The sequence below is a fragment of the Anser anser genome, assembly GCF_964211835.1.
Source record: "Anser anser genome assembly, chromosome: 3".
In the NCBI taxonomy this organism is placed as follows: domain Eukaryota; kingdom Metazoa; phylum Chordata; class Aves; order Anseriformes; family Anatidae; genus Anser; species Anser anser.
Window position 1 is genome coordinate 19,353,589 of NC_139722.1, and position 144,179 is coordinate 19,497,767.

Genomic DNA, 144,179 nt, shown 5'->3' on the forward strand with positions numbered 1-144,179 from the left:
AGTCTTCCCTAAATTGAGTGTCTTCCTCAACAACTAATTCCAAAGTCTTAAAAAGTGAGAAATTAAAAGCAAGATAAATCTTCCTCTGTCCATGTGATTAACAGATATTTGGCGTTAAACTTTGGTCCCACTGTTGTCAATGGAAAAAATTCCACTGGCTCAATGACATGAGTAGTTCTCCACTGATTCTCATTCAGTGTAGAGAAATGTGTAACATAACTTACCTATTTGGCAAATTCTGTTCTTTTCAATGAACTAATTATTAGAATTTCACAGGTTTCTTCTGAATTCTTATTTCTGTGGTGATTTTGTTTGTTTGTTTTTGTTTTCTTTGTTTGCAGAGAGATCTTGACAAATGAGAGGTCTGGGCAGTCGCTATCATATGAAATGTAACAGGAGCAGGTGTTGGATACTGCCCCTGGGAAGGGGCGTCCCTTGGCTATATGTACAAACTGGGGGCCAAGAGGCTGGAGAATAGATGTGGTAGGGACCCCACGTGGAGCAGGGGCAGAGAGTGACTGTGAAGGAGCGGTGGAGACGAAGCATTAGGGACTGACCGCAGCCCCTATTCCTCTGTGCTGCTTGGTGTGGTGGTTTTACTCAGGTGGGCAGCCAAGCTACACCACAGCCACGCTCTCACTCCCCCTCCTCCAAGGGGAAAGGGGAGAAAATATGATGCAGAGGGCTCAAGGATTGAGATAAGGATGGGGAGGTCGCTCAACAATTATCGGGACGGGCAAAACAGACTCAGAGTAGGGAGGGAGTAAAATTTATTGCCTATTACTAACAAGCTAGGGAAGTGAGAAACAAAGGAAAGAAACAGAAAATGCCTTTCCCCCCATCCACCCTCTTCCGCCTTTTCCCCCTGAGCGGCGCAGGGGAATGGGGGCTGTGGTCAGTCCCTGACGGTTTGTCTCCGCCACTCCTTCACGGTCACTCTCTGCCCCTGCTCCACGCGGGGTCCCTCCCACGGGATGCCGTCCTTCCCAAACTGATCTTGCAGGGGCTGCCTGTAGGCAGCAGCTCTTCAAGAACTGCTCCCACATGGCTCCGTACCACGGGGTCCATCCCCCAGGAGCAAACTGCTCCAGCACGGGTCCCCCACGGGCGGCAGCTCCCCCCAGACCCCCTGCTCCTGCGTGGGCTCCTCTCCACGGGCTGCAGCTCCGGCCCGGGGCCTGCTCCTGCGGGGGCTCTCCATGGGCCGCAGCCTCCTCCAGGCCACATCCACCTGCTCCACCGGGGGCTCCTCCACGGGCTGCAGCGTGGAGATCTGCTCCGTGTGGGACCCATGGGCTGCAGGGGGACAGCCTGCTCCACCAGGGGCCTCTCCACAGGCCGCAGGGGAACTGCTGCTGCGTGCCTGGAGCACCTCCTGCCCTCCTGCTGCATTGACCCTGGTGGCTGCAGGGCTGCTTCTCTTGCATTTCTTACTCCTCTCTCACAGCTGCTGTGTAGCAGGGTTTTTTTTGTTTGGTTGGTTTTTTTTTTTTCCTTCCCTATCTTAAATATGCTCTCATAGAGGCACAAACAACATCACTTTTTGGCCCAGCTCTGGCCAGCAACAGTGCCCTTATCTAACATGGGGTAGCTTCTGGATTCTTCTCGCAGAAGCCACCCCTATAGCCCCCTGCTACCAAAACCTTGCCACATAAACCCACTACACTCAGGGAAGGGGGTGGGAAGGAGAGAGAAAAGGGTGGATGGGGGGAGGGTGGTTTTAGTTTGATTTTAGTTTTTTACTGTTCTGGTCTGTTAGTAATAGGCAATAAATTACATTAATCTCCCTATGCTGACTCAGTTTTGCCTGTGACAATAATTGTTGAGTTACAGTCCTTATCTCAACCCTTGAACCCCTTTCCATCATATTTTTCCCCTTTACTTTGAGGAGGGGGAGTGAGAGAGCAGTTGTGGTGGAGTTCAGCTACGCATAAGGGTGAAACCTCCACACTCATTCAACTGCATTGTGACGCAGAAGTTGTTAAATTATCCTTTTCTCCCTTCAGATTTAAGTCACTGAATGTTGTTTCATCTCTAAATGTAAATTCCGTATAGGCAACTCATTTTTAAAATGAGGCAAAAAAAGCACTGTAAATCTAGATCCTCTGTCTTCTGCTCAGTAAAAGTAGCAAACTGAGAGAAACCTCTCTTGTGAGTGCAAACTGTATTGTTGCTTCATAGAGGTATTTTTTGTGTTAGGATCTATTAGACGCGTTTTCTAATGTTACGGCCGTTTATCCGAGTGATTCAGATTGTATCAGTAACCAGCTCCCTCATTACTCACTGTTCCATGAATCTTTGTCAACTAAAACACTTAACCACTAAGGATTTTCTGTTCTCATTCATCAGAAATATCCCCAGATCATCAATTAAAAATATTGATGAGAATTAGACCAAAAATGATCTTTGAGGAACCTCACTACTTAGTTGCCTAATTAATTAATGTTTTCCCAGTCACTTGTTTTTCAGATGTGCAGGTAAAGTAGTTTTGAATATTTATAGTGTGTGTTGATGCTTCTGTGTACTGCCATTTTTAAAACAGTAAGATTACCAAATCAAGATGTCATAGTACCAAGTCAGATTTATTTACTTATTTATTTTAAAATCCAAGTACTTCATCAAAAGAAATGTTTTTAATATCCAAACTCATATACTGTCAAAAAATGCTAATAGTTCATTTTACAAGATCTGGCTAATGTGGAACTTGTTGACAAAAGTTGTTCTAATTTTTAGCATCTATTTCTTAGTTGATGGTCTCTATTGTTGAATGATCTATTTAGATATTTTAGGAGCCATATCAAAGAAGTTAGACTCTAAGTACTTATCAATGACACTTTTTTTTTCTTTTTTTTTTCTTTTATATATAATTTGTGCAATCTCAACTGTGGATCCAAATTTACATTTCTGTAATTGGGTAGAAATCATCTAGTTTTTCAAATTATGTATTAATAATTTCCAAATTATTTGAGAAAGTCATGTCTACAACATTATCTGTTGTGGGGCACCTAGTAATTTATATGTGACTTGTTATCAGTTTTCACTAATACTTCTCTAATTTTTGTATTCCCAATATACACTTATTGTAATAACTGCTTAAATTTTTCAAAAACTGGCTCACTGAAACGTTCTTATCACATTCTTTATTGTTTGGTGCGCCATATACTGGTCAAGCAACATAAAGAATCATAGAATCATAGAATATCCCAAGTTGGAAGGGACCCATAAGGATCATCAAGTCCAACTCCTGGCACCGCACAGGTCTGCCCAAAAGTTTAGACCGTGTGACTAAGTGCACAGTCCAATCTCTTCTTAAATTCAGACAGGCTTGGTGCAGTGACTGCTTCACTGGGGAGCCTGTTCCAGTGTGCAACCACCCTCTTGGTGAAGAACCTCTTCCTGATGTCTAGCCTAAACTTCCCCTGCCTCAGCTTAACACCGTTCCCGCGGGTCCTGTCACTGGTGATAACAGAGAATAGGTCACCTGCCTCCCCACTCCCCCTCGCGAGGAAGTTGTAGACTGTGATGAGGTCCCCCCTCAGCCTCCTCTTCTCCAGGCTGAACAGGCCCAGTGACCTCAGCTGCTCCTCATACGTCTTCCCCTCTAGGCCCTTCACCATCTTCGTCGCGCTCCTCTGTACACTCTCCAACAGTTTAATGTCCTTTTTGTACTGTGGTGCCCAGAACTGCACGCAGTACTGGAGGTGAGGCTGCACCAGCGCAGAGTAGAGCGGGACAATCGCTTCCCTTGACCGACTAGCGATGCTGTGCTTGATGCATCCCAGGATACGGTTGGCCCTCCTGGCTGCCAGGGCACACTGCTGGCTCATATTCAACTTGCTGTCAACCACAACCCCCAGATCCCTCTCTGCGGGGCTGCTCTCCAGCGTCTCATTGCCCAGTCTGTATGTATAGCCAGGGTTGCCCCGTCCCAGGTGCAGGACCCAGCACTTGCTTTTGTTAAACTTCATGTGGTTGGTGATCGCCCAGCTCTCCAATCTGTCCAGATCTCTCTGCAAGACCTTTCCACCCTCATCCGAGTCCACAACTCCTCCAAGTTTGGTGTCGTTGGCAAATTTGCTCAAAACACCTTCTAGTCCTACATCCAAATCATTTATAAAGACATTGAAGAGGACTTGCCCTAAAATGGAGCCCTGAGGGACCCCATTAGTGACCATCAGCCAGCCAGGTGTGGCCCCATTTACCACAACCTTTGAGCCCTGCCCGTCAGCCAATTGCTCACCCATCGTATGTTGTTTTTGTTTAGCTGTATGCTGGACATTTTGTCCAGTAGGATCCTATGAGAAACCGTGTCAAAAGCTTTGCTGAAGTCCAAAAAGATCACATCAGCTGGTTTCCCTTGATCAACTAGATGGGTGATTTATCATAAAAGGAAATCAAATTTGTTAGGCAGGACCTACCCCTCATGAACCCATGTTGGCTGGAACCAATGACTGCATTGTCCCCCAGGTGCGCTTCAATAACTTCAAGGATCATCTTCTCCATAATTTTACCAGGCACTGACGTGAGACTGACAGGTCTGTAGTTGCTAGGGTCTTCTTTCTTACCCTTCTTGAAAATTGGCACGACATTTGCCAGCTTCCAGTTGAATGGGACCTCACCAGATTCCCAAGGTCTTTGAAAAATAATTGAGAGAGGTCCCGCGATGACGTCAGCCAGCTCTTTAAGCACCCTGGGATGAATCCCATCCGGACCCATGGACTTGTATGGATCAAGGTGGAGCAGCAAATCCCGCACACGTTCAGGGTCAGTTGGGAGTTTGTCATTCCCACCGTCATGGTCCTCCAGCTCAGGGTACCCTGGGTCCCGAAGCCCATCATCAGCATTGAAGACAGAGGCGAAGAAGGCATTAAACGTCTCTGCTTTGCCTATGTCATTGTCTGTGAGGAGACCCTCCCCATCTAGTAGCGGACCTATGTTTTCCTTGGTTCTCCATAAATGCAATGTAATACCTGTTTTTCAAGTCAGACGCTACAGTTAAAAGACAGTGATTAACTCTTCTTTGGTGTGTGAGGCTCAGGATTGAGTTACCTCTTTTGGATGCTGAGCATGCTCACTAAAGAAATTATTGTGTACTATTTTTGAAAGCTATAAATATTGAATGTTTTCCAGATTGTTGTTAGGTATACAAGTGCATTTTTTGACGCTCTTGCACATCGTTTGACAGCTATTAAAGGAAATTTTTGCCTGTTTTCTAGTGATAGTTTCTATTTGGAAGAAGTGGAGTGGATGTCCTCCCCTATCCCATCTTTGGTTTTGTGAGTCAAATTTCTCATATTCTAAATTATCTGCTGAAAAGTTAATGTAGACACAGTGATGTACCATGTCACCGATAATCTTCAATTTGATTGAGCTTCAAAAGATTCAATTATGATCCATTCCACTGGGCTTCAGTAGTGTTTCCCATACTTTATTTATTTTTTATCTGTACATGAATAATTTCAATTCCTCTGGCCCATTATGTAGGTAGATAGTGTTAATGGATGGGCATTTTTTTTTTAATTTTTATTTTTTAAAGTATGTTCCTTCATAGGTTCAGTATGACTGGTTTTATGTTGTTTGAGACTAACGTAACACAGTGTTTATGCCATAACTATTCTACTGAATGAACAACCTTCTGGTTACCTGACCATGTTTATTCCCTCAGAGAGTGAGGTTTTACAAAGACAGAGGACAACTGAAGCAAAACCTACCTCTTGGTACCCCACCAACATTTTAGCTCAACCACAGATTGCCTTACAGATTTAGCAAATTCCTTCCTTTTGAGGGAAAAGGAGCATATATGATATGACTTTCCAGATAATAATTTCCTTAAATAACCCTAAGTTCTTCCAGGATCAGTGAAATGCAGGTTGATAGGACATTAGAGGTGCCGACAGAGGCTCATTGCCAGAGGAATTGCTCTTTCTCACCTTTACACTTTCATTTCTGGAAGGCAGAAAACTCTCCTGCTTGTTCATTAGCACAGTGAACATTATCTCCACAAGAATACTTTCATAATCTCATTGTGTGTCTGTGCAATTTGAACTGGCCAGTAGATGAGTTCTTTCCTCCAGCTGCTTGTTGCTTCTCTTCAGATGCCTCATTCAGCACATTATTGCTTAGGTCCATCTGTGAAGACATACTTTCAGTCCTCCTCCTTGGTGTATTAATGACAACTTGCAAATTGACATTGTGATTGGGTACATTAATGAAATAAATAACTTTAAGATGCATCTTCAGTCTTTTGCAAACTACAAGTGCAATACATTGTCACCAACAATATGATCATTAGAACACCTTGACCTATTTCAAAATTGTGGAAATAAGAAATACGTTCATTATTTTTCCAAACACATTTCTGACGAATGATTTGTCTGGAGAAATTAAATTGCACTTATTTCTGCATGATTTCCAGAATTACTCTGTGAACATATAATTTCTTAAGATATACAAGAAGTAAAAACTTTACAAGAAATAAATCATCCATCAGATATCAATTATACTGTATTTTATTATCTAGATAATAGCAAGTCTAAGGTGTCTTGTGAATTTAAAACAAACTATTAAGTAATTTCAGTAGGGGCTTCCCCATTATTTTCTCAGATTTGTGCTTTCTCTTGTACTAGCACTGACCTTTAAACATCCACTTTTTATGTTTTGACCAAAACCAAAAAGATCATTGCTTTTATACGAAAAGAACTTGTAAAACATGAATCTCTCTTCTCTTATTATGATGTGTTTATTTGTGATCTACTGTAGTAATTTACAAGTGTGCTTATGAGAGGACCTGCACTCACGGGCATAAAACTAGCTAGGCAGAAAATCCTGGTAATGTGAGAAAAGAACTTTCTTCCACTTAATTTAAATGCAATGTTGAAATGAAACATTAGTACAAAGAGATTTAAAAGTATCGTATTTTCGAGATTGAGTTATTGTCATATTGTGGTAATAATACACCGTTTTCATAGGTCATCAAACTCATAATGAAAAGGATTGATTAATTTTGGGAACCTATACAGAAAATTAAGGCTATTTAAAGTATTCATGACACAGACCCCTGAAATAACAAGTGCCTTATTAAGAAGAAGTTCTGTTGCTAGGAGACAGTAACCACAGTGTCAGAATAACATGTTTTTATTTCATATAAGAAATGCTTTTTAATGCACATAGTTAGATAATGAGCAAGGAGAGCTATGTGATATAAAAGATTGGGCGAGCGCTTAATTTGTGAGATGGAAAGCCAATAAAAAGTGCAAGTCTTTATACCTGAATAGTGTCGTGCGCCACAAGAGCAGACTGGTGTAGATCTGTTTGAAGTTTGACTAGGAGTAGGTAGACAGCCTGCTCCAGAGTACTCAGCTGAAGTAATTCCAGTTCATAAATCAAATAGGAATAAATAAAGATAATACACAACTTTAAAGGATGAGGTGTTTATACAGCTGTTTAATCTTGCTGATACATAATCAAGTTAAGCATTGGAAAGAACGGTGTGAGTCATTATGCCATGTAATAAACTGTCTAAAAACAAAGTCTGTGAAAACAGAGAGACAAGAAGGATCATCACTAGAAGGAATATGATACTGCATTATAGGAGATACATAGAAAGCTTTGGGATGACCACAACTAAAGAAATACCAAAATAACAGGTGCTTTGTAGAAACAATGTCTTGACTAATATCCACAAGTTGCCTTAACTAGAGAATTCTGGGAAAAATAAATAAATAAAAATCTAAATACATGGATTGAAAGAATTTGACACAGAAAGCGTGATCCACCTCTCTAATGTATAGTCATAAAAGTGTGGCAGAGGTGCTGGCTTGTTGAACTGTGCCATGGCAGCATCCTAAATCTCACCCCATGCTTTGATTGTGTACATATTCTCCATGGTGGTCCAACTTCCCCAGTTTTGCTAGTTTTTGGGAGTCCTAAAAGCAATGCTGACAGCTCTCAGCTGTATGCCAAGCAGACACGGACTTGTGCCTTTAATTCTGGTACAGGTGGTAAGTACACAGGCTTTGGTATATGAGTTGTTCATACAGGAGGAGATATTTTTTAACAGAAGCATCTTGTCACTCTCCCAAACCTGTGTTCTATATCTTTCCATTGAAAGCAGCCTGTAAGCTGGATGGGCACAGAACTGGCTAGATAGCAACCCCCAGGTTGTTGGTTCAGGCACACTGAACTGCTCTTTAGTGGTTCTTTCTTAAATTCATTCAAATTTTATACTGATTAAAACAAAATATTTATTTTAAAAAGTGAATCTACATTTTGAGAAGTATGTCCTTGCTAAGTCATTACTTTAATTATTTAACTAGTGCTGATTGCATATTGTATCAAAACTTCCCAAGATTTTTGTGACAAGCTGTGCTTGGCTGCTATCAGTAGCTGACACAATGGGGCTCTGCCCTCTTACCAATAAGAGAGTGTGGGTGAATAGCATAAAAATGATTTAAAATATTTACTTCTGTTCGAAGTTTGTATGTTGTCCCCCCCCCACCATCTACTTTGTACATCTTCCTTTTTGCAAAAGGCTTTACTGATAGAATTTTTCATAGAAAGACCAAATGTTAAACACATGTAAGTCAGAATTTCAGCTCTTACAAATGTAAAAGTGTTCTATTAAGGTTAACCTTTCAAGCAACAGAAAAAGAAATACAGCCTGATATTTGCAGCCAATGAAAAGTAATAAAAGTGCACATTTTGTATGTAAACACTTTTTTTTTTTTTTTTACTTCCCCAGGATAAAACTATATAGGCTAAAGGCTGATTTATAGAAATTGCTCAGTGAATAATGAATACATTTGTGATTTATATGAAATCATAAAAACTGTACGCTGCTTCTGGTTAATTCACAAAGGGCAGAAACCAACAAAATACAAAGCATAATTAATTTGAATAATTTATTCCTCTGTAAAGTCAGCCATTCAAGTTGAAACACATTTCCATCCCACTCCCAGAGGCTTTATGCCCAAATTAAGGAGCAGCCAGAGGGGACGTGCATTTTGCACATGATCAGAACATCACTTGAAAATAGACTTGGGACAAATTCTAGTTGGACTGGATTCCCAGCTAAGGGCCATGCTGAAAATGTCCTGCACTTTTTCTCTGCTGGTGCTAATGGCAAAAACTGAGGAACTCCCCTATTCATTGTTCAGTGAAGCCTTTGGAAACCTTTCAGTTTGATTCAGATGATGCCTGAGAATGGATTCCTGCTACCGGATCATATATTTTGTTTAGATTTATCTGCCTTTGGTCTAAGCTCAGGTACTTTCTAGAGCTGTTTATAGGCTCACCATTAGCAGATAACTGTTAGTGGGTAAGAAGAATGCCCTTCACTATTTAACATGTTTCTACAGAAGCTGTTGTCCATCCAGAAGCCAATCACAAAATTCCCAATCCTTCATCAAATTCCGGTATAATATATATAAACTAATACCAAAGCAAGGAAATAATTACAAGTTGTAAATTCAGGTGTTTTACATTGATCTGAAATCATGCTGCAATACTATTGCCTTGTCCTGTTCCCATTAAGAGCAGCAATGATTGTACAAAGTTAGCTGTGTCTTTTCAGTCCAGTTTACAACGAATACATGGAATTTCCTGAGCAGAGCAGGAAATAAATAAATAAACAAACAAACAAATAAATAAATAAATAATCCTATTTCAGAAAAGTCGAGTCATCTTTGCTCCCAGTCCTGAGCTCATGGGCATTCTTCTTTTCTGATGCCGCCTGGTAAATCTCCACGTTTGCTGCTTCCGTGCTCAAACTGCTGCAACCTGCTCTCCATTTGCAGGCTGTTTTCATGGTCACATAGCATAGCTTCTGCTCAGACCTCGCCGTGCTTGTCTGTACCCAAACCATCGGTTCGTGTTCATGTTCATCTCTGGCTTGTCATGAGAAACTAAGTGGGAAGATTTGTTCTCTCCAAAGTTTCAACTATCACTGCATATGAGGGAGTGTGGTTGCTACCCCTCGCTGATACTCTTGATGACTGAATTCAGTCAGGTGTGTTTCAGAAATGTCCATTAACATCGTTAGCATCAGGACAGGAATTGCACGGAAGCCTCTATTCTCTAACACGTAGGTGGGACTTTCAATCAGGATTCAGATTATGCTGTACTGAAAGAGCAGCTGTACTTGGCAAATAATTTAAGTCAGGTTTGGGAAATAAGCCCTCTGAGGGCTCATAAGAACAGCATGTTTTTATTTCACAGTTTTTTTATTTTTTATTTTTTATTTTTTTTAATCAAAATGTCTATGTCTATAATGCAGAACTGAAAATGAATGAATTAGCAGAGCAGAAACATTATATCTATGTAGAATAGATAAGCGACGGAAGGGTATTTTGAAAAGAAACAACTCACTGAGCAAGTCATGTAGGTGCTGCTGTTTTTAAAAAATGGTTTCTTTATTATAAATAATTTGTATTATTTTTTGTAGTCAGTGTTACTTCATTTAGGCATATAGCTATGAAAAGCAAAAAATAAAATTAAAAAAAAGTGTCCTAAATATGTTGCCTTATGTTTCTCTTTTCTGCTGAGGTCAAGTTCATTATTGAAGCTTGGTGACTGTTTTTTCATAGTGCCACTGCCAAATGACATTAAAATTACAAATACAGAGCTAGATTAAAAGAACATGATTAAGATTGCAAAGTCAGGAAAAATCATAATTAAGGTTGCCTGTGCAATTTTAACTCAGTTCCTGTGTGCATATCCATCCTGATAAGAGTGTTTAATTACACAGCCATGGTCATTTTTTTTTTCCATGGGGCGCTTTCCCAGTCAGTGAGCAGCACCGGTCCTGAAGGAAAGTAGCTATTCAGAACTGATTTTTCTCCCTGTTTTAGTTGTTATATATCTCCAGGCCTCTCTCACTGCTGGCTAGTCAAGTCTTGTTAAGGAGAAGGAATTACTAACTTCATTGGGTCTCTTCAGCAGTGTTTATCACTGTTGTATTTCATAAGTCTTTCAAACAAGAATGTATTCATTTTCACATGTGAGAAGCTGGTGTTATTACGTTTTTATAAAGGGGAATAGAGATACATTTTTGTGATTGAAGTTTTTTGCTATTTTTTATTCAATTTGAGGTATTTACAACTTGGTATTTGGGTCAAATGCGATGCTACTAAAACTTAGTGACTTCTGTGCATCTCTTCCATCACATAGCTTCTCCTGGATGTCTGGGGTTAGTAATGAGGATGCAGAGTCAAGGTCGCTGCTTTCTGACCTGGACTTGAGATGTCCTATACTGGCCCAGAACTGTGAGTACTGGGGAAACCTAAGGCCAAAATAGATATTTGAAATTCTGAGTCTTGAATTCTCTCCTGAAAGTGTAGGTAGTGTAGAAGCTTTCAGAAGTTGATGGTCAGAAGGTGATGGATACCATCTTTCAAACAGGAGAGGAATAGCTGTATCTTTTCTGTCTAGTATGCTGTCAGTCACTTCTCACCTAGACTGACATATGGGCTCCTATTTCTCTTCTTCCTGGGGCTATGCAAACCTCTTTGATACCATAAGGAAGTGCTCTATCAGAAGATTATGTTGCAGACAGAACATCTTACTGACTCTTCTTAAAACGGTTACAATTTTATGCATAAGATTTTTTTTACTTATTGTTGTCCTGGGTTAGAGGACAAAATAGAGGAAGTAATAAGATTATTTCACGTAAAGATCAGGATTATTCCTATTTCACTGTATTGTAACTGCCGTATAAAAGAAGTTCCTTAACTGTAACAAAATACCTGACTAATGCTTTTGACTGAACTACCCTTGTTCCGTCTCCCCCAGCCCCTCAGAAGAACTCAAATTCAAGACCAAATACCCAAGTATGGGCAAATAAATGCAGCCTGAGGCAGAAATATAAATGAAATGGTTTTACTAAAGCCACAAACTCTTGAAAATACAAATTTCTGATGGAAATTTTTAGCAATAGTTTGGTTGTCTCTTGTTTCAGCCTAGCCTTTTTTTTAAACAGCTACAGTAGAATTGAAAATAAAGTTTCTGAATATTTGTTTTCCTTACTGGAATTATTTAAATTACTTCATTATAAGAACGGTGACATTTTTAGTGTTGCTTTTCTTTGTGTATTATGAGTTGGGTCCCACTCATTTTTCCTTCCTTATACAAGGAATCTTTGCATAAGTTCACAAAAGATGGTAACAAGTTTACATATAAGGAATTGATTTTATTTTAAATATAGTATTTTTTGGAAAATAGCTGCTTGATTCTAATTTTTTTTTATTTTGCAAAATTAAGAAATTATAATTTAAATTGATTGTGAGAACTGTAATAACAGATAAAATTAGAAAGGACTTAACCAGAAAGAAAGGAAAATAGAAAATACATTTATCTTCTGTCCTGTTGGGATTGGGTTGGTACCAGCTTGGTATTCACCAGTTATAATTTTTGTAAATCTTTCATTGACCTTACTGACAAGAACGTTTTGAAGTTCAGTGAAGACAACTGTGAACTTTCCTGTACCTGGAAAGGAAGAACCCCTTGAAACAGCACAGGCTGCGGACTGCTGGCTGGGGAACAGCTCCAGTAAAAGAGACCTGAGGGTCTTGGTGGGCCACAAGCTGAACAAATAAGGTCAGTGGCATCCTGGTCTGTATTAACAGGACCATAGCCATTAGGATAGACAGAAGTGATTAACTTTCTTTACTTGGCACTCATCAGATCACATCTAGAATATTGTATCCAGCTTTTGTGCCCCCAGAACAGGAAAATAAGGATGAAATAGATATAGTTTAACACAGCACCCATGTAGTTAGGGAGCTAGGGGACGGGTATGCTTGTCCTGTAAGGACAGGATGAGGGAAGTGGACTTGTGTAGCCCAGAGAAAGGAAAGGCTTGAGGATACCTGATAGCAGCCTTCCAATATCTTTGAGATTCCAAGAAGTAGGAGCCAAGTTCTTCATCATGGTGCATGGCAGGAGCATGACATACAGTGGTGTGATGGATGCACACATGCATGTACCACGTACACCCCATTTCGTGCTAGCAGTAGTCTGCTTCAGGCATTGCTGGTAATCAGGCCTAATTGGAGACACAGATATTGTAAACTGTATTGCCTAAGGACATGAGTCGCTGTGCAGAACTGGTATATTTGGGACACTAGTGATAAGAGAAAGAGAGAAAAACAGCACTTTCTGCATGACTATAAAAGGAAATTTGACTACAAGTCAACAACTTTATGCTGTAAATACTTGCAGCCACCAGAGCCCTTTGAGCTCTCCTGTATGGCATTGGGCTGCAATGCAGCAATCTCCCCTTGAGCAGGGACACCTCTCAAGGTTAATCCTGCAGGTTGAGAGATCCCTTACCCAGCATCTGATGTTCACAGCAAGGTAAGTCACATTTCTATTTGCATGCAGCATTTCTTTATATTGAGCTTAAGTGACATTTTATATACATTGAGCTAGCTTAATTATTAGCATGTAGTGAGTAGTAGAGGGTTTGACTGATGTTTAACTATAACAGAGTGCTTGACTGCCATCTCTGCTTAATCATTGATTCAGTTCAATAAATTTATTTTGGTTAACTTCATGATGAGAACTTGTTTATCCCACTCACCTGCAACAAATGGGCATGTGTTAAAAAAAGTAGTATATGACTGGGAGTAAGACAAAATGTTTTTCACCATGAGGACAGTTCAGCACTGGAACAGGTTGTCCAGAGAGACTGGTAGAGACAGAGTCTCTGTCTGGAGATATTCAGCACTGGGAGAACCTAGCATGATCTTATAGATGACCCTGCTTTGAGCAGTACATTGGACTGAGAGACCCCTGAGGTCTCTTCCAACTAGAATTAGTCTATCCTTCTATCACCTTGAATGAAAGTATAGTTGCAGTGTTCATTCCCTTGGCATTGCTGTACCAGTAAAAGTTTAACACACCTGTATATCTGGCAGGATATATGACTTAAAGGTCCCGTAGTGAAAGAAACATGCGAAGAAAGTCCTAGTGGATGACCACTTTTGGAAAACATGGCCTACAAGCTTTGTATAAAGCCTTCTGCAGCTTTGGTGATTGAAACTTTAGCCTGGACTTACATACAGTTCTCTGAACTGACAAAAGAACAGATTCCTGTCGGATAGCCAGAATGTTTGATCATGTTTTTTCAGGTATCACGTCTTAGAGCATGTCTTTTGAAATGAAGCAGTTTTCAGACTGTTGAACTCTTAAAATGTCTGAATCAGAAGAATTGTCAGTAAAAATATTTCAGAGTGAGAATTCAGTTCTAGGGTTTTGTGTAGGTTAAATCAGTATCTGGCTGTCATGTCCTGATAAAATAGTAACTGAGTATTTAATTTCTCTAGCCTTGCTCAGTCATGTTGGTTTTATTCTTGGAAATGATATTTTGGAAGAAACTACCACTGAAAAAGGGAAGGTTTCTACACAAGATTTTCTGGTCTTAGTATAATGTGGTACTGACTGTTAGCCTGACATTTTCTGTATCGTGCTGGTTTGTATGGGGCCAGGAAGTTGCATGTACAAGGGTTGTTTCTAGTAGTCTATATCTATCTGCAGAGCTGTACCTGAAATTACCATATCTGACAAAGAATAAGCTGTCATTATAATAAAACTGACATAGGAGGTCTTAATATAAGCTTTCTTCTTGGTAATTGGCAGGAGAGGCTGAATGACTTTAGCATAGTGCACCAAAATGTATTTCTGAATTGGTTTCACCTTTATTTCAGAGAAACCAGAAGGAAAATCACTTAATAATTTCATAAAAGTGTTATCAAGATCTAGAGAAGAATGTGGTTCATTTGTATTTGGAAGCGAATCCAAGTGACTGCTTTGCATCGCTAAACTTCAGAGTGCTCTAGTAATTCGTCATGCTCGACAGCAAGAAAACCAAGTTGAGGGAAGTGCATGTATAGTGCTCTTAGAACAGTTTTGGATTTAGCTGAACTTTACTCTTCAGTTCACTGACTTGTGTGACATTAAGAACACAAGAAAGGTCAGTCAAATGGCAACATCAAAAAGTTTTTTAAATTATAAGATGGCTCTTGCCTCTTGACTGTGGCCAGTCTGGTGAATCCTTAGCTAATTATCATGGTATAACCAACAGACATGCACTCTGCTCTAGATGTAAAAATATGTTCTATCAAAAACCAAATTATATGCAATGGTAGAGCAACTTTCCCAAATTTCCACCACAATCAAATGGAAAATATGTTCTGAAAACGTGTTACTTAACACTTTCAATAGGTTCAAAAAGATGGAGACGAAGGCTTTGATTTGTGTAAAACTGTTTATGGTACTATTTAAGATTTGACCTCTACCTTGGTGCTATAATTAATATTTCTTCCTGGCAATAGGGTCAGAAGGTTGGTGGTCGCTCAGGGAAGTAAAATGCTATATAGAGCTCCCATGCAAAGTAGAAGCTCTAGTATTTGAGATTCTGCTTGTACCAAGTGGGGTTACAGATTGGTGGATAAGAGAGCTGTAATCAACAACTTGAAAGTGCAGAAACAAACGACACTTTTTTTTTTTTTTTTTAACACAATGGATCTCCTGCACAGATTGTAGCCAGTTAGGCATACATTTATTCTCTACACCCAATTCTTCATCATGTGAATGGTGTTGAAAATTCTAGCGAGGCTGGCAAAATTCCAGGGTTAGCAAAATGATGTAGAAGCACCTTCACTTGTTGAAGAGCAAACAGTAAAGAATAAATGAATTTTTCTCAAATGTCCACTGATGGAAATTAACCCTGATCATTTATGGATGGTTGTTAGCAGAATAGTGGCATAAATTAAAAATACCAATAAAATACCATTCAAGTGATTTAATCAAAGGTATCAAGGCCAACTAGTTCAAGAACGAAAATGAAAAGGAATAATTCTATAGATGACTGCTGATTTAACCTGTTGCAATTAATACACTTCAGTGCCCTTGACGTGCCTCCAATTGATGAATGCAGTGGTAATGACTACTGAATCCATCAAAAATAAACAAATTGTGGCTGGCTTTTGAATTTAGAACAAACCTTACCAGAAAGTTAAACCATTGGACTAATTTAAGGCATCTCACCACTGCAGTAGATAGTGTTTTCATTTCTTGCATAATGTACACTTGTATGCAGTTAGCAAAAGGAAGTTGAACTGAATGGAGAAGACCTAAAGAGATTATGATAAAAACCAGCACTTAACAGAGTATTTTCCCCAAGTCCCTAAAAGATACTTATGCATCAGTTCATTTTATACACTAAACTCATTGAAGATGGATTTTGCAAGTGTAAGTCTATCATGTGACCGCTGAGATAGACTTTTCTGTGCATTGATATGGATTGATTGATTCTAAACAGTGCACCACAAGAATTACATTTGTTCTCCCAAGATAAAAAACAAACAAACAAAACAACAACAAAATCCAAACCCCAAAACAAGTTACTACTTGGAACTACTTTTTGGATTCTGTTAAGCAGCAGTTTCCTCTGCATTGTAGCAATTTAAACAGGTGAGAAGCTGAATGGACAGATCGCGACAAAACTGGTTAGTGCTTTTTCGTTTTTTTTTGTGTGAATGCTAGGCTTCATTTTTGTCATGCAGTATAACCTTCAATGTCTGGAAATCAGCCATGAATAAATGCTATAGCGGAAGCAAACTGTATCTTAAAGCTGACATTCCAGTACTCCAGGTACTGAACCAAGCAGCTTTATCACTGACATCAACTGCGATATAAATACATAATGATAATAAGAGTATTAAAACAACTGTTATGATGAAAATGAAAAAAAAAGAAAAAGGAAAGAAGCTTGATATTCAATACAGAAGTCCATAGGAATCTCTTATAGGTAATTGCTCCAAAGAATTGAATCCTAATAATGTAGTTCCATTTTCTAAAAAAAGACTCTATAAAATATAATTTTTTAACTATTTCACTGTTGTCAGTAGTTAAAACAGAGTCACTGGTTTTTATTTGCTGTGAAGGATATTTATGTGTTTATTTTTTATTTTTGGGGGGTGAGGGGGTGGGACTCCCCTTTTTGTCGATGTCAATCAAACCATCTTAATTTTAAGTTATAATGGACAAATTCCCAGCTTTCTGGTATTCTCTCTTAGAAGCCATTCCCAAGCCTGTCATTGTGATGGTAAGGAACAGAGTCTTTGGAGAGCCAGCATCTCATTTGCAGTGAATTCCTGGATGGCTTTTCTTAAATTGGCTCTTCCCCAGGAGTAGCTTAAATGTGGTTATTCATTTAAATAGTTTACTACTGGGAAAACAAAGCTCTATAAAGTACAAGATCTCATTTGCAAAGGGGGTCCTGGGGACTGAAAGTGGATATACATGTGTCATGTGTTGTAGTCTCCATCTTCTGCTTTTCCTGTTAGGAAATAATTTGAAAATTACCTAAAATAGGAACAATAGACTCAATGGCTGAACAAAAGGCTCAGATCTGTCTCCACAGCAGAACCCAGAGTGCTGGCCTTCAACGGTAGTTCCTGTAGTCCTGAGAAGAGAAGGGTGAGTTATTGAGAGGAACAGCACAGCTTTCTACCAGGAGAGATGTCACAGACCCAAGGGAGATCTTGGCTGTGGTGTGCGGGAACCTCTGGCCACGTGTCTGGTAGGAAAATGGACATGCCTGGAACTGCTCTTTGGTGCTGTGAGCATCAGGCTTATCATATCTCACACGTCTATGTCCATGTTGATTAAAAAAAAAAAAAAAAAGGAAGAAAGAAAGAAAAAAAGAAAAGCTCTCATGCTCAGAAACAGAGGCTGCTTCAAAAATGTCTTTGGAAATTTTCTTAGCTGATCCTAAGTCTTAAGTCATGCCTCTGCACAAAGCATGTCAAGGATCAGTCTAACAGTTTAGCAATTGACTTCCAGTGCAAATTTTCTTTTAGAGACCCCTTGGAATTATACAATGAAAGATTGTCCTCACCTAATTTATGGACGGAATAAACTAAATCCTTGGGTCATTCATACTTATCAAAAAGCCCAAAGTATGGGTGATAAAACCTCTATGAAAACTTTTTTTTTTCATGTGTGTAACGTTTCTTTACTTGGAGTGATTTTGTGGATGATAGTATAGAGAACATCTTTCAGAAAACACACGTAAAATAGTTCACAACAATAATTAATTGCCCTGAAAATATTACCCACTTTACTAATAACACTTCAACACCATCCTTTTTCATCTAATGCTTGCTTGAAACATTATAAAAACACGTTAAACAGTATCAGAAAGTCACATGCTGTGATTATGTTTGTAGGAACAGAAACCAATATCATCCCTAAACCAAGTATTGTTGTCCAACAAAATTAAAAATAAAGAAGTCTCAGAAATAATGGCATGCTTTTTTTTTTTTTTGCCGGTTTTACCTAAAGCTCTCAGTCAGGCCCTTGTTTGGTTGAATTCTCTTTGGAGAGTCTAAAAGACTTCAGAGGCACTTCTAAAAGTGTTTAGGTTAATTACAGAGTGTAGAAAAGAAAAAGGGGTATCTTTGATTTTGATTCTTTTTTGATCTGTACTGTAAAATCAATAGATTGGAAACTGGCTTTAACAGTTAATGGTAAATGGTTTTCTCAGCATACTATTACAGTAAAAATTTAATATTTAAATATAATAATTTTAATATCATGTAAGGGATCATCTGTGCTACTATACATTAATGAAGAAGACAAAATTCCTTTTCAGGTAAAATACATAACTTCAAAATATGCATATTTCTTAAATACATTCCTCATATTGTCTGCCATCTATTTTATCATAAATACAGAAATTAGTTACTGTCCCCAAAGTAAGGAATTAAATTTGAGAATGCAGAGAACACTCATAGGTTCCTGAAATTCTATGAAAAACTGTAATTTAGATTTTCTAAATGGAATCACAGTTATTATATTCAAGACATGATTTTTATTTATTTTAAGGTGGTAACTAGGAGAGGTGAGCTGAAGTTTCATGTTCTTTATAAAAACAGTATTTTATCATGTTGATATTTGTCTTCTCTGAAAAACAGTTTCTATTAGTGTCTTGTACAATTATGTTTTATTATTAATGGTTTCATAAAGTATTGTTTTTACCTAATTTTCTATTTTGTTGTTCGTTCTGTCTGAGAAGGAGATTTCTCCCTGAAAAGGCAAAGAGCCCAGTTGCCTGAATGTAATTGTATTCTCAGTTTACCATAAGCAGAGATTTTGTTGGTTGAAGGATTTTTTCCTTTCTGTAATCCAAGTGAATAGAAGCTGGGCTTTCCCATTTTTTCCCTGACTTCATTACTTAATTGTTACTTCCCGTTACAAAGTATATATCATTATTATTATTGTTGTGATTATTATTATAATTTTGCATCAGGCTGCCTTTCTCTTACACTTGTTCTAATGGTAATAAAACCCTTAATGCCACAGTGACCAATGGAAAATCATAGTGTCTGACACCAGGAGAGAGAAGAAGCAGGAGGGATCTGTGAAAAATGCCAGCAAGAAACGAAGCACGGTGTGGATGGAGATAATTCACGTCTCTGCGGTGATTCTTTAGTAAAAGGTAGCAGAGCAGAACCAAAGACCGTTTTCAGTCATCTTGAATTCATTTCGCCTGATCTCTAAAGTATTTCCTTGCTACTCACTGGAGCTTTGAAATGAGCTGCATGTCCGAGTACAGCATTTTATTTTTTTTTTAATTCCAAAAAAAGTGAGAGTAAAAAAGGCAGCTAACAGAGGGAGAAGCTGCAGGCAAGTAATACAGAAAAGGAACCCATTTGGCCATCTGTCCATCCATCCATTTAAACTTTCACAGATTTTTTTGTGAACTGATTTAGATTAAAAAGTTTGTCAAAAGCACATAATGATCTTAAGATCCTGAATCACTTACATGCTTTTGAAAATGTTGCTAGACACTGATGCATCCATATTTGAACAAAGAAACAAGTCTTAACAAAGCTACTGGTAATCTTCTGTCTATTTCTATGTCTATTTTATTTGCTTTCTTGAAAAAAATGAACTTTTTTTTGGTCTTCTGCAAGTATTTCAATGATTGTTTGATTTAGTAACTTAGGGCTATCTTACTTCTCTTCAAGTCTGTGAAAATCTGCTGGTGGCTTTCAATGGAGAAGAATCAAACCTGTTGGCCTTCATCTTGGAAAGCTGTATGCACTTGCTTTTGCAATCCGCTCACAGACTCAAGGTAAGTAAGCCTGCACAGATAAAAATGGCTGAGATACATGGCACAGATAAAAATGGCTGCACAGATAAAAATTGGGCTGAGAGAGGCCTTCTGGATTGTCATGTTCCCTTCTTGTACAACCAACCATGACTGTCTTATGAGTTCGTTTTCCTTTGTTTTAAAGCAGTGATGTGTCTTGCCTTGTTAGAATTTCTGAAAAGATGCTCTAAATTTTCCTGCCCTTGTGGTTGAAACCTTTTCTGGCATTCCAACTATGCCTGCAGGAGAAGAGAGTTGGGATCCACATCCAGTTGCTTTCTGATTGTTGACTTTTTTTCAGCTTGAGCTGAAGTCAAAGGTTTTGCCACTATTGAGGTATTGAGCCAGGATCCCTCACAATTTAAGTTTAATTTTCATGTCATTGGGGAGTAGATTACCTTGTTAAATTCTGTGGCAAAAGCAAATGCATTTTTTCTAGCTGCTGAAGCTCCATAGGTGTTACCTGGAGTATAACTGCAGAGACTTTCAATAGTTCAGCCAGGCCTCTTCTATTCTTTATGGGAGCTGTTTGTTGCTGCTCACTTTCATGACTGAATTTTAGACCTTTCTAGAAAATGAATTCTTATAAAACTTCTAGCCATGTAATGCCATTGTTACCACGTAACTTTTATTATATGATTTAGGATAAGTACGCTGTTGAAAGCTTAAAAGGGAGCTGCTAGGGCCAGTGGATCTGAAGCTTTGCTAAAGAAGCAGTAATTTACTACCCTAAAAGTGACAGACAATTAGGGCTGGCAATTGTAATGCCATAGGAAAGTAATGAATGGCCCATTTCTTGTTGTACAAATAGGACATAATCTTTTTATGCTAACTACTCGGCTTGCAGACACATACAAGAGCCCCTGTGCTTGCATGTTAGAAGAATAAACCTACAAATGTAACACTTATTATGCTCCTTGATGCTATGTATTGTAAGGTCTTTACTGTAGAACTGTTTTAGCCTTGCCAGGGTTAGACAAATACCACGTTAACCTTTTTTGTTTTGCTACCACTGATCTTCCAGCTCTGAGTAGCTAATAAAGTAGTTAGTACAAGCTGTGCGCTCCCCTAGTGAGGCTGGTGTGGTGAGGGGGTTTTGTATACCCATCCCAGGTCCACCTGGCGGCTGCAGATGTCCTTGCCCCCAGGCAGCCCCTTGCAGTCTTCCCTTTGCAGAGTCTGCCTCTCTCATCATAGGCCTGCTGCCAAGCTGCTGGTTTAATTGCTTCCAAAACCACCTCTGCCAAAATGAGCCAAATCACCTTAAGAAGTGGAAATAATAAATACCTGCTAACTTGGTTCATTCTGACTCAGAAGCAGTTAGACAAGCTGTTTTGCCAGCAGACTGGCATAGCAGGTACAGAGGGACATAGAGGTGGGGCTGGGATCAGTAACCCACACCACCAGCACAGCTGCCTCTGGAAGGGGATCTGCAGATGGTGACTAATCTTCTGATGGCTCCAAACCCATTCCCAAAGCTAAATCAGGGTAAAAAGTCACACAAATAGCCTTACTCATCATCCTTTTTTGTTGTTATGGCTGTCAACTATTAACTAATGGTTCTGGCTTAACTATTAAGACGAAACCTTGGTCCCATTACAAGAGTAACTAAATAAACTTTGCCTTCTGTGAAATCAGAGGTTACGTCTTAAATTGTGGGTGAGTTTATAACTCTTTGATCTAAAACAGTGCAGAAATGCTCAGTGAATATAAACGTTTGTTCTGGATCAGCCCAATGAACACTAACACCTGACCAAAGAGCATGGGATGGGTTGTAGGAACTTCTGTCTGCTGCCAGACCTGCAGCCAGGATGAAGGTGCCAGACCTGGGTATAAAAGGGCTGCAAACCCAGTAATTTTGACAAGCACTGAACTCACTGGTAAATATTTAAATGGAGAGGATGCAAGAGAGCTAGAGGATTTCTTTTGACATAAGCAATGTTTCTCAGGTTGTAGTGTTGCCCTGCTAAATCTCATGTGGTAGTCATGGGATAAGCTCAGGTTTCAGGAGCGGGTACCAGCCCACGGAGGAACAGGTGTGACCCCAAGGTTTTCATTTCTGGAGCCACTTTCTCAGCATGGGCAGTGGGTAATAGCAGTGCAACGGAAGTTGTCACCTTTTGGCCCCTGCACCTCTAAACCTCAAATAATGACCCAAGTGTGAAGTCATTCAAATTAAAAGTTTTACATCTGTCAGGCTATAAATACATAAAAGAGCAGGTCTGTTATGTTATACAGTCTTGTTAAAAAGAATCTGAAGAGCCTCTGAATTGGAGCATGGTTGCCATTAGATAAGAATATGTTTTTAAAGAGCATACCCTTATTTTACTAAAATACCCACTTTAATCTTCGTTTTAGCCTGTCTCTTATTATTCAAAGAGCAGCAGATGCTAATTCCACTAAAACCAACCCACTCTTACAATGCTGTGTTACACATACCTGTCTCTTCAGATCTGATCACATGTAGACAAGCTAGTTGCGTCTAATGATCTGCTTTATCACCTGGATCCCCTATTTCAGGGTTTAATTTTATTTATGTATTTATTGACACTAACTAACAATGTGAGCATGAAATGTTTCCTTTTGGGCATCTCTTCTCTGTGACGGCCTTGGGCTGCAGCTGACCCATCTTCAGAGGTGTAGGGGGTGAGGGCAGCTGTGTGGGGTTGCACAGAGCTGCCTGTATTTCTACGAGGAGCATCAGTCCAAACCAGAATGGTGCTGTTGAGCTAATGAGTCCTGCAAAGAGCCATGTACCTCTGTGGTGTCAAATACCCCATATAGGTCCAAAAAAGTGAACTAGGGTATTTCTGCACAGCATTTTATTCATGCAGTGGGAACAATTCATGGAGTATTTGTTTGAATTGAAACTGTTGTCCTCTGAATGAATTACTTGGGATAGGTTCAGCAACCCCACCCCTCCTCAGGCAACTAGTTAACTTTCAAAATTTTGTGTAAAGGCTTGGACAGACACAGCTATTCTGGCTGCAGCAGGATCCAAAAGTTACTATCCCTGGCCTGCCCTTTGCTGCTCATTTCTTCTCCTGATACCAAAGGTAATGGTCACGGCTCTGTGGGCTTTACTGTTTGTTTGAGTGGTTTCCAAGCAGGGTGAGAGATGATCCTACTTTAAAAACCCTTAAGCTAGGGATTGTGGACAGAAGCCGGGAAAGGAGCAGAATCTGAGTTATAGCAGGAGCTGATGATTCTCTCAAGATGAGCATTTGCCAAAATTTGAAGATGTTGTTGTGTCAGTGTACTTTCTGAAGAAGTGTTGTAGGACAATACTATCTGTCCAGGATATGTGAAGTTCTTTATTGATTTATTAAAGTCAGCATTATTAAGGTTTTATTTTTGAGTATTTATAGTTATTTAATAATGTATCTACTTGTGAGTGTTCACAATGTTGTATGTTTGTTTATTTCTGTTTACTATGACTAGATAAAAGTGTGGACCAACACTTACCCAAGCTGATATATAGCATAGTGTTATTTTAGCACAAATGCTTATTGTTCAGCACCTGCATAAAATCAGCCATGACAGCTGATGGTTTAAAATTTATGATGCTTCACGTTGCCAATATGATTTCAGCTCCAGAAACGTACAAGCTCTACAAGCTTTTAGTCTCCTTGTCTTTGCACATATAATTTTAAGTAAACCGAGAAGAACTTTAGGCTCATCTGACAACTTTATATCTTATTGCATCATACAATGTGGATTATATACAGCAGAGACAGTTGAAAAGTACAGTTTCCCTGCAGACTCTACCCTGACAGATTTGTAATCTGCTGAATCCTGCAGAGAATAGAGGATATGCATTACAATGCATTGTCTCCTGCAGGATGCCATGAACTTTCAAGTTGTTTTCACTATGTAATTGCTACGGTTTTTTAAGTCATGTAATAGCAGTGAAAGACTAAGTGATATGTACAAAAAATTCAATTTATGAGCAGTGTTTTCACATTTAGAGTGATACACACAATAAATCAGATCATTGTCTAGTTTGCTAATACATGGCACATTGCACTGTGGTGTAAAACTAGAGCAGAGCACTTACCACATCTGGAGTGCTATTACTTAATTGAATGCATATCACAAGCCAAAAAAAAAAAAAAAAAAGAAAGGCAGACATAATATATATAAGGACAAAAGTGGAATAGGATGACGTTATGGAGAAAAGCACAGTGCTTTTCACTTTGACATCAGATGATGAAGTGGCCACAACCAATATATTTCAGCTCTTGTCATTCACCTTTTTCATGCCAGTAATGGTATTTATTAATTTATCTTCAGCGTTAAAAAGATTAATATTATAAATTACAAATGATATAGCCATATACAAGGTTATATATTCAAAATCAGAGGTGGGTTTATCACAACACTCTACTAAAGAAATTATGGCCTTGAGGTTTAAAACCAAAATTAGTAGTGAAGTAAAGAAATTGTTAGTTGGTGTGCTGGTGTTGGATTTGTCAGGAGAAAACCAAGCATTTTTCTAACTGTAACCCCTCCCACACTAACATTACCTAGGTTAACAGCTAGTAATTTGATATTGACTACTTAATGAGCTAGGGTTTAAGCAAATATGAGGTTTGCCACAGACATTTATTTCCATGTTTATTATCAGTATATTGTAAACTGATGTATTATGCAAATGATACCATCTTTGGTAAGCCCACCAGTTTCCTTCATCTACACTGATTGTCTGTTCATTCCCATGTTAATACCTTCATTTTCAACATCTCTCTAATTCTTTATTTATTGTTTTATAGCTTTCTCATCAAGAAAACACTTCCTTTGAGCTTCTTTCTTTTCTGTTTGGAGCAAGATGTTGGTAAAAAGCAGCCCCTTCCTGAGGCATCTCCAGACTTGCTGGGGCTCACAGTTGGCTCCGCATATGAGCAAAGGACTCGCTCTTGCTCACCTTCTCAAAAAACTCTGTGCTATGAAAGAAAATCAGGTTTTAAATAAACTCACTTTCATTTGAGTTTCAGCCAAACCATCCGTGTCACATGGAGTGACAAAGCTAAGCAAATTTCCATATGATGTAAAACAACGAGTGTGGTAAAGGGACAAAAGTGGTAGTGATGACTAGAGCATGCTCCTGGAAAATGAAAACATCTAAACAAAATATGAGGAAGCAAGAGCATTTGAGACCCCTTCAAAATTGCATGGTGTGATTGCTGTAAGCCAATAGCTTGACTTCCCACCTGCCAACCCTCACTGTTTTTTTTCATACTGTTGTATGAAATCTGGGCAAGAGCTTTTCATTTGTATATCTCTTTATAAAAGCTCTAACACAATTTTAGGAAATGGGAAAAATAATACAGTAATAGTAAGATAGTATAAATGCTAGTGCTTGTATCACTCTTTCTTCAGAAGCAGGCACTGCTTATGCTTATTTTCTTATCTGAAAAAGAGAATATAATAATAGAAAAGTAAAAAGTCAGAGCTTCTTCCTGAGCGGTCCTCACTCAGAAAGCTTCTGGAAAGCAAATGCAAATGTCCATTAAACACATACACAACAGAGAGGGTGGGCCTAAATTATTAATCTGTTGTGATCAGTGGGAGGGGGATAAGCAAAGCATAGCCAGTGGTTCCTGATGGTGCTGAGCTTGTCACGCTGGCCCTGGTGTGAAGAAATACCACTTGGAGGGGTTGCAGGCAAGCCTGTGCATGAGGGTCGAGGACGATGTATTTACTGTGAATGTTTATAATTTCTCTGATAATAGATTGTCATGTTCAGTGCAGAGAACAAAGAGAAACTCTCACCTCTCCTTCCCTTGAATATCAAGTCACCTCATCCTGTGATGTACAGGGCAAAGTAATTGCATCTCAACTGTGTGGTGCGTTTTTGTTTAGAAGGTTAGTGCAAAATTGATTTATGAAACAATTTTCCCTGTTTATGTCAGAGAGGCCATTTTCTGGTAAATAATTAGATGTGGGTTTCTCCTCTGTGGTGACATATGCTTCTGTGAAGCTAGGTGCAGTTGCTGCTTTTCATTACATAAAACTCAAAGGAAATCCTCTGTAGTTCTGCACGAGATTTTTTTTTCCTCTGACATCATTTTAAAGATTGATTCTATTTGATTTTTCAACAGTAATTTTTTGAATTGTGTTTACACGTGCTTACTGTGAAGTGCAGTAAACAAGGATCTTGTGCTGTTCTGGAGGTTGCTTCCCCTTTTTCATCTCAAAATCAATTGTTCATCTGAGATCAGTGCATTTGAGGACACCTGTACTGCACTTGACATGGAAAAAATTAGTCTTTCTGGTCCTCAAACTGCCACCTGGGCTTTCAGTTTGGTAGTGGACAGCTCGGGGCAAAGAATTTCTTCTGACCTAGTGCCTTTATTTTATCACAGTCATCTATCAGAAATAGCCAAAGTTGATGCATGCCATTTGTTTTTTATTGCTGTTGTTTTTCTCCCTTCTTTTACGTAGACTTTTAGGTAATTTTTCAGACTTTGGTAGTTAAACTTATGTGCATAAATTATTACTAATTTTGGTCTAGGTATCCATTTTAATCATGTACATACTGGATTAGATTCAGATGTCCAGTTGATTTAATCTCCTAAATTTGAAATGTTGCTCTGCTTTTTATTAGACTTAGACTTAAACAGATATTTTTTAGGAAAGTTATTAGGTTTTCAGTGAATTTCCTTAAAGCATAATTCAAATCTCCTCAAGTTTACACAAGAAAAGCTGAACATTAAATGAACATTTTTTTATAGGCGTATATTTATTTTGGTAATACAGCAGACAAAAACTTCTAGAATATATTTGGTATGTTATTGAAATATCAACTCTGGTTTTTTAGAAGTATATTTATGAATTTATTATTAGACGAACTGGATCTCTTTTAGATGCGCTACGTTGGAAGGGAGCTGCAATTCATTGAATAAGATGATACTGGGAGAAGTCAGACAAATTTTTTAAGGAGCTGTGGTGTTTAAACAAATCGAGAATCATTGTTTCAAAGATGTTTAATTTTATCTTCTTACATTTCTTTAACTTTACTTTCCCTTTCCATGCTTTGGATGAAAAATGAACATTTTTTCAGGGAAAATGATACTCCATTCCTGACTCAATTTGAACTCTGATTTCAGAATTATTGGAAATATTATTATTATTTCATATTATTGGAAGTAATTTTGGCAGTACTTTAACAGAACTGAAACTCATTTTATCTATGATGATTTATTTACTAGTTGTTGGAACAACAATGAAAACACTTTTTTCTTCCTACTTAGTAGTTCTAGAAGTTCTAGAAGAAAACTTCTCAATTGCCACCTATTAGGCAAAAACGTATACTGGAATTATGAAAAATGTAGGGTTTTTTTGAAAGTATAGAGAGGATGGAAATATGTCAAATATGTATATGCTATATGTATATGAGTATGTATACTCAGTATATGCTGAGTATTCAGAATATCAAAAAAATTTCCACCACCAAACATGAGGGTTTCTGTAAATCCAGAACACACCTGGAATAATGCAGTTCTCTAACAGGATAAGCAGACAGTCTAAAACTCCTCAGGCAGATGATTTCTGACAAGGTGGTCCAGAATTTAAACTGCCGCGACCTTCTCCCAAACCTTAGATAACAAAGGCAGATTAGAAATAGTACTAACGGTAGTCATAAAAATCATTCACCCAGACTGAAATCTTCCTTAAAATAGAAGTTACAGCCTTCCTGGGAGGATCATTCCTAAAGATTAACAGAGCATTCACTACTTGTGGGGAAAAAAATGGGCCTAAAATTGGAAGGCATCATTTTATAAAGCAGACATGCCCGGACAGAGACAGTGAGTCATGAAGGATGGAAGCAAGGCCACCCTCAGCATCTCAGAGGAAGTAATTAAGAGGAACTTAGTGTGGGGGAAAAAATCACCCTCTTGACATCAACATTACTAAGAGACCAGCAGGTCCCCATGCTGGCTGGCTCTGGCGAGTGGAGGCTAGACAGGAGCACAAATCTGATTGTATTGATCTGGGTAATAAAAAATTTAAAAAGAGTAAGAAAAAGATCTTTTTTGAAAGAGCAGAAATGAGCTAGAAAACTGATTGCACCATAGACTGGTAACTTATTGATCACTGTTCAGGGCAGCTGGAAATGGTACAAAGGATATAGGCAGGGGAAGGCCAGCAGCCACCCTGCAAACAAATAGATGAGCTCTGGGTAGCATATGGGAGAACTGGAATCCAGATGAATACCCTCCTGATCTACTATGTGGCAGAAATTTACATGAGAAGCAGAGATGAGTAAATAGAAGAGACTTACTGCTTTGTGAAGCTTGTAGTTGTGCACATTCCAGGATGGTCTTTCATTACGAGTTTTTTCTCACTCTCTAAAGTGGTTGGCCAGCCATTATCAACCACAGTTTTTTAAACACATGTTGACATGGAAAACTATGTTGGTAAGTAGATGGTTAAGATTAATATGTTTGTGGTGCTATTAACAGGCACATATTATAGCATACAAAGGATTATTCAAAAACAGAGTAGTTCCCAATTGACCAGATGTTTTATAGCCTACATGAAAAATAGGCTCAGCAAGATCAAAATATAAATGTTCTAACTCACGTGTGATGGTTTTGAGACAGGAGTATATATAAGTTATAAGGAAGTTATATATATAACTTCCTCATGTATTTGTTTATTAAAAAGTAAATTTCTATAATAAAAGAAATATCAGCAATGATGTGCTGTCCTCAGTTTAGGTGTTATTAATAAACTGGTAGGCATAGCAGCAGATTGACTTTAGTTGGCTGTGCTCTAGAGGATGTTTTAGATGCTTTTGTGTCCTGATTTACTCTGCTAGAGGATCTAAGTATGTAGTCCACTCCATTACACAACTTGCCACTACCAAGTATGCGTTTCTGATATTTCTTAGAAATTTGTGTTGAAAATGTAACAATTTGATAACCTACTAACCTGCAGTATTGCTCACACGCCAGGAATATCTTACATGTTACTTAGCTAAATTGCTGCTTCTACCATTTTGTTCCTAAATAATAGCAGCACAGTGAATGGCAACTTCTACAACCAATGCAGAAGTGACTTGATTTAATATTCCCAAAATGTAATACCACTTCACATATGATTTAAAATATAGAGAAAAGATTGCTACCTTTTCATATACAAGAAAACAAATCTCAGCTTTGCAAGTACTCCGAGCTTGCTATAGAACCACTGTAATAAAAGAGGTGACCACCTCTTAATGATTTTAGACTGGTGGTGACATACAATACTCCAAAATAAGAGTAATCCATCTTTTAAGAATCTAAGAAAGTATGAATTATTTCCAGTTGTCTGTAACTATATAAATATATGAGAAAAATCTTGACATATTAAATGTTAGTGATGAATAATAATCTGTCTTTATCTGTAATGCAGTAGCTTTAGTGGTATCAGCTCTTTATGCCTTCTATGAAGCACATGGTTCAACACTGGCTCAACTTGTATTTTCAGTCCCTCTATTCTAGTTTCAACCTGTCTAGTTTAATTTTTGTACAAGTGTTTGGACCAAGATATATTCAAACTCATTACAAATGTGTTGCCGCATCCATTTGCCCATCTTCATAGGGTTCTGCTACACCCTTAATGAAAGAAAGATGCTAAAATCTTACTAACAGATTTTTCCCAACACTATTTGCCATATTGACTTAATATACTACAGATTTTTTTGAGGACTATAAGGAGATTTAGAAGAAATTTCAGAAGTCTTCCATGTCCTTCTACTGAAAGATAAACAAACCATAGAGGAGGAATAAGTTCTGGAGTTGTGATTTTAAGTTCTGCGTTTCATCCTCGGTCATATCCAAGGGCTGTTGGGACATTGTCCTAGGCAACTGTCTCTCTGTGTCCCTTCATTGGTTGGTCCAGATGACCTCCAGATGTCCCTTCCAAACACAAGCAGTCTATGACTCTGTGACTGATGAAAGAAATTAAGATGTTTAAGGATATGTATCTCACAAGAACACTGTCTTATTTTCACTCATCAAGTACAGTTATTTGAGATTTTCATCACTGGGTACAATCAGCCAGAGAAACATGGATTTTCTTCTAACATGCATACCAGGCTTAACTTTGTACTTTTTCTGAGCTTTCAGCTATAGCCACATATTGAAAGTGTATGTTTTATTAGAGCTGACGTTCTTATGGATTTCTGTACTCACAGGATACCATTTTTTGACCTCTTTTTCTACAGCTTGACTTGTTGGATATCTCACATGTCACTCCATCCTTGACAAAAATAAATAAATAAATATATATATATATGTATTTCAGAACTCAGTTCAGTTGTTGTTGCCTTCCTTATAGCTTCCATCTTAGTTTCAGCCATCTGCAGCCTTGAATATTGAAATGTTTGTGACCCTTTCTTGTCATGCTTTGCGAGTGGTATTTGAATTCCTTGAAGGGAGGCAAGTTTAGCCACAGATTTCCATAGGACTGGCTTTTTGCTTCCTCTCCCAATACTACTCAATTGCTCTAATGTTATCTGTGAATTCAATATACTAATAACACAGAAGAATTGTTCTTAATTCTGCAAAGCAAGAGTAATACTTTAAAGAATCCAGTTCAAAAATCTTTTACTCATTGTCATCTTCAAGGTTTTCAGGGATAAATGTGTAAAATCAAAATATGAAAAGCCCAGAGTGTCTACGAACTTTTCATAGGTTTCCATACCTAAGTTCTAGTTTTTGATTAAAACAGTAATATCATGCATGACTTATTACAACCCCGTTCTGTCCCCCCCCCAATTTGCTCAAAAATATTGTATCTGCAAGGAACACCTAAAATTTCTGTATTTAGAAAATAAATATTTTCCTATTTGTCTGAGCCTAGAAACAGCATTCTTTGGTTAACCTGCTGCTTGTTTCCCCTTATACATTCAGTTGGACCACAGTTACCCCTAGTGCTAGACCATAGCAAAGAAAGTTAACTATATACCCCTGTGAGTTTATGGCTTGAGTTAAGAGTTTTTCTTTTTTTTTTTTTCTTTTTTTTTTTTCTTGTTCTTTCAGGGAATAGAACTCTTAACATATGTCAGAGTACAGTTTACAAAAGCTTTTGTACAAAGTTTCATATATGAAACAGTGAGTGAAGGAAAGCACTGTTTTTTTCTCCAATCTTCATACTTAAATCTAGACTTATCTGCATAGAAATATATATAACATTTTCTATAATTGCTTTCCTAACACAGGAGATGAGTTGTCAGCAGATATTAATATACTTAGCACTTAAATAATTCTTTCTTGCATACTATTAGAAAGCATTTTACAAATACAGTCCCAATAATCACCACTATGCATATAGAGAAAGAACAGGAATATTAATTGATTGGTTAAGAGGCAAGCAATGGATAAAAGCACGATCAAACACAGAACCCTAGGATGAAATTCTAATGTCCTTTATGCCAACAGGTAGATGTTCATTTTCATGGAGCAAGGATTTTAACCCAGAAAGTCTCTTTCTTACTTATCTGTTTGATAGCATAGACTATCTATTTTAAGAGGTAACTCTTAAAATAATACCTTGATTTGAATTTTTATCCTAGTGTGGACTACTGTACTCGTAGTTGGGATCCCTCTCACTTCGACCATTTGCAATTAGGCATTTAGTCTTTAGCTAGTTTTCTGAGCTTCCTTTGTTGTCAGTGAAGAAAAGAAATGCAACTCCAGTATACGTTCTCCACCTATCTGAAGACAAAGATAAATCATCAGTTTAAGCTGGCCCTGCTTAAGAAGAAGCAGTCCTGGAGTCTTCCCCCTTCTTCTCCTGTTCATCACAAGGTGTGAAGTGCACTGAGTGGTTGAGTGGATATCAGTTAAAACGAACTTGGAGAAAAATGACTAGTTTTCAGCTAGATCAGTTCACAGAAACAACTTACCATATAGTTGTGCAAATGTTGGTATCAATGCAAGGTACAGATCTGAGCAGGATATGAATAAAATACAGTGAGTAACAGCAGCATAGGACTGCTTTCTTTTCCTGGTAACACTGGGTTAAAGTAGCTGTTAACTCTAGCCTTAGCCACCTACCATGTGAAGCAATATTAAACTCACCTAGAGTTTATGTGCCATTAATGCTATCTGTCATTAACCTTATCAACTGAAGTTTAGTGTGATATCAGTACAGCAAGGAGGCTTTCTTAAGCTCCACATCCATGTGGGAATCTGACAAGATTAAATAACAGTTAGAGAAATGTTGTTATTGGAAGTTGTGATGCTGAATTCTCTGTTTGTAATATGCTAAGGGGTTTTTCACTTCCAGACACGAATTATTAAAATTTCAAGAAATACAAAATTTAAAAACACTGAACAAGTGCACCCCATCCTCTGATTTTATATTTGATCTGGTTAAAATTCTTTTAGATATTTATTTTAGTGAGACAGCAAACCCAAAAGGATTAAACCTTGTCTGCAGCTTTGTTTTTGTGCAAAAGTCAATTATGGCTGTCTAAATATCCCTGAGGTAAACATGTGTGAGGTTGATAATGTGGTTAGAATAGCAACGGCAGTTGTAAAGGAGACACTGGTGTTCATGGAGTTAACACATTCCATATTGCTATCATGCAAAAAACTACAGGCACTTCCAGTCAGGGACCATCAATCAATTTTTGTTAACTTTCAGGATTTTTTTTTTTTCTGATGGAGCTAATATTACATCTAAATATTATGTGTACTGCATCTGTAAATTTCATTCCATTTGCTTAAGGAATCCTTCTATATGAAAGATGTGATTTAGAAAACTATGTTATTTACATGGTGCAGCTGGATTGATTGTAGGATGGGTCAAATTCTACTGTCCTTAATGAGGAAAATATTGACTAATGGCTTAAGTAAATATTATCTGAATTCGATGAATGTTTAAGTTGTATTAAGCATACAAGGCAGCAGAAACTGGTTCACAGCTCTTCCTCCTATGAGCGCACTTAACCATTCATGCTCACCCTTACTATATCATTCTATATTTTACCAATCAAAATGATGCAGCTTCAACAGTGCTACATGCATCACACATTATGACATTCTGCATCTTTTTCATTAAGAAATTCACCTGGAACTGCAAGTTCCTCACAACTAAAGAAAGGAACTAAAAGTATGTTTGCACAGGCTAGCTGCATGCTTTATCCACTGATATTGGACAAAGGGAGGCAGGATCTGCAGTACAAATGTCTTCCAACTGTATTTTGGGAAAAAGGCTGAGCTAACCCCAGGAGAAGGTCAAGAGAGAGAAAAAAATAAATAGCATTCCTTCATTCCTAGAGAGATGGGGCTCAGCACACCTCTTTAGCATTAGCTAGCTCGAACTAACTCCTGACTAAGTTGTTTACCCTCCAAACCCCAAAGTGGGATTGCAGACACTTTCCATGCATTGTTTAGGAGACTAATGCGTAACCTTGGTCTATGACTTTCCATGAACGGTAGGGTACCTGATGCCTTTGCTCCTCTAGTGTGTCAGTGTGTTTTGGTGCCTGGTCTGTAAAATAGAAATGGTTTTATGTGTTGGGATGTTGAGAATAGCAGACTGAAAGACACAATCCTTGTGTCCATGCCCACGGCAGGGGGGTTGGAACTAGATGATCTTTAAGGTCCCTTCCAACCCAGACCATTCTGTGATTCTATGTGAGCCATGAACAAAATAACCAAACATTGACACATAGCAAAAAGGTGAAGAAGAAACTTGAGTTTTAGAATATTCTTGGGTGTAGTATACACAATTTTGTTGAGATGGACAGCCAGAAAAGTGTCCAGAAAAATTGAAATGGATGGATATTTTTTACATTTACTATTTTTATCTCTTTGCGATCTATGAAATGCCACTCTTCAAGAAAGAAACTGATTGCTACAAAGGATGAGAAGATTCAATCCCTTTGTGTTCTTAACATATTGTATTTATTGTATTTATTTACCAAACTTTTTTTTTTTTGTGTCGTCAGTGGCATCTTTCCTTCTCTTTCTGCTTAGTTTTCTCCTCCTCTGCCCTTCCAAAAAGATTATGGTAATCAAAAACAAAATTTGTGACTGATACAAAAAGGTATTTGGCCACAGATTTTGATCCCAGTGCATAAGGCAAATAGTGTGTTCACCCTCAAATGTGCTCATAATGTCTACCAGTCTGCATCACTGGTCATTCAAAAACAAAATGCAAAATAGGAAAAAAAAAAAAGTAAGCACAGATCTTTAAGATATTTTAAGTTGTTAAAACCCACTGATTTCAATGAGAAGTAGGTACTAACATGGTTTTGAGGATCTAGGCTTTACAGTTTAATTTTCTACTAAATTACTCTATTGTACTTCTATTGGCATTCATATATTTTACCTTTTTAATGGAGTATAAAAGCCCAGTTTATCAATTTTTCTCTGGGTTTGCATTATTTGTATTATGAAGAAATGTATTTACACATATTGATTCAAAGCTCTTTCTTTTCCATGACCAAAACATGATGAGCCCAGCATAAAGAATATTAAAGTAATCTCAACTCATTTTGAGATGTACAGCATAAAGACTTCCTGTGAAGAGCTGAAATCCCCATCAGTGGACGAAAGTTGATTGTGTTGGACTATCAATGCAATTATAATGGTGGAATAAAAACAATGATATAACATGATGAAAGATTACATTTGGATAACTTCAAGGCTGCAAAAATCAAGAATACAAATGTTGGGAAATGTTAGTAGGTTTGTCTTTGCAATCTTAATATGGCCACTTTCAGTGTATGTAATGTGAAAGTGAAATGTTTTAATTTACAAGATCTCATATAACTTTTTTCACAGTCCCTGCCTAATTTAATACTCTGAATGGCTAGTACCTGCAAAATGAGTAGTGATCTGATGTTTACTTTACTTTTCTTTAGTTGAGACTGGGCTCTCTCATTTGTTTCTTTTGCAAAACTCAAACCTAATCCTGAATGTAGAAATACTACTGTTGTCATTATCTTTTCTATGGTACTCTTGCCATCTGTTATAGATGTTTATTAATTTAACTTCAGTATATCCCTATGTTAGAAAATGTCATTATATCTGTTTTGCAGATTGAAGAACTAAAGTAACAGGTTAACTATTGTCGTCCCAAACAGTGCTTAAGCCAAGGTATTTTGAGGTGTTTTTAGTGTTTAGTGAGTGTTTTAGTTTTAGTGAGTGTGAGGTGTTTAGTATACTAAAAAGATCATACCTTGATTGTTTCATTTAAGTACTCTAAATATGAATCTCTAAATGAAAAGGTCATCAAAATGGAAAGAATTCCAATACCTTGTCTTTTCCTTTTTTTACTCTAATTATGTTGATTATGAAATTGAACCTCTTTTGTAAGAACCTTTTCTTGTTAGTGAAAAAAATGCACCTTTTCCATTTTGGCAAATGTTTGTTAAGGCTGTACAGAATGATCTGTGCATAGTTTAACCCCTTTTAAGGACATTATTTGAATGGCTATAAAAACATCTTGCATCCTCTGCCCTATTATGTTAGGAGAAACGATAACAGCTGATAAATACGCAGTTATTAAACCTTTAATGGAATTAAAACATTTCTGTTAGAAGCACAAAGGAAAGACTTGTATTTTTCATGCAAGTAAATATAATAAGGATGTCTTTTTTTTCCCATCCCCAAATGTCTGTGCCTTTGACATGCCATAAGGGATGAACTGCTGTTTTAACGACCTAGGGGGTTGCTTCTAGAAGCGTTTGCCCTTGGTGAAGAATATATTTGCAAAGGATCTGAATGACCTTGTACTTTTGAGCCAGACGGGTGCTATTAGTATGTGATTTTGCTGAAAAACTCCTGAAGAGGCAGTTGTATTGTCTGTCACTGCAAGTACAACAGCACTATAGGAATATCAAAAGATGGACATTGCATAAAAATAATGCAAGTGTTCTTTGCAATATTATTGCATCAAACATGCAGAGATTGACATTTTATTGATATCATAAAGTTTCAAACACACAAGCATTTTTATCTTTTTTTAAATCTCTCTCATTTGAAATCGGAGCACATGTGTGAATGCTGAGCTACACTCATAACAGGTGTTCCAGATCTCCTTGAAAACACAAAGAACTGGTGTCCCTCCTTTTTCAGCTTGTGATTGTCTTAAATCCCTGGCCTTTTATCTATATGATTTAAGCTAAAGCTTAAGAAGTAGGACGTCCAACTCAGTTTTCAGAAAAAAAAAATAATGGATGAATGTCATGAATGAATGTCATCTCTAAAATGTGGAACATTTCTTGAGATCCTGAAGTTTCTTGAGATCCTGAAGATTTCTTGAGATCCTGAACAAGCAGTTAAAAAACAGGATCACCCCAGCAGCAGGGAAGAGAAACCTCCAGGCTTTTTTTTTTTTTTTTTTTTCTGCCAAGGGGCAGCAAATGTCATTTTTCACCCACACATACTAATGGTAGGTTCATGATCAGTCATTACTTGTCAGGCATTAGAAGCTGCAGTGACCTAAAGACTGAAGGCTTTCAGAAAATCAAGAGAGCTTGGGTAATGCACTTCTCAGACAGGAGTTTTAGGCACAATGGAGCTAGAGCTAGAGTTTTATTTTTACTTGCTTCCACATTAAAAAGGAAAGTGATAAAACCACCAAATCTTAAATAATTACAAAGATTTGAATATGATAGTTGTAAATTTTGTTAAGGACAGGCTATGAAAGACATATGAAATCTTATTCTGTAAAATAAAAATTTGGAATTGTCCTTCTTTCTGCAACACATCCGATACTGAGAGGAGCAGGAGTCCTGAGTAGAGGTGACTATTTTCTGATCAAATAGGAAAACTATGTAATGCTTCACGCAGCCATTGGCATTTTAAGGCAGTGATACCAGACACTGGACTTGTTGATCATTGTGGGTCCCTTCCAACTCACGATATTCTATATTCTAATTTGTGTATATCACATTAAATAAAAATAATAATAATAAAAAGTACTAAAAATCCATACATCTAAGTTAAACAAATAGGCATTCATTCTGCCTATTCTCAGGGAAGAGCTCTCTTGATGGCTGAATTCCTGCTTTAGTTAACTTTGATGTGTACCTGCATAGCTGGTCAACCTTGTACCCATCCAAACAATATTTGAATGCCCTTCTGAGATTGCAGTAGGAATTTCTTCTTTCTTATCAAATGCATCTTGGGATTCCAGGACTTCTGCATTATCAAAGCCTACGAAACATGATCCTACAGGGTGCTGCTACTTTAGTCTTGATCTACTGATGCACTTAAGCATATTGGTGGGATCTGTTCACGTACTTATATACCAATGCACTAGGCTTTCTGTGATTATGAGCTGTAATTGACTGGGAAACAAAGCAATCTGAACAAGCAGTTAAAAAACAGGATCACCCCAGCAGCAGGGAAGAGAAACCTCCTTTTTTTTTTTTTTTTTCAACCTCAGGGTTGTTTCGAAGGTTGCACTACAATGCAATACAATATCTGAAATGATGAGGAATAGGACTAGTGAAGGAAAATAAATATTTAAGTGGAATTTACCTGTTTTTCAGTGTTACTGGCTTTCAATGTTCAATTTCAATTGTAGACTGCTTTTCTGAGTTGGATCAAGTGCTTTACAAAGGAAGGTATTGTCCTTATTTTACATAGTCACAAAGAACTTAGATGACTTGACCAATCTCATTTAACAGATCACAGCATAGCCAAGCTTTGAATTCTAAAGAAGGCAAATGAATAACAGTTCTTGTGTGACAAACATCCTATAAAAGAAAAGCGTGTTTGGTGATGAATGTTACAGAGTACTCAAACTAATGAGGGTTTGTCAAATGACACTGCCGATAGAGTTCTTGAACAGAACATAGGTACCTAGGTAAACTTAATGTTTTAAGAGACGTATGTGTTATAGAATTATAACACATATATATATATATGTATATATATGTATATATAACAACCTATATATAGAAATATAGGTTGGAAAAGACCTCTAAGATCATCTAGTCCAACCTTTATCCTAGTACTGAAGTCCACCACTAAACCATGTTACTAAGTCCTACATCTACATGTTTCTGAAGACCCCCAGGGATGGTGACCCAACTACTTCCCTGGGCAGTCTATTCCAATGCTGCACAATCCTTTCAGTAAAAAAAAATCTCCTAATATCCAACCTAAACCTCCCCTGGTGCAACTTGAGGCCATTTCCCTTCGTCTTATCACTTGGTGCTTGGGAGAGGAGCTCAATCCCCACTTCACTGGCCTCCTTTAAGGTAATTGTAGAGAGTAATAAGGTCTCCCCTGAGTCTTCTCTTCTTTAGGCTAAACAACCCCAGCTCCCTCAGCCGCTCCTTATAAGACATGTTTTCTAGACCCTTCACCAGCTTGGCCTTCTCTGGACACACTCCAGGGCCTTGATGTCCTTCTTGTAGTGAGGGGCCCAAAACTGAACACAGTACTCAAGGTGCGGCCTCACCAGAGCCGAGTACAGGGGGACAATCACCTCCCTAGTTCTGCTGACCACACTATTTCTGATACAAGCCAGGATGCTGTTGGCCTTCTTGGCCACCTGAGCACGCTGCAGGCTCTTATTCAGCCAGCTATTGACCAATATCCCCAGGTCCCTTTCTGCCAAGCAGCTTTCCAGCCACCCTTCCCTCAGCCTGTAGCACTGCTTGGGGTTGTTGTGCCCCAGGTGCAGGACCCGGCACTTGGCCTTGTTGAACTCCATACAGTTGGCCTCAGCCCGTAAGTCCAGCCTATCCAAATCCCTCTGTGGAACCCTTTTACTCCTGAGTAGATCAACACACTCGTATCTTGGTGTTGTCTGGAAATGTACTGAGGACACACTCTATCCCCTTGTCCAGATTAATGTTAAAGATATTGAAGAGAAGTGGCCCCAGTACTGAGCCCTGAGGGACTCCACTAGTGACCAGCCTCCAAGTGGATTTATCTCTATTTACCATGACTCTTTGGGCCCGGCCACCCAGACAGCTTTTAATCCAATGAAGCATACACCTGTCCAGGCCTTGAGTAGGCAGCTTCTTCAGGAGAATGCTGTGGGAAACGGTGTCAAAAGCCTTACTGAAGTCAAGGTAGACCACATCCACAGCCTTTCCCTCATCCACTGAGTGTGTCACTGTCATAAAAGGAGATTGGGTTTGTCAAGCAGGACCTGCCTTTAATAACCCATGATGACTGGGCCTGATCTCCTGGTTGTTCTGTATGTGCTGTGTGATGGCACTCAATATAATCTGCTCCATGAGCTTCCCTGGCACCGAGGTCAGACTGACAGGCCTGTAGTTTCCTGGATCCTCTTTCCAGTCCTTCTTGTAGATGGGCATCACATTTGTTAGTTTCCAGTTGACTGGGACCTCCACTGACAGCCAGGACTGTTGACAAAGGTGGAAAGTGGCTTGGTGAGCACTTCTGCCAGATCCCTCAGTACCCTCGGGTGGATCTCACCTGGCCTCATGGACTTGTGTACATCTAAGTGGAGTAGCAGGTTGCTAAACGTTTCCTCATGGATTATGAGAGCTTCAGTCTGCTCCCTGTCCCCATCTACCAGCTGAGGGGTCTGAGTACATGGAGAACAACTGGTCTTGCTGCTGAAGACTGAGGCAAAGAAAGCATTAAGTACCTCAGCCTTTTCCTCATCTCCTGTCATTATGTCCCCCCATATCCAATAAAGGATGGAGATTCTCCTTAGTCCTCCTTTTCTTGTTTATGTATTTATAATAACATTTTTATTGCCTTTAACAGCAATAGCCAGATTGAGCTCCATTTGGGCTTTGGCCTTTCTAATTTTGTCCCTGCATAGCCTCATGATATCTTCGTAGTCCTCCTGAGTGGCCTGCTCCTTCTTCCAAAGATCATGTACCCTCTTTTTGTTCCTGAGCTCAAGCCACAGCTCTCTGTTCAGCCAGGCCGGTCTTCTTCTACACTGCCTCATTTTTTGGCATGGGGGGATGGCCTGCTTCTGTGCCTTTAGGATTTCTTTCTTGAAGAGTCCCCAGCCTTCCTGGACTACTTTGCCCTTCAGGAGTGCCTCCCAAGGGACTCCACCAACCAGTCTCCTAAACAGGATAAAATCTGCCCTCTGTAAGTCCTGCTAACCCCCCTCCTTTCTTTTTCCAATAATCAAAAACTGCATTTTTGGAGTTTTTGTGATCGCTGTGCCCAAGACAGCCTCCAACCTTCACATCACCAACAAGTCCTTCTCTATTTACAAGCAAAAGCTCCAGTGGGGCACTCTCCCTAGTTGGCTTACTCACCAAATGTTACAAATATAGATACTTATATATTACTATACCTAGTGATAGTGATATATATATATATAACAATACTATATATATAATAATTCAGACTTAATTAAGTCTGAGTTAATTAAGTATGCTAGAAAAGTTTACCAACTACCAGTAAAACAATCATTTAAATTTAGCTAAATACTTCTGATATCAAAAATGATACAATATTGCTTGGAAACTGTTTGACACTTTATAATTGGCAGGTATACTTAATTCTCCAATTACAGCATCCAGTCCCAGAGGATTTTCAGGGCAAAAAAAAACATTGGGAGAAAGAGAGGAGAAGTAAAAATGGCACCACAAAAAGGAAGGCAACTGTTAACTTCAGTGTGAGACAAAGCAAAACAGCATGAACAATGAGGCAAAGATGGCAGAGGAATATTATAGAACTTTATTGAAGGATGAGATTTTTTCTGCCTCATCAGTGCACTGTGGTCCTCTATGTCTTCCTCCTCTCTTTTTTGTTATATATTTATTTCCTTTTACATTTTCATTATGATGTGGCAACTAGAGAAAAATCTTTCTATACTAGTTTACCTGCTTTGCACCTTTAGCACAAGAAAAGCTCCTATATCTTCTCCCAGTTAACTTGGTACATCAATTAGTACTTGTTCAAAGGTTCTCAAGTCCATGCTTGTTGATTTGTGGTTATGTGCTCTCAGACCCTAACATCTAACAAGAAGCAAGGACAGGGACTGAAGCAACTTTATTTTTGATTTACCTGTCATTTGTGGATTCAACTCTTAGCATTTATGTTCCACTAGTATTGTAGTTTCTGGACGGAATGAATATGAAATCTAATCTGTCCTCTCCAGAGAAATCACTGTAACACTTGAACATGTTACTGTTGAAGGGATTTGGGTCAAATATTGATTTTTCTGGTATGCCAGTATCAATCAGTGTATTTTAATTTAATTCAAAATACAAGGAGCTGAGAGTTCATAGAAACTAGAGTTATACTGAGATAGACTTCGTTTTCTCAGGTCTGCTATCTCTGAGTTTACTGACAGTGAATAACAGAGATAATTCGGTATTTTAAGAAACAGCAAGGCTGCTGGATTGAGATAGTTCATATTTATACCCATTCTGATAAAACCGAGAAGCAATCTGTTAACTGAAGATGTTCCAGAGGAGCCTGAGCAAGTAAGCCTTCATTGAGTAGTGTTGCAACCAGAGGGACTGGGTGGGTGTGGAAGAACTAATGGAGGGAAACTGATTTAGTAATTTAGCATTGTGGTTCACAGTAAAAAAAGGGCATATGTCTGAGATGTCTAATCTAGAATATCTCTAGTAGTGAACCTTAGAAAATAGACTGACCATGGCAAACTGTAGTTTTAAGAGGCAATGAAAACAAACAGTGTTGCTGGATGTTATACCCAGACATTTCATACTCAAGTGGAACTACTAGGTTCACGAAGTGATGGACTGCTCTGGACATAAAGTAGAATTCCAGATGATTTTTGCATATTTACCATTGACATTTCTGGATAGTACAAGGAGAATGTTAGAGAGATGTGAGAGTGGATTTCATTGATTAGTTTATTGGGAAGACATTAGGAAATATGTCCCAAAACTGTAGATACCCAACTCCGAAAGTTTTGAGCCATTATCTAGGATATGATGGTTTGGTCTGAGAGAGGTGAAAGAAACCTCTGTGTTGGTTCACAGACCTCCTGTGAACCTGCATATATATACTTCCTGTAGCAGATTTTCTAGGGTCTAATGTTGTGCTGTATCCTCACCATGGGGATTTTAATAACTTTGGCAGTAGATTGATTTTGAGTAAGTAGAATTCAGATTATGAAATCTGTTCTCTCTCTAACAAACACCTGTTCTTGCAGACAGGTTCATTGAGACTAGTGGAATGACTTGAGAGAGTGCTGACTAATTTCAGTGAGACCTTCAGTCTTGATCCACTTTGGGAAGCTGGATTTAATTGTGTGTGAAAAGGAATGGAGCCAAAACAGAGTATGGAGGGAAGAAATCTCAGTGGTTTTTGTGGATATGCCTTCATAGTAGGTGAAATCCACATTCTTATCTGAGGTTTACCTCAAATCCCCCCCGGATATTCACATCCCCTTAAATCCTAGCATGCCTGCCCATTGAATAGTGATGTATTTGCTCAGATGGAGCAATAGGATATAGTCTGTGTTGTGCTTAAAGAACAATTTGAGCTTATCTACTTTGCAGTGAGCACACAAGTAAAATTCACCTTGTTTCCCCAGTTCTATTCTATATATGAAATTTTCTGACCTTTTTCCTTCCTTGTGCACCAGCAACTACATGTGTATATGACTCTGCATGCTTGCCACTTAAATCCTCATTTCAGATCCACTACCTCATATCTGTCCTGCTTTACTCAGCTCAGAAATACCAAAAAAATACCTGTTTGATGTTGGTGCTTACTGACCAGAGCACTGTTAAGTCAGACATGGTGATACTCATAAACAGAGAATGTGAATGAGTACTAGACTTTATGCACCTCTACAAGAAAGACAAAAATCCGTCCCTGCCCTAGGCACACACAAGCTCATCTTGGAGTATTTTATCTGTACCATCTAATTTAGAAATATGAATTTGAAACCTCAGTTAAAAGAACATCCAGAAGGAAATGTACAGAAAATCGTCTGGGGTGGGGATGGAGGGTGGGATGAAAGGTAGGAGGACAGTAGGAAAAAACTTCAAGAGTAAAGGTAATTGTGGCCATTTATTCCCACAAAGTATTCCATACAGAAGTATTCTGAGTTGTCCTCTGGAGTCTTCCCTGACTCTGTAGAGGAGGTCAAAATTCCTAATTTAGGCGATATAGGGACTCTGGCAGAATTTGCTGGTGTGCATCTCTCAAGACATCTCTGAAGTGGCCAGCACACTTTTTAGTAGCAAACCCTTATCTGTTGAGTCATGACCCTGACATGCTTCTTGCAGCACAAATTAATCTGCCACTCCAGTGAAAGGACAAACAGCTTTCAATCTCCAGCTCAGAAGAAGAGCCATATAACACGCGTCTCTTTCCTCCCTACCTACTTCCTACTGGTCACTGACTCTCATGGTCTGCTGTCTTCTAATAGTATAAACTAGAGAAAAATGCCCTTTCAGTCAGTGCATGCACTCAGCTCTGGAGTAATTGCATGATTCACTGCAACTGCATATACAACTGTCTTTCTTCCTTTTCCTGGCATCTTTGCTTTATCCATTTGTACTCTTAATGTAAAGCCTAGTGTCAATGCACTATTTAGTGCAAGCATGCAAGTGTATGTGGGTTGTAAATGAGCTTTGGTTTATTTCAGGACAAAAGAAATCTGGATTGGCGTAAAAGTCTGAGAACCACATCAGTGGGCAAGTCTGGCAAATGACTGTGTAATCTGTCCTGTTCATGTACCCTTATCCACAAAATTTGGGGTTGCCCTCTCTTTCAGATGAAGATTTAGGGCCAATATTGGCAAGCCCCATAGCAGGAGGAGGAAGGAAGAAGGAACAGACCTGACATGAGCTACTGAGCTGGAAGCTATGCTAGACCAGACACTAAGGATCTGCTGGTGATGAATCTATGTGTCTAAGAAGCAGCAGAGTCAAAGTCATAGACTGGTAAATACCTGCCACTATCTTTCTATCTGTTACTGAAGAGATGACATCAATCATGGGAACATGTCCCAGATAGCAGTCAACATAATAAATGCTATAAAAACTATTGCACTGTAATATTGTGGCTCACCTTTGGTGGAATTGTTGGGAGATGCTAGGGACCTTTCCTTTGACTTCCATTCTTCCTCTGTGTTCTATGATCCCAGACAGATTTACATGTGTGAAAGATTTGAGTGTGGAAGTAACATTTTACTCCAGCTACATCTGAACTGATTGTGAAGCTTATGATCTCTTTCCCTTGCATTTTTCTGTTCATAAGTGTTTATGCTTTTATGGTGGCATTACCATTACAGCTCTGTCCAAGACAACGCCCAGATCCCAAATACTGTACTGCAATATGGCTGAGAGAGGGAGATTTATTCTCTTGCTTGCAATTTCTCTTCTGTAATTCAGCACCCTGTTAATCTATGTGCAATTTTTGGCTATTGGTGCTTGATACTATGTTATTTTATTTTATTTAGAAGGAACTGAAAACAAACAAGGCCTTAGCTGAAAGAAGTTTCCAGCCATGGAAACTACCAGTCTTGCTCATTTGGTGGCAAGCTGCCAAGTCAGCAAATCATGAAATCTCTCTCCCATATAGATAACTAGTTTTCTAATGGGTGTTTGTAAAAATCACCCTTAATTCAGACCTTATTTGATTTTTTTCCTGCTGCGCCATCTTTTTCTCTGCCTTCTTCAATTCACTCCCAATATTTTTTCCCTGGAGTTTTATTGTATTAGCTTTGTGAGATATGGACCAGTCTCAGAATCTTTCAGTGTACCTTTTCCATCTGTCAGATACTCTTTTGTAAGTTTTAACAGGCTGCTCCTTATTTGCAGGGTACTCAAGGCAATTCCTACATAATGTCTGATAAAGTTCTTGCACTGTTGCTGTATGGTTTTGTGTTAACTGTTTAGTCACATCATATCTCACAATTCAAGAATAGGTGAGTCAATTTTGTATTTCTGGTCATTTCACATTGCCCACCATCTGAACGATGCAGAAGGTCCTTCTACTTTAGGTACAGATGAGCAGATATTTTGGTATAGGCACCATGTATTTTATTCACAGAATTAGGAATCTAAGCTGCCAAAGAATCATCAAAGCCTCCAGAGCAACCAAGGAGCAGAAGGAGGGAGAAAGTGATGAGAGCAATGAGTTGGAAAAAGGGAAGGGTGGGGATGGAGAGGAAGATTAGTTGACACATAGTCCTAAACAGTGCTCCACACTGAAGAGTCTGCATTGCCTCTGAGTGCTTGACTGACGATTCAGTGAAAGCAGGCTTCTATACCAACAGTTAGCTTAGATGCATGAGGTTGATGTGCATACCTGTTCGCTTCCCCTCTGCCCCTTGCGCCCCTTTAATAAGGAGAAAATTGATTCCCAGTTTCTGAACAAAAGTCTGTAGCTAAGAGAAGGCATGGTCTCCCTGGCTGAGTAACAGCTGGGGAAAAATGAATAGACCATATGTCGGAGAGCAGCCGCCAGAACACTGGGACAAAGCTGTGGACCACTGCCAAGCTCACAGCAAAAGCCATGGCAGTCAGGGCAAGGGGTGGAGGGAGACTGCTCAGAAACGCAGTCAGGGACCCTGCACTGGTGTGCTTTTTAGGGGTTGCAATATATAAATTCCGAACAAAAGAAGGAAAAATGACTTGTTTTCAGAAGGTTCCATGGGAAAGAAAGTCATTCACCCAAATGGCTCTGAATATCCTTGTTAAAACCTGCCTAGTTCCCTTACGCTTACCTTTTTTCAACTGATCATCTCTGGGAAAGTCTAAAGAGTTACAGAATTTTATCTGTGGGAGTCATTGGCTACTGATTTCTTTAATTTAGCTTTTCTACCCTTAGTCTTCTTTCTCCACAATCCAGTTCATCGCTGTTTCTTCTGTGACCTGGACTCAATGGCAGAATGTGGTCTTCTCAGGTGACCATCATGAACAGCTATAACAATTCTGCAGCCTCTGGAAGAGGAGCTCGGTTTGTAAAGACTTTTATGCGACAGGAATCAGTTTGCAATATGTTCAGTTTGAAACTTTCTTTTGCCTCCTACCTATAAACTGATTATCTGTACCAGTCTGTTCCAGACCCATGTAGGAGGTCCTTGGTGGTGATGTATAGCTTTATTAGAGATGTCATGGAGAGCTGAAGCTTGGTGAGCTCAGAGAGGGAGATTAGGAAGGAGTAGCAGCAGCCCTGAGACCTGGACTCGCAACGTAACCCCACAAGATGTGGGACACAGCCATTTTTTTCACATGAGATAACACTATGAGCTGGGGTGGTGGAGAACCACAGATCCAATTCTACGCTTTGTGCTAAGCCTCCATTGAAGGGTACAGGCCCCATTGGTCTCACTCTGTTAATAAGTGAGGATAAGTGATAGTAACTTGATAAGTGAGGAAACAAAATAGAATCTTTGCAAAGTTTTTGTTTAAAAAAAAAATCAAGGTTTTAAAGTAGGGAAATTCTTTATAGAAAGAATATATGGATGTTATTATAAAAACACACTTCAGATTTCTAGTGAGACTCACATTCATCTTACTCCTAATTGCATTTCTTTAATCAGACAGGTCTCTTCTGAAACTTTGTACTTTTAGACAGAGTACCTGCTTGGAGACACTTAAGCAAAAATTGTATAACAGTTCACATTAATCGATTGTGACTGATGTAAGTGAGAACTAATTGCCTACATTGCTGATACTTATTTGTCTAACAAACCTAAATGAAAGCAACTGGAAAAAAAAAAAAGCCTTATGCAGTGTTTTACATGTTGTTGGTTATTCCTCTCTAATTACTCTATTTAGATTCTATATATCCAGTCCACTGTAACTTGTCATATATTGGCTTATAATGGTTAAAGGGAAAAATAAATGAGAATATACTTCTGGAATGGCAGTGATATCTACCAAATGTCCTTTTAAATATGCGCAACAAAATGGATTTTTAAAAATAATCCCCTGAGGATGGTGCTTCTTTTGTCAGTTTTCTACCAGAGTGCACCCTGCACTTTGACAGAAAATTGCTCATTAATCTCAAAGGAATGACCAGTTTTTCAAAATAGTCACTCAGCTATGCTGCCAATGTTAATTTTTTAAGCATTATGGGTGCCATTAATTGATTTCTGTGGTTGGAAACAACACTAATCCTTTTCTGAATGGGACATTAACTCCAAAACAAGTCATTAGCTTTTGTCCACATACTGTAATTAACAATTACCTTCCAGAAGGTAAGCATCATGCCTTCACAGAAAGTGCAAAGGCCACCGTGTCACTGGAGATTTGGGGTCTTCCTCTGTAGTATTTATATCTAGTCTCAAGACATTAAAGTGGGGTGCTTTTCTGGCTAAGCATTACCAATTGCATTTGGAGTTGCAGACATAGTAAAGGTAAGGTGATCTGATCTTCACTTTCAGCCCGCGAAGAGTTTTCTCTTTTTTTTTCCTTCCAGCTTTTTTTGCCTTCTAAGATAAGGGAAAGTGTATGGGCGCCTCATGTTGCTTCCTCTCAGGTGTGTGAGATAGCACCATGTTTGGTTAAAAGGGAATGTTGAGTTGACTGTACAAGGGAGGTTGAGAATTGTTTGGAGTGAAAAAGGCAAGAAAGAATATGTTTCTATCTCATCCACCTCATACTTTGCCCTTGCAACCTCTGCTCATGTCTGCTACGACTCATTCCCAATGGGTGATGGAGTGGGAGGTGAAAAAAGAGAGAAGAGCTGAGCTTCATGGATTGGAAAAACCTGCCATAACTGCTGCTGCTTAGATGTAAACTTTGTTAAGAAAAGTCATGTCCTTTTATTAGCTTTATGAGAGAGGTGAAGGGATTGGTTTCCTATGTCTGTTCCTCACTGATACTTTTCTTGGTAAAAAGTGCAGAATTAAGGGGCAGCTGTGCATGTATGTAATAGGGAGCTTGAAATCTCATCAGTGGAGTCAGTTTCCCCCCAGGCTAGTTTTATATGGCTCTAATGTCAGCAAAGTGATTTCTAATTCTTATGGTATTACTTTAGACTCAAATCATCTGGCTTTGCTGTCTGGGAGCAAACCCATTGTATTGAAGTATGCATACATAGGCAGAAAGATGGGAGAACATGAAATATATTTACTTTTATATTTAAGAAAACCTTTTTTTTTTATCTCTGTGCTTCAAAAAAATAAATCTAACCTGCAAAATAAGCCTCCTGTAAGTGTATTAGTTGAAATTTTTAAAAGTACTGCATGATTTAAGGATACATGGTCCCCCTGAAAACCTAAGAAGTTTGTGCTTCTAGGCTGCTAAAACATATTTGATATGCATGTTTATATTGGATTCTTTATATTGGATTCACTGGTAGCATAGCTCGAATTGAAGCAGAGCTTTGGTATATCATTCCTCCAGGACTGAAATGTCAGCTCCCGACACAGTCTTGAATGTTTTCTCTTTCTGGAATGTGTCTTTTCAGAACATTGCTCAGTGGTAGCAAAGGGCACTTCCCAGTGGCAGTTTCTGCTGGTTGAGAAATTAGTAACCTGGAGATGCTCATAAGTCTTGCCTACTTTGCTCAGAGATAGTAAACATTCAAGCAAAATTACACACAAGTAATACTCCCTGCAGACACCCCAAGGAAGACACTGGAATTTCCTAGCCCTGCAGCAAATATACAGCTTACTTCAACAAATCTTTCTTATCTAACTATTCTTTATCTAGTTGTTCCCATATTCTGGCCAACAGGCCTTACATCCCTGTGCACAGTTTGCCTACATATACCATGAAGTTTGTAGCAAAGTCAGGTATTAAGGCTCACTTCAAGTGCTTTAGCCATAAGATCATTTGTGTAGTATTCTTTGGGTGATGCTGTTGTCTAGCAATACTTGATATTCTCTGTACACTTGGAAGTATTACAGAATTTCCAGTCCTCTTTTCTAATACATTTTACTTATTCCAGGTTTTGGGCATCTTGCATTATTTTCACCATCTGTTTTCTAAGATTTTTTTTTTTTTCATCTGGGACCATATTCTTATGCTTTGTTTATTTATTTTTATTTTTAATATATTGAATCATAAAAATGACAGAGGTAAAGTCAATACATCTGCCTAAAGTTAAAAAGAGGAAGTGTTTTCCACTTAAACCAGAAGGATTTTAGACTTTGGCCTTAATTTATCTTTTTTTTTTAGGGATTTTGACTGCTGATGCCTTTCTCTGTAATAGCTATTCTGAAAAAGATATATGTACAATGAAGTATAAATTATAGAGGGAAAGAGTTAAACCATATATATTTAGAAGTATACAAACAAATGTAATAAGGTCTATTAAAAGCCTGTATTAAGTGCTTGGCTGGCCCAGGAAGACTACTTTCATGTGGTAATAATACAGTATTGATAATTGTTATCAAATATTAGGGAAGAGTTAAGGCTGTTGACTATAAAATCAATATAAAGATTAAAATTGTCTAGAAACACCTTTGAAATTAACAGTCATTTGTCTGCATCTGTCCTTTTTTTTTTTTTTTTTTTTTTTTTTTTTTTTTAGGGCAGTAATCAGCTCTCTAAATAAAATCATTATGGGATTATTTTCAGATTATTTGAATAGAACTCATGAAAAGGTGCTTTTTTACTTTATGGATTTGTATGCAATTTCTTTAAAATAATCTTTTCATAATTGGCCAGTAAATCATATTAAACCACAGGAGCAATATTAGTTTTTTTTTCACTTCGCTTATTCTGGAAGAGATTTAAGTATAATTATTCATCATTGGTGTAAACAAAGTTATGTGTTTTCAGGAAGTCTGATAAGGGAAAATGTGTGCTTTAAAGGAGTCAAAAACTGCCACATGGGAACATGCAAGAGTAAAGAGAAACAATCTCACAATATACTGTCTTTCAGAAATCTGGATTCGGGATCTGAACCCCACAGAGTAATGAGTGACATATAAGTTTGTATTTTGTGGTTTTAAAAAGTGAGAGAAATTTAATAAAATTTTAGCTTTTCTTTTCCAGAAAAGAAATAGTACTAAATATGTTGAAGCAAAAAAACAAACAAACAAAAAAAACCCACAACAAACTGTAGATGGGAATTATTTTTCATCAGAAAATGTATTTGACACAATGTAGGTTCAATTATCTCCAAAATGCTAATAGAGCTAACCTAATTCTTGAAGAAATTCATAATGCAGCTCTGTCCTCCTTTTAACCCACTTCAGTTACAGATTTAATCCATGATACAGAAAAAAACAAAAACCTTGATCAGTTCTTGTTTTTTTTTTTCTTTTTTTTTTTTTTTTCCTGAAGGAAGCTGAACCTCATTTCTCAAAACATAAAAGCTGTGGGGTGAGAGGAAGGCTGCTTCTTTCTCTCTGGATCGTTTATTTAGGTATATAATGAGAGGAAGGGATACCTTTCCCACTTCTGCCTGGAAGGCACATCAGCAGAATATATTTTTTTTAAGAAATTAATTTCTGATAAAAATCTGGCTTTATGTCTGTAAAATACCTGCTATAGAACTATTTACTAAATGGTCCTTTTGCAAGTCTTCCAGATTACCTGGAAGTAGTACAGTTTTAAATTTGCAAGTCCTGAGTCTTGAAAGAGTGAAGGGGTTGTGGTTTCATTTGTTAATGAAGAAGGGATAGATTGGTCCAGTGCTCTCTTTGGCATTGGTTAGGTAGAGGTCTACTAAGAGATGAGAAATCTGTTAGGATCTACTGAAAAGCAAAAGGAGCTGATTGTATCATGGGGCTAAAATAGCTGTAATCTGCAGATGGATTTTGTTAACAGTTCCCCTCCCCTTCTTCCCCAGAAACTCAACTTTGCTGGAAAAGAGTAAAGGATGAGCATGTTATGCTGACATTTCGAAAAAGGCTAGGACGTTGACCTGTGTTCAACATATCCATCATAAATAAATACTCACCCTGAAGTGTTGCTCCCTCTTGAAAGTAATGGAATGAAGTGTCCCAGGGCCAAGAGAATTCCTTCTTGTATTGAAGGAAGAGAGTGACCTCATCCAAAAAATTTGGAATCCTTGAAACATTCTGGTACCTCTTAGAAAGAGCTGATGCACATTAAGGCTGCCTTGGAGAAGTGGTTGTGCTGGCAGTGTAACAGAGGGCAACAATCATCACATTTTGTGCAAAATATTGATGGTTTTAATCTTCAGAAATCTGTAGTGTTTGATAAGATATCCACTTTATTTTTTTTTTTAGAAATGTTTTTTAGAAAGTATTGCAGCTGAAGTGCCTCTATACCAATGCATGTAAAACAATACCAATGCATGGAAAACAAACAGGGGGAGTTGGAAGCCACGGTGCAATTAGAAAACTATGATCCAGTTGCTATCACGGAAACATGGTGGGACAAATCACACAGCTGGAACATTGGAATAGAGGGCTACAAGCTTTACAGGATATACAGGCAGGGAAGGAAGGGTGGGGGTGTTGCCTTCCATGTTAAGAAATGGATAGATTGTGAAGAGTTCCCTCTAAGAAACAACCATGAGCAAGTTGAGAACCTGTGGGTAAAAATTAAGGACTGGACCAACAAAGGACATCTTGTGATTGGGGTCTACTACAGGCTGCCCAATCAAGAGGAGCCTATGGATGAGGCCTTCTTGCTCCAGCTACAGGAAGCATCATGCTCACAGGCTCTCATCCTCCTGGGGGAATTCAACCCCCTCTTGTGAGGCCTCACCTGGAGTACTGCATCTGGCTTTGGGGCCCCCAGCACAAGAAAGATGTGGTTCTGTTATAGTGAGTCCAGAGGAGGACTATAAAGATTATCAGAGGACTGGAGCACCTCTCCTGTGAAGAAAGGCTGGGGGAGCTGGGGATGTTCAGCCTGGAAAAGAGAAAGCTGTAGGGAGACCTTATCGTGGCCTTTCAATACTTAAAGGGGTCTTACAAAAAGGATGGAGAAGGACTCTACTCGGGTAGATAATGATAGGACAAGGGGGAATGGTCTTAAACTAAAAGAGGATAGATATAGACTAGACATTAGGAGGAGTTTCTTCACTGTAAGGGTAGTGAGGCACTGGAACAGGTTGCTCAGAGAAGTTGTGGATGCCCCATCCCTGGAGATGTTCAAGGCTAGGTTCAATAGGGTCCTGGGCAACCTGGTCTAGTGGGTGTCATCCCCGCCTATGGCAGGGGGTTGGAGTTAGATGATCTTTAAGGTCCCTTCCAACCCAAGCCACTCTATGATACTATGACTCTATGACTATCAGTTTCTCTGTGTATCCCAATTGTAAAGGCATCCACGTTTGCAAAGCTATTCTGAACATATTTGGATAGCCACATCTTACAAAAATAATAGTATTTGAGATGGCTACAACAGGACAAGAAAAGAAAATGACCAAAGCTTAAGGACGATCTACCATCACAATTTCCATTAATAATACTGGTTTGTGTCAAACTGGAAGAGGCAACATCACGAATGGCTGTACCCTCACTTACCCTGGTTGCCTGGCTCCCATGTCATCAGTATTAGAGAAGTTGAGGAAGTTTTAAGATAATCATTCAAATTTTTCTTCTCAGCTCTAAGGAGCTCTTACATTTAGCAACACCCTTAGGGTTCTTTTTCTAGTACCTAGGGTACTTATTCTTTGAGGGAGCAGATAACACAGATGACCTATGTTTTAACTTGGGAATTGAGGTGATTTTTTTTTTTTTTAAGCGCAACAGCAGTGACAGCACAAGGATCATCAATCTGTGTGGAACAACTTGTGATGGGATGGTTACAGAGTCCTTATAATTCAAGATTTCAGAAGCATGAACTCCAAGTCTACTGAGACCCTACTATTCCAAGTCCATGAGGAAGAGAAAATGGGACAGCAAGGATTTTAGTAGTTTGGCAGAACGTAGCCTGTGGCGAGAGGCCAGAGGGAATAGTCTTCTTCATTAGGTCAGCTTGATTAGATAAATTGTATCAGGAGTATTCATGCTGCCATAGAAAAGCTGAATAAGCAGAATAAATACAATTTTCTGTAGAAATGGGGGTGTGGGATAAGAGGGACATGGATTTGGATTTGACAGGAGAGCAGGGATTGTTGCATAGTGCTCCCTGTAAATCTGTATCTGTAGGGTCTGAATGTCCCACTGAACCTTGTGGGAGTTCAAAACCTGTGTCACTTTTCAGGATTTGTTTTGCACCAATGTGGCTGCAATTGCTGATGTGTGAGAACATGAGTTCAGTGCTGTAAACAATGTTCCCAAGTCTGTCTTAATGCAACAAAATGCCTGGCTCTTCAATGGATTCTAGGAGATTCGAATTCAGGTTTAAAATTGAACTTGTGCTTATTGCTGGAGAGGAATGAACTTCAGTGTTTGCTGAGTTGGAGCCCAGAAAGTGACTCTTGTACTTTTTTTTTTTTTACTTTTTTTTTTCTTTTTTAGTTTTGTTCTTCTAAAATTCCCTATTCCTGCAGGGTGTGTAACCACCATTCACTTTCATTATGAGAGAAGGGATAGTAGTTCAGTAACCATACTGCATACTTTCAGCCCCTTGAATCAAATGCTGAACTGAAATGCTGAAATGAGCAAGGGTATAGCTTACCCTTTCCTAACCTCTGACTGCATTATTAGGGTGATAATATTATTTAAGCCTAATGTATCAGAAGGAAATGGTTTCATTGTTATCCAGTGGAGATCCCATAACAATGCCACAGTGAAAGAGGCTATAATGAGGAACTCTAAGATTTCAATGGCAAAAGGGATTCATTGCTAGTCCATGACCTCATGATGAAATCATTACAATGCAGTCAGGGATACAAAGTTATTATGGGAAAACTATTTCACAGCAAGTCTATAAGGACCTCTTTGATGGTGCCATTATGAAACCATTACAATGTAAGGTTATGATGGCAAAATGGTTTCAATGAAACCCTATTATGGTTTAAAAACAGTTTAAATGGTGTCAGCGGAAGTTATTCTTCCTTTCAAAAACTAAAGGAATTAAACAGACCTCTCTGTAAAACAAAACAATGACAAATTAGAAGTTTGGCTGACACTTGATCAGAAGCAGAGAGGTTATGAGCTCTTATGAACAGCCAACTAAAATTTCCTCTAGAGTTACCTAGCTGGAAAATAATGGCCATTGAGTTTCTAGGATCTTCTTTAATTAAGTAAATCAAAATGAAATATCATCCTCACATAAAAGTTTACAACAAATAGCATTCTTCTGAATCCTCCTTGCTCTATTATAAGTGAGTGTATTGCAGTTTCTTGTTTTTCTTATGGTTGTGTTTCTGACTTTCATTTGCTCTGGTAAGGATAGCTGTGGCATACCTCAAAAATAAATTAAAATTCCACTGCCACTCCCAGTCTAGTATTTTGAGTGACAACCGAGACTGACTGTCAAACTAAATAGTATATTTCAAAACTGAGGAAAAATCCCCCTACCTAAGACTGACATCTCGTCGGTAATATGGTTACTATTTATCTGATTTAAAACCTAGCCTAATCTGATCACCTGCTCCATCACTGGTGCTGGACAGGAATAAAAAGTATATTTAAAAGTTGTTTTGGATGATGGTACCCTGCTATAGGATAATTAGAATGGTATACCCACTAAGAGGGATGTACCTCTGAAGTAATTCAGAGTTTTCCAGAATATCCAAATCTTTCTTGTTGGTGCTGTTTTATTTTCAGTGAATAACTACATATTTGTTTAAAAAAAATCAGCTAGAACTGGGACTTGGTGGAGGTTGTGTTTGGGAGCTCACTAGCCACCTGGGAGAGGGTGTCCTGCACCATAAGTACAGAAAGTCTGTCCTAAGACCAAGAACACCTTTATTGGAATGAAAGATTTCAGCAAAATGTTCCAGGTTTGACAAATGTGCCTTTTCCCCTCTACATTTAGGAAAAAAAAAAAAAAAACAACTTGAAAATCTTTCCATTGATCTCAGGTAACGCTTGCATTGAATGTGCTGGAATATTTTTATGGGTTATAAAACCTACAGTCTTATAGGAGAGTTTCAAAACCAGTCATTTAGGTGGGGGTCTCACTATATCCTCCTCACTCAGTATGTGTGTAAAATGATCTGGAAGGCTGTCATGGAGGGACATTAATTTTATTAATAAGCCACAGTGTGAGGTGTGAAACCTTGTGGGTAGTAGTTGGTGTGCCCTTATTAATCTAGCATCTACATGTTCTAAGACAGCTTGAAGTATAATCTTTTTTTTTTTTTTCTTTTTTTCTTGTATCTGCCACTGAAGAGGCATTTTTAGGGAGAAAGACCAGGGTTCTGTTTAGCTCCTGAAGAATCCCATCTCTTTGCAAAAATTAGAGTAGAAAGCAAAGCCTTGAACAACATGAGTTTTCCTCTTGAAAAACAATCTAATTTACACTAGTTTGATTTGCACCTTCTGCATCTCCTTTGCAGACTCCATTGTGTGGATGCTCACTTTTCTTTTCTGGAACACATGCCATTTCTGTACAGAGACAGCAACAGAAAGTTATATTAATAAATGACGAATGAGCTCTATATTTCCCATTTGAGATATACTAGAAATTATAGATTTTTAAAATGATTTTGGTATTAAAAACTATGACCTAGCTATCAGTTCATCAGTCAAATAAATATCATCTAATATGGTAAAGGATGGATTTTGACTTCTCATGTGTTGTATACACAGAATAAACAAATTCTCCCACACTTGGTAAGGAAAGCCTCCGTGCAACACTATAGAAATGCATAATATCCCAGCATTAAGAGTCCCAAATAATTCTGCCATCTTTTCAGCATCTTAATAAGTTCAAAACCTATTTGACATCCTTGGAACAATACCATCAATCTCTGTTATCTCTGGTAATGAGGAAGTTATTCTGGAAAATGTTATAAGTTGGATATCACAGTTACTGTGAAGCATGTTGCAGGGAGAGATCTAGAGATCTCTGAGTATGCCTATATACTGCCAGCTTAGGTCAGCCATTGATAGAATTGAGATGGAGATGATAATTCTTCCTGGACTCAATGATTACTTGGATACCTGTATCACAGTCCCACTGAGATGGATGCTGGGAAGGTGTACTGCCTCAGGCACTGTTCAGCACAGAGTCTGCTTGTATACGTGTATGTCATACAACATCCAAGATAATGTGAAAGGATTATCTTGTTATGTGCAGCAAAACATAGGACAGACTGGCCTCATCCCATCTTCAGGTCACGCTGCTATTCACAGGTCATAGTCCTTGCCTGAGAAGAGATACCTACAAAGACGCTTTTCAGATATTTTGTCTAAGAGTAGTAGCCTTATAGTTACAGCACTTTCCAGGGAAGAGGAGTCTTCATTTCAGTTTTAATTTAGTTCAAAGAGTTCAAATCCCATATCTCTTCCTGTCTCTGTAGAGTACCATGTAGCACAGTGTGGTGTCTCTACACACTTACACTGGGCTACCACAGCCATTTTGCATCTGGCAGGGCTGTGGCACAAGAGGGCATGTCTAAGACATCAGGCTTTAGACATCATCTGTTTTTAGACTGTGAATGACAGAGGTGCATTGTCTGGTGGTTTATACTTCTGTGATCAGTCCATATATCACTACCCTGTTTAATTAACTGAATATTCCGTTCAGTTAATGGGCTAATGGTTATGTGTGTGTGTGAAAGTACAAAAAAAAAAAAAAAAAAGAGCTGTTAGTGTTTTAAATTTCATTCTCTCTTTGTTTTTTTTTTTTTTTATTATTGTTATTTCACAGTCACCCATCACACGTTGTCCTCTTCTGTTTTGATGGTGACTGTTATCTTTGTTTAATCAGCAAATTTCATCCTCCTTTTATCCCCTCTGGAAGTCATTAATGAAGTTCCTAGATAGGATCTGTCATATTAAATAAATGTACCCTTAATAGGTTTTGCTAGTTGTCTCTCTTTAGCTTGGTAACATCCCTTTCAAACAAACCTGGAAGAAAATGCAGATGAAGTGAACTCTCTGTTGATTGGTTTGTGACCAACTTTACAGACTTCCCAGGAACCAATTCATATGCCAGTTTTAAGAATAATTTCCCACATGATACTGAAATCCACACAGGTTAGATGACTGCCTCTTCTTTGCTTGAAAACAAGAACATGGTAATTATTTTGGAGAATAATAGGTTACATTCTGTTCATCATTACTTTCCTATCTATTTCTTTGTTGGTGACTTAATGGAATGTTGTCTGATACCCAGTCTGACCATTGCAATTTGACTATTGTTTTTTATTACAAATAGGATAAATAGAACTAGAGATTTCTGTAAAAAGAAAAAGGTTGAGTAGAGTGGGGAGAGAGAGATTGTTACATAATGTGAAAAACCACTAACAAAAGTGTTGGGTTATTACAGTTTAAGACATGTTTTAGCCATATGAATAGAAAGTTTAAAGACATCTAATATAAGTTGTACATTATGAATTCTCTTTATACTCTTCTCACTTGCTTTGCTATAATGTTAGCAAATTAATAACTTGATCAATGATAGCTGATGTTTGAAGCTACCATTTAGGACTCATCTGAACACAATTATAGTTTTTCTGCTTTCACTTCTCAAGTAGCAACTGCCAGAGGAAATGTAAAAGTGAAAAAAATAAAAAAATAAAAAAAGGTTGTAGCCAAAAAAAACCATGTGGAGCATCTAATCTTTACAAACATGGAAAGAACCTTCAACTGGCAATTGGTTAATGAAAAGTCAAAATCTTTGGTGAACACAAGTCTTAAGCATTTTGAAAAGCATCAAGAGACTGGAGAAGGAATACCATTTTTTTTTTTAATGTTATTGGTAGCTTTGGAGGAAGAAAAATAAGATACTCTGTATTGTTTACATCTTGTTAGAGTCGCATCCTGATCTGACATGAATCAAATATTTTCTTACATATTTTCCTGACCACATTGCACTGTTTTACAGGATTGATTCTAAACACATTTGCAATTTAAAATAGCAAGGACAGCAAAAAGTCTTTTGGTTATATGCACCTCCCCAGGGCTTTTTATTTTCAGTATGTCAATGATTCAGAAACACACCTTTTTAACACTAAATTTACGTTGAAAAAAAAAAGTCCTTAAATACATAAACATTTAGTCTTAGTTCATCATGGCAATGCTACAGTTTACTTTAGCTAATTATTTTCTGAATATTTGTTTGTGTAGAGGACATCTGGATTATAAAGATGTTTCAGAAAATCCTTATTTCATAGCACTGTTGTATATGGATATTTCTTTTTTTTCAGTTTCCCAGTACTCTTCCTCTTCCCAAAGTATCAAGACTGAGTCCCCTAGGAAACCAGGGCATCAAATATCCTGTTGAAGAATGGGGCTCTGCACAAACTCATTCACAGAATCTGTCATATAGAAAATGCAGGAACCACAACTGCGAATCATATCCAGAAGAACTTGGTTTAGTTAATAAAAATGAGCAATGCAAACTAGATAGGTTTAAATATGTATTGAACAAAGCCAAAACCAGACAAATTACTGAAACAACTTCAAGAGGTGCCTACCAGAGATGTAGAGGTGTAAGTAAGTAGAGTTCTTATAAACCTTTCTCTGTGTTGTTGTTATTTCTACTACTACTACTACTACTACTACTACTACTACTACTACTACTACTACTATTACTGTTAATACTACCACTACTATTATCAGTCGCCATGCAAGATAGTGCTTTATCTGTCTAGTACACACAAAGATAAGTTCTGTCCTGGAAAGCTTATACTTTGAAGTATAACTACTCTTTTGAAGAACATAGAGAAATGTCTAGAGGTTAAATTGTTGCTTATGTTCATAATGGGAGATAGCAGCGTAGTAGAGGGGAGGTATCAGCAAGAGCATGAGAGAAGGAAGGCATATGTTTGGGCAGCTTGGAAAGTGAAGATAGGCTCTCAAAACCACCATTGCCCAGGAAGCTCTGTGTATGTGTTTACAATGGACTGAGGTCTATTGTATCAACAAGGGCAGAATTACAAAGAATTGTAACAAAGAGTTTTAGAGTATGACCTCTTATAGGAGGAAACTATCTCAGTATTTATATGCGGGAAGACTGCTAATGTTCTGTGTAGGCTGGCAGGGATAATGAGGGTGCCAGAAATATCAGAGGGGGAGGAGTTCCAAACACTGTTCATGGACTGGGGTTGAGTCTGACTAGGAAGAGAAGGAATAATATGGTTTGGACATTGATTTTATGAAAGATCCAGAGGAAAGGAAAATGAAAATCTTATCAGGGACAGGGAACTGAGGAAGAGGAATGAAGAATAAGCTCCAGGTTAAACTGATAGGTGTCAGACATTAGCAAGGATCCTTGGGAAACTAAAAGAGAGAAGCTGAAGGGCAAAATAGGGAACAGGATGCAGAAGTGGACTGTGACTCAGCAGCACACAATGACCACAGCAGTACGTGAGAAGGGATGAAACAGCCAGTGGAAATCAGTAGTCTGACGTAAGGACCATTTTCAGTAGAATGGGGTCAATGGACTAGAACATGTTTATGGGGGCTAAAGCATAGGTTTTGCAAAGTGTCATTATAGCATTTCGGCAGGGCCCAATCCAAACAAATACTGAACTTTCTTTGGTTTTGTAAGTGCAGGTCTTACCATTAATTAAGAGTCTTTTTATATTCGAAGGGGATAAGATACATATATATTCCTTTTGTGTCCTCACACATAAACCTAAATCCACAGGTGTGAATCATCAGTACATTTGTCCCTAAATGATAAAGGTTTGATTTTTTTTTTTATGAAAATATCCCTTCTCATTTCTATCATGTCTCTTCACTTTATTTTATATATCTTATTATCTCTGTATAACTTTTGATAGTATTATTTCTTCCATGTAGTGCAAATGCACTTAATCCTCAGAAGAATTTTAGATTAGCCAGGTAATTTGTTTTCTTCATGAAGAAGCAAAATGATGTTTGTATAAAAGTCCATGGACAGAGTGAGTGCTGTATTTCTAAACACAGAAAGTGGGTATTTCGTATGGAATTCAGCAAATAGTTTCACCTCAGTTCTTTTAGGCATATAGTGATTCTTGTGTTGCATAAATGATGGAATTATTGGCTTCCCTGCTATGCCTTAGCTAGTGTCCTGTGGTTCGTCTGGTTTGATTCATGCTAGGAATCTGCAAATATAATCACAGTGTCCAAGTTTCAGACAAAACAGGTAATTTTTTGTTTTCCAGTTAGAGCACTTTGCCTGGCTATTATGGAATGGAAAAAAAAAAAAAAAGGAATAAAAAAAACTACAACACTTGTGTACACTGCTGGGTTAGAAATACTATGAGAGGCTATTGCTGTCTGGGACAAGAACTCTCAAATCAATATATTCCCTTAGTTATGCATGGAAATTTGTTAAATGAAACATGATGAATGTTAAAATAGCTTTAAAATACATGTTAATGAAATTCTTTGTCTCACTGTGAGGTTTCTAGAATAGCAAACTATAGCTAGGAATTTTCTTTGCTTTACTGAAGTCCTGCAGTAAAACCTTGTGTCAGGAGCAACTACCTGAAGATGCATCTTATACTTATTCTCACTCTTGAAAATCTAAAAAGATTCCAATCTCTATGGACGGTAACTAGGAGAAGTAAAAAAAAATGAAGAACTATGGTAACTGAAGAGGTGTTTCTCACTCCTACATTTGCATTCTTCCCCTTTCAAATTGTTTTGATATATTTCTATAACATCATTCCTTCCTCATCTCTCTTACAAGCTGAAGTATCTTATTTAAAATGTCCTCCTATGAAAGACTTGCTATATGGTAATCTTTCTGTTGCCCTACACTCTTCTTTTACAGGTCCCACCATATCTTTCTTGGGATGACAAGCACTGAGTGCAGTGATCAAAATGTGGGCACACCATGTATTAAGACAGTGCCATTATGATGTTTCCTGTTTTGCTAGCTACACCATTTCAATTAATTCCCTTTCCTAATAATAGTTTATCCATTTGACAGCTGCTGGCCACTGAGCTGTCTTTTTCAGAGAACTGCCCTTATAAAGCGTTCATAAAATGTATGATTTCATTGAGGAACTTTTACTGCCTTTTTTATGCTTCTCTCTAAACTTATGCTATTGGTCTCGGTCAGACAGAGTATGAGGCTAGATGGACCTGACTCAGAATGGCCATTCTAATGTTATGTTCCCACATAGCAGCAGTATTTAATATATAGACCATCAATATCTTACTTTTGTTTTTCCCATGCTTATGATTGTGCATTTATCAGTCTTGCAGTTCAGCTGGCAGTCCACTTGCTGAAGACTGGAGACCTTTTGAAAGTCTCTGTCATAGATCTCTGGGAGACTACCTTAATAAGATTCATCTGATGTGTAGCTGGCCTTTTATTCTTGGTCATTTACCCTGTCATTACTACTGCAGAGTAGTTTCTTTAAGTCTCTGCAAATGAATGTCTTCAGACCCTTTTGTATCATACTGCTCCACCTTCTTTTTGCTCCTTCAGAGAACTTTAATCTATTTGTGAGACATGACTCCTAAAAAAGTGTAAAAGTCAAACTGACACCTACCTGGACAGGCTGGAGAAGTGGGCCACACAAACCACATGAGGTTCAAGAAGTCCAAGTGCAAGGTGCTGCACTTGGGTCAGGGCAATCCCAGACAAGAGTACAGACTGGGAGAAGAACTCATTGAGAGCAGCCCTGCAGAGAAGGACTTATCCAGGACTACACCAAAATTATTGTCTTTTTTTAGCAAGTATTGGCCAGAATTTCAGTCAATGCCAGCATCTGGTAGGGTGGCTGGTGCTAACAGTCTGTTTTGGAGAGCAAAGGACTTCTGGGCTTGTTCATTGTCTAAACAACAGCTGCACAAGGAGTGACTGTGTTGTGGTATGTAGTTGGCCTGGTCATGTGAAAATGAGTTGGAAGATGATGTCTGTCCTAACAGCTGCAACTAACTTATTTTCTCCCTCAGCTGTGGTCTGATATTCTTCAGTAGCTCCCATGACAGCCCTGCATGTGATGTAGCACAAGAACATGATGCGTATGATGAATAGTGAAGATACATGTACAAGCTGCATGTAGTTCAAGAACTGTAAGCTATTCATCCTCATTTTAGAGGTAAGGCTTTTTGTACTTGGGGTCTGCAAACTCAGTACTTCAGGATATGGCCATTGATGAAATGTAGTTCTGTATTCCTACTGGCCAGCAGTGGTTTTTAACCCTTTGAAATGTGGAGGATATTGTGACTCTTTTACTCATAGGTCTGGTCTTGGATTGTCCCCTGGCTTAGATTATTCCCTTATAGATAAAAAGTATAATTTTTTTTTATAATACTGTGAGTTTCCTATATCAGGGAATATCTTCTCTGAATAATTGGACATCACTTAATAAGCATCATCTCAAGTACACTAATAGTATAACACCCTCTACTCCATCCCTTTGACCTCACCTGCATCATGTATATTTATTCTTTCCACTGATAAAAGCATTAACCTCTTATCTTGCATTAAGTTCACATATTAATTCCCTATTTGAGAAAAGAGAGAGGGAGGAAAGAGGGAGGGATGGAGGAAGAGAAGGGCTTTTAGCATTCTGTAGCTGAGCTGCCTGATGTAATGCGTTAGAGGATATAGGTGCCAGTAATGTGCAAAGAGCTTGAAAAATGACCAGACAGTGCCAAGCCCACAGTGCATGTTGTCAGGCGGGCTAACAGTATAATAAATCAACCTTTCTAGTGTCAAGGGTCAGGTAGTTTGATGTTCAAAGCTGTTTGGCCAGCCTGATCCAGCTAGGCATATGCTATTCATTTCTGAGCTGTTAGCACTATTACAATAGTAGGATCACCATAAAACAATGCCAGTCCTGTGGTTCTTTGGTCTTTCAGTCAATATCCCAAAGGGGACAATTTTCTGGGAGAAGAGAGTGATATGCTGCTTAGTTTCAGGTCTTACGCTTTCCCTATACTTATTATTTTCTCTAAGCAGCACTGAGAAGAGCATGGAAAACCACATCAGATGGATTTTTCCTATGCTTTCCATATAGGACAGTGATGCTTAACCTTTCCCAGCTGAGCGAGCCATATGGGCATATAGTGGCAGGTGGGAACAACAGGCTCTGCCCCTCTTCTGTCCATGTAAGTACTTGAAAACCTCATATTTTGAGTAAGTGGAGGATACCAAGCAGAGTATGATTAAGCAATCCACTCCAGTCTACTGTATCTTCCTTCTGTGATGTTTAGAGGGGCTGGAAGGAGAAGACCCTGCTGCTGGCCCTGCCAAGCTAGAAGGAGGGTCTTCCCATATGTCTTCTCTTACCCTGGTGTTTGAAGGACTGAATGAGTATAAGGATCCTGCAGTAGGCATTGCAGACCAGTCTGAAGCTTCTTGTGTTCAGGAGCTTTAATTAGCTTCAGTGGTTGGGAATATGCAGGGCAAAAGGTTAAGGCAGCAAATCAGGCTAATTACAGGCTGGAGGTCCCAGGAGTTCAGATCAAGTGATCTTCCCTGGTCCTAATCTCTGAGATGGAAGCAGTTAATACTACGCTCTCTGTGAGTGCCGCAGGGCTGCTGGCTTTCCAGCCACTCACGATGAATTCACCCAGGCTTTTCTGCCCGCGGGGCAGATTACTGCCACAGACCCGGGTGAGCTGAGTCACAAATTACAATTCCCCCTCAGTGCCTTTAGGCTGTGAGAGTTGTAGATCTGAGGCTTCCTCCAGAGCACCACAGATCTGCAATCTATAAAATCAGGGGCTCTACAGGCTCCTATACTGTACCCCATCTTCTCTCTAAGCAATTTCCTTTGTAATAGCTTCTTCCCATGTGAAAGATCTCCTGTACCTTTCCCCCCTCTCTGGCTGTTGTTTGTAGCAGGCTGTATCATCAGCATACTGCTATTTCTAGTATTATGTAAATTAGTGCCCAAAATATTGGAATTAATGTGTCATGGGTGAAGTTGCACTAAAGCAAGCAGCTGCAGCACCAAAACATCCAACTGTCATAAACCATCCCCCAAATCTATAAAACAATTAGGTTTAAACAGTGTCTAGAGGGAAGATTCAATGTGAGAGGCATGACTTGTAGTTTTCCGGGAATTTGATCAGTTTGTTTCCAGAATTTTTCTCAGAGATTCGTAAACTCCTATGTGGGAGAGGTTATTTTGTTTAGAGGTACACCTGTGGGTACAATGTAAGTCATAACTGTATGTGTTTTGTTTTATCATTTTATAGGTCATGTGTGGACATAATTTCCACTGGGGCATTTCAGTGATTAGTTTTTTAGCCAGAAAATGACTCCTCTCACCAAGCTTCCACAGATACACTAGTTATGTTTTCTCAGGTTGGAGTAAGTCACAGCAATTCAGTTTTTCTTGACCCAAATCCTATGAAGGACTTTTAAAAATGAAGGTCAACATTTGTTTAAGTACTAAACTGGCAGTAGCACTGGAGTCTCCTACTTGGGCAATGTGCAGCAAAGTTGGCTTTTACCAGCTCCTTTCCCCATCTGCAAAGAGCATGATAATGCTTGAAGCATTTTTAAATGGCTTTGAGAAATGTAAAAGTCATTTAAATAAGCAAATCATTATCAGCAGAGTGCCTAGCCAGTGGATCACAGTGCAAGACAAAAGACAAAAAACAGATTTGATCATTTCATGGCCATATGTACATAGCTAAGATATACAATATTTACATTTTTTTCCCCAAATTATGATGCCATAGGTACTGTCACTGTTAACTGCTTCTGAAAATCTCACCTACGTATTTCAGTAGGAAAGCTTGTAAAGACGAAGTATTAGACCAAGGAATAAGAACAAGGAATTAGAACAAATAACTTTGTCTGCAGTAGTTTTAGGCAATGCAATAATAAAAATAGAATAATAGATTGTAAAACCAGAGTAAAGCAACAAACAGTGAAGGCAGAGGGCAGAAAGGACCACTTGATATAAAACCAAAACATATTCTTTGGCCATAGCACTTATAGTGATAGCAGAGTTGGACTATGTGTTATCAAGGCAAACCTGGCCAGTGAGCAAGAGTGTCACCTGAGACTGAAGGGGAAAACTGTGACTTAGAAGGGGTGGGGGGTGGGGGGAAGCAAATACAAGGGAAGAAAATGTTAAAAGTGTGAGAAAGTGTTTCTGCCAGGGAGTTAACTGAGGAGACATCTTTTAAGGTTTTTGCCCTTTCTGTGGTAGTACTTTTATGGTTTGAAATTTGAGATTGTCACTACATGATATGTTGTCTTTGGCAGCAAAGTCGGCTAGAAAGTTCCCAAGATCCACAACCAATTTACTGCCACCTCAGAAGTGTTAGTAAATGCTCATGGATCTGCTGCCCACAGGGTCATTCAGGTGGTCTGGAGTCAAAATAACCATCTACCCAGTCCAAAAAAAAAAAACAAAAAACAAAGGTTTTCTGACCTGAACCAATTTGGAAGATGAGATAATGTTGTAGGCTACAAGACACGAACCTTGCCACTGAAACTCAGTGTAGTATCTAGCAACAGCATGAGATTTGTGTGATCTTCCACTCATTCAGTTGTGTCTCCAGTCTTTGGGATAACATACCACGCATCCTGATGTTAAGGGAATTATTCCCACAGTGTTGGAAGAACGCTTGTTTGTATACAGGCAAATATATTGACTATAAGCAATTTATACTTGATGGGTAGGGAATTGCCTGCAATAAAAAAGGTTTCTTCAAGATTCACCTCATGTCAGGGTGATGTTAGTTTCATGGAATCAGAATGATTTGCTGTTTCTTTTCTATATGCATGCAGCAAGAAAATATCTAACAGATGTTTGCTTTTTCACTAACTTTATTATTTATTTCTTTATTTTTACAATAAAAAGTGCATGTTCCACCCGGTACAGAATGATATTTAAATGCTGTGAGATAAAGGAGATTTTAGTTTCCAAAATGTTCTGGACTATTATTATAGTTAATCTAATATTCCAGTATTTTGAATAAACCTAATACAGCTGTCACCCCATACAATTTGTGTTTGTTTAAGCCATGCTTGCTCAAAGTATCATAAAATAAAATAACAAATTCTTGTTAATTAAGAGTTGCACATTAACATTGGCAGTTATGTTTCATAATGTAGTAGATGTAGATAGTGTTTTCTGAACCTATAAGAAGGCAGTGATTGACATTAAGCAACCTAAAACTAAGTATGGGCTCTACAGCACCTTGTATCCAGTCAGGCAGAAAGACACAAGGATTTTCAGGACTGTGCAACATCTGAGATAAAGTAAAAAATAAAGCCACAGCAAGAATTTCTAAAAATGCATTTGAGCTATTTACCTGCAATATTTTAATGGTCTTATGGATTTATTTTTTTTTTATAATTTTGTTTAAATATTTTAGTGCAATTTGTTTTAGTTTGTTTTTCATGCTCCTAATCCTTTGAAGATCAGGTGCTGAGCAATGGGGATAATTGGAGATTAGTGGCAGACTGCTAGTGTTAATGCACAGAGTTATAATGAGACATCTGCAATATTTTTCCAGGATGTAACAACCAGTTGACCCTGAAGACTGTGGATAACACAGAGCAGAACTGTGCATTTGGTGGCCATCAGCAGCTATATGGGGGTGGCATGTTACCTAGCTCATATAAAGTTACAATATTTTTCCAATCCTCCGCATATTTGTTTCACCAAATTATTCAGACAGCTGTTTGCCCAAGCAGCCTGTTGCTGTGCATTGTGTGACACACTCCAAACGGCAATTATTTATGTAATTTAAACTGAAGTACAGGTATTTTTGTTACTGAGAAAAGCTACAATTTAGTGCAGTGAAACAGAAAAGCAGTATGCTTTCTACCCAGCTTGGGAAAGTGAAGGAATGGTGATTATGGGGTTTTCCTGCCCTTTTCCCAACATGCCGTTGTCTTCCACAGGAAAGTGACCCACCACGTTGGAATAGAGGACATTTGTATCGTCACGTGCCTCAACAGTATGAGCTGGTCTGGGGAAGCAGTCAGCCCTGCCCTTCAAACTGCGATTGCATCCATGTGTGCTGCACAGGTTTTTTGTTCACTGGGTGATCTTGAACTGGCCTTGCTAAAAGCTTCCCTGACATTTCCAAAGGAGATAAATCTACCTAAAACCCTGGGAAGCAGAAGTGCTCCTCTGTTTGAAGGTGAGCACTTGACCTGAAGATCTCTGAGGTCTCTTGAAACAGATGGTGCTGAGTTTCCCGAGACGGAGTGGCACTTCTTGAAACATTGCAGTGCTGTGAATCCTGGCATCCTATGGTGCCCAGCCCCAGCACACAGATACACTAGGTCCATATTTTGGTGTACAGGGATGGAGGTTTGCTTCGCAGGGTGATAACAGGCTCACCAAGCCAGGCTCTATCAAAGAGCAGCAGAAGCAGAAATGTGTGTGGAGCCCCACTTGTCCACAGCTCAGGGAAATGAGTCACAGCTAGACCCCTCTTCTAGAGGCAAGAGCCCATTACTTCTCTTTGACAGAATTTGGCTGGGCATACTCTTGCATTTAGGAAACAGAGAAACCTGTAAGAATAAATGCTAAAGGGTGATGATGGCAAATATTAAAATTTGTTAGAAATTTAGACAGATTAAATGTTACTGTATGCTAACTTGTTCACTTGGAATATGTTATAGGAAAGATATTGATTAATTTTCTTTTTTTTTTTCTTTTTCTTTTTTTTTAAAGGAATTTTAAAAATGGAAGAGTCTTATTTAAAAGAAAAAAAACATTTTGAACCCTTGATTAAGCAGTTACAATCCTCTGGAATATCAAAAATGTATTTAAAATGTATAAATACTGGTACACGTTGACTGCATAATTTTCCTCTAGACCTTAATTTCTCGAAAATATTATAGGTTGAATCTTCATCTTTTCTCTGAGTAGGAATTATTTTTTTCAGGGATGGAAAGTGTCTTTTTCCTGAATCTCTCATCACAAAGCATGTGTTCCTGTTGGTTGCCATTTCCTAGGCAGTGAATGACCAGCAGTGAACTGCCAGTTGCCATGTCAGAGCCCCTTGCCACTGCAGCCGCCAGCTTCTGAGCCCTGATAACCTTCATGTGATGCTCTGCGGAGGAGGATCGCACCGGTGATGTGATGATGCAGGTACAGCTTTTCTGAGCATCCTTTATGGAGGACAGTAATTCTCTTTCATGGCTGCTTTTGTGGTGTCAACATTGTTTTTAGTTGGCATGGGAACAAAACCAGAACCTTTTAAGTGATTTTCTGAAATTATTGGTTTGTGATGAAAAATCATGGGTTTTCAAACTGGGCTGCACGCTTTCTCTGTCTCCCCCATGAGAAGTGACCAATAGCCTTGTGTCTTGAATACCTCCCTGATTAAAACTTCACCTAAACGGATGTGTTTTCCACAAAATGCTTTGGCTCTGACAGGGCAGCATATTTTGATGAGATTTCATTTCATGGAAATGATCTGACCAGCTCCAGATGTATACTTTAGATATGCATAGGTAGTTTCGATTGCCTAGAAAGAACCACCTAGTAGGCAGAGAGGATTTGCCAAAAGCAATTATATTTTATTTCCGTTCAGTTTCAAACCATTCGTGAGGATCCAAGATCACGCTTTGGTAAAACAAACAGTTGTGGTCCAAACAGTGGCAAGAAGCTAAACTGTAAAAGACAAATACATCTATAAGTTGTTTGTGTTGCAGTGAAAATTAATATTATGCTGCTAGAGAATTCTGTCCACATCTGTAACAAATAAAAAAAGAGAGAGAATTATAGGATATTATATTCTGAGGAGCAATGTGACCAGTGAGGCAGAACTTGATCCACAATTGCCAAGTTACAACCTGATAATACGCTATCAATTCTGCACGATAGTGATCCAGGACAGTGCTTCATAACCTGAGCAATTACTTCAAACGATTCAGCAGAGCTCTAAGATCTACTGTATCGAAAGCAGCAGAAAGATCCATCAGAAGGAGTACTGTAATTTAACTTGAATCAGCAGCTGGTGATAAATCATTTGTGACCTTAAGTAAAGCAATCCCAGGACTGTGGTACTCCCTGAAGCCAGACTGAAACCTCTCATATAATCCATTCCCAGACAAAATTGCTGGTAGTAAAAGGGCAGCCACTTGCTGCAGTCTTTCCTTTCCTCACATCCCAAAAAAGAGAGCTAGGCCAGTTATCACCAGGTAGAACAGAAACCCGTAATGTAAGATAGGGAAAGCTCTCACCATTTCTCCTAACAAAGAATATCTGCAAATTTCAGCAGATCAAGAGACTTGCAGAAAGCAAAGAGTCATTAACCATGTTAGCTATAAATGAAGCAAAGCACTGAAAGACTGTCCATGAGCAGCCATATGGGCCAAGAGTCAAAACTAGGAGTAATGGAGCATGATTGCTTTCCCAACTGTGTGATCTCAGCAAGAAGCAAATACAAATGTATAACACTTGCAGATACAGGCTATGGTAGCATAATTACCAGCCGTAGCGCTGAACAGTCGCAGCTGATTAGAAATTCACTCTGTACTTGCTGAATTCCTCACAGGAGGCAGCTGAAAGATTGTGCACAAGGAGTGATTTGTCGTTCAAAATGTGATCAATAGCACAAAATAAGGCTTCAGGTCTGTTTTTCCTCATTAATAACAGGACAAGAAAAAGTAGACCTGGCTGGATCAAAAGCAATGTGCTAAGACTCTACATCAGCTTGGTGCTTCAGGAGACTAACTTCTGGACTAAACAGTCTTTGAAATGATTTCACATCACGAGCTGTTGTCCCCACCTTAGTCAAGTCCTGTGATTACCAAGGTAGACAAAGACAAGCACAGAAAACTGAGGAGAAATCAGGAGCTTCACAGACTGATGTGATTTTTAAATGGAAGGAAACAAGAAGAGAAAAAAAACAACACAATTTGTACAAGATGGTGAGACGGATAAATTTTATGAGAGTAATAAAATAAAATTTGGTTCTCATTTATTATAATTGTCTAAGAAGATCTAGGAGAGGCAAACATGAGGGATGCAAGACAGATTATAAACTTTTCATTCCTATCACATGAGTTGTCACATTACAGACAACACAGGACTAACTTGATTCTGCCTCTAATGCAGGTCATCTTCTACAAGTCTCATTATACTACATTTCTTTAGGTTGGGTGGCCTGAATAGTTTCAGTAGCTCACTGTCACACTTAAACTAGTGTTGAAGCAAAAGCCCACTTATGCTAAATATAGTGGAAAAGCAGCAAAGAAACAGAAAATAAAAGAAAATACCACCACTCCCAAAGAATCACTGATTTTATACTGACTGCATCTAGACTATAACTTTTAATGATCTGGGTCCAGGACTCCATTAGTGTTTAATAAATAATGATGATGATACCCTACCTGCACAATGCACGCAAAGCTTCCATTGATGTTGATGTGAGTTCTTGGTGCAGACTGATGGCAGGATACTCCTGTGACAGAGATGAATTTTCCATTAGAACAAAATGAGGAAGACCTGTCTCAGTCAGCAGAATTCACAGCAACAATAAGCATTCCTCAGGGGCTCAGTGAAAGATGTCCATCCTGGGAGGTTGAAAGCAAATTGGGTGGGAAGCAGTGAGGCATACTTGGACAGCTGCAAAACCAATTTGGGCTGATGTGAAATTTCCCCAACATTACCCCCCCCCCCCCCCCCCCAAAACAAAATAAAACAAACACATACACAAAAAAAAAGACCACCATGCAATTATAGTGATATTTTATTTGTGTCATCCGGAAACCATGACTTTCTTTTTCATCACACCATAGGGGAAATTGTTATTCCTTTTTATATGAATGCAAAAGATGAATTTAATACTGGAGGAGGCGAGAAAATGTGGATGTGTTGTACTATGTCTTGATAACCAGCTTTTATTCAGAGTAGATAAAGGAAAAATGAAACACCATTATAGTAAACAATGGAAAACCATTACCCATACAGAAATTTGGACAATGACCCAAAGCATTCAGTTGAATGTTTTTCTTCAAGGATTTTGTTAAAAATACAGAGACGAGTTGGTGTGAAGCCAGCTTTGCATGTGACAGAGAAACGGCTAAGCACAACAGGGGCACAGAGAGAAACCACTTAGTCTGTTTCATAAAAAAAATAAAATAGGAAAGGAAAGATTTTGGCAAGGGATTGACTGAAAAGACCTGAATCTGGAAGCCAAGAAAAAGTCTCCTGGCTATTTAGCATTGGTTTTCTTGTGGAAAAGGGATGTAGTCTCTCTAAATAATGAACGATACCTGATTTTGTTGTCAGTTTCTTCTCGTGGAAGATTGCATATTTTGCTTGGCCATTTGGGTCAAGAGACACAACACTTTCTACAGTTTTCCAAGGTGATCACTGAAGGAAAAAGGTAAAAGGGAAAAGATAAGAAAACACAAGCAATTATATTACATTTTTGATAGATGTTTAATAAAAATTGATATTTGCTAAATGAACAAGTATATTTTCAGGACCAAAAATCTAAGTATCAGAACGCATCTCGGAAAAGCAGGTTGAAAGGATGAATTTGGTTAGGGGAATAACTTTGCTCTTGTCTTTATGTTATATTAATGATCTCAACAAAAAATGTCTTAGAAAAAGTGATTAAAAGGGTGAAGAAAACCAGCATCTAAGTGAAAAATCAAAAGCAAAAATAGTTTTAAGTAAGAGGGATAGCAAATTTCACCTATCAATGGAGTAAATAAAATACACCAGAAAATATCTTTTTTTTTTTTTTTTTCTACATTAAATTTTTATATACAGGTAATGCATGATATAGGATAAGGATTATTAGGTGTTCCCATTATTTTATAATAACTATTTTTGGATTTGCAGAGCTGAGGTATACACTCTAAGTGTGCATTTTTAAAATGCAAGACTGACAATTCATGTCTAGTGAATGTAGTAGTAGTGCAAATTAGGCACACAGAATGCAGAGTGACTTTTCAGAATTTTGGCTTGACTATCTGTTAGTGCCACTAGAAAAATGTACTTTTTATTCTGTAACATTGACAGCTTTTATTGCTCTAAATAGTGATCCCAACAGTTTCTTTTATTTTCATTATGGCTTTTATATGGCCTAGTGCAAAGAATGTAAATATTGTTTGAGCTACTTATGGTGCAAATGGAAATGTGAAAATATTTATTGCTGAAACATAAGTACAATCTGTATTGCTTAATTATGATAATCCAGGGAAATTATTCTTCCATGATGCCATATAAAGTAGCAAGACAACAAATAGCTAGCTGTTCTTTTCTGTTGCTTGCTTGAAATAGGTTCAGGTAAGACGTTTGTAAACTTGTATTTCATGTTGAAAGTCTTTTTTAAGCTATAAGTTGAAAAAGTGTAGTCCTGTATTTACAATCACTACTGCTTGCAAAGTGCTGGGAGAAGTTACAGATTTCAGTGAAATATCATTTAAACTAATCTCTGAGCCTATAGGGATTTTTATTTATTTATTTATAGTTATTTAACCCTTTTTGACTTCAGGGTCTTGAAGCTGTTTTATAGAGTTTAAGAAAGTTTTAAACAGAACTTAAGTTATTTCTAGTCCTGGCAGTGAAGTTATCTTCTTAATATAAATAATTGCTGCAACTAAGTTTATGGAGCATGTAACCCTTCGGGCTGTGGAACTCATTACGTTTTCTGTAAATACGTATAGATTAGTCTTGCCTAATGTGAAATTTTGAAATATATGCATTTAATGTCAATTCTTACTTTGGAATAACCAACTGGAGAAAATAAATTATAATGGCTTATAGAATTTGCAAAGTATTTTGTCAGGCTTACATGGCAGAAAGGACTGTCAGCACCAAGGTTTTAAAGCGTTTTCTGTGACACCACCACCACCACCACCACCACCAAAAACACAACAAAAAACAGCACCATTTATTAATAGCAAAAAATATGCGGTGTGGCTTTCCATGGTGCTCTGCTCAGTTTTTTCCTTGTTGGATAACTAACAGGAGAGGCAAGCACTAAACTTTCTGGAGGCTGGAACATTCCTAAGGACTTTTTCTCATTGCTGCTCATAGGTGTCCAAATGACTCCTCAGCCCCTGCCAGTCCCAGTTTTGGGGACTCAGACTGGAGTTTCTGTCCTCCACCTGATCATGCACTTTCATGATACATGGAGGAACCCAATATCTTCAGTACCTCTAACACTGAAAATGATTCACAAGTTACTGAGGGGAAGAGGAACACCACAGGCAGACAACATAAGCTTTATTTCCGTAGGAGACCAGTTGAAATCAAGTACTTCTTCAATCCCAGACAAAAAGTGGTGATGGTTTCTAAGGCTGAATATGAGCTGCCTAAGGAAAACTGACACCTCCTCTTTCCAGTTTAAATGCTGTGCTGGTGCTGTCTCACAGTCATTTCAAGCTGAGCTGAAACCATGCTGCTCCTTTTTCCCCCCTGCTGCTTTCCCTGCATTGGGTCTGCATATGTTTCTTTTGGTGGCTGCTCTCGCTGAGAACTGCACATGCCAATCATCAGACTGCAGAGTGAGAATGAACTGATGATGGCTTCCTGCTCTGCAAACTATTTTGCTTTGTTTTAAAAATTTGTGAGTTTGCTATTATTTTGAAGATAGCTGTTTTGTGGGACTATATTTTTAACTTCATCAAGAATAAAGATCTTCAGTTTGACACTGAAGGAAGGAAGGCAGCTGAGTGAGTTACCTTATTTGTGGTTTCAGAAAGGGCTACAGGCCTAAATTTATCTCCTCTGAACACAGTGGAAGTGTCCAAAAGACTACTGTATTGAAAGGCCACTGACTTCAATGGAAGCTGGATTGTGTGCTAAATGATTATAGACTCTTCGGGCAAAATTCTGATTTCTGTTGCATAGCTATAAATTTGAGAACATCCCCATTTCTTTCAGTAATTTCTCTGGTGGTAGAAGTGAAAGGCTGGAAAAAGATAAGGGAGTCTCTGGTACCCTGTATTTCACTGAACACTGAAACAACTGGCTGGTCTGGTGATGCCTCTCCCCAGGTCCTCACTCTTCCTTCCCCTGAGAGTAAGCAAGTAGCATCAGAGTGAATTTTGGTGTATTCTACCCATAATACAGCCTAAATACAGCCCTTCTACTGTCTCCTGGATAATTCATTTTGTCTTCTGGTAGGTATTTATCCATGAGGCAATGTTGTCTGAGGAAGATCACAGGATTTGCTTGGTTTTGCTGTGTGGATGTGTGACTTGGATACAGTCTGTGCTTAAAATTCCAGTACTGTATCATCATTGTGATTTTACATCAGGACAACCAGTGTGCCTTCATTACATGAGATGAAACCAATGCTGGTTCAGTGAAGACAAGTCCAGAGTTGTGTGACCTTTCCAGCATTGTTTGTCTAGAAAGTTCATGTCATCCCAAGATGTTTGCTACCTGATTTTGTGTCTGCAGCTGCTGAGCAGAAGAGAAAGATGATTCAGCTTTGCTTATTTTATGCTAAATAAAAGGGTTAGGCTTAGGAAAAAGGCTTTTCTACCACCTTCCACTGTTTTAGTTCTTCAGCCTTTGATTTTGTTCCACTGACTGTCTTTTCTTACCTGCTCTTTTATCCTGTCATTTCTTCTTGCTCTCCTTCTTTCTGAATTCTCTCTCAGTTCTTTCAGTGACAATTCCCTGGTGTAAAAGGAGGCAGCCACGGGGTTGCCCTGTAAGGGTTTGTTTGCAGTCCCAGTTTCAGATGTGTGCCAGATGCTCTAAGGAGAAGGCAACGAGGACATCGGTGGGGGTGTTGCAGCTGCAGAGTTGCAGGTGGTATTCCCATCTCTGCAGTACCAGGCTGGAGCACGTCCTGATTTCCCTGGGCTTCACCCTTCTCCCGAGAGATCTGCATGGGGAGGCCTCTCCTGAAACTGTGAGATAATTGTCATTTCTCCGAAAGGAAACAAACTGTCATTATCTTCTGTTTGGACCACCTATGTGTGGACTGCAATGAAACATTTTAAGAGCCAGGGCACAAAACTATAAATACATTTACAATTTCTTTTTCTTCATTTGCATTTAAAAAACATATTTATTACATAAACTCCTGCTAGTTTCTAGTAGCAACTCTACAGCTAGATTTGCAGTAGCAGCTCCCCTGTTACATTACTGCAATTATAATAAATTATTGAAGTGTAATCCTAAGTATATACCTAGCTTACTCTTTCAATTTTAATTCCAATTTAAATATTTTATATAGTTTTCCTATAGATTCTTTGTTGATGGCTAGTAATTGCACCATCACAGCAAATACAGTTTTGTTTTGAAAGGTGCTTTTGGAAATTGTACCTGGGTTTTTAATTATTCAAGTCAAAGAAACTAGTTAGGATTGTCTGCCTTCAATATGTCAACAGGATAAAAGAGAAACAGTGTTTGTATCAAGGAGGTTATGCTAAGCCCAGTCATAAATCTGATAATGTAAAGAGGGAAAAGGTAGATGCATGTCTGAGACACATTATGAAAATCTGGTCTTAAATGTGGAGGTGAACTCGTGTGGTTAGGCCTATTTTATTGACTGGCTGAACTCTAAATTGGAATAGCGACACAAAAATAATTGGTGTTACCTGTGTTTCCAGACTTACCTGCCAACTTGCCCAGTTTTCTGATGAGATCATATTTCTGCTTTGCTTTGATATGCTTTGTCTTTTGCTATACTTTTATGATAACATTAGTAACTGTTATCATTTACTAATTATTTGGTGAAGAATGGTGATGGTGATGTGCCAGAAGATTATGTAAATAAAAAAATATTTTTGTGTTGATCTGGTGTTTTTTATTTTTAATTATTATTATTATTATTTTACTTTTTATTTTTCATTTGTTCTGTTTTTAGAACCTGTACCTACTGAGTGATACATTTCATTAGTGGTTATCCAGCACAGGGGGTCAATTTCCATCATTGGCTTGAAATGGGAAGCAGCAGGTCTCCGCTTGCCTCGTCTCCCCCAACTTCTTTTGTTCTACTAGAACTCCAGGTAACTATAAAATAGAAAAATAATCTATTTTTGAGAGTTCCTTTGTACTGAACTATATAACTATACATTACATGAAAACAATAGTTAAAACTTATAATGCAAAATCAAATTTCTTTGAAGACATGAAATCTGAAAGTTGTCATGGATTTTTTAGACAATCTAATGGAGAAAAAAGAATAATTTTGTTTAAATTTTGATATCTATCACAAGTCAGACTCATCTCAATAATATGAGTTTTCTTTTAAATTAGGTAATGTTTGTTGTATACATTAAAGTTGGGCAAATAGCAAGCATAATTATAATATCTGTCTTCATAGAAAACTAGTTTCAACAGTTAGGTGCATATTTAAATATGAATGGCCATGATACATCATTATCTGACAACTAAATTGTTGTTTTAATATGTGGTTACTATTTCATAAAGACAACTATTTTTGGTTTAACTCCTTGTTGGTCTCATGACTCTTCATTTTACAAAGCTTTCTTTACAAAATGATAAAGAAGTGATAGGACAGCAGGGGAAACAGCTTTTCAATTTGGTGAAACTTCAAAACATTTCTTATTCTACAAGATAAAACAAATACTTTTTAAAGATCTGAGAGAGGATACAGGATTACAGTGCTACAGCAGGGAATCTGGACTGCAAGAGAACCAGACTCCTAACCTGGGTCTCTTTAAGGGACTTGGATTTCCATGGCTGTGTTATAACCACTAGGCTATTCTCTTTTCTGTCTTCTCTCTCATTTTGATCAGAAATTCTGTCCTGGAGCAAAAAAACCCTTACTCAATGAAAGTTTCATCTGAACTAGTACACTCCTATGAAAAGTTATAATTTCAATATATTGGCATTTTTGGCAGAGTTGACTAGTGCTACCCATGATTACACATATACCAGTATAAGTACCAAGTGCAGTAAGTAGCTGAGTAATCACATAGTTGTTAGCTAAGACTTTATTTTATTATATTTTGATGTATTACTTCTTAATAAATTTGAACTTATATGTGATGTATTGCTTAATAAAACTCATATCTGAAATTCAACACATTTATGGGAAACAGGCTATGGGTAATCCTCAAGCTAAAGCTACTTAAATGTACTGGATCTGCCTTATTTTGCAAAAGGAAACAGTCACTCTCCCCCCACTTCTGTTGTATCAGAGGTGAGTTAGAGAAGAAAAAAATCAATGACCAACTATGACAACACTGTTATGTTAGTATAAGTTTTGTTTCTTTTCCATTAGCATTCTGTATATATTTTTCTTTTAATGTTCAGTTCCAAAACTGGATAGTACATTTCCTGGGAGGATTTTTCTGCTCATTAATTGTAATGTTGACCTGAACAACTGAAGGTGTCCAGTCATTTGTTTATAGACAAATTTACAAAGGTATTACAATGCTTAACTGTGAATGCTAAATCTCAGCAAGTGTGATACGTAAAACCCAAGATAAAGTGGTTAATATGACACTAAGAAAAGGCTTTGATGGAATCAAAGGGAAGTCTTTTTACCTCATTTGGGTAGGTGCTTTTGTTGAAATTATGATGGCAGAATCAAACTATATCTTTTGTTCATTAGTAGTGTTATTTGCAATAAACCCTTTAATCCTGGAAAATAGCTTTTTGAATTATTGTGATGAGGGATGATATGAAAACTAAGCAGATGCTGCTCTTTCTCTACATGTTATACATATCCCAGTTCAGAGGATGCTCAGGCCAATACTGCAGGAGGCTTTTTGAAAAATAGATGCTCAGAGACTCAATCTGGTTGCAGTCTTATGCCAAAAGGGAATGTAATATACTCCATTTTTGATTTAACCCTTCTCTTTGTTTTTTTTTTTTTTGTTTTGTTTTGTTTTTCTCTATAAAATGTCAGTCTTACACAAGTCAGTTACATAGGGAACTCTTGTACCAATACAATCTGCTTAAAGACATACTGCATATTACCTTAAAAAGTATGTGCAGTTGGAGTCAACTTTTTGAAATAAAGTGCTTTTCCTCTCATTGCACATTGATTTCAGCATTACTGTGATTCTGGTGCAAGTATTGTATCCGCAAGAGCTGCATCTTTATATAAAAGTGTGGTTTTGTTTGTTTGTTTGTTGTTTTTTAGTTCATTAAAGAGATGCGAAAAAAAAAGAGATCACTGTGAAAAGAATAAATGAATGTTTAAGTAGAAATTCATGGATCCTAAAAGTCCTCCCTAATACAATGACCTTTGTCTAATAATTTCATATTTGGATAGTTTGTTTAATCTTTTAAGTGCATTGTAACAAATAGACCCATACTCTGCAGCCACAAGCATAGTAAGTATGAACAGCAAAAACTCATTTCTCACAGCTTTTCCTAAAGTACCATTCTCTTTATTTATGTCAGATAAAATAAAAAATAAAAAAAAAAGCAGTCACCCAGCTCTACTAATTCCCTCACAGAAGCTGTCAAATGAGAGTCCTGGCTGCCAACTCTGCTAAAAGTTTCCTGGTGCCCCAGTTGCAACGGGTGATAGTCCTCCACAGGCTTCCAAGTGAAATGTGATCATTTCTTGCCCATCCTTGTGTTCTCAGCACCATCCAATTAATGGTGGCCCCCGACCAGCAAGGATCTCCAGCAGTGAATATTATTGCTAACCTAACTGAGCACCTGCTGGTAAGGTCTCCCAGTTTCTCTCTGCACTCTAAATGCTCTCATTGTTTATTCATAGAGTCAAAGATTAAAGCCAGAAAGGACCACTGTGATCATCTAACCTCTAATCAGAAACCTTTCCAATTTTGTCAGCCTTCTCATTCACTTGCTGTCATTAGCTGTGGATGCAGAACGCAGTTTACAGAGACCCCATTTATTTTTCAACAGACTTCAGTCTTGTTCAGGTAATCTGGTTTCTTGTTCATCTACCTCTGTAACAGATTTTGCAGGACTGGTCTCTGCCTTCCATCCCAGTTTTGAGCTCTGCCTCAGATACCTGTCTCAACTCTGTCTCAGAGGTCCCAGTGTTTAAGAAGTGTAGAGATCCTGGGATCTGAAAACTTGATCCCAGCAAGTACTGGTAAATGGGACTGCCTTGATCTAGAAAGCAGCTCTGTGGACACGTGCTATGTTATGTCACTTGGCCTTGGTGCCAGAGAATGGTTTGTTACCTGTTTTCTTTAGCGGTAGACACGTAAGTGTTTCTGCCTCCTTAGACTGTGTTGTCCCCAAGGAAGAGGCCTGCTGGTCCTGAATCCCAGGCAGACAGATAGACACTAACTAGAATGGTGAGTCAGACTAAGCTCTGAAAAATGAGAGATCCATTAAACTCTTGTGGTCAGACTTTCCTTCTGAAAGTCTTCTGGTCAGATTTCCTTCTCCCCATCCATGTGTGAGTTTTTCTACTTGATGTTTCTGATCTGCTTTCACTTCCTTACTGGCCAAATAGGAAAGCTAAGTGTGTAACTCCAGTTACCTGAATCATCTTTCTGGACAAAGTGTCTTTCTAATTGGAATTATTTAATCTCAGCTTTGCCTCTAGCCTTTGTGTTTCTCTGTCTAACATCTGTAATATGAAGGTAATAGCACTTCTTACCTCAGACCATAAGTGCATTCAAGTCTGTGATTCATACAGGACCTTGAATAAAATGTTTCATGATAAATATCACCATCTGGCAAAAGCTCACTCTGCTATTATTGACAATGATTTATCAGATACTTATTTTCTTTCTCCTTCCATTTCTTCCTTTCCTTAGTTTTATTCTTGTGGTGGTTTTACTCGGGTGGGTGGCTGAGTTCCACCACAACTGCTCTCTCACTCCCTCTCCTCAAAGAGGAATGGGGAGAAAATACGATGAAAAGGGCTCAAGGGTTGAGATAAGGACAGGGAGATCGCACAGTAATTATCATGATGGGCAAAACAGACTCAGCGTAGGGAGATAGGAAGATTTATTGCCTATTACTAACAAGCTAGAGAAGCGAGAAACAAAGGAAAGAAATCAAAAGCACCTTCCCCCCCATCCACCCTCTTCCACCTCCTCCCCCTGAGCGCCGCAGGGGAACGGGGAAATGGGGGGTTATGGTCAGTCTATAGCGCTTCTTCTCCGCCGCTCCTTCTCGGTCACTCTCGCCCCCTGTGCTGTGGGGTCCCTCCCACGGGATGCAGTCCTTGCTGAACTGATCCGGCGTGGGCTGCCCACAGGCAGCAGCTCTTCAAGAACTGCTCCAGATACGGGTCCGTACCACGGGGTCCGTCCCTCAGGAGCAAACTGCTCCAGCCTGGATCCCCCACGGGCAGCAGCTCCTGCCAGGTCACCTGCTCCTGCGTGGTCTCCTCTCCACAGGCTACAGGTCCGGCCCGGAATCTGCTCCGGCAGGGGTCTTCCACAGGCCGCAGCCTCCGTCGGTGCAGGTCCAGCTGCTCCACCGTGGTCTCCTCCACGGCCTGCAGCGTGGAACCCTGCTCCACCGTGGTACTCCATAGGCTGCAGGGGGACAACCTGCTTCACCATGGTCCTCACCACAGGCCGCAGGGGACTTCTGCTCCGGCGCCTGGAGCACCTCTCCCCCTCCTTCTTCACTGACCTTGGCGCCTGCAAGGCTGTTCCTCACTCCTCTCATTCTCCCAGCTGCTGTGTGGCGCAGCGTATTTTATTTTATTTTATTTTATTTTATTTTATTTTATTTTATTTTATTTTATTTTATTTTATTTTATTTTATTTTATTTTATTTTATTTTATTTTATTTTATTTTATTTTTATTAAATTTTTTTTATTTTTTTTTTTTATTTTATTATTTCCCTGTCTTAAATATGCTCTCACAGAGGCGCAAAACATCACTTATTGGCTCAGCTCTGGTCAGCAGTGGGGCCCTTACCAAACATGGGGCAGCTTCTAGATCCTTCTCACAGAAGCCACCCCTATGGCCCGCTGTTACCAAAACCTTGCCACGTAAACCCACTACAATTCTCAATGTTTTATTCTCAATTGCCAGCACTTCTGTTTTTGTCTTTTGCTTTTACATCAGTTCCAGATGTTTCTCTAGTTTTCTTCTCTCTCTTTTTCATGAATGAGAGCTAACTATTGCTACTACGATAAGACTATAAGATTCCCCAGTCTGCCTTCCATCTAGCAAAATGCTGCCTCTCCTTTGAGACCACTCATAGTATGTGAACCACAGCATGACAACTTTGACGTTGGTAACTGTGATTAAGTTGAGTTGAATGATTTGTCCATGAAATTAGTCTTTTCTTCTTTCTGTTTACAGAATATGCTTAAGGATATTGTTGCTTCTTTGATAATTAGCAGAGATTATTCAGACGAGTCACTCAATATTTTTGTGGTTTTGATGAATTGCACTCATGAAGAATCCCAGTGTTAAGGAAAATATCTTTTTCTGTGTGTACTTACACATGTACATTTCAGTTGTTTTTTTTTTTTCTTTTTTTTTCTTTTTTCAGGTATATCTAAACCAGTAAAATTCAAAAATAGATGGTTCCTGAAAGTGAAAGTGGATAGAACACAGGGTTAGCAAAATTTCTTTTTTTTTTAAACAAAGTAAACTGTACTGTTAATCCATGCTTGGGGGAGTTTAAACTTTTTTTCTGTCTTTAGAATTTAAATGTTGTCTTTGGCAGAAGATTTTAAGCCTCAATCAAACGAGCTGGTATTGACTGATTATGATGTGATTGGTGTGTGATATTTACATTTAGAAACTTATGTAGTCCAGAAAGCTCTCTATGGATTTAGGAATGCTGATACACCAAAAGGGTGTTTTGAACGTAAGTATAGTGACATTAACAAAGTTGTATTTGATTCTGAAGTGGCAAAGCAGTCTTCCTTTACCAAAACATACCAATAGTCTAGTTTCACTTCTCTATTTAAGACTAGAGGTCCAGGTGGTACAGCTTCAGGGATGTAACTCTGATTGACACAACAATGCCATAGAAGTCTGGCCTTAGGAAGTGACACTGATTCTCTGAATCTCCTGGCAGAAGTTTGCCTAGTGATTAGCATACATAACTGAGAGTCAGGTTACCTAGGGCCTTTTTTTCTAGCTAGGTCATTGGCTTGCTGGGTGACCTTTTGTGAGACTTCTCATGTTGTTTTGCCTCTTTGCTGTACAATAGAAAAAAAAAAAACAAAACTCAGTAAGAATGTGAAACTTAATTCATTAGTATTTGTAATGCATTTGCTGATTTGTAGAATAAAGGCATTCTAGCAATGAATAATTCTTATTCTTGCCTTTATAATAAAAGTGGAGATAAAATACTACACAGGTGACAGTGGAAAGTAGTTTGGGTCTTACCCAACAACATATATGCAATGTGTGCAAGTCTACTGAAAAAATGAGAAACCATAAGAGAATTGAAAGATGAGGATACTACTTTTCTTCCTCTCATGATTTTCTAACTTTTTTAACACTATAATATTTAGGGATTCTATTGAATATCCTACCATATCTTATAAAAAAATAAATAAATGTTTTAAAGCTAATTGAAGCATATTAACAATCTATGAAAGTATCAAATATGAGGATTCCCTGTATCAACTGCTCTCTTAGAATATTCGAGCAGAATTTTTATTTCAGCAACTGTATGATAAGATATGTTTTCTGTTTTCCACTGTGTTCCATTGTATAGATATTTTATTTGTTGCCTTTGTAGTTTCACTGAGACTATATAGCTATGTCTATTATGCTTTCAAATATTTCTAAAAACAAAGTTTGACTGGGAAGCAGGTGAACATTCTAATGATGTCCTATTTGGAAGCTCAAACAGTTTTAAATCCTTTCTCACACTCAAACATTTTTTGCTTTTTGTGTTGAGGCATTTGAGGTTTAACCCAAGTTTGCTACCCTCCTGCCACCGTAGAGTCAGAGGCTGAATCCATCTAGTCTAGGGTTGCTTCTCTCCTTCAGCAAGTCCTAAAGAATGACTTACGTGCAAAAATGTTTTTCCCCACCATCATTTATTCTAGTGAGAATGCCATTTATTTTCTCTCTGCAGACCTCATCTGGTTTGGTATGTAGTGGAGCTTTTCATCATCAAGAGATAGATGGCAAATGAAGTAAGAAAGCTATCTCCCATGGAAAATATTTGCAGAATTAAACTCTTAAATTAAGAGTATCAGGTACCTTTGATTAGTTGTAAAGAGAAAGTAGTAAAGGGGTAAATAAAGAGATTTACTTCATACATCCTGTTTCTGTTTCCTGGAATGATAAATAGAAAAATTAATATATTAGCACTTAAATACTTCTGCAAGTCAGAAAAAAAAGCTCATTTTTATGTACTCATGGATAACCAGTGAGCAATGTACTGTGGCACAACTGTGCAGAACTTCAGAGGGAGAAGGTAGGATCTTGGAAAAATGTTAGAAAATTCTTTTTACATGAGCTGGAAATCCACAAGCTTTATTCAAAATTTGTGTAGTAAAATATGCAGGTACATGTTCATCTATTTGGCAAAACCCTCTGACTGCCAAGTTGCATCAGTATTTAATTTGAAACTGTCATTATAACACTAGTTAAAGAAGTTTGTAAAGCCAAAGAAGAGACTTGAGTAAATAGACTGCCTTTCTGTCTATGCTTTTCTAGTCTGAGTTTCTTGTGGTGCATTTATATTCATGTCTATCACATTGTTAATGAGTTTTCTTCTGTAAATTGACCCTGACTGTTACTCTAAAATATATCTTAAATGAAGTGTGGCTTTGAGACCAGGCAGATTATTAAAATATTAAAGTATATACATTGAATCATATAAAGATCTTTCTTGTTGATATTTCAAGCCTAAATTATTTTTTTGAAAAATGACCTTTAATGAACAGACTTATGGTCCAAGTTGTCCTCATACAAAGCTCCCTCTGGATCTTTTAGTCATTTACATGTCTGCAAAATGGATTTAAAATAACACCACTTAACCTAGTAGCATTTGACAGTCACTTTACTTAAATACGAATGAGTGTTTAAGGTGCAAAACAGATGAAAACTGTGTCCATTGTCTTCTCTGTGAAATACGAACCCTAGATGGTAGCAGAAATTAGTTTATTCTGGGTGTGACCAACAAGCTCAATTCTTAGTAGGAAAAAATTATAAAAGCAAAACAGGCTCTTTATATAATTAGAGGGAAATATGTGTCTGGCTAAGTGGTTGTGTGCTCAGAAACACACACATGTACATTGGAGATTCTTGCAAAAACATTCATATGCCTGATTCTAGTTGGTTAAAATGCCTTTATTAGGATTTTATCTTAAGTTCTTATGTTTTTGACTGCTGATCAACTCTCCAGTGCAAAACCTGTAAATTAATACACAAATCTATATGGACATAAACTCAGTGTCACTTGTATGTATTTCTGTTGATAAAATAAAATTCTTAATTATTTTTGGATACATACCTGCACACATATATACATGCATGCTATTTTTTACCCTCCGAATTTCAGTAAACTACTCAGCTACTAAGTACCATATAAGTTGCTTGAGATATTGTGACCAGATGGTTCACAGGGCTAGTAATGGATTATAGTGCTTTCTAGCTCCAGATTGCCAGTTCAAATCTGGGTCAGGTTGACACTGTCTGAAAATTATTACTGTTTGGTGGCTTATGTGAAATGAGTTGGAGACCTCAATATAGTTCCTAAAGGCTGGGTTAATATAACACAAATGTCACCAGATGATTGTCGGTTTCAGGGCTCAGGCTGAAGCACACTGAAGTCAGTGGAAAAACTTCCATTGATTTCAGTGGGTATTGAATTAGGTCTTAATTATGGAGAATGAATCCTTTGTGGTCTTGGAAGTGCTTATTTACAGGAGGTGAAGGACGCCCATGAACTGCTCCTGGGAGATGTGTACTGCTGCCAGCTAGGATAAAATAGACAGAGTTGTTTAGCTGTCCTTGTACTTCACTGAGTATGAGAATATCAGGATGGACCAATTCCTGAAAAAAACACAGAAATCTTCCTGAATTTTGGTAAGAATGGGTTTATACTGGCAGAGTGGTTGAGTGTCAAAATCTCTGAGTGTTTGCAATAACATTCTTTGTTTCTGGTCAGCAGGTCAGATTAATGGCTCCTAAGTTTATCACAAATCGTGTGCTCTCACAGAATATTTATCCTTTCATTTTAACAGCAGGCCTACTTTGAACTCCATAGATGATGATGTGGCTTCTGTCTGAGGTGTGTTTTACCACCATCTTGGCTCCATTAGTACAGCAATGAATGATAAGTGATTTGATCGTTGAGGATAAGGGCCATCATAGAGTAGAAATATTAGATATTAAAGACTCTTTAGTTTAACTGACTGGAAATTTAAACTAGACATGTTAAAGTGGGAAATGAGGCACAGTATTATCACCATATTTGATTAACCAGTGGAACAAACCAGTAGCAAAAATGGAGGAATTGCCATTTCTATTTTCACATCAAATTCAGATACACATCTAGAAGATATGTGTTAATCAGATCTTCCACTGGGCTGTGTCCAATGACACTGTTTGCACTGTTATATTAATGTAGTATTATTGCCAAGGGACCCCAAAAAGAGATAAAACTGAACGGCTTGTCTAGCGAACTGCAAGTATTTACCCCTGCTTTCTCCTATCTTTCTAGCTTAGTTCTTAGTCCTGCTAAAGATGCACTTGTGTACAACTGGAGTCACATATTCTCTGTACTCCATGTTAAATTAATTCAAATTTTAAATCTGCTGCAAAACTGTAAGAATGTCTTTAAACAAACAGCTCTTGGCTGCATACCTGAGAACTCAATAAAACTATTATTTAATCCCTTTTGTTTTTATCATAAAAAAACATTTATGGGTTTATATTAAATGATGGTGACTTGAGCATTTTACTTTCTGTGTACATACTCTAAACAAAGGTGCAGATTTGCTGTTGAATTGCAGTATTTTAGAATCCTTCATTTGTTTCTTTGTATACCATTTAGCAGAAAGGAAAATAATTATAGTGATCTTTTTTTTTGTTGTTGTTGTTGTTGTTGATAACCAGTAATCACTGATATTTAAAAATTCTCCTCTCTAGTGGGAAAAATAATAAACCAGATTTTGGCACTTGGGCATGAATAGAGACAGAGAGTAGAAAAGAGACATATATATTTTCAAAGTAGAAAAAGTCACTATGGGATTTTGAATTAGTCTTTTGATCAAGAGCAAGATAGCCTACAAAGAGAGTTTGTAGTTTCACAAGGCAACCCACAAGCTTCAGAAGAAGACCTGGGTGCTCACCAGAAATCTGAAGACCAGCCCAAGAGCTTCACATATGAATGGAAAAAAAAACAGAAGGAAATGAATGAAAGTTTATGATTTTGTCCAGGCCTTCACTCTTGTATACGAAAGTTAGGAGTGTTTAATAGTCAGACTTTATTTATATTTATTATGTCTTATGTGCATAAAGAGCTAAAATCACCAAACAGAAAAGTCACCTCTTCATTGGGATGCTGTCAATCAGGTGAAGTTGTGTGAGAGGCTGTTCCAATTTCAGCTCCAACCATTTGTGTAAAGGATGACGTTTCTATTACCAGAAGACATATCAACCAACAGATCTGCACCTGAGCTGTGACATAAAATTAGATATGGTTTAAAACCTTCTTGCCTTTTTGAATTTATTTGTATTTATTTAGCAATTGATTACTGTTGATGCTGTTTAATGATAAGATTGTCATGTTTTTTATATTAAACATAAATTTAGATTTAATGAAAACATAATTAAGAACACCTGCTGTTTTTGTTACATGTTTATAAACATGGTGTTGCCCCCTTAAAAAGTTTAATATGGCTGAAACTTGTTTAAAAGGAATTTGTAAGGGAAGTTCAGACTTCTACATTAGCCTAGAGAAGAGTGTGGTTCAGATTCCTAAAATATTTCTGTATCATGTATTTAATTTCAGATGCACATGTATTACACTTGTGAGCATTTATCTACAATATTCAATGTGAAAAGGTATTTTCTTTGGGAAGCAATTACCTCCTCATTTAATGATAAAATTTAGAACAGATTTACAGAAAAAAAATAATCAAATATGATATTGTTTTCTCAAATCCCACAAAAAAAACTTTTCCTTTTACATTAATTATCTTTTCTATGTTACTTTCCCCCCACTCTCCTTCAACTGTCTCACTAACTTTTAAGTTCATTTAATTGGCAGGTGTGATGGGGGAGAACACAGAATCTGTATGGAACAATCACAAATCCTGGATACTTCACTCACAGCTATACCTTTTTCCATATAACTGTCTCATTTGTCATTGTATGATCAACAGTTGCCAAAGATTTAATTGCTTATTGAGAGACACCAAAAATTCTTGGTGACTGCACAGATTTGTACTGTTTTTCAGAATTTGCTTGGCACAAAAAGGAACAGAAGAAGAGATTTCATAATGTCATCTTCTCAAAGGTGAACCTGTACTGAACAGGAATTATTTCCATTAGAAAACTGTGTAATGTATTGTATGGACTGAGAAAAGCTCTATAGCTGACTGTTAAGGATAATGTTACGCTGTGATAGATATTTTTGCTATATAATTAGAAATACAGAATATTTCAAGAATTTACATATTTTTGAAAATGTACTCAGTTAATGAGTTTTGTGTCTTTTTATTGATCCACCTTATCTGGCCTTATGTCTTCTTCAATTACCTGTGTGATTGTCCATTTTTTTTTTATGATGATGTCCATTGCTTTTTGTGGGATATCTCTGAATATGGAACCATGGGTAAACCTATGTGAAATAGCCATATATGTGGGTAATTTAAAGCAGGAAGATCATGTGAATTAAAGAATAACCTACCTTGACCATACATTTTAGCTGTGTTCAAGTACATCCATTCAGACAGACAAAATCTGATCATGTATTAACTTCCACCAAAGTCAAAATGAAACCTCTTTGAGCATCAAGTAAGCATAAGCACAACCGAAACGACAAGATAATCTGAGCCAGTAGCAGTATGATGCAGGGTCAATACTTGAGCTGGTGGAAGGGGATGGGGAGCAGGATGTGGCCTTCGCTATCCATGAGGAAATGGTTGGCGACCTGCTACGGAGCTTGGATGTGAGCAAGTCGATGGGGCCGGATGGGATGCACCCGAGGGTACTGAAAGAACTGGCGGAGGAGCTGGCCGAGCCGCTTTCCATCATTTATCGGCAGTCCTGGCTATCGGGGGAGGTCCCAGTTGACTGGCGGCTAGCCAATGTGATGCCCATCTATAAGAAGGGCCGGAGGGCAGACCCGGGGAACTATAGGCCTGTCAGTTTGACCTCAGTGCCAGGAAAGCTCATGGAGCAGATTATCTTGAGGGTCATCACGCGGCACTTGCAGGGCAAGCAGGCGATCGGGCCCAGTCAGCATGGGTTTATGAAAGGCAGGTCCTGCTTGACGAACCTGATCTCCTTCTATGACAAAGTGACGCGCTTGGTGGATGAGGGAAAGGCTGTGGATGTGGTTTACCTTGACATCAGTAAAGCTTTTGACACAGTTCCCCACAACATTCTCCTCAAGAAACTGGCTGCTCGGGGCTTGGACTGGCGTACGCTTCGCTGGGTTAGAAACTGGCTGGATAGCCGGGCCCAGAGAGTTGTGGTGAATGGAGTCAAATCTGGTTGGAGGCCGGTCACTAGTGGTGTCCCCCAGGGCTCGGTACTGGGGCTGGTCCTCTTTAATATCTTTATCGATGATCTGGATGAGTGCGTCCAGTGCACCCTCAGTAAGTTTGCAGATGACACCAAGCTAAGTGCGTGTGTCGATCTGCTCGAGGGCAGGAAGGCTCTGCAGGAGGATCTGGATAGGCTGGACCGATGGGCTGAGGTCAACTGTATGAAGTTCAACAAGGCCAAGTGCCGGGTCCTGCACCTGGGGCGCAACAACCCCAAGCAGCACTACAGGCTGGGAGATGAGTGGCTGGAAAGCTGCCTGGCCGAGAAGGACCTGGGAGTATTGGTTGATAGTCGGCTGAATATGAGCCAGCGGTGTGCCCAGGTGGCCAAGAAGGCCAACAGCATCCTGGCCTGTATAAGCAGCAGTGTGGCCAGCAGGTCTAGGGAAGTGATTGTGCCCCTGTACTCGGCTCTGGTGAGGCCGCACCTTGAGTACTGTGTTCAGTTTTGGGCCCCTCGTTACAGGAAGGACATGGAGGTGCTCGAGCGAGTCCAGAGAAGGGCAACCAAGCTGGTGAGGGGTCTGGAGAACAAGTCTTACGAGGAGCGGCTGAGGGAGCTGGGCTTGTTCAGCCTGGAGAAGAGGAGGCTCAGGGGCGACCTTATTGCTCTCTACAGTTACCTTAAAGGAGGCTGTAGAGAGGTGGGGGTTGGTCTGTTCTCCTACGTGCCTGGTGACAGGACGAGGGGGAATGGGCGAAAGTTGCGACAGGGGAGTTTTAGGTTGGATGTTAGGAAGTACTTCTTTACCGAAAGGGTTATTAAGCATTGGAACGGGCTGCCCAGGGAGGTGGTGGAGTCACCATCCCTGGAGGTCTTTAAAAGACGTTTAGATGTAGAGCTTAGCGATATGGTTTAGTGGAGTACTTAGTGTTAGGTCGAAGGTTGGACTCAATGATCTTGAGGTCTCTTCCAACCTAGAAATCTGTGATACTGTGATACTTCTAATGAAGTGAAAACTTGTTCTCCATTCTTGATAGCAGCTAACATCTTTACTCAAAGTGTGTACAAAACAAAAGATTTTTTTTTCAGATTTTTTTTTTCTTTTTCTTCATGAAAATCACAGAATCACAGAATTACAGACTTGTAGGGGTTGGAAGGGACCTCAAGAGATCACCGGGTCCAACCCCCCCGCCAAAGAGGTTCCCTAGAGCAGGTTGCCCAGGTAGGCATCCAGACGGGCCTTGAATATCTCCAGAGAAGGAGACTCCACAACCTCCCTGGGCAGCCTGTTCCAGTGCTCTGTCACCCTCACCGTGAAGAAGTTCTTTTGCATGTTGGTGCGGAACTTCCTGTGATCCATTTTGCGGCCATTGCCCCTTGTCCTGTCCCCACAAACCACTGAAAAGAGGTTGGCCAAATCCCTCTGTCTCCCACACTTAAGATATTAGTAAACATTGATAAGATCCCCCCTCGTTCTTCTCTTCTCAAGGCTGAATAGACCCAGAATTCTTTCCAGGAGATTCCTGTCTTTTTATACCAGGGAGCCCAGAAGCGGACACAGGACAACAGGTGAGGCCTGACCAGGGCAGAGTAGAGGGGGAGGATCACCTCCCTTGACCTGCTGGCCATGTTCCTTTTTATGCATGCCAGGATCCCATTGGCCTTCTTGGCCACCAGGGCACACTGCTGGCTCATGGTCAACCTGTCGTCCACCAGGACCCCCAGGTCCTTCTCCTCAGAGCTCCTCACCAGCAGGTCATCCCCTAGCCTGTACTGATACATGCGGTTGTTCCTTCCCAGGTGCAGGACTCTACACTTGCTCTTGTTAAACCTCATTTGGTTACTTCCTGCCCAGCTCTCCAGCCTGTCCAGGTCTTGCTGAATGGCAGCACAGCCTTCTGGCACGTCAGCCACTCCTCCCAGCTTTGTATCATTGGCATAGTTGCTGAGGGTGGACACTTCCCTCATCAAGGTCGTTGATGAAGATGTTGAACAAGACTGGACCCAGCACTGACCCCTGGGGAACACCTCTAGTCACAGGTCTCCAGCCAGACTCTGCGCTGCCGATCACCACCCTAAGACAAAAAGAAAGCCAGTGCCTCATTAATATCTCCATGAAGACTGAACAACTTCTGAGAACTATAGTACACCCAGTCAAAGCTTTCTGCTTCAATGCTAGATACCAGCCTATAGTGGAATTGAATTATATTTCAGGTGCAAGGTCAATATTATATTTCAAGTGCAAAGTCCTGCACCTGGGTCAAGGAAATCCCAAGCACAAATACAGGCTGGGTGGAGAATGGATTGAGAGCAGCCCTGAGGAGAAGGACCTGGGGGTGCTGGTTGACAAGAAGCTCGATATGAGCCAGCAATGTGCGCTTGCAGCCCAGAAAGCCAACCTTATCCTGGGCTGATCGAAAGCAGTGTGGCCAGCAGGGTGAGGAAGGTGATTCTCCTCCTCTACTCTGCTCTCATGAGACCATGCCTGGAGTCCTGTGTTCATCTCTGCGGCCCACAGCACAAGAATGACATGGATGTATAAGAATGAGTCCAGTGATGTATAAGAATGGGTCCAGAGAAGGACCATGAAGATGATCAAGGGCTAGAGCACCTCTCCTATGAAGAAGGGCAGAGGGAGTTGGGTTTGTTCAGCCTGAAGAAGAGAAGGCTCAGGGGAGACCTTACAGTGGCCTGACGGTACCTAAAGAGGGCTACAGGAAAGCTGGGGAGGGACTCTTTGTGAGGGAGTGTAGTGACTGCACAAGCAGTAATAGTTTTAAACAAATAGAGGAGACTTAGATTAGATATTTGGAAGAAATTCTTTACTCAGAGGGTGGTGAGGCACTGACACAGGTTGTGCAGAGAAGCTGTGAATGCCCCATCCCTGGAGGTGTTCAAGGCCAGGTTTGATGGGGCTTTGAGCAGCCCGGTCTATTGTGAGGTGTCTCTGCCCATGGTAAGAAGGTTGGAACTAGGTGATCTTTAAGGTCGCTTCCAACCCAAACCGTTCTATGATTCTACAAAAGTTTTTGTTTAAGGTTATATTTCACAATTTTGTGTGAAAAATTGACTGTATGCTTGTTTTGACATTCCAGAACAGATCAGAAATATTCAAAATTTCATGTATTCTAAATTCAGGCAAATACAATGTAATAACAAAATCTTATTCTTTGTGGGGAATTAACCAGCAAAGCATTTAACTTCCAGGCACAACAGCACTGTTTGACATCAAGTGTAAAATTCTGGTTATGGGACCACCCCCAAAATCCTTTTCTTCCCTTTGTCTCATGTTCTGGTTACTCCAAATCCAAAAGCAGAGTCTCCAGTGATGTTAGGTTATCACACATGATTTGGAAAACACTCTCAGAACCTGCAGAATTCAAGGTGACTGTATAAGCCTGAAAGCATTGTGAAAGGGAGAAAGTCATGCTTTTGAAGATCTGTCACAGAACTAAAACATCTCACTCCACAGATGCATATACTGCACACCGTAGCTTGTGTTTCAAGTTGGTCATTTTTTTGCAGATGGTTTAACAACCCCCAGGGTGTTAATAATTCCACCCTAGCACTCAAAGAATTGGGGTGAGATTTAATATTCTGCCTTGCTCATTTAAAATTGGTTCCCTGCTATTTCCTAGATTTGGTTGCATTTTTTTTCCTCCTTAACCCTAACAATCCCTTATTGTTACGTTAGGACTTGAAACACAGTAGTTAAATGACCCGCTTTGCAGCAGATCCACTGGGTTATTTTAGGCATTTTGTTTTTCTCAGTACTGCAGTTCCATCCCTGTAAAACAAGGATTGAAATATTGATCTTACCCATGCAGGGGTGCATAAAGTCTCAGAGATGCTCACATCCTGGGGTGACAGGAGAGAAAATAGGATTGGTCTTGGAATAGTCAATAAAAGTGAAAGTGGTTATAGTTTTAATATGCCATCTCCACTCTGCCTAACTTCAGCAACCTTATTTAGACACCCAAGCTAGGAACTGGCAACCCTAGATGTAGCCAATGGAGAAGAAATCTGCCTCCAAGGGGTAGTTCAGAACACAGCCTGAATGAAGCTCACACCCTGAATTGCCAGCAGAAGTTGTTATTTATACACAAAAACTGTTAAAACCACCTCCTAAATTGTGAACATTTTGCATTATATATCTCAGTCAAGGTATATAAAGGCTACAAGTTAATCAACCAAATGTTTTCCTACAGTGTGGCTACTACATCATTCTTCCTTCTTCCCCAGTGACCGCCTTATATTTGGTACTTACAAGAGACTTGAAAGACTGCAAAAAACAGGTACATGTTCAACCTACAGTTTTCATTTTGATAAGTCAATACATTTTACATTGCAATATAAATATTAGGAAAACCCAAGAAACTGGATAAAATGTTTTTAGCACAGGAGCATTTGAGCGCTCTCTGAGTTCTATTATGTATTTTCAAAAGCATGGTATATAAATTTCTTGCACTTGTTCGGTGCTTTCAGGAGGCTCTTGCTGATACATGAGGGATTTCTGTGCATAGCTAACATGAACACTGAAGGAAGAATAGAGCCCTTTAGTTCTCTCCTGTCTGTGTAAATCTTCAGATGTTCTGAGCTGTCTTTTGATACTCTTCAGAAGCATAGCTGGAGCCTGGTCGAGAATTTAAGTGTGATAATCCCATGTTGCTAGTAATATTATAAGTAATATTAAATGTCAGAAGATAACAAAAGACTGTCTTTTTTTTTTCTTCTTCTTTTTTTTTTTTCCCAGCCAAAGAAATAGTTATTCAAATTATCCCAAGCAGCAGCATATTTCACAAATCGTGGTAGAAATCTTACTAACATCAGTGTTTTTCTTTTTTCTTTTTTATTCTTTCTTTCTTTCTTTCTTTCTTTCTTTCTTTCTTTCTTTCTTTCTTTCTTTCTTTCTTTCTTTCTTTCTTTCTCTTTCTTTCTTTCTTTCTTTCTTTCTTTCTTTCTTTCTTTCTTTCTTTCTTTCTTTCTTTCTTTCTTTCTCTTTCTATGCAGTCAGAATTAGGTGATTTCTACTTATTTTATACATATGCCTGGGCAACCATAAGAAATAAGTGCTAACCAATCTTATAACATGTCCCCTGACAGAAAATATTATAGGTCACAAAATCCAAAGCTACTGACCACCCACTGTGTTGCATTTATTATTAGGAAAACTCATAGGAAAGCTACCTCTCTCACCAAGACTTTGCACAGAGACCCAGTAGTAGCTGTCACTCTCTGAGAAGTCAATTTGTATTGTAATTACAGAAAATACAAATAACAAACTTCCGGGCTACCAAATAATGGCCTATTTAGAGTACTTTCTAAACTGTTTTTCTCTACACTGAGTTTGTGCAAAATTCTGTGATGTGACAAAATGCGCCATGTGGGGCTTTTATTTATTTATTAATTATTATTATTATTAGTTTTTAATGAATGCAGTCTTATTTGGGCTGGTAGTGGGTGAGAAGTTCGGAATTAGAGTTAATGCCAGCCAACTAGGTATCAGCAAGGAGGCTGAGCAATGACGGCTGGAGTTATGGCTGGGCTGAGCTTTGCACTTTTGGAAGGCATTCAACCTCCTCCTGAATTAAAAGTCTAGTAAGTGTAGTCAGAGAATAGACAAGGAACTGGGTAAGAGATGAAGCTGATGAAATAAAGATCAGACCTTATTTATGTTATGTCTAGAAATGAGTTCTCACTTCAGTGTTTTCTTATTTTCTGGTCCACTTTGATATGTAATAAAACCCACGTCTTTTCAGAATATTGCTAAAAACATCCTGGCATAGTTTCCTGGTGGATGTTTTTTTCAAGGCTCTGTAAGCCTTCAGTTTGGATACAAATATCGAAGGCCTGACAAGCACTAAAATCTGAAGTAGAACTAAGCATCCCTCTTCTGCTGAAAAGCTCATTGACCAGAAAATCATTTCAGGATGACCCAAAATATTTATGAATTCTATTGGATTTGGCCAAACATTTTGAATAAACCAAACAACAAAACAGGAAAACTTTTCGGAAAAATCTGCTTAATTTCAGTTTCTTCAAAAGGAAACATCGTAGTATTGCCAAATAACAGATTTGAAAAATGTCATTTGAAACAGATTTTTGGAAAAGGTTTTTTGAAACCTCACACAAAACAAAATGTTGTGGCTGACCCACAGTGATTCTTCCCCCTCCCCCCTTTGGTCCCGAACAAACTGACAATGTTTATTTCAAATTAACCTGATTTTACATTTTGCAACTTTTTAGTTTTGAATAGTGATAAATCAACTCAGATATATGTAGCTCTGCACTTAGTTGTAGCATTTTCTCACCATTTTATAATGGTTTTCCTGTTTCAGTGATAACCCTTTGCAGCCTGCAATAACAGGGTCAATTCTTTAGTTCAGGGCAATAGAGGACTTGTGTGACATGATTCTAGCTTTAATCTCATATATCAAGGAGAATCCAGGTGGACAACATCACATTTGTCTAGACTAGATGACGAGATGAAAGCTGCAGATATCTAGAGCACTGTACCAGGTCTGTCTGGGATGGAGTTAACTTTCCCTGCAGCAGCCCATACAGTGCCATGATCTGCACTTGTAGCTAAAACAGCCCTGTTATCACACCACTGTTGTGTCTATTGCTGCACAATACTGGCACCGCATCAGGACTCCCTCCAAATCCCCTAAAGCCAGTAGGCTGGGGGTGGGCAAGGGGTGGGGAGGGGGCATCAGCAGGGCAGCTGACCTAAACCGATCAAAGGGATATTCCATGCCATATGATGTCAAACAGCAATAAAAGGTGGGAAAGGAGAAGAAGAGGGGGACTCTTGTTATGAAGATGTCTGTCCTCCCAAAAAGACACTACATGTATTGAGGTTGTGCTTCCCGGGATGTGGCTGAGCATAGTGCATTGGCAGGAAATAGAGAATAATTGTGTCTGGTTTTGTTTTCCTTTTTGCTTCCATGTGGCCTTTGCTTGTTCCGCACCCCCCCCCCCCCCCCTTCTTTACCCTTTAATTAAATTATTCTTATCTCAATCTGTGACCCTTTTTCTTTCCATTACACTTTCTTCTCCCCCTCTTTTGAGGAGGAGGGGTGAAGAGTGGTAGTGGTGGAGTACAGCTGCCCAGCAGGGTAAAACCACCACAAGAACAATTATACTGTTATTAAGACCCTAAACCAAATCCTGCAGCAGTGCACTTTTCTTCACTTACACCCCACTTTTCGTTATTTGTCTCCAATATTTTCTAAGTTCTTATTTCCTGTTTTTAACTGCTCTATCTTGTCACCTTAAGTGGTTGCAGAGATTCACTTTTCCATTTGAGACAAAGGCCTGGTGTTTTAAACAAATTTCATGTACCCATTTAGGCTTAATGAAGCGGAGCAATCACTGTTGGCTTTGCTTGCTGAGCTTGTGGGTGTCAGGATTGTGGAAACAGGCTGGCTAGCAGGGACTTTGAGACTGGGAGTAACAGGGATGCTGGTGAAGTATTCATGCTTGAGGCTGGTGTCAAGAACTGTTCAGAGCTGCATAGGGACTGGAAGGGAAAAATAGGATCAAAGTAATGAATTAATATAGGAGCAACAGAAATCACAACATAATGTGACAGCCTTGGCTACCTGAGCCAGAGAAACTCTTACTTTCTGTTTGACTATATCCCTTTATTATTTTGGGAGGGCTTTGACAGTCTTGTTAACCTGATGTGAAGGTTCCCTTCCAAGTTATTAGACCAGCTGGCAAATCCTTCCAGGGAAACTGAGGTGCAATGGCTAAAACACTGTATTGTGCCAAGAGAAGTTACACTGCAGGTCATAAAACGTACTTTTGGGTGGTTGAGCTGGTGTGGATTGTGGGTTGTTTTTTGCTAGAGGTTTCCAACAATGTGTCAAAAGTGATTAATCCAATAAACACAGTATACATTCAGTTTGTATTGACAAACTATCTCTCTCTTGAACTGTGGTGATCTAAACATAAGCATATTAAACACTTACCTTCCTTATGTAAGAAGTATGTTTCAAAATGTTTATCTGTAGTAGTAGGACAGTACATAAAGAGATTTACTAGGATATAAAGTTAAATTTCTGAATCATATCACTGGGGTCTTTGTGCTGACATATTAGGAATTTGGCTTTTGCCTCACACCATGAGTGTGCGTAGGAACAGAGCTCAAACAGAGGTACAGTATCTTGTGTTATATTTACACGTGTGATTAGCAGATCAGCCATTAAGAATGTTATCAACATTGTTTGGATGCTAATAAGAAAGTGTAGGGATACAAAATTCTCTAGTTATGTTCTAGATGTCACTTGATCCACCCAACTTAGCTTGTTCTCTTTAGGCTTCTTCCCTAAGTTCACGGGATTCAGCCTTTTCTGACTGCCTCCTCTGTCTGTCCCGCATCTCACAGATGGTACGACTGTAAAAAATTCTGCTGCACTGTAGAGGTGCCAAGAGAACTTCCTGGCTCTATGACGCCATCAGTAGACTTCTGTGCATGGAATGTCGTCATCTGTGGAGCTAGCATAGGTGTCCTTGAACTGTGTTGAGGATTGTTAGTCATGACCATGAAGCAGTAATCAAGATTTAGCACTCCTATCTATTGCTTGCCAGTATTGAATTTGAGTGTCCAAAGATATTCACCTCTCTTGGTATGGTCAAAAATGTAAGCAGGATGTTTATTAAGAATATTAAATACATAGTGATAGAAATGCCAAAAAGATGGCCTATGTAATATCCTTCCACACCACTAATACTACACATCTCATACAATATATCTGGCCTTCTGCTGTTCTCTTTAAGCTATGAATACCTTGCATTTCTAAAAATAAATAAAATAAAATAAAATAAAATAGAATAAAATAAAATAAAATAAAGTAAAATAAAGTAAAATAAAATAAAATAAATGAAATGAAATGAAATGAAATAAAATAAAATAAAATAAAATAAAAAGTCCCTGGTCAACACTGCAGTGTCTTTTGTTTACTAAGAAAATCTTTATCCTGTAAGTCATCAAGCTCCAGCTGTCCCTGGAGTTCACTGTTGTGTTAGGAAGGAATTACTTTAACACTTCCATAAAGAAATATTTACTCAAACAGACTGTTTAGTTTTGACTGTTGTTCAAGGGTCGTTTTCCCTTTACCACTACTTGCTGTTTCTCTGCCTCTTAAGCCATCCACTTTTCTGCCCACCATGAGCCATCCTTTCCCTGCCGATGGTATTGTGTGTAATTTTTGCATTCAGTACCATGACTGCCAGAGTTAGACCATACCCTCATGACCCATTTAAAATCATTTTTTTCTTGCTATGGAATATGAATTATTAACAGACCTTAAGCCTTTGTTACACCAACTATTTAAAGTCATGAAGATTTTTCTTTAAACAGTAGAAGCAAAGACACTACATCAATTATTTTTATTCTGTAGCATAAGTGGATTAGATTTATCACTGTTGGTTCAGGTCCCACAGTAAAGTAGGTTTATTTATTGTTAGCTTGGGTTAACAAAGGGAAGGGGGGTGTCCAAAACCCTTCCACATACATCTGTTAGATTTGAACATGGGAGCCCTTACTTTTACTTGTTTGCCTGCTTCACTGCTTGCAGCTCGGAGAGTCAGAACAGTGTTGGTTGGAGAGTACAACCAGTCCTGACAGAGTGAATTGTGTTGAATGAGTGCACAACTGAATGTGCAGTTGTGTTCTAACACTCAAATAAATGTAGGTGTAGATGCTACAGAGACATTTGCCAAAGACTTTTTTTTTTTTTTATGGTGATATGCAAACGTTCATGTCCTGTTCCACCTACGAATTAGCAAATGTTTTAGATTCTTAAACAGTATAATTAAATTGTATTTTTTTTTCTTTTATGGCTTGGGCACCTGATGCCAGAGAAAAAGAAGTAGGGGGACACATCAAGCGCGGATGCTGGGTGTGCATCCCAAGTGTGGTGCTGCACTGTTTATTCCAGAATCACACTTGCTGTCCCTGGTGCTGACAAGCAGCTTGGGGTAATAATTGCAGTTGTTTCTCTTCCTTCTCCTCCTCTTTGTAGCAATAGCATGTGCCCTTATCCCTCCTCAGAAGCACCAGTGCAGGCTTTGCAGGGGTATTGCCCAGGCAGCGGAGACAGGAGAGCCTCAGGGTCTTCTGCTGCCCCAGCAGCTCCCTATGCATTGAGCCTGTTCTGATAAATGGTGAATTATTTGCCTAGCTGAAAGGGAGTTGGATGGTTGCTCATGGGTTCAGAAAGACTGGGGGATGGCAGCTGGAAGCAGTCAGATGAGCTATTTCTACCTCCGTGCTACAGTGTGCTCTCTTGATGGGATCCCACAAAGGCAATGCAGGTCTTAGGGACTAGCAGCTGCACGGATCCTATAGGAGCTGAATGTCTGTATTTTAGTTTCTTAATCAAACTTTTTTGTTTGTTTGTTTGTTTGTTTGTTTCTTTCTTTCTTTCTTTTTCCAAAGAAATCAGTTTTTTGCTGAAAGCCATATCAAAGCTCTTTTGAGTGATGTATTTATATTATATTTAACTAGTTAGTCTTAGCAATCTCATAGGTTATACTTTTAATTTTGTGTCCAAAATCTTTTTTACGATGTTGTGACGTTCTTAAACAGCAAATATTTTCTACAACAGAAGATACACTGGTGCTTCTACAATGAATGTACACCTGATTTGCAAAGTACCTTGAGATCCTCCACATTTCTCATAGGAAATATTGTCTCTGGCTTGCATTTCTCTGAAGTTGGCAAATTCATTAAAAATCCCAGGAAGTTCTAAATAATGATTTTGTAGCAATGGCTGCTGTTTTCAATAACTTTTTAGTATGTCTGTTAATTCTTGCCTCATGACAGGTCAGTTCTTTCTAAAGAGTTCTTCATCATTGGCTTGACATCCAAGCATTGACAGTTTGCTATTTAAAAGAAAACAGTGTCTAAGACACCATACACAGTTGTTTTCAAACTCAAACAGTCATTTTCCTGCAATCAAGAAATCTTTCAAATTTTACCTAATATAAGGGAAAGAAATAAAGTTCAGGACTCATTGGTTAGGAATATTATACAAAATTTCTTTTTTTTTTCATAATATTTTTTTTTAGTTTGTTTGTTTTTGTAACTGGAAAAGAAAAAAAAGAAGAAAGAAACAAAAACAAACAAACAAAATCCATCTCCAGTTATCAAGTTAACATCAGTTAAAAAGTAATCCCTTTCACCTGTGACTAAAATTCATAGATCAAAAAGAACATAATGTTATGGCAAAGTATTGAAAAGCATTGTATATACTCTGTTGGTTGTATTTAACACTAGAGCTGAAGTTTTTAAATCTGGAAGAAAAACTTGACATTTTACAACTATTTTCCGTATACAGCAATTTATCCCTTCTGTATGAAGCACTTTCATCTTGAGCTCACCAAACACAAACAGCTAGGGTTCACATCAATTTCACTGGGTGAGGTTGCAGAGGCACACCATGGAGGCATATCCAAATTAAAACCTGGATTATCAGAAAGTCTGTAGCAAAGCTAAGAACTGAGTCACAGGCTCCTGATTCTCCATAGTCAACGTGAAAAACTGGACTTCAGTCAGTTTTACTGCCTTCAGTATGCATTCCACATCCTCAGGACGGCATGGCATCTCTGATGTGAGAGCTTAAATCTTCGAAGCAAATATTTATGTACGAAACATTAGCAATTTAACCGTGATACTGAGAGAAATCGTAGTTTGGTTTTCTACTTCCTTAGAAAAAGACCAAGGACCAAACTCTTACCAGATTAAACAAAGCCCTACTTTCTTCTTTGGATTTGTGCTGTTGTCTGGGAAGAATACATAGAGGGAGTTTGCCTGTTTTCTGAATCATGAGCTTCTTTGAGGTTTATACACTGCTCCTATTCCACCCTCCCTCAAGTAAATGGAGACTTGATTTCCATGATGCCTTTCATCTTCCTGAACAAATAGCAGCCTCTTCTGTTGTCCTCTGTATTTTTCCCACCTGATTTCTTTCTGTCTTGAGCTGCTGAGGAAACTAGATATGCCATTTCTGATTCAGTAGGGGTCTCTTTTATACTGTGTTCACCCATTTCCTTTGGTTGTTTCATAAACATAAGACTTCCTTTGGCCTATCTTCATTTCTGGCTATCTTTATTAAAGACTATTTTTTTCTTTTATATACTACAGCACATGCTTGCTATGCTTCACAGGACAATATTGTCTTTTAATCTGAAAGAGCTCATATTCTCCATATCTGTGGTAATTTCAGAGTTTCTGCAATGCCTGGAGACATGTTCAATGCAAATTTTGTAGCTAGTACATTCCTTTACTGTACTGCTTTTTAAATTCCTATTTTCTCCTGGGAGACACAGAGGCCTCTTTCTGCTGTCACCTTATTTTCACACCCTTCTTTCTGTGACTTTGCAGCAAAATATTCCGTTTATTCTTCTGGGATAGCAGAGTCTTTACCACAATGGAGACAGTGGAGGTTGCTTTTTCAGCCCCAAACTCAGAAACACAGAACCACGAGAAAAGAGATTTGGTTTATGTCTATGTCAAACAAATACCTTGCTTGAAGATGCAAATAATGAAACATGGTATTGAAGTGCATGCAGGCTTACAGAGGTGGATGTTTGCTAGTGCTAAAGACTGGCCAGTCTAGACTGCAGGTTTGCTCCTGCAGGGTTTTGTTCTTGGAGTACCATGAGCTTGGCACTCAAGTTGAATGCACTCAAAGGGCCAGCATTAGTGTCTGTGGGGTTATCTGCCCTGCTTTGGGGAAATAAAGATTCCTCATTAGTTTAGCCTTTCTTAGCTAAACCCAATCCCAAAACTCCAAAATCCCAAACCAGATGTGTCGGAAAACTCATGGGATATTTGCTCCGTTTGTGATACTTGCTCTGCCTTGTGAGTTCTGCCCTCTTCTCCTTCCTCTGCACATTGCCAGGATTTAGAAAACTGGCTTCTCGGGGGATAGGCAATCCATTCGTAATAATGGTGCCCAGAAGAGTGGGAAAAGGAGAGGAAAAAGAGGGAAAAAGAGAGTCCTCACCTTATCTGTTCCTTTGACACCACCAAAACAATAGCAGTTTTTATGTCACTCCTTGACCATGGAAGATTCCAAGGATGGAACGTAACAGTCTTTTTTTTTTTTTTAAAGATCTCATCATCATAAAATTATTACAAATTCTGATTTCCCTATTAGTTTATTGGGTTTATTGATAGAGTTCAATTTTAACCTAGTATAGCTTCTTTCACCTTTTGCGGGTCCCCGCGCTCTGCAAACAACATATGAGATTTACTTAGCTCTGTGCAGAGTTACAGTCATCTCCAGACTGAAATACAGTGATGATTTAGCATTACTGTATAAATTTTTAGAGAGAACATTATGAACAATGTCATTTGCAGTAGAACTGCAAGAGTGACTTTGGTCTGCAGGATGTAAATTTCCAGTTGGAGCCTGATGAGGATAACTGAGCAAACAGCCTTGTAAAGTAACAGTGTGGGACTGTCAGTGTTTCTGATCTCATTGCATCTTGTCCAGCAGCACTGTCCTCCAGCATCATGCTGCTGTGTCTGTTCAGCTCTGACTCAGAAAGGAGAATGTCACCTACTGAGTCACCAATGTCCTCCGTCATCTTGGGTTTCACTGGAATTTTTTAATGCATGTGTAGAGACCAGAATCAACCCCAGCTATTTTGTGAATGAGCCTAATGCAAGGCCAAAGCAGGGCCACGTGGCATCCACAACGCTCCCTTGCCCCAAAAGACCTCTGCAGCCTGAGCCATCCTTCTCTCACCACCCAGTTACCTTTTCTCTCATGGATCTGTTTTGTCTGACCTGAGCTACTTGCATTAATTTAGGCAGTGTGGAATATGTCGCTGCTCAGAAATTCACTGAAGGCTGTGATCTGCTATCATTATTTCATTTCAGTGCCTCATCAGCTCCTGATGTGCTGTTTGATACATTAGTAATGTTTTTTTTGCATGCATTTATCACTCTCAGGTGTCATACAAATGTTATGGGGACCACAGCTGGCTTGCAAACCAGGCAGCAGTGCTGAGGCTAAACTTCTCAACCAGAGACTAGAGCAAGGTAGGACAGGTAGGATTTAATCTTAGCCAGAGGTTGCAACTGTAAGTATTAGGTTAGATAACAAAAAGGTCAGTACATTTGAGACTGAGCCTATAGCCAAATGGCAAATCAAGGAATATGTGCAGTGAGGGACCCTAGGGAATTTACGGATTTGTATACATTGGCTGCTTAAACCTGAGGCCACTATTGATTGTTAATGTAAATTCATTTGTATTAGAGCTTTGCACAGGAAGTATTATTTTCTAAAATACTAAATTCTAGTCATTTGGCCTAAAATCTCTCTCACTGTCAATGAATGCTAGATTCGGTGGATAATTACGCTAATTTATTTTCAATAAATTTCAAATTAAAATGATATACTGTGGAGAGACCTGATTGAAAATCTTGCTGTTCTGTTCCTCATTTGAAAACTTGTTTGCAATTAGTCAAGCTGTCAGATACCCAGGGAATGTGTTTATTTATTTATTTTTACTGAAGGAAGGGGGTGGGGGGGGAAGCAATTTCTGCTGCAAGCATGCAGGAAAGCTTCTGGTAATCCTTTTTGTGCAGAAGAGATTTCAGAATAGAGGAATCGTAGCTCATCAGGAGACAGCTCTTATGTTTTGCTTTAGTATGTTGTTTTTCAGAGGTACTGGTGTAAATCATGGGTTATTTCATAGGTGCAAGTCCTAACAGAATAAATTGGATGCCTGAAAATAGGTGTGGTGTGTAGTCTTTAAATACTTGCTCCCCTCCTTCCCTTCCCAGATGGTGTACACAATGGATGGAGAGATTGAGGGGCCTCTGAGTGGCATGTAGAACACCTGACATGCTGCTGTCTGCATGCTTAGCAGTTGCTTGCAGCAGTCCAAGAGGGAACACCAAGTCTGTGAGTGTGCCTCAACAGGCAGAAAGCACTGCCATCATCTTCTCAGCGCTCTCAGCTCCTGCTGACACTGAGCAGAGGTTTTGTGTAGTACGGTGGCCAGAGAAGCAGGGCAAGGTACTGCAATGCACTCCTTGCAAATAGCGTCTTGCCCATTTATGCAGGAAGTTAGAAATTGAGAAACACCCATTTTTTACCCAGAGGGTGTTTCTCTGGGAAGGAAGCATTGTTCTTTTGTACTAGGCTGCACCTGAGAGCATGCACTGCAAGGGTGAACAAGACTTTCACCTCATTGGCAAGAAACTCACTCAGGAGGCAGAAGGGGTCTCACTGCCTTTTGTTCCCTGTTGATACATAACTTCTAAAATCCTTACTTTCATGCAAAAGTACAGAAGTAGTTCTGGGCAGAACATGGTGTTCCCTTCCTCTTACAAGTCACCTAACCACAGAGTTACTTAATTGTTTCTTCTCTTTTCTTTTTTTTTCTTCTTTTTTTTTTTTTTTCCCTCTGGTCTTTCTCACATTATATCATACCTGGCCTTTCAGATGGATCACTCTATATAAAGCTTTTGCATAGCAATCTTGAGAAAAATTTAATATATTTTCAGAACAAAAAGGGATGTTTTAGGCTGTGGTTAAAAATAATAAAATAAAATAAAATAAAATAAAATAAATAAAATAAAATAAAATAAAATAAAATAAAATAAAATAAAATAAAATAAAATACTGGCCTGCTGGTTGAAATGTTATCGCTCTGTGCTATCTGCTGCTGCCCTTAAAGTTACAGAAGACAGTGAATAGTTTGCAGTGGTTTCCAATCCATTTCAAGCCAGCAGGGTTAACTCAGATCAGCAATGTAGACACATAGATGCCTCCTCCTGTCAAGACTCCCTCCCAGAGCACCAGGTCCTATACCCCGCTATGGTAAAAGATACTACTTGATACAAGCAGCTTCTGTTCAGGAGATGAGATGAAAACATGTAAATGAACCACGCATACAAGTGAAAAGAAGGGAGGGAGAAGATGGACTGACAAACTGCAGAGCTGTTAGGTACCACAACATAGAGACAAGCAAATAGAAGAAAAGCCACAGGCTTCGTTGTTCTAATGGCATTAATGAGAAAATGTTGAGATACCAATTGTAATTATTTTAAATTTGTGACAGTGTGGCCAAAAATTATCTAAGATTTAACAAGGAGACTATGTAAGCTTGCTTAATCTTAGTACTAGAAATTATTTTTTCCTACTGCATACTAACAGAAAAGGAGCTATAGATATGTTCCCTGGGAAAATCACTCCTCTGAAGGCAAGATATCCTTGTGAATTGCAGAATGAGCTCCTTAAAGCAAATGGGCCATTAGTGATTGAATTCAATCATCCAGACGATAGCTCTAGCTGGCATCGGGGCGAGTGGAGGATGACAGATTTCACTCTGTGTTATGGGCAGTCATCAAGAGCTCTCCAGAGACAGAGTAAAAAGAAGGTATTTGCTGGGTGAGCCTGAGGGATGGCTGCATCTTGCATAGGTACATGCGAAGCAGCTTGTACGCTAGCAGTTGTAATGCTGCAGCAAGTGTGCTGGCTTTTCTGCACAACACAGCAGCCACGTGGGACCTATATAAAAGCTGGCAGAAGGAAAGAGAGGAAGAAACAGCTTCCAGATTACCGTGTTTTTGCTGATTTTGTTGTTTTCTGAGCCCACTTGGAGCAGGTCACCTGTGTATGGGAAGAGACTGACCGCTGGTGTCACAGAGACCCGAGCTCTTCTTTCATGTCCTTGGTGCTTGGTCGATGTGTGCCTACAGCATCGCCTACAGCAGCCTAACCCAGCTGCTGCTGCTACACCCTGCAGCAGGAGATGGCTGCCGTCGTATTTCTATCTGCTGTTTTCCTTTTTTGTTTTGTTTTGGTTTGGTTTTGTCTACATAGTCTGGATTAATTGACACAGGTGAAAAATATCCTGTATGGTTTATTTTGATTTTAAGCCAGACCACCTAGCTTGCAGGGTTGAAAGGACAGAAGGTAATGCGAGAGCAGTGGCAACTGGTGGGATGCGTAGGGAAACAAAGCAGCTCCAGGCAGTGCCCTCCTACCTCCAGGTTATTTCATTGGCTCTGGATCAGTGACAGCCAGGTTATTTCATCTACCTGGAGACGTGGATTGATGTGTTTTGGGGGATGTGCCGCAGGAGGTGAGAAACTTGATATTACTTACCTCTGTGACTGTTTCTGTGATAACCTGCTGCAGAATCAGGGTGGTGACTGATTAAAAAACATGATAATTTGAGAGATCTGCTGGACATCTGCAAAAATTCACATGGTTATCTGTGTCATAAGAGGGGAAGCTAACGTTACAAGGAGAGCATTAAATTAAAAACTGCTAGGAACCAAACCCACCCACTACCTACACAGCAGACACACAGACACACGCAGACACTTGTTCTGCCTAAAGGGTAAACACAAGGCTCTCGTCTCTTGAAGGTGTGAATCTTAAAAGCAGTAACTGAGTGGAGGAGGTGCTGGGAAACCAACATATAGCCAGTACTGGCAGTACTAAATTCACGGTTTATAGCTGTGATGCTAACGTTGACATAGGTGGGCTATAAACATATTCCAAGCCTACCTTATCATATTGGTAACAGCTACATGTTATCTGTTTTCTTCAGTTTGAATACACAAGCCAGCTGGCCTTCCTAGTCCACTCCCATGTCTTTTCTAATTTGACAGGGAGATGGTTCAATTAATTAAAAATATGATTTGCTGTGAAACATATAATTTTATCTCTATTGCTTGAGAATGTCCATTTAAATAGCCATAGGCATTCAGGTCCAGCAGATTTGCATAGGAAGCTCATGCAGGAAAAAGAATGAGCTGATCATAAAAGATACCATTTCACCACAAAAAAACCTTCAGGTTTTATTTTCAGACAACAAATTGCTCTATGTGGACAATAACTGTCCCACGGATGTTGCTCTCCATTGTTCCTCACAGGCAGCCTCCCTTCCTAGCTATGATTGCAGAATGACAGTCATCAAGAAAGACCGACTTGGGCTTCCATGTCTTTGATTAGAAAGATCTTAAAGGATTGAGCTGGATCAATAGAGTCAGTTTTAATTAGGATGCAACAGTGAGTGACAAAACTGCCAGATTCTGGCTCAAGCAGAATAAGAAAGGATCAGGACCCAGTCTCAAAGGTGAGCAAAACAGTGAATCTTTAGAAAACAGGGGTTTTGAGGGAAGTGGGAATGTCACCAGTAAAGCTTCGGAAAAGTCAAACAGCAGGAAAGCAGGCAGCACACAAACTGGGATCTGGACACAAAAATGACAATAAAAGTGTTTCCCAATTTGTGCTTTAGATGCTGAGTGTGTTACCAGTGCAATCAGTTGCACCTCAGTCTGGAGCCTTTTCTTGGTGTAGAGTGACTGCCTTCAGGTTATATTCATCTAAGGAGACAGAAACATTAGATAGTGCCAAAACATGAACTGAATTTTGATAAGCATTTGCTTTTAAAAGGTTACACAGATTTTGATTGCAATCAGCAGCTCAGGGTATACTATTCATTTTCAGACACCTTCCATATGCTTTGATATTTGGCTGTAGGTACATGCACAGTCAGAATTTTAGTAAGTAATTTAGATGCTCGTACACAACTTTTCAGAGCCTGATTTCAGTCCATCTCCTTGATTTAAGCCCACGTATTTCACTATTCATTAACTCAATATTATAGGAATGCCAAAGCTTTGCCTTTTGGCATATTTCTCTGGCTACCATGTGGCTTTTCTGATAGAAAATTCTTCCAACCCTTTGTAAAATATATGTTGAAATATTAACTCATGTTTCATTTTTGTCATGTTGAATCAGAATCTGTCACATGTGCACTTGGAATATTATTTCTTTTAACAAATAGTTTCATTTCTTTTAATGATAAAGCTATTATTCTACATGGCAGTATTGGGGTCTTATTTACTTAATATTCTGTATCCCTTAAACTTCTGCCAAAATAAAGCTACACCTTTATTTGCCATTATAACTAAGTATTTGAAAAATAGATCAGAGTTTGGGTGCTTGCCCCGATAAGAAAATAAATGGGTGATTATTGTAATTAAGCAAAAGGCAAATACCTTCAAAGGGTTGGAAATGTTGTTATCTTACTTTACAAAATGGTTAGAGAAATCAAGCAGCCTGATGGGCTCCCAGCCAAATGGTTATCGTATTATAACTGCATGGGTCAAATTGTTTGCCTAATCATTTTATATTCAAACACACACAGAATAAAAATTTTCCAGTTTTGTGGAAAATATAGTATCTTAAGTGTCTCAGAATAGTCAATATTTATGCTTTTCAATGGAATGGGTGTTACATTAAATATTTTGATATTTGGCTATGTGCATATATCTTTTTCCAGCTGCAGCTGTGATGTCTTAAAGAAGCTCCTACCCTTTAGCTTATTCTCAACTACTTATCACTGCCACTGTTTCGGAGATGGCAGCCTCAGACCTGCTGGTGGAGCTACTTGTGCAAATCTGTCCATTTCAGTCAAAGTAAACTGGGCTAACAAAGAAAGACCTAATATTTAAACAGAGACAAGTCTAGTGAGCCAGGTCATCTTGACAGAAAGAAGCAAGGCAACTGTATTGCAACTATATATTTGTTCTCATCTTGCCAAAAATTTCTGAACTAGAGTTGACAGAGAGCCTGAAGATTCAAGCTTTGTGCATTTTTGTGGCTAGATATCAATTAATTTTAACCTTTTTTTCTTTTTTTTTTTTTAATATATTTTTTTCCCTGTTCATAAGGGAGAAACGAATTTAAGAATAAGAAGCTTAACAGCATATTTAAGTGAAATAGGAAGAACCTTTTAGGATGGGGGAAAAAAAGGTAGTGAACCAAGTTGTGGAAGAACAGCAAATGGAAAAGGCTCATCATAAGCTTTATTCAATCAAATTACTCTCTGGTGCTAATAGTGAACAAGAGACAGCAGTAACAGGTATAAGTACAAGGTTATCTCAGGAATCTCAGTACCTGAGAAACAGGAGGGAGAGAAGGGGAATTAGCACCCATTCTTGCAAAAGATAGGTTTTTATCTCTGGAAAAAAAAAGTCAAATGAAAAATCTATAGAAGGAAAAGTAGCATCAGTAAGAGTGCTTGAAGCCAGAGATATATTCAGGAAGTTAACAATGTGCAATGCCTGATATCACCTGCTTAAACTTTACAGAGAGACTGCAGAAGCCTGCCTATGGGAGCTCACCACTGCTCAAGGCCCTGGGGTTCTTTTCAGCAATAATATGCTCTGAGTTTTTCCTCTAATTTTTCAAACAATAAGTATAGAGGGCAAAAAGGCAGCAAACAACTGTTGTAGCATGGCAGGTGATAGATCTATTTTTCTGATTCTGAATGATAATGGCAAAAGGCTAAATCCTGCTCTTGTTTACACTGGTGTGTATGTCCCATCACAGTCACTTTAGCATTATGAATAAAATGTAATTCTTCTCTTCCAAGTTAGCAAAATTTATTTTGTTTTGTTGACAAAACAGAATAGAGGTCAGCTGGGTTTAGGAAAGTGAGGGAAGAGGAGGCTGGGAAACAATAGTGTGGGGTGTTGTTGAGTTTTAAAAGCAAAGCTATGAAAGAAGAATTGAAATCTGGGGTCTTTATCCTCCCTTCACCCGCTGTTGCGCTGTTGCATTATCTTGGAAGAAATTCCATTCACTGCCCACCCTGTCACCATCTTCAGTGTTCAGCCAGCTCCAACTCTCACTAAAGTATTGAAAAGGCACAGATCTGTGTTCACTCATGCTTTAGAATGGAAAAAGGGTGGGCTGTGCCTAATAAAACCTCCTGAGATATTGCAAGTCTAGCAGAATTTCTTTGAATTTCTCATTACAGTATCACAGATTTCTAGGTTGGAAGAGACCTCAAGATCATCGAGTCTAACCTCCGACCTAACACTAAGTACTCCACTAAACCATATCGCTAAGCTCTACATCTAAACGTCTTTTAAAGACCTCCAGGGATGGTGACTCCACCACCTCCCTGGGCAGCCCGTTCCAATGCTTAATAACCCTTTCGGTAAAGAAGTACTTCCTAACATCCAACCTAAAACTCCCCTGTCGAAACTTTCACCCATTCCCCCTCGTCCTGTCACCATGCACGTGGGAGAACAGACCAACCCCCACCTCTTTACAGCCTCCTTTAAGGTAACTGTAGAGAGCGATAAGGTCGCCCCTGAGCCTCCTCTTCTCCAGGCTGAACAAGCCCAGCTCCCTCAGCCGCTCCTCGTAAGACTTGTTCTCCAGACCCCTCATCAGCTTGGTTGCCCTTCTCTGGACTCGCTCAAGCACGTCCACGTCCTTCCTGTAGCGAGTGGCCCAAAACTGAACACAGTACTCAAGGTGCGGCCTCACCAGAGCCGAGTACAGGGGGACAATCACTTCCCTAGACCTGCTGGCCACACTGCTTCTTATACAGGCCAGGATGCTGTTGGCCTTCTTGGCCACCTGAGCACACTGCTGGCTCATATTCAGCCGACTATCAACCAATACTCCCAGGTCCTTTTCGGCCAGGCAGCTTTCCAGCCACTCATCTCCCAGCCTGTACCTCTGCTTGGGGTTGTTGTGCCCCAGGTGCAGGACCCGGCACTTGGCCTTGTTGAACTTCATGCAGTTGACCTCAGCCCATCGGTCCAGCCTATCCAGATCCTCCTGCAGAGCCTTCCTGCCCTCGAGCAGATCGACACACACACTTAGCTTGGTGTCATCTGCAAACTTACTGAGGGTGCACTGGACGCCCTCATCCAGATGATCGATAAAGATATTAAAGAGGACCAGCCCCAGTACCGAGCCCTGGGGGACACCACTAGTGACCAGCCTCCAACCAGATTTGACTCCATTCACCACAACTCTCTGGGCCCGGCTATCCAGCCAGTTTCTAACCCAGCGAAGCGTACGCCAGTCCAAGCCCCGAGCAGCCAGTTTCTTGAGGAGAATGTTGTGGGGAATGGTGTCAAAAGCTTTACTGAGGTCAAGGTAAACCACATCCACAGCCTTTCCCTCATCCACCAAGCGCGTCACTTTGTCATAGAAGGAGATCAGGTTCGTCAAGCAGGACCTGCCTTTCATAAACCCATGCTGACTGGGCCTGATCGCCTGCTTGCCCTGCAAGTGCCGCGTGATGACCCTCAAGATAATCTGCTCCATGAGCTTTCCTGGCACTGAGGTCAAACTGACAGGCCTATAGTTCCCCGGGTCTGCCCTGCGGCCCTTCTTGTAGATGGGCGTCACATTGGTCAACTGGGACCTCCCCCGATAGCCAGGACTGCCGATAAATGATGGAAAGCGGCTCGGCCAGCTCCTCCGCCAGTTCTTTCAGTACCCTCGGGTGCATCCCATCTGGCCCCAACGACTTGCTCACATCCAAGCTCCATAGCAGGTCGCCAACCATTTCCTCATGGATAGCGAAGACCACATCCTGCTCCCCATCCCCTTCCACCAGCTCAGGGCACTGGGTATCCAGAGAACAACCGGTATTGCCGCTAAAGACTGAGGCAAAGGCGGCATTAAGCACCTCAGCCTTTTCCTCATCCTTAGTAACTAGGTTTCCCCTCGCATCCAGTAAAGGATGGAGATTCTCCTTAGTCCTCCATTTCGCGTTGATATATTTGTAAAAGGATTTTTTGTTGTCTTTAACGACAGTAGCCAGGTTGAGCTCCAGATGAGCTTTGGCCTTTCTAATTTTGTCCCTGCACAGCCTCGCTACATCCTTGTAGTCCTCCTCAGTGGCCCGCCCTTTTTTCCAAAGATTATAAACCCTCTTTTTTCTGCTAAGCACAAGCCGCAACTCTCTGTTGAGCCAGGCCGGTCTTCTTCCACGCCGGCTCGTCTTTGGGCACGTGGGGACGGATCGCTCCTGTGCCATCACGATTTCCTTCTTGAGGAGCGCCCAGCCTTCCTGGACTCCTCTGCCCTTCAGAACCGCCTCCCAAGGGACTCGGCCAACCAGCGTCCTGAGCAGCTCAAAGTCAGCCCTCCGGAAGTCCAATACAGCAGTTTTACTGGTCCCCTTCCTGGCGTCGCCAAGAATAGAGAACTCTACCATTTCGTGGTCACTCTGCCCAAGACAGCTTCCGACCACCACATCTCCCACCAGTCCTTCTCTGTTTGTGAAGAGAAGGTCTAGCGGGGCACCACCCCTGGTAGGTACACTGACCAGCTGCGTCAGGAAGCTATCTCCCACGCTCTCCAGAAACCTCCTAGACTGCTTTCTCTGTGCCGTGTTGTGTTTCCAGGATATGTCCGGGAAGTTGAAGTCCCCCACGAGGACAAGCGCCGACGATTTTGCAACTTCTGTCAGTTGCCTATAAAACTCCTCATCCGTCTCCTCATCCTGGTTCGGCGGTCTATAACAGACCCTGACCAGGATGCTAACCTCGCCGGCCTTCCCGCGGATCCTAACCCACAGGGATTCAACCTTATCATTCCCAGCCTGGAGTTCCACAACATCAAAAGATTCTGTAATGTAGAGAGCCACGCCACCACCCCCTCTGTGCTGCCTGTCCCTCCTGAAGAGCCGATAGCCAGGCATTGCAGCACTCCAGTCGTGGGAGCGGTCCCACCACGTCTCCGTGATGGCAACCAAGTCGTAGCCTGCCTGCTGCACGATGGCTTCCAGCTCCTCCTGTTTGTTACCCATGCTGCGTGCATTAGTGTAGATGCACTTCAGCTGGGCCATCGCCTTCTTCCCCGGCCTAGCCATTGTTTCCCCCGGCACAGCGCCAACAAGCCTTGTTTGAGCCCCGTCCCCCTTCTTACCTAGTTTAAAGTGCTCTCTATGAGCCCCGCCAGCTCCTGGCCTAGGATCCGTTTTCCCCTTGGAGATAGGGACCCGTCTGGGGCCATCAGGCCGGGTGCCGAGTAAAGCTCCCCATGGTGAAAAAACCCAAAATTTCTGTGCTGGCACCAACCTCTGAGCCACCTATTAACCACGCGAGCTTTCCGAGTCCTCTCCGTGCCTCTCCCTTCCCCCGTAGGGATAGACAAAAACACCACCTGCACTCCCGCTCCCTCCACCAATCGTCCCAGCCCCCTATAGTCCTGTTTGATAGCCTTGAGGCTTCTCTTTTCAACATCGTCACTGCCAGCCTGGACTATCAAAAGCGGGTAATAGTCAGAGGGGCGAACCAGGTTTGGAAGCTTCCTGGTAACGTCTCTGACCCTGGCCCCAGGGAGGCAGCAGACTTCCCTATGTGTGGGATCAGGCCGACAAATAGGGCCCTCCGTTCCCCTGAGGAGGGAGTCGCCCACAACAATCACCCTTCTTTCTTTCTTGGTGGAGGCAGTCCTGAGGCGTGGAGTCAACTTCCTCACCTCAGGCATCCTCCTGGGTAGGCTTCCTACCTCATCCTCACCCACTGGTCTCTCAAGCTCCAGAGCCTCAAACCTATTGTTCAAGGGCACCTGGGAAGGCGGCACCGGAAGGGGAGGGCATCTCCTGCGAGATTCATTCTCTACATGTAAGCAGCAAGTCTAAGAAAGAGTTTGGGACTGGTTGTTCAGGAGACATTTGGCCAGGGCGAAGTAGTGTCTGCTCTCGTGAGACCCCACCTGGTGTACTAAATTAAGCTCTGGGGCCCCAGCACAAGTATGGAAGTATTAGAACGAGTCCAGAGGAGGGCCACAAAGATGATCATACGGCTGGAGCACCTCTCCTACAAAGACAGGCTGAGGGAGTTAGGTTTGTTCAGCCTGGAGAAGAGAAGGCTCTGGGGAGAACTTATAGCAGCCTTCCAGTACCTAAAGGGGGCCTACAGGAAAGCTGGGGAGGGACTCTCTCAGGGAGTGTAGTGACAGCACAGGCAGTAATGGTTTTAAACAAATAGAGGAGATTTAAATTAGATATTCAGAAAAAAAAATCTTTCCACTGAGGGTGGTGAGGCACTGGCACAGGTTGCCCAGAGAAGCTGGGAGGTGTCCCTGCCCATGGCAGGGGGGTTGGAACTAGATGATCTTTAAGGTCCTTTCCAACCCAAACCATTCTATGATTCTATGATTCTAAAAGTTCTAAAAGTAAATAAGGAACGGATCACATAGATTAAAAAAAAAAAAAAAAAAAAAGCATGGGTGGGTGGGTTGGGTTTCTAATGCCTTTTATAACTAGTTTCTAATAGAAATGACTTGTGATCCATTGGAGAAGGTAAGGCATTTGTTCAGGCACATTTATATCTTAATAATTAAAAATATAACACTTATTTACTAGACTCTGTTACTAAAGGTAACAGAGAACATTTAACCTGAAATTTCACATGCTTAAGAAATGAAGATGGAGAATTTTAAATGGATTTGCGGAAGGAAAAGTAGGAAACACTGTGGTTTTATCATAACTTTTGCAATTTTGAGATTGATGAGAAGGAGAAGGAGAAGGAGAAGGAGAAGGAGAAGGAGAAGGAGAAGGAGAAGGAGAAGGAGAAGGAGAAGGAGAAGGAGAAGGAGAAGGAGAAGGAGAAGGAGAAGGAGAAGGAAGAACTAACAAGTGTGAGAGGTCTTGCTCATTACGAACAGTTCTGGAAGATACAGAGTGAATCCCTGAATCTTGTTTTCAACCAACCTCCCCTAACTTTCACAAACCCATAACATGTTCTAAGCCACTATTCTTACTTTCCTGAGAAAGACATACTGGAAGACATATTCTCCAGTTGGATTACTTTTGTCCAATTCACTTTTCTTAAATGTCATATTTGAGAGTAAGCCACAGTTTACTGATTAGGAACAATTGAATTAATTAAAATTTGAAACTTGATTAGGCCATAACTGAAGGTAGACAACCATGTATGAATAATTTCACTTTTTCCACCCCAACCAATTCCAAAAATATCTATAAAAAGCAACTAAAATTTCTTGAACAATCTTTACCTTGACATTCCCAGCCTGACATTCTGTTGAGTATTCACCTACCATGTTCTACCCATGTCAATCCTTGACATTGATTTGAGCCATTTTCACTGAAGTATGGGTTGAAATATCTTATCAATTTAATGCTTTTTCTTGTGTTTCTAAGTCAAGAATGTAGACTCATTTCTTAGATTAATATGAAGGCAGTTTATCCTTGTCTCATATCCCTGAAGGGAGAAACGATAGCATGATCCACATGGATGCCAGGAAGTCTGAGTTTAGGATATGGGGTGTAAGAAGGGGCTAGCAGCTGAACCATGACTTTCAGCTTCCAGAAGAGGGATGCAAATAAAGGATCTGCACCTACATGGTTATATAATCTTAGCTAGGAGCAGTGCCTTGGGTTTGGAAATCTAAAGAAGACAAGCAAATTGGACAATAAAGTCAGTATTATTCAAACTGGGGAAAACAAGCACTGACAGAAGAGGCAAAGCAAAGAAATCCAGTGTCCTGAGAAAGGCCACTTAACTGATTAATTATAAGCAACTTTAGGATAGTTCCTTGTAATTATAACTATTATGTCATTAGATGTTATTATAAATTTGATATTGCATTACGTCTTTTATATGATGTTTTACTGTTATTGCAATAAACATGTGCTTTATAAATCTTTATACGTTTATCAAGTTCTCTCACATGTGAGAGATTGGATGGAAGATGTTAGCCAGCTACTGAGTAAGGAATTGCAGGCAGGGTGGGAGCTATTGAGCCTGGGAGTAAGGAAGGAAGGAACCATGGGAGGGTGAAACCAAGTGAGGCAATCATGCTACTTACTGCAAGAACTGTAAACATGGGGATCTTACTGTAAAGGTGGAATGTACACACAAACAGCTGCAGTGGAGCACACCACTGCAAGACCCTGTGGGTGAAATTGTAGTTCTTTTGAAATCAGCTTGAAATTTGCCTTAGAATTCAATGTAAGGTCAGCAAGAAGGTCTCACTTTCTTATCAATTTTAGTTTATTTTCCTGCTAAAAGAGAAAAAGTGTTGCTAGGTTTTGTATTTCTCTTTTTATATGTTCACATAAATTATTAAAAGAAACAACAAAAATTTTAATTGCAAGCACATAAAGCTGCTGAGTGGCTGGCTATTCACCTATCACATCATTTACAAAAGCTAAGCACTGAAAAGCAGGGAAATAAATAGCCAGTGATATAATAAATCCTTACATTTTGCCCATCATAAACAAATGCATTACTTTTATGAAGTGCAAATACATTAATTCTACATTGCACAGCAACTACTTTATCTCATGAACAGTAGGCTTTTAATATACAAATATGATTTTGCCATCTGTTATTTTTAAGTAACAGTATTGAAAAGGGAGTCTCCATGAATAAGCTTTGGTTAAATAATTTCATTCTTTCAGAATGATTTTGAATATATAATTAACAGGAAAACCTTGATCACAGGATGGGTTGGGTCCTTGGTAAGAGCAGATAGAAGCAGGATGTTTTGACTGGGAATCACTTTTTGTCACTTATACTTTCCCTTTTTAACTACAAGTTTTACAGAAATAAAATAAGCTAATCTTGGAGTATGAGACAGTTTGCTTCATAAGATTATTGACATTTGCTCTGTTTTTCCTTTTGTCTGAGCCAAGAATTTTGATACCTCAAAGTTATATTAAAGCATAACTGTGTCTTAAGGATGACTGTGTCTGTAATGCTGTGATTACCTGTAAGACCTCCCACATTTTTTCTTATTTGTCTGACAAAAATCTCTCTCCTAACAGAAAAAAAGAAAATTATGCAAAATCTTAACTGTCACTTAAATCTAAGTTTCTCATTTTTGTGGTTACTAATGTGAACAGAATGTTGTGTTGTTTGAATAAATCCTTAGAGACTGAGATAAAATGTTTCCAAAAGGATATGCATTGTTCCTGTTAATCTCGATGGCATGTAACTCTGATATAAAGTAAATTGGGTACTGCTGTTTAGCCTTTCTTAAATAAGAACAAAGTTAAAAAGTGTCTATCAACTAAATTGATAGACATAAAAAGAAAAATGAACAAACGAAGGACACAATTATGCTACTACTTGTGGAATTTATCTACACATCTTTAGCACACAAGAGGACTAAAGAACAAAAAAAGATTAAAATACTAGGTACACATATAAAAATAAAGAGAAAAATCTCCACTGACACAAATGTGAGAGACAGAAAAAAAAATCCATATTTATCCAGTAGAAGGGTTTTAATCTATTTCCCAAATTCCTCTGATTCTTGAAGTATTAGCTAGGATCAATACAAGTTTCATAGATGACAACACCTGTATTTGAAAATTTGAACTCTGCTTTTAAAGAGTAAGAAATTTAAAGGAAATGGAATTTAACCTATCCCTGAGTTTAAGTTCCAAGCAATTCTGATGACAGCCTGTAACAAAATTATTCAACTGAAGGATGAACACGTATTTTCATAAAACTGAAGAAGCTTCACTCTGTTTAAAGTGGAATTTACTTTGCAAGCCTGGCTACATAAATGTTGTCTAGATATGTTTTAATTTCTTTTTTTTGTATGTCAAGAATTTTTATTGAAAAGTTATTGACCTCCTCAATAAGAAAAAATTGTATCTTCTTTTGCAAAATGGTAAAATTATAGAACTCTTGTCAAAATCAATGTGAAAAAGTTTCAGAGTAAAAAAAAAAAAAAGGAATCTTAATAATTAATTTATTTATTCAAACATAATTGGTGATATAATAAATTTATCATAGCAAGGATGTCTTTATGCAATTGAGAGCTCAATTACAATTCAGAATCTCTATTTGACACTACAACTTAGTAATTTATTAAATAAAACAAAAACAAACAAACAAACCAACCACAACATCCCCTCCCCTCTTCCCCCAACAACACAACTGTATAGTGAAGTAATTTACTTTAATTAAAGGGCAAAATTATCTTCTGGAACATGATGTTCACTACATTCAACCATTTAAAAATATCCAAAGTGTCATACATCATTCCATCCATCATGTATTTTCAGTAATCTGGAGAATTAAAAGATTAATCTGACACTCCTTTTTTTTTTTTAATGCACATTTTTTGTAGTCTTTCCCCCCCAGCCCCCCCCCCTTTTTTTTTTTTCTCAGTAAGGTGCAACAACCGCAACTAGGGCTTCAGATGGTCTACTACATATTTGTATAATGTAAAAATATTTCACAAGGTGAATAACAGTCCTGGGACTACCAGAAAGCCATAACATCTTTGGCTTTCCAGAGAATATGGAAGCTATAATCCTTCATCTTTGACCTCTACCCTTTTGATTAATATTTCATTAATGCAATAGGATTTGTATGGAGGTGTATTTTATATTATAAATGTATCATTTAGCATAATTCTAAATGACAGTATACCATTACATATCCATGTCTGATGTATAGAAATGTAGCGGACTTGTTCATTTTGTGAAGACTTCAGGGATAATATAGAAGCAGGGACATGGATTACAATATTGAGCTTGCCTACAGATAGCTTTTGGACGTCCACCTCTAATGAAATTCAACATGCTGAATTAAGTGTTCAGTTCCTCAAGATTGAAACAAGAAGTGTCATGGAAGTGTCAAAGAGTGGGGCCTCTAAATCTGGTTCTAGGAACAAGTATCTGAAATCATCTTTTGGATGTGAACATCCATCACAGACCATTAACCTCTTGTTTTCTTTGAAAATGGTGAAAGTCTCATTACTTACCTTTTACATAATAATTTGAAATGAATACATTTGCCTTAAAAATGGAAACATATGTTTAATTCCCACCTTAATGGGCAACTGGGTACAAGCCTTCAGCTACTACCTTGCAAGTGAGGACTCTACCTCAAACTGAACTATGGGAGGAATATAGAAAATTCCTGCACCTTCTTATTGACACAGTTCTTCAAGAATGTGAAAAAACCTGTCCATAAAGAAAATAGAAAAGTCCCTGACTGTCTTTACTTAATGCTTCCATTATATTTTCAAGATTTTCGTTGTTGTTATTATATAGCTGTTTATATTCTCATAAAATATTTTAGGGAACCATGCAAAAACCTTTATTTCTGAGTGCTCCCATTATTTGGCTACAGAAACAAGCTTATTTAATAACTCCTTACTAGCATTTTGAATGCAAAGCAATTGTTCCAACTAGAGTAATGGATGCTTACATAAGTCATTTGTTGCTACCTAAAGAAGCTCAAGATGAAAATTAAAAGGTTTCGTAGTCTCTCAATACCAAATTCTCATGGACAACCACCAGCTGGAAATAATCTCTCCACCTCCCTCCTTTTTTTTTTTATTTTCTTTTTCCTTTTTTTATTTTCTTTTTCCTTTTTTTTTATTTTCTTTTTCCTTTTTTTTTTTTTTTTCTGGATGTCTCAAGAAAGTCTTTCTACGTGCACTTTATTTTTTTCTGGACATCTAATTGTCTTCCTGCTGAACTGGAAATAACTTAGACTATATAAATACATCATTGAATCAAAGCATTTAACTTCCAGACACAGCAGCACTGTTTGACATTAGGTCTAAAAGTCTGTTTCTGGGACCACCCCCAAAATCCTTTTCTTCCCTTTGTCTCATGTTCTGGTTACTCCAAATCCAAAAGCAGAGTCTCCAGTGATGTTAGGTTATCACACATGATTTGGAAAACACTTTCAGAACCTGCAGAATTCAAGGTGACTGTATAAGCCTGAAAGCATTGTGAAAGGGAGAAACAGTCATGCTTTTGAAGATCTGTCACAGAACTAAAACATCTCACTCCACAGATGCATATACTGCACACCGTAGCTTGTGTTTCAAGTTGGTCATTTTTTGCAGATGGTTTAACAACCCCCAGGGTGTTAATAATTCCACCCTAGCACTCAAAGAATTGGGGTGAGATTTAATATTCTGCCTTGCTCATTTAAAATTGGTGCCCTGCTATTTCCTAGATTTGGTTCTACTTTTTTCCCCATTAACCCTTTGTATATATTGAAGTGTGTTACTGATATTAGTGATCCTGTGCCAGAGGATTGTCCACTGGCAAAACCACTCAAAAATGATCGGAAGCTATTTCCCTCATATAGAATGTTTTTAAATAGTAGCCATATTGATTATCATAGCTTCAGGTTTGATAGGATAAGACAAAAGAAGAACAGACATTAACAATCTGGATGAGGGGATAGAGGGCACCCTCGGTAAATTTGCAGATGACACAAAGCTGTGGGGAGCATCTGATTCCCCAGAGGACCTTGCTGCCATCCAGAGGGATCTCAGCAGTCTGGAGAGATGAGCTGACAAGAATCTCATGAAGCTGGACAAGGAGAAGTGCCCAGTCCTGCCCCTGGGGAGGAACAATCCCAGGCAACCCCCAGGACATGCTGGGGCCCACCCAGCTGGGAAGCAGCTCTGCATTGGAGGACCTGGGGGTCCTGGAAGGTGCCGAGTTGACCAAGAGCCAGCAATGGGCCCTTGCTGCCAAGAAAGCTAATGATATTCTTGCCTGCATTAGGCACAGTTTCACTAGCAGGTCAAAGGAGGTGATCCTTCCCAGTATTGGTGGGGCTGCACTTGGAGTGCTGTGTCCAGCTCTGGGCTCTCCAGTCCGAGAGAGACCTGGACGTACTGCAGAGAACCCAGCGGAGGGCCACAAAGATGACCAGGGGACTGGAGCACCTCTGCTTTGGGCAGAGGCTGAGGGAGCTGGGACTGTTCAGCCTGGAGAAGAGGAGGCTCAGTGAGGTTCTTATCAATGTCTATAAATACCTGAAGAGAGTGTAACTCTGTGCTGTGAGGGTGACAGGGCACTGGGCAACCTGTGCCCAGAGAGGTTGTGGCGTCTCCCTCCCTGGAGATCTTCAAAAGGCACCTGGACATGGTCCTGGGCAAGCAGCTTTATGTGTCCCTGCTTGAGCAGGGGGTTCGACCAGATGGCCTCCAGAGGTCCCTCCCAACATTAACCATTCTCTGATTCTGTGAAAAATTGATATTTGTTGTTTTACATGTTTGTTTTCAAAATATTCTGATCATCCCAAACATATCAGTAATTTTGATTAATTGATTTCTTTGCTTCTGAATTTCCCATTGTAAGCTCTTCGCTAGGTAGAATGTCTGGTTCTAGAATCAAATGTATTTTTGGAGACAACCAGAATATGAAACCAACATTTCTCTGTTTAGGTCCTTACTCTCCCTCCCCCTTTTCCACTTGGGTAATTGCAACAGTTGTAAGGGTGATGGAATCTTCCAAGGACTCCTAGGAGCTCTCCAGGCTTCAAAGCATCCTCCTTAGATTAACAATTAACACACATTCCTTTCTGGGCATCAAGAACTTTCATCTGTTTTCATGGCTTTGGGAGAAAACAATCCATGTGCTAAGGCCATAGAGATGAAGCATAAAGAACACCATATATTCTTTCCTCCCCTCCTTAAAATTTCTCATATTTCCACAAATTAGTTTCTTTTCATGCCCCTAATGCCAAACCAACAATTTTTGTCCATCTTTAGGACTTCATCCATCTGGAGGTGTGGATAATTTGGGATAGCATAGGCGTCTTCATCTAAAGAAAAAAACTCCACGTTTTAGATGATATACATCTAAAAGAATTCATTTACTGAGGATTCCAAAACTTCACAGTACTTCCATTCTTCAACCAACTTAAAGTAGAAAAGCTTAGTTAGACCAGCAGCCCAGCAGAGCACAAAAAACACAGTGCTGATCCTTTCCAGGCGCATGAGATTATGACAGTGGCTGACATAGGTGAAGATCTTAGCTCTAGATATTCTGTGTTGGTCAGAACCATGTAATATGACCGATATTCTTCTGCCATGACTGTGTGCCACAGTCCTATAGATGAACTCAATAATTTAACTGTAGAAATTTTAGTACTGAAGGTGGTTCATCCTGGTTTGGTAATGACAGATGTTAAAATCCTAGGTTACTCTCTGACCTAATTCATAAAAACTCCTTCCAAGAGGTTATGACACCAGAACTCAGCTGGTGGGGCAACGCGAAGTCAGACCTGCTTAAGCTTGGATCCAGAAAGAAGATGCCTTTGTATCTTGGGACAAAAGCCATGTCAGGGTAGGGGGTTGCCTTATATCCCTGCCTGAGCTCTCCTGTGGAAGAGGCTGATTTCCCTTTTCAGCAAGAACTGATGATCACACAACTTTCTTTGCCCTGGCACTGTGTACTTAGCTATATAAGCATTTGCTGTTGAAATTTGATACTTTTTCAAGAAAGGGAAACCCCAAACACCAAGTGGAGAGGAAAGCTGGTGACAGTATCCTATGAGATCAATCAATGTATATCTGTATCTATCCTTTTTTTTTTTTTTTTTTTTCCTTCTGTGACCTGTCAGCTGCTGGCAACTTCCTCTCTAGGAGTGCTAACATTCCAGTTTTCTCCCTGTCAGGGTTAACAGCATGCCTGCTAGCAGTTTTTGCTGTTTCACATGTGCTATCTACCTTATCCCTCTCAAGTTGCTCAGCTGGTTAGCAGTTTTGCAAGATCCAGTGTAGACACTGTGTGCCAGCGTGCTCCCGTATCTTGCCCAGATGGTCTTAAAATAAAATTGCCTTTCCCTTGCCCCTCGACTACAGGGTGCATGAAGGCAATGAGGCCAGAGAGCACGGGTGCCAGGGTGGGTGCTGCTCACCTCGGAGGGATGCGCGGGGATGCAGGGCCCGTTGCTGCAGGGGGAGCATCCCTGCCAGGCTGGGGCTCTGCCTTCTGGTTTCAGGCTCCTTGTCACTTCCAATGACTTCTTTTTCAGCTCTTTCTGTGTCTGAGGAGGATGGCCTGCAGGTGGCCCAGTAGCTAGCTGTCTCCGGAGCTGCTGGGGAGCTGCGTGTGTGTGTGACCTGAATTGCAGCGCCTGGGCTGAAGACCCTGCTTTACATGCAGCGTGCGTAAGCAAGAGGCACAGAGCAGCCCTGCTGATATGGCTGTTGTATAGCAGTTATTGCTTCAACACATTTAGACACAGCACCTCTGTAATTTGTCTCGACGTGATATCATCTTTTGTCTCAGCAAACTGACCCTTTTATCTGTCTTAGTTCTGCTTTCTTTAGCTCTCCCAGTTTCTTGCCAGCAGTGACAATGGACAACAGCAGAGGAGGAAAAAATAGAATATTCAGATGGTGACAGCAGAAACAATAACTGACTTCAAAGTTATTCATGGTTTTGAGGTGTTTATGGATCTCATCTTTTTTTTTTTGTTAGTTCAGTTTTTGTTTGTTTTTAATTGAAGCATGTGTAGCACATAAGAGAAATGCTGCATGTACTACACGACTGTTCTCATTTAGCTATTTGAAAACTACAGTGAATCTCACCTGTGAAATGACATGTAAAGGGTATGTTACAGCTCCTTTTTAAAGACATACTTTACATACTGGCTTCACTTTTAAATATTTGTGTTTATTGATGTTTCTCCACACAGATATATGCAAAATGAGATATTAGAGTAAACATTGTTTTTAATTCTCCTAATTGTCTTTGTGAGCTAATCATTCCTTTGCACTCGTAGCTAAAATGTTGGGGCTGATAAGGGAATTTGCTATCCCCTTCTGCTCACGCCCTGCTCAAGCACTTCTTACACTTTCCCAACAGAGGAGTCACTGGAGAGTGGTAGAGATGGACTCTCATGCTGAAGAATTTCACTTCTGCAGTATGGACTGTCTATTTTGGTCAGGACAATGCAAACAGTGCAGAATGAGATAACTGATGTTGTCTCTGTTTCCCTCTCCTGTTGATCCTGAGACATTCTGTGGGAAAGGAGGGGGGTTCAAAAAACCCATAGTAACCAGACCTTCACAGTAACAATTGCAGAGTTTTATTTAACAAGTAAATCGTAACACAGTAAGCAGAGAAAAAACAATGGTTATTTTAGTCAATAAACAGAATTTTTCACTCTATACAAATTAATTGGATATAAACAATCAACATTATCTCAGCTGAGCAAAGGCAAAAATTATCTTTATTGGCTACTTGCCAGCCAAGCTGCTGCATTTTGCCCAAAGAAAGTCCTATATTTCTGTGTTGTACCTCTGACGTTTCCTAATCCTGTAACTTTCACATAGCATAATGTTAAATTGACCTAAACTGCCTATAATAGTAACTCACATATGCTAAACTGCTATTCATATTCTTACTCTATTGTATCTCTTATGTTTATCACATGTGGCTTCCTATATTGTTGTAAATTAAATACTACGCCTAGACCCACTAAAAGGGTTAGGATTAAATGATAGGTCTATGCCATTCCATAAAGAGGATTTTAGGATTTAGGGTGGAAAGTGACTCTGAAAAATAATAATGATATCGCAGATATTACCACTTCTTTGTTTATTTATTTATTTTTTTATATCTCACTGTAAATTGGTAGTTGGCAAGTACATTTTTTAAAAATGGTGCCAGGGGCTCCTGTGGCACATTCTTCCTCCTTTTTTATCAAGTGTTTATGAGACGGGTCAGAAGGTTACAACAGTGTCAAGGGGATTGTTTTGAAGATTTTCAATGGGCTTTTTTTTCTATCAACTGTTCTTCAATAAACTAGAGACTAAAAATATTACGAAAAAAAGTGTTATGAATACTATATCACACGAAACTGTTAAAGGTGAATATTTACAAATATTCATTTTAGGTGCCTGGGGGAGAGCCTTGTTCTTGATCTGTTCTTTTCCATTGTATCAGAGGAATTTGATTTTTTGTAGCTAAGTTTAAGCAGTGTTTTGAAGCCCATTTTCCAATCAAGGGATGAAATTCTGACTGCAGCTAGGCAATGTTGTGCTGGGTCATGTGATTTTTAGAGTCTAAAGTTACACTGTTGTGCAAAATATGGAAAAATAACATAAACTGGTATAAAAACCTTAATTTATATCCCAGAAAAGCTGCATAGTCAAAGAAAAAATAATAATAAATTCAGATTTAAATGCAGCTTAATTTCATGCATGACAATTTGCTTGTGTCTGGGAAACTGAGGCTGATGGAGCAGAATACGGTGTTTGGGGATGAGAAAGCCTGCCTGAGCAGCAGAAGCAAGTGGGTCACGGGCAGGCAGAGTTCAATAAACAACAGCATATGTGCCCCACAGTGTCCCTTGCCATTCCCTCAAGCAAAGTCTGGCTAGCCAACCTTCCTGGCTTGGGAGCAAGCTCTTCTGACCTTTATCAGAGCAGAAAGCTGCTGACATCGGGGACCTTGGGGGCTGTGGAGGTGCCCTCCCTCGCCTATTTTTGGCACAGATAAAAAGGGGAGGCAGCGGGGACAATGTGTGTCACCATAGCCTGTGCTGTGCAAGATGAAGGGAAAGGAATGTTTGTTTGTTTTTTTTTTTTTTTTTTTCCTATTCTCTCCAAATCTGCTTCCGCTGTTTGGTGGCTTTTGGATGGATTTAGCTGTGTTTTATTTATTTATTTATTTATTTATTTTTTCCAAAAGCAGCTCTCCCAAGGGAAGTCCAGCTGCCTGCTGAGCTGGGGAGGAGCAAAAGTGCTGGCATCACCAATCCTCAGGTTCCTGTCCTGTCTGTGACAAGCATTTCCATACCCCTCTCGTGGCTATATCACAGAAATCTCGAAGACTGGTGTATAAAACTGTGTTCTGCCACCATGTATTATAGCATGCGTGCATATATAGATTTGAAATGTGTACAGGATCACAGTGGAGATAATTTCATGAACAGAATACCGGGTGTAAGGTACATAATAAATGCAATTTCTGCTGTAACTGTGATTTTTTCCAAAAGTATGTGAATATATTCATGAATGTACATTTAGTTAAACCTGTACTGACCTTTTATGGGCATATTTAAACAAAATTATGACTGTCTCATTTGTTTCTTAATTCAATTATGAATAAACGTGGATTTTCAAAGGCAGAGAAACCACTGGATCCTTCAGTTCTCCACACAGCAGAAGCCTGGGAAATTCAGCCAAATATTCCCATATCCAGACTAAAAGCAGAGTGTATCTTTGAGGTAGATACCTTATTCAAAATTTTCAAGTGGTATAGATCCATTGTGTCCCTTGCTTACTTTGAAAATTGTAAAGGGGACTTACATTTCCATTCTGGCGTTACCCAGTCGCCTGTTAAATGTTCTCATGATGTGTGGTAGAAAATCCTCCTCTTCACCCTCTCACAGGTTTCAATTAAATCTTTGTAAGCCAGTTATAAACCAGTTTAATGTAATTGACTAACGTGTTTTAGTTGAAATGGTTCTAGTGTGTCTAATTACTGGGTGCAGCTCAGTTCAAAGAATCTAGATCACCAGCCTTGCCATGCTGATGTTTTTTTGGTTGGTGAAAGCCAGGAGAGCTCAGCCCCATGCTCTCTGAGGATGGCAGTGCCTGATGCCCTTCTGGGTTATCTGCCTTTGGCTGCCCCAGCCGGGAAGGGTTTTCACCAGAGGTTGAGGAGAGGTGTGTGCCCTCCTCAGAGCTTGGGCAAAGCACAGGCAGACAAAGAGTTAGTATAACTGAAGTGCTGTAACTCATTAGCTGCCATAATTCAATTTACTATCTGAATTCTCCTAAAGTCCCCCCCTGGGAAAAGGTATGTTTTTAACCATGCTGCAGTCTGTTGGTAGCCATGCAGATTGTAATTTAATATCCATCAATTGCCTGGTGTTAGGTTTCTCACTTGCAATTACTTAGACTGGATGAAATGTGTCAAAATGAATAGTGCCTTTTCTATATGGAGATTATACCATGTTAAAAATATATTTTTATCTTGGCAAGGCAAAGGTTAAGTTTAATTTATAAAATATTTTGCTTTAACAAAGTCTATGCGTAGAGAAGACCTGTGCAGAGTTGTTCTGTGCTAATACAGATAGAGGAGTGTTTTTGTCAGATCTACAGAGAGCAAGAGTGAAATGTCACTACTGGAATGGTGTGAATGTTTTTTATCCATAAAAAAACAGCAACATCTAAAATGAAATGAAACCTACAAATGAATAAACGAGTGCTAAGAACGAGACCTTATGATCTGTGGAGTTTTTTATGGTTCAGTCCTCAACTATTTTTAATTTTCTCCCTGCTGGAGATCACGTCACCATCACAGAGCTGGCAGAAGTGATCGCGTGTCCACACTTCAGCTGCTACAGGCAACGTCTCATGGCATAACCCCGATTCCTCTTCAACTCCCTGTGCAAGCAAGGCTGTTGGCGTTGGGCACTGACATGTATTCCTTTTCTGCTTGCTCTGCTGTGGGAGAGGTAACCTCTGCAAAAGGTGAAACACACAGCTGTGTAATAGCTGCAGGAGCCGCCAGAGTTCATCTGGCAAAACCTTTCTTTCCTGTCTCCTGAAGAGGATTTTCTGCAAGGGAAGGATATATTTATATATATATAAATCGCTATTTATTTATGTTATGTATATGTTCAGAAAAAAAAAAGAAGCTAAAATAATTTTACGAATATACATCTCAGAGACTGTATAACTCCTCCTTGCCTCCACCTCTACCACAAGCCAAATATACAGTTTGAACACAATCAAACATTATCATTTTAGCTATCACGATTAGTGGTCAGGGATCCATTGCCTTCTGCTTTCTTAGAAAAAGTAGATGGGTGTAATTTAATTCCTGGCTTTTTCTGGCATTTTTTTTTTCAAACTTTATTTAATGCTTCATTCTGATGCTGTGTAGAAACTCTCAGTCTCACATCAGAGCACTATTATTCCAACCGTGATACTTGGACTATGATAGAAGCTCATTTTATCCTCTCTTATTCCCTCTGATCCTTTCTGCCTCCCTCCTTCCCTTTAGACATGTTCCACTTCACCCCCACATGCCCCTCTCCAGATCCCTCAGCTTTCCTAGTTTGGCTGCTAGGATTTCTCTTGTACTTTTGAATCCTAGTGATGTGTGGTTCTTGAAATTCAATGCATCCCAGGTTTGGCGTCTCCCACCTTAGATTGAATGCTGCTCCTCTTTCACAGGTAAGGCCTGGGGAGGAGAAGAGATCTAACAAGGCAATGTTTTTAATTCCTCCCTCTCCAATATCAACCTGCCAATCTCTCAGTGGCATTGAGCTGCATTGGCTTGCAGCCTGCCGGTGAGCAGGCTTTGTGCAGCAGGGTGGTGGGACCACCAAGCAGCACCCTCAGGGGCAGCCCAGCAGTGCCAGCAATGGTAAAATCTTACTTTTCTCAGGCTAGGAGAAGAAAGGATGCATTAGGACATGCAGTAGGGAGGAAAAGGAGCTGTTCACTTTCTAATAGATGTGATTTGCTTTCACAATTTTTTATAAAGCTTTGTTTGTGGCTTTCTTTTGTCACTTTGATAATAACTGAACATCTGTATATTTTTTATCTTCCAATTCATATGCAGATATGCTTGCTGTAGAGAGGTCTAATGCTGATAAAATCCCAGAAACTGGAGTCCTTGAAGCTTTAGCATTTCATCCATTGTTAGCTCAAGATATTTTTTAATGGTGTCAGCACTCTGACATTTTTCTTTTTCCAGGATGTTGATTTACAATTTAACGTATGAGCAGGGATGTGGCAGGTAGCAGAGAGAGAGGGAGGAGGGAAAGGTGTTTCCTGCCTTAAGGAGTACAAGTTGCCTTCTGTGGGGCTGGATTTTTTCACTCTTCTTAAAATTACAACCCTCTTCAGATGTCTCAAAATTGAAAGGCTACCAAAGGAACTATAAGCCATTTGTTTTTCTTGGTTTTTAATTAGGTGAAATTGCACTTAGCCTTTTCCAGCCTGGGAGACTTCTGATGGTATCCTTTGCACATCTCTTTGTCTAAATGGCAAGTGTCTGGTATTACTGCTACCAAGTGGAATGAGAAAGACTTCTGGCAGCAATCTGTTTGTCCCTGGGGACCTGCAGCATTTCCATGTCACTCTCCTCGTCAAAGGAGGAGTGAGTATGGCACTAATGGCATAGATCTTTCCTTGCATCAGCATAGTGGCTGGCACTGCTTGATACAGGAGAAGGTATCAAAGTCGCCCCATGGAATCATTTACTTAAAGAGAAAATTTCTTCTTAACTCCTGTCAGTAAGTGATGGCCTGAAGTGATGATACCCATATCTCCCTGAGACAGGTGGACACGGTCCACAACGTGGGAAGCCACTTCTGCTTTCTCCATGTTTGATCTTCCCATCTCCTTCCACTGGAAACCTAGGTAAATAATCTGTTATCAGTTTTACCTTTACTTTCAGCGGGTGGTATGTTGCCATGTTCCTCTCCACTGTCAGAGTCATGCAGCACTCTTGGCTAACCACTATATATTTTTATATAGGTCATTTTTGATATCTTCCAACACTGCTTTCCTAACCACGAGGAAAGCTAACATTATGTCATCACTTCTGCAGTCATATTTTTACCCAGCCATTCATGGACCTTTTGCATCAGGAAGGGTTAAGCTAATCTGGTGTGTTACTCTGTTTGCAATCAATTCCCAATGACTGATATTCTTTTTGGTTTGTAGTGCCACACATCTGTCAGTGCTAGATTTTATCTGCCACTGTGCTTCCCATTTGTCTGCTGGTGGGATTCTTTACAGGCACTTCCAGCCTCTATTATCCTCATAGCTTTGTGTCAAATGCAAATATTGCTGTTAATTGCTATTTGCATTACAAGAGCGATTACATTTTGCTGTTCTTTAATTCCTGATTTATTTATGAATATTTTCAACACTGACTTAGCATAAAGGCTTTGCCAAGGTGAAAACTATTTGTTTTGTTACTTAGCCAGTGTCTAACCTATAACAGTTCTTAGCCGCTTGCCCAATGACTACCCAATTTTCTTATTAGTCTCTGTGAGGGATTTGTCAAAGGCTTGGAATTCCCAGTAAAAGTTAAGAGACTACACTACTACATTCAGTCTCCTGTTGACACTTATAAGAATTGGATCTACAGAGCCATGACTTATCTTATTTTAGCTAGACTAATTCATTTCATCGTATATTGTTCATGGAGGTGTTAAGTTACATTTGCTCAGCATCTCCCCATTGGAACTGCAGTCCACAAACCTTTGCTGCCTTCATTAGGTATGGAAAGGGTAACAAGTGTCCATATATATCTGTACTTGCACATTGAGTAAAATTGCTAATCTGGGCTAAATCCTCACGTAGACATGCTTAGCATTTATTAATAATTATACTGAAGTAAGTATTATGGAATAGACTTTAAAGTACTTTTGTCCCAAGGGCTTTTCTACATGGGAAAGTCATATAGGTAGGACCAGAATTTAATTTTTTTTTTATTGTATGGTCAAAGGGATGCCTCCTTTTACTACAGTTTGCCACTTCAGAAAGGATCCAAAAATGTATAAAATACTCACATTCCACGTAACCATGGACCAGAAAACTAACAGTTACCTGGATCCACATAATTACCTATACTGGCAATGAAAAAAGTTTGTGTAAGGACAAATCCTAAATTTCATGCTACAACAAATACATACATACATACTTAAGACACCTATGTGTGTAGGCTTGTATTTCTAACTTATATTTAAGGTATTCTATTAAGTCTAACATTTGAGATATATTAAATATATTAAATATATTAATTAAATATAATATATATTAATATATTAAATATATTAAAGGGAGCATTCTGCTGATATCCACTTTTGACTCCTGTAAATGTTCCTTCACGTAGGTAAAGGCTACTGAAACAGGAACTTTATAGACCTGTCTTTTTCCTTGTATTAAGCAATTCTTACAACATCAATGGTTTGCCAATAGACTGCAGAGAAGGTAGATGCTTTATGGTTTTTCTACATTACTATTGTCAGATTCTTACAACTGAGTGAATACTGAGTGAGATCACAAAAAAGTCTGTATTCTGAGTTTGTCTGAGTTAAATTAGATCTCTGGTCTCCAGGAAGAGATAGGAATTCTAGATGTTGCATGTCTGGGTTGAGACCATGTGTTTCATTCAAAATTCAATACAGAAATAGTAATGACATGCCTTGAATTTGTTAGGGGTATTTCAGCATTTTATATCATATTTTCAGAAGCCGTGTGCCATGAAGAGGCCATTTATGCCATCCTGCACCATAAAGATTCAGTGCTAGAATAACTGTGAGCTTTCTGTACTTTGCAAAGGAAAAGTCAACAGCAGAAAATGGGAGTCTGCCTTACAACAACTTCTGTGGTTGTGAAACTGAAGAAAAAATCATTTAAACCTCCTGTGAATGACTTCCCCAAAGGTGCCACATTCTAGTAAAATCCACCACCCTACTTTTTTGTAGGACATGTAGTCAAATACCACCAGATCTATGCCAATTTAGAAGTTCTGATTTGCTTTAAAGCATGACGTGCTGCAGAGAAAACAGATAATTTATATCCTTTCTGTACCACATGGTTGTTACACTGCTTTACACATCTTGTGCATCTCTCTTGAGTCTTCCAATGACATACTTATCCTACAACAGTCAGAATAAAATCAGCCACATGTCCATGCAACTCTGTGGGAAAGAATTTACTAGCCTGATTTTGGTTTGCTTTTTCTTTCCCTTTCTTTCTTGCCTTCAGCTATCTGGTATTTCTGGGAATGTCACTTTCTGATGCCCTATAAAAGAAAAAAAAAAAGAGCGGTGTTCTGGTGGCTCATCTGTCATTAAGACTTTGATGAAGAAAATTGCAAAATCAAAGAAATTTTAGTACTTGGATTAGTTATGTTAAGGCTTAAGAAGGTATTGGGATATTATATTCAGAGAGTAATTTAGACTACTCATTATTTGATACAAGTAGAGTGAATGAAAAGAGTGAAGCTATGTATGAACTGCCCACTTCGTTGTCCACCTGCATGGCATACCTCTGTCACAGCAGAAACTAATTCTGGCATTCCACTTTCTAACCTGTTAAAGTGTGGGTGAAGTTTGGGGCTACAGCTAATTAAGAAATTCTTGCAGAACAGCTTTTCTGACAGACAGTGCTGATTCAACAAAGTTGGAAGGTTTCACAAGGGGTGTATGTATATATATACTCATACGGTCTTAAAAGAAGTTATTGAAATGTTTGGTTTTTAAAGGTCAGCAAATTCATATATAATTTATATAATTTATAATGTAGAAACTGAAATAATATATCAGAAGTAAATATTCTTAACTTTTAAGGCAACACTTTTTAGAATACTTTTCTAAAAATATTGTCTTTTTCTCCTTATTTTGTGATCTCAAAATATCCAGGCTTTCTCCAAACCTCGACAGTTCAGTTTCAACAAGCTCTGTTGGTGGCACTATCCAACTGTCCAACTTCTGTACACATTTCTATGCTTTTGTAAGAATAAGGGAAAGATAATAGCAAGTAGGTATTTATCTATGTATGCATATATATGCATATATAGATATACACTTATGTATACTAAGACAAAATATGTGTCACTACCTCTGCTCCTGCAATGATTGTTCAAGTTCAATTTGTAAAACCTATTCTGTTAACACATTCTTTGCCTCCATGAGTACATACCTTCTCTGGAAATTGTCTTTCTTATCTACAATCTTTTTCCATCCTTTATTTTTAAATCTTTTCAAGATGTTAAATGTGTGTGATGCTAATATTTATCACATAACGTTTCAAATCAAACCTTTCCAAAACATTAAAATACACTAAAACCTGACAAGTCTTCCATCATAACTTGGCCACAACTTGCAAGACTGAGTGACTATACAGAAAAATCTCAAAATATAAGACTTTATTCCAACCAAATTGTATTTTACTCTACAAAAAAGCCTTGTAAACATGCAGTTAAGAGAAAAATGAAATAGATTACATTAATTGCTTTTGACAAAAGCACCCAGGTAAATGGAATTTATTGAAATTGTTGACACTAAGAAAAGAACTTTTACTGTGATAATTTCTTTAATGCTTCCTTTGAAGCCACTTGCAGAATATAGTGACTGTAGATACACTTTTATGGATCGTTTAATCCAAGTCATTGTTATTACCGAAGTGGGAGCTATTTTCTAAATAAAGTCTATGCTGTCTGTGTATCACAGATCCTTCTGGAGGTTCACAGCCAGAAGGAGCCAATAAGATCTGCATTATATAAGTCCTAAAGTGTCACAGATTAACTTCTGTAGCTGTGGGACACACCAGAATCACTTATCTGCTGCCCTGATCTGCTTCCTTGCTCCCTTTCATTAAAGGGACTTCAGGTGAGAACTAGGAAGAAGGCTTGTTTCCAGTCATCTACCAAGAGTGCAGTACCTGCTTCCCCATGCCACTGGTAGGTATGGACTGATGGGTGATGAGTGTGTATGTGTGCACTGGGGCATGTGGCTGGGGCTTGCATCTATACCCCTTTTATATGACAAGACTGACTTGACAAACAAGCAGTTAAAAAGGGTATTGTGAACGTTGGCATTGGTAAATCATCCAAATTTGGCCATTCATCTTTTAAAAGATGGTATGTATATTATTGTTCTATAGGAAAACTCTGTCAGGGAACTGAAAGATTTTTACAAAAACAACAACAACAACAAAACAGCCTTTTTTCTACTTTCTTTTACTTTACCCTTGTAACTCTACTGGCATTAAATAAAATTATATTTATGTTTCTATGCTTTTATTTCTTTATTTCCTGTTCTGGAAAGTGTCCTTACATAGTGAACTACTTGAGAAGAGCCCTCTTATAGTCCTTTATTAAGGCAAATATGTTGATGTTTTTATGGTTGCAGTGAGATTTGGATGCCTGTACCTTGCACAACTAGTAAAGTCACATCCTAGAAAAGGAACCAGCTACACCAATAGAAAGGAGAGGTAATTATGTCAATATCAGGAGCAACTGCCAGCATAGCTGTTCCAGTCAAATAGCCCCACTATGTCCAGCATGTTTGTTGATGGAAATCTGCAACAGACACTTCTCACTTACTGCCATCAATCACAGAAGGCACATGGAGAACAGTTTTCCCTCTTTCCCAGAAGAAATGGACTTAAGCATATGTACAGTGCTTTCCTGAGTTATGGCCTATGCTTTTTAAATATATATAAACGAGCAGTTTAACAAGAGAATTTGCATTCTGCAGCCCTCAGCTGGAGCCTTTTCTTTAAATTCAGTGTTATCCCTAATACAGAAACATTTTTCTTCCTTGATTGCTCCTACCTGATGTTCCTGCAGGCACGTTTCTGAATCCTAGACATCACAATTTGCATATCTATTTTAACTCTTTTAAATTGTGTCTTTGCAACAATATGATGACAGAATTTGTCATCCCAAATGACATTCTATTTCGGGGGGGGGGGGGGGGGGGGGGGAGGGACGGACGGTCAGTGCTAGTGTGGTTTTTGTTTGAAATAGCACAAGAGCTACTGCTAAGGGCAAGAGACGAAAAATGACTGGATATCTTGCAATCAGCATCAGAAAACTCCACAAAGAAACAACAGCAATGATAGCAAATGCATCCCTCTGTGAACTCCATAGGATATCATTAAACGCTGTTTGCCTATGTCTTTAAATATATACTTAATATTCTGTTTTCAGTTAAGCAAAAACAACATTTAGGAATCACCATGTTACGCTGGAACAGTATACGTTTGTCTAATAGATTATTATGTCCCTGACAGCAACCGATACTGGCTGTTTCACAGGAAGGTACAAGAAACACATTAATGATCAATTATGGGAGTATCTGCCTTTTGGGCAAGAATTCACAATTTTTATATGCTGGTCATTTTTAGCAAAAAATTATGCTGGTTGTACTATACCATACATGGAAATATGAATAATGGGATTACTGTGCTCCCTTATGAACTTTCTTTTAGCAGTCTAATGGTTTAAAAGTTGAGGTAGGACCTGACTAAATAAATTAGAATCACTTGTGGGTTGTTTATTTTTTGTTGTTGCTTGTTTGCTTTGTTTTCTTTTGTTTTCTACTTTTGAGGAGTGAGTGGGTGAAGGGGACTTCATAGCTATTATGTCAATGATATTTCAGAGTTCCATTTCTGTATCTAGAGAGAGGCTGAAACAATCATTCTGGTATTATATTACTTAGAACTCTGAAGTACAGTTCAGAGATGTGTGTCTTGCACCCCTCTTCACCAGCTTCTTCATTATTTTCACCTTTGCAGAAGGCTGGGTCCCTCACTTTGAGAAATTTTGTAGGTTGAGATGCTTCTTCTAGACCTCCTTCTGAGGGTTTGCATCTCTGCATTGTATGAAATTAAACAGAAATCCTGTAATTCCAAAAGTGTAAGTTAATACTTGTTGATAATATCTATTTGGAATAATGGCCATTTTTTGAAACTTAACAACCTCTCCCTTTTAATCTCCTAATTATGTGCAATTATTTATTTGCCTTCACTGGCCTTTAAGTCTCTAAAATGTCTCACCTGAGTTGGTGTCCTCAGAAAACTCGTATGTTTTGAGACTGTGTGCAGTGAGTTCTGTAGGCAGGTTATGTAAGGCCTGTTTCACAGCAAATATTTCATCTAAGTGTTTAACTTTGCTTAAATGAAAGAAAGTGCTTTATTTAAGCCGTCAGCCATTAAGAACAAGGGGACACAACCTCTAAACAGTCTCTTATAGTATTCTTCTAGTCAGTATGTACACATTCGACTTACAAAAAACCCTACTCTATATTCTGTCCTCCTCTCCAACATGTTAGTACTTTCTCTTACACTTTGTCACTGACTTCTCCCCACATTAATGTCCTTCTTGTTTCTTAAAGCAGTGAGACAGACTAAAATATGAGTTGCACTGGTCTCTGAATGTCTCCACAAGAGCAGAGAGCCATCTCACACATCCCATGGAAAGGGCATTTATTGTAGTTACTTGATAGATAGTTGAAAACAAATACATGTGAAAGGTTTTGTTTTGGGGGATCATGCCATCTTCTGATCATGCCAAGATTTTAGCACTTACTACCTACTGAATAAAAGCCTATCAGTAATTTTATTTTACCTTTTTATTTAAAAAAAATATTTTCTTATTTTTGAGTTGATTAAGACTATTTTTGTTGGAATGGTAGAGATCATGTAGTAAATTTTTCAGATGTAAAGATGAATTAAATTGGATTAATGTAGAAGAAATAATATTTTTTAATGGTTTTCATGTATTCCTTGCTGGAGTTTCTTGCTGAGAAATAACTAGAAGCTCAGTTGCTTTGAGGGGTTTTGCACATATGAAAAATCTTGAGATCTGACAAGGAAGGGAGAGAAGAGGAATGCAACGATTGGTATTACATCTAAGCGAATTTCCATTCTCTGAAGTTAGTGTCTGATATGAATTAGACCTACTTAAGTTTTAGATCAAACAACCTTTACTCATTTGCTTTTGTTTTTTTTTGGGATTTCGGTTGTTCTGAGCCATTGCATCCCATACTGGAAGTGGAACTGAATTAGTCTCATTCAGGCACTAAATTCAGGGAACTTTGCTGTGGATGCACAATTGACAGTGTAGGCCACTGAAGCTAGGCAGTGGGCTGTGAGTCAGGGATCTGCAGGATTTAACCTCAGGAGAGACAAAGATGCCCAACCTGCTGCTCAGGGGGCACATGTAAGACATGGAGTGTGAGAAGAGGGGTTCGTTGTAAAGCTAACCCAGTAACAGTGACAGCACTGAAAGAGCAAATCTGATTAGTATAATCTTTGTGTCTCTTCTGAACACTATTCAAGTTTCTAGTCTACATATAAAAAAGTGAAATGCCATGCAAGTCCCCTGGGTATTGTTCTTTTCCCTATTGTGCTTAATGACTGATCAGTTATATAAAATAGGTACAACTCTTTGATAATGCTTATGTAAGTATCTGTTTAGTAATCCTTCTCTGAACATCACATTTTAACTGGTGGAATTTATTAACATTTATATTACTGTAGAGCTGAGAGACATCAGCTTGGTTATAACTATGTTATGCTAGGTACTGTAAAAAGAGACTATCAGCCTGCCACAAGAATTCTTGCTCTGTATATTTATTTTATGAAATATATCTTCTATATTTGCATTAATGGGAAGTGACAAAACATTGCAAAATTGACCAGCAATTTATGGCCTCTGTATTTTTTTTTAATTAAAAACATAAATATGCTTCTATGTAGCAAAAGGGAAGTTTACTAAAATGAACTCAGAATTACTTAACAATTTTCCTTCCTTCCACCCACAGCTATAGAGGAATTTTCCATAAAGGTCTAGAAATAATTTGCCCTGTATTTTAAAAAATACAGGGAAATGAATGAAGAAATAATCACAAGCTTTTATCATTTTAAGCTAATATAGCAGTAGGTGAAAGATTAACTTTCAGTGATACATAAATAATGACTCAAAAGTCACAGATGCTTTTGTCAGTTATCAAGGAATAAAACATCATTTTAACAATGAAAGGTAGACTGAATCCTTAGGACTATTATCTTCTCACTGTCCTATGTGAATAGGAGTAAAATTTGTCGTATTGTATCCTACTAGGAAGCACTAATATAATAACATCTAGTACTTTGTATTTGCAGATGGTGTGTTTAATTTGAGTACTTTCATTTCAACTTATCCTTATTCCCAGCATGAGCACATAAATAACGTAGAGTGGGTAGCAAGGCTACAGAGGGAATAAAGTAAACACTTCTAATAATTGTACCCATTTTTAATGTTAGACCAGTATTCTAGGAGTTCTTTATGACAGATACTTTAAAGATAGATTAAACCTTATGAATAGTTAGTTATTAACTATATCATTGACTTTGATATAAATTTGATTCAAATAAAAGAATTGTTCTCATCAGCCAGCATGTTTTACAAAGTTCAGGATTTTCTTTATTCATTCCATGAAATAATGATCCTAACGTTTGATCAGAAATCTGTGCAGGATGTAAATTTTGAATTTTGTCTTTAATTATAAATTTTTAAAGACTAGCCCTTCTAGATGTCCCAGGTTACAATACTAGGGTATGTAAACTTCAATCTTTGCACCAAGTCTACCATTTCAGTGTTAACATTAATGGAACACGAATAGTTTGTCTGTAATCTGAAAAAGAAACAATCTTGTAATGATGGAAGGAATTTCCAGTGATAACAGTCAAAAACTGATGCTGCCTTTACAAAAAATGTCTAGATTTCTAAGTCCTGTGCCTAGTTCCTGCTGCCCGTGAGGCTGTTTCTTCACAAAGTAACTTTCAAATCCACCAGCTGATTTCAGTCACATTTGGAAGGAGAATAGAACTGTCAAAAATAATAGATGACTGGATAAAATTGAAGAGTCCTATTATTGCTCCCAATCTGCAACATGAGTTCAGCACCTATTAGACATCAGAAAATGCTCATGGGATCTTAACACTGGGCTCAACAAAGCCTTAGGAGACCAGGATTCAGTAGTTCCACGGCCCTTAGAACTAGTTATCAATAAGGATGAAATTGAAGTTACTATATCTGTGGTGGAAGCAAAATTCAAAGAGCTGAATACGCTCAGTATTCTGAAAGAACTGATGCACAGTCAGGAGTAGGATTGTTCATGATCCAGCCTGTAAAAGATTTTTAAGCCTCATAGGATTGTATGAGGGGCTTGAAGAATAGCAAATGTAGCCCTTACATTTAGGCAGACAGAAAAAGTGATCTAACAGAGACGGGCTCTTTTGTCTGAGTTCAAGGAAGGAAAAATTGAAGACATGGAGGTAAGTGGAAGGTAAAGAGGCAAAGAGGTTTACTAAGGATAAATTTGGCCAGACCAGTCTGCTATATACCCCTGGCAAAGAAGCTTATTTTTAGACACAGACTCAGTTGATCTAATCCACCACACTTCACCTGAAGGATTCCTTGACACAGGAAGTTGTTGATGCTTGAAATGTACATAAACTCATAAAGCAATCAAAAAAAATCATGAAAGAAAAATACATCCAAAAGTATTAAATTCTGAGATGCAAATTCTGATTGGGAAGTCTCTGAGCTTTACATTTAGGGAGGTAAGGAGTCATGGGTCTGGGCAGTAGACAGACACCGAACCTGGCTAAGAAGTGAAGGGGTGATGGCATTCAAAGGGTAGGGATGGAGATCTGCTTTCTTCCCCTTGGATTCCTTCTGCCTTTTTTATTTGTTTTTAAATACAGGATTTGTGTATAAAACACATAAGCCATCCTTTATGGTTTCTTTTAAAGTGTTGACAAGATGGTGTGTCACTACTGGAAATCAGAGCCTATAACCAGGTAAGTGGTACTCTTGGTCCTTCTTGGGAGCTTTGAGAAGGGTGCAGACCTGGTCCCCACCAATGCATGTCATTGCTAGGCCAGCAGCAGTGATGCTGGGATTGCTACACACTGGGAGAAAGTAAGCCCAAACAGAGGGGATCATCATGGAGCCCTATCTCAGTGTTTAAGAATTTTTTCCAATAAACCTTTTGGGTGGATTTAAGCTTTGGCAGTACCTAAATGAAGTAGCTACTTTGATTGACTTGCTGGTCATATGTCCCGAGGCTGGCTGCCTCTGAAATTAATAGTCCAACCAAATAACTCCCTGGAGAGCTGGCTATTTATTACCTTTCCCCAGTGTGAAAATAAACCTAAATTGTGTTTAAAGTGGAAAGGTTAGAAAGAATTCAACTATTTAGTCTTGGACTTCTTGAGAATGTTCTTCCCAAATCTAACAGAAGCACTGGATGTATTGCAGCTAAGTTTGGCTCTTCACCGACTATGTCTAAACATCTTTTTACATGGGTGAAATAATGTAGCTGAGCCTTTCTGAGGAAAACCTTAACTGGAAGGATTTTTCTCTGATTTATTTTTGAACTGATTCACAAAAGTATACACTGATATTTTCATTGGAATCAAGATCTTTTTACCTCTATTCTACAAGGGTGGAAAAATAGTTTGTAGTTGACAAATATGTTATTTAATGTGTTCAGATAAGCTATCCTCTGGTTGTTTAAGCTTTAAGATTTTATAACCTGAATAGTCATTGTTGTCAAAGAAGATGCATAAGATGTTGAGGTCTATATTCATAGAGACCAGTGTTGAAACCTAGTATTTTATCTTGGGAAAGGTGATACTAGTAAGTTGTATCAAGGGATAAAATTTGCCATTGGAGAAAGCAAATGCATGGATTAAATGTATTTTAAAAGACTGTCAACCCGGAGACTGACTAGTGGCCTCAGTATTATCATAGCAAGATTTCTTTATGGGACACAGCTCAACATAAGGCTGTCCGTAGACATCTCCAGGAGAAGGAAGGTATGGGAAAACACTGGTTAGACTTGGCTTAGTAGGCTGCAAGGACCAAGGTAGAGCAGTAATGGCAGCTGAAATAGTCTTAGGAGAAGGAGGACAAAAAGGAAAGTGTTGGAGGAAAAGCCACTGGCTGGTGTATTGGCACATATTTGGCCCCTGCCTCTGACTTTGCATTAGCTCTGCACTTCAGTGTGTCACATGTTCATGCAGACAGCCCAAAGAGGGATCAGCTGCATTATTATGTAAATGACACCTGTGTGCTTTGATGTCATGACACTAGTATACCCAATTTCTGTACAAGTAAAACTACACAGAGAAAAGCAAGAAGAATGGCTGATGGGAATTGCAGCTTACCAGGTGTGGAAGTTTATAGGGACTACCTGTCTGGAGTTTTTACTCATTACTTTTTCATATGGTAGTTCCTCAATAAATAAACAAACAAACAAACAAATAAATAAATAAAATAGTGTAGTCTAGGTCTCTCAATTACCTATTTGTGTGCTTGTACACATGTACATAGCTATCTGTAATCTTTATCTGTGATTTTGTCAGTACAATTTTTCAGTCAGAACAGTTGCCAATAACTGTCTCTATTTGCTATCCCAGTGAAGATGCGATTCCACAGAAAGCATCTAACCATTCTCATTTCCCAGAATGTCCCAAAGTTTGATCTTTTTAAAAGGAAAGAGAGGAAAGGCACCTTAAACATTATTGCTGCTGCAGCTTCCCTTTAATGTTTAGATGGTGACACCGCTTTGCACGGGATTACTGTCACTGATGCGAAGGGAATAGGAGATTGGCTGCCTTGAGGAATGAGATGAGACGATAAAGGAAAGAGGATGCTACCTCTGCGGCATCTGGTTCTGTCTCTCAATTTTCATTCCATGCAGCCTGTGTTGAGCCAAGGTGGTATTTGAAGCAGTTTCTTGCCTGTGCACACCTGCCATTGTTCGGCATCTGCAAAGCAGCCAGTAGGGAGCAAGAATTGTGACAAATCTATTTTACTTAAAATAACTGAACTGTGTAATTGTTTGAGAGAGCTTAGCAGCCAAATGTGATAAAGCTGAAAGTTATGCAGATCACCAAAAGTACAGGATAAAATGTTAGAGTTATGCAGAAAATTGACTTGTTCTGTATTCTTTGGTAAGCATTGACGTAATTATATTACTTAAATGCTTGAATTGCAATGTACATGGTTTTCAGAGTACTCTTCTTTTGCTTAACAGGAAAGAAAACTTTAAATTTCTAACTACAATTTGTTATTTGTGCGCTGAGGGTAGAAGATGTCTCTGCAGAAATAAGGTCCCACTATAATAACCCCTTCAGGGTGCAACAGTTATAGGCAATCTGGGCCATTTTTGCTTGATATGCATCAGAAGTGTCACAGTTAAGGCTGTTGTGGTAGGAGAGGCAATCATAAGAGGAGTGAGAGGAGAAGCAGTGGGTTAAGAATAAGAAGAGTTTTGACTGAACTTCACTTGTTAGAGCAAATTATCCTCTAAAGGCAGAGGCATTTTGTGGGTTCTTGAGCTTGCACTATCATCAGACAGTGCTGGTGGTTTTATTTTTGCTCTCTCCAAAGTTGTGTGTATCCTAGACAATTTAAGTAAAAATGTTGCCCCTTAGAAGCCTCACCAACTGAAGATTTCAGATTTCTATTGCAAGTTTCCTGTAATAGTCTTTCTATTATTTGATGTCTGTTCCTTTTAGGGAGGGGTAATTAAAAGCCAGAAGGGAAAAGAAGAAAAAAATGTATCTCACCTTTCTGGCATATTTTCAAAGGATTCAATTAGGGAACACAAAACAAAATTCCTTTAAAAACATGATTGATGTGGGAGTGTTAACTAGGTGTTGTCATTTGATACAGGGACTTTTTATTAATGCACATTGTATGATAGAAATGTGTGGGACAGGATGCCAGGCTGTTGACAGTGTTTGTGTGTGGTATATGTGTTACATGAATAGATGGGCTGAGTAGAGGTGCATTTTGTTTCTTCTTTCACTGGTTCATTTCTTTAATCTGAACTGAAACTGAAAGATCTTACTGTGAGGCAATGAGTTTTGAGTGAAAAGCGTTGTTAAGAAAATCTACCTTGAAGGGGAGTATTTTATATACTGAATGTTATTTTCTGTAGAATGGAAAAGCTTAAAATCTAGTGGTTGTACACTATATTATGCATACTGCAGACGGCTAGAGAGCCATTCATGACTATTTGATCTGTCTGATTTTCTTGTAGATGCATACATGATATATATACACTTACATATACATATGTAAAATCACAGAATCATAGAATAACCTGAGTTAGAAGGGACCCACAAGGACCCCTAAGTCCAGCTCATGGCTCCACACAGGACCACCCAAAAATCAAACCAAATTTTGAAGAGTTTTGTCCAAATACTTCTTAAACTCTGTCAGGCTTGGTGCCATGACCACTGCCCTAAGGAGCCTGTCCCAGTGCCTGACCACTCTCCTGGTGAAGAACCTTTTCCTAACACCCATCCTGACCCCGCCCTGTCCCAGCTCCATGCCATTCCCTCGGGTCCTGTCGCTGTCCCCAGAGAGCAGAGCTCAGCGCCTGCCCCTCCTTTCCCCTCGTGAGGGAGCTGCAGGCTGCCATGAGGCCTCCCCTCAGTCTGCTCTGCCCTGGGCTGAACAATCCAAGTGACCTCAGCTCCTCCTCATACATCTTCCCCTCTAGACCCTTCACCATCTTTGTAGTACTCCTTTGGACACTCTTTAATATTTTTATGTCATTTTTATACTGTGGTGCCCCAAATTGTACACAGTACTTGAGGGGAGGCTGCAGCAGCACAGAGCAGAACAGGACAATCCCTTCCCTCGACCGACTAGCAATGCTATGCTTGCACCCCAGGACCCAGTTGGACCTTTTGTCTCCCAGGGCACAATGTTCACTCTTATTCAACTAGTCATCAGCCAACACCCCCAGGTCCCTTTCCATGGAGCTGCTCTCCAGCCTCTCATCCCCCAGGCTGTACATATATCCAGATGGGTTGCCCTGTCCTAGGTGCACATATATATATATATATATATATACATGTGTATGTACATAATTCATATACACCTATTCATCTATATCCATATACATATGGATGATATATGTATATATTCTATATATAGTATATTTATGTCAGCACAGTCACTGAAAGTGGTAACACATTGTTAGCACTGTCTTTAAATAGCCTTTACATTTAGGAGATGCATCTAATGGAGGTCAGGCTCTTTATTTTATTAGAACTTTGAAACCCTTATTATTTTTGAAAATGTAGTTCTGAAAGTGAGTGGTCATTTTTGTTATGGACATTTAATTTGTCTATAAATAGGCTAACATCATTTTTTCTCTCCTTCCCTCTCTCTGTTTCTTTAAATAATGATGAGTTGCCTGTGCATCATACAATCCCAGTGAAATGGAAGACCTGAGGTCTTTGATTGAGAGAGCTTGCATGTAGTTACTAGTAGCTCTGAGCAAGCCTAAGGTGTTCTTACATAGTGCTGGAATAAGTTAAAATGTACTGATCAATAGTTTAAAACATATCCTGGAAAAATATGCAGTAGCATTTTCCATTGGCTTTGTAAGGGACATTTAGGCAGTAGTTTAAGGGTTACAAAAAATAAGCATTAAAAAACAGAAACTTTGTTCATTAAGCAGCTAAGAAAATAGCTTACTAAATCATTCATGGTAATTTGTTTTAAGCTGAAGAGAGGTTTTTCTATGTTTTGGTAAGATCCCTGAAACTTTTACCTAAGACTGTGGACAGGCATAGTAAGTACATTCAGCAATAATGGGACTTGAAACTGAAAATGCATATGTACATGAAAAAAATTTAAACAGATTTGTGCTTGATTAAGTTGGTACGTAGGATCTGCCCTGCACCTCTTCTTGATCTTTTGCTCATATCAGAGAGCTGAGAGCTGGCCCTGACTGTACTGCAGCACTATTTAAAATGGTTTCCTACAGACCTTAAGCCAGATAACCTTCTTTGTGATTCTTTTACGAACATTGTTGCACATAGTCTGAGCGGCAAGTCCATTCACAAAAAAATTGCACCCAGACAATAAATCTTTCAAAACTGCTTGTGAGATTGCTTTGCTACAGCACTAGCTACTTAAAGCACTGAAGAATTGTCCGGTAAATAAAAGGTACTGTTAGAAACTGCTAATAAAGTTTAGAGAACCTCCCGGTGACAAATTTCAAAAGAGCAGTCATTCGATAGAAATGACACTATTTTAGCACAAGTCGGAAAATTATCCAAGGGGTAGAAGATGAAAGGTTCAGAAAATCTAACTTTTTATATAGTGGCACACTTGGATCCATTTACTGTAGGTCTAAAATGAAAATTGCCATTTAAGAATAGAGATTTTGAACAAATGGCAGAGTTGGCAGAAAGAACTGCAGGACCTTGGATTTTGGAGAAAATACATTAACATGAACATACTGTGTACATATTGCCAGGAGTCAGGAGAAAAGGGCAATAAGGTAAAACATTTGTCTGAATATATGTCTCAAGACCTGCACTCAGACAATGGAGTTTTTCCATCCATTATATCAGAGCCATTAGATGAGCTCAGTAAATTTACCTTTGAAGACACTAAGGTAGAATATAGCAATTTTTTTTCAATGGAGTAGCTGTTCAGATTAGAGGCATTGTAGTGTATGAAAAAAAAAAAAAAGTGTTCAAGCCACAATATCTAAAAAGGAAGAGACTGGGAAACATTGTTAGGAAACAACAAATTTTCTACTGAAGAATTTCCTTAAATTGGCCGAATGCCTTTGCAGCAGATAATGAGCTATATTTCCTGAATACTGAGTCTGA

At 39.0% G+C, this 144,179-nt stretch overlaps 1 long non-coding RNA gene across 1 annotated transcript; it reads left to right on the plus strand.

The window, feature by feature from the left end:
- Nucleotides 1-3,734: 3,734 nt before the first annotated feature.
- Nucleotides 3,735-88,307, plus strand: LOC310896791. The gene is made up of 10 exons (XR_014581842.1): nt 3,735-12,591; nt 17,346-17,478; nt 19,366-19,501; nt 20,034-20,140; nt 43,826-43,994; nt 61,892-63,052; nt 66,819-67,060; nt 67,884-68,019; nt 75,722-75,863; nt 82,829-88,307. It is a non-coding gene; the product is annotated as an uncharacterized lncRNA (long non-coding RNA).
- The last annotated feature ends 55,872 nt before the right edge of the window (nt 88,308-144,179 follow it).